The following is a 144,179-nucleotide window of genomic DNA, read 5'->3' as shown; positions in this document are numbered from 1 at the left end:
TAAGAGTTATAATATATTTACTTCCAATGATTTATTTACACATAAGATGAAGGATAACTAAAATAACATACATTCCATTGAATTTCAATTTACAACAATCCATAAATTAAATGGCTTCATATGAACTAATAAAGTACATAGGTTACAATGCCAAGGTTACAAAGTTTAATAATACAATGACCACATGGTCACAATTGTACAAAAATCTTGAACATGAGTTGGAACAAGAGTCACGAACCAAGAACCACTAGTGAAGCCAATCCTCGCAAGAAGGTAAGAAAAAATATATTCGATGGGAAGTGCCACTACCACCCGACCATGTGATCCCATAATGGAACCACCCCACCATGCTAGGAGATAGCAAAGACCCTCAAGCAAGCATTAAGACAAGGACAATAGTACACATGACTCCGCAGAACTTAGGCGACTCAACTCACAAAATACTAGTGACTGTAAAGAGAGAGTGTCATCACATGGCTTAAGATGGTTACCCTAGGTAGGTCTCCATAGGTCTCGGCCCCCATCCTAGGTTATCTTGGTAACCTTTCCCGAACCCTCAGCTCCATCCAAGTATCATGTGAACCTTACCAACCTTTCATGAGGACAAGGTGGTAAGTGTGCCATTCCAGGCCTTCTCACAACACCTTGAGTCTATACAAGCACTCAACCATGTGCGAGGTAAATATCTTTATTAACATTATAACTACCCACCCCCTAATCAATTATTAGGTTATCAATTATTAATTGACTTCCGAGGGGTTATCTTGCCATCATCTTTGGGTGCAGCCCCCGCCCAAAAGACACTCTCTCTCCAAGGACACTAACAGGAAAGGTCTCTCTATGAGAACTCTATGGTGAACTGATAGCCATATCTAATGTTGACATAAAATAGGTGGAGGATTTACAACCACTACTCAGAATTGACCATTTGGAAACATAACACACAATGGCTCATATCCATAGTGTTTAAACAATGACACCTGACTAAGGGGGTATACAACATACAATAAAATGATAACTCACCAAAATTGCAAGGAAATCTAAACTTGACTATAATTACTATTAACACATAATCCAAAATAGACAATCTTTTCTTAAAGCAGTCAAAAGCATAAATACTTGTAATAAAGATTTTCTAGAAATAAAGAAATTACATCTATATTAATATAAGGAAAATGATGAAATCACATGTCTACTAAGGTTAATTAAAACCACATTTAAAATAAACCCCCCAATCATTTGCTCATGATTAAATTACAATTAAACTCAAATTGACTATAATCATAATCTAAATTTAATTCCAATAAAAACCTATGTATAAAATAATATAATATAATTTTAATATATATATTCATCGAATATAATATTATATAATTACATCATATTAAATTATATAAAAATCAAAATCTAATTTTAGAAAGAAAAAAAAAAACATTTATTTCTAAAATTTCACCCAAGTTTTTATTTCCCAAAAAACATAACAAAATAAAACAAATAACAAAAATAATATATATATATATATATATATTATTATTTATTATTATATTATTATTATTTTTAAACTATAAAAAAAATTATAAAAAGAACTGAATATAAAATTTGGAGTAACCTGGGAAGGTAGGTAGTGATTGAAATTTTAACATGATGCTGCCCCCTTTGCTGCTACCTGATGGTAGCACTGCTACCAAACGATAACAGGTGCTATCGCAGGGTAGTAGGCGCTACCATATGGTAGCACTGCTATCGTGGGGTAGCAGCTGCTACCTTATGGTAGCACTGGTACTGTGGGGTAGCAGGCTCTGCCTCCCCTGTGATCATTTTTTTTTGTTTATATATATATATATATATAAACAAAAAAAAATGATCACAGGGGAGGCAGAGCCTGCTACCCCACGGTACAAAGATTATTTTCTCTGTGCACACTCTGAGATAACAGAGTCAAATAAAATACACAACTATAATTTTTTCCAAAATTAAATTTTTAATAATGCCAGGATTGAAAACCCAAAGATTAAAATTTTAACAGACCATTTAATCTTTTTTTTTTTTGAGAAATCTTCAAGAGAGAAATATAAGAATATCTAACTTTTACAGAAATTAAGAGAAATCAATTTGCACAGGAAATACATTTTTATTTTTTTCTTTTAACAAAGATTCCAAAAAAGAATTAAAATGCACAAAGATTAAATTCAATGCATCTTCCATAATTTATTCTTTTCTTTACCCAATTTTTTTTTTTGAATCTCTTCGACTAGGAAACACAATATGCATAACACAGAGAAAACATTCATGCATAGAGAAAAGTGGATCTGACACAATTTTGCCAGCATAACCCTCTATGATTTTCACACAACAAGAACTAAAATATAAAGGAAAGAACATCAAATACATGAGAATTTCCTCAATAGAGGTAGGAGATTCAAACAAATAAACTAAATAAATTTTAGAAAGACAAGGAAACACCAGACAAAGATCCCAACCTGAGAAGCTTTTCTGGAAGATTCACTAGGATGAGCTCAGTCCTGCAACCGGGTTCCAAGCTAATCTCTCCTCACAGCAATCCTCTGGTAAAAAATTTTTTTCTCCAAATCTTGCCTCCAAAATAATTTTTATCTCCCCAAAATTCTCAGCCTCTTCCTGTGCACTCCCAAGAATTAAAAATAAAAATATATGTAACCTAAACTTTTAGGTTGAAAATATCTTATTTTCAAAAACATAATATTAAACTTATTAATAAAGGAAAATTCTTTTCTTTCCTAATTTTGAAAAAAACATAAATGGAATGTGCAAGCAAAAATCAAATTTGTTTTTCTTTGTTTTTCTTTGTTTTTTCTCATGCCAACTAATTAACTTTTTCCAAACAGAATATAAGGCAATAATATAATTCTATTTTATTTTTGTATTTCTATTTTTAAAACTAGAGATCTATAAATACAATTGATTTAATTCATATCCTACTAAATTTAAATACAATCATATTTTTATAATAATGCAATTGCAAACCAAATTTAATTACTTCTTTTAATTAATTAAATTTAAAATTACAAACAAATATTAATATATAATCTAAATATACTAACTATGCAATGACATTATGAAATTAAATAAATAAACCAATTCACAAGTGCACGCAAACAAAGCAACCCCAAACAAAGACTCTAAAAAAGGTCAACCAAGCAAAACTCGAAGACCAAACCACATAAAGGACAACTGGCTGGCGACACTCACAAGAGTGTAACAGGGTTCAAATTAGGGTCAACCACTATTTCCTCCACTCCCATTGGACCAATAAGGCACACTCAGACCTATGAAGCTAGGTGGAGATGATACCTCGTACCTACCTAATACTTGTACCTGCAATATCTTGCATCATCGAACCACACATACATATATATAAATATATAATACATAGCATACACACCGATGAAGGAGAATCATGACGTTCCCTGTCTCACCAGAGTGAGTGAAGGAAAATCGTCCCCTTGCATCCAATACATTTACAAACACGCAACATATAGATGACACATCGCATAGATAAACTAAAGTGTCAATACCATGTAATAATCCATAAATGCTACAATCACAAGTACTGAAATACTATAAATAAAGTATGCATCCCATATCTAGATAAAGCATGAAATAATGTCAATAAGTCTGAATAACACATAAAAGCAATGTATCCACTGAAAGTACACCATAGAAAAATATGAGTCTAACTAGCTCACTCGAGGAGGGGTACTACAATTTTATTATGATTGAAACTTTATATCATTTTTGCATAATCAACAAAAGCTTATCTTAGTTTCTTTATAATTTATTTTACTTTCTCAAAATAGTTCCTCCTCAATCAAGTTGAAGTTAATGCTAGTTCCAAATTGTATAATATGCATTACTATTTTTTGTTTTTTTGTTTTTATAATTTATAAGAATTTAGGTTAATCATTTGATATTTGTTTACATCTATTTTATTATGTGAATGTGAGGGGGGAGTGTGTTATGTGTTATTATAAACAATTGTTGTTTCACAGGCAAGTTACACATATTAGCTAGATTTAAAATGAGCAAATCACTAAATACTCTAATCTAGCTAAGCAATTTTGTAATGACAATGAAATAAAGAACAATCTATTCTAAACCCCCTTAATTAATATCATTGATGACTTTCATTTCTTCTTCTGTACAATCATGTTGTGTGGCCCTAGTATCACATTTCAAATCAACCCTAGTATCGCGTTGGGAATCTTGCATAAGTTTGACACGATTGTTTTGAAGAATATTGATTCTAAATTTGTGAGGATTGGATGCTCAATTTATAGATTTAGGAAGAGGAGGATGAATGTCGAGATTTGAAAGATTTTTGATTGATAAGACAGTCGATATTACATGCACAACAAAGTTTCCATTCGAGGAAGATTGAAGATGAAAGAGGAAACTATGAAACGAAAATTTTTGAGGATTAATATATCTCAATTTTGAATTTATAATTAAGATTATTAAGATATTATAAATTTTAAAAATCAAAGATATTTATGATTGAAAAGTTGCCATTTTCTAAAGTGTGGAGGAATAATGAATTGGAAAATTAAATAAAGGATATTCATTTACATTTCAAAGTCATAATTAGCCAATTGAATAAAATATTCAATTATCATAAAATTGAAATTGAGCAATTTAATTAAATTATAAAAGACTATTTAATTAAAGCATGGAGATTACAATTAATTAAATAATAAATATTATCCAATTAATGTCAAAGGGGAATAAATAATTGATGAATAATTAAGGAAGAATATTTAGTAATGAATGTCAAAATGTGGATTAGGTTAATTGAGAAGAATGGTAATTAAGTCAATTAAATAATTAAAGAACTATTTAATCAACAAGAGGAATAATTAGTATGATCAGAAATGTGACATTTTTAGGTGTCTACAAGTACCAATAGTGGGAGTATGGCAAGTACTATAGTATTATAATTAAAAACTAAATCCTAATTACTATAATTTTAAATTGTTGTTAGTTTGAAATTATATTATTTTAATTATACTTATGTAATATTAAATATAATTCTAACTTAATAAAATAAAAATTTAATAATTATTAAATTTCATAATATAAATATTAGAGTGAATTTTTCTCTACTAAATAAGGAAAAAATTAATTTATGATAAAAATTTATTATTATTTTATATATATATATTAAAATGATTAAAAAGAAAATTATGATTTTCAAAATAGTATTAAAAAATAGACTGATTTAAAAAATTAATCTTTATTTGTTCATTTATCTACCTCTCTCCCTCTTCCCCTCTCTCTATATCTCTAACTCTCTAGCTCTATATCACCATATATATACTCTCCCTCTTCCTTTATATATCTCTCTATCTCTTCCTCTTTTGTCTCTTCCTCTCCATCTCCTCTCTTTCTATCTTTATCTCCCCCTCTTCGTTGCTCCATCTCTTTTCCCCTCCACCTCTTTTAATCTCCTCTCTTGCATGCTAACCATATTGAAAACATAACATGAGTATGTTTCTAATAAAATTTGATTATCTTCTCAATTCAAAGGTTTCATTTTAGTAATGATTGAGTCCTTGTGAGTGGATGCGTAGTAGATTTTAAGCTATCACCCTACAATTAAGTCCTTTGTTATACAAACAACATCATGGAAATAAATTGACCTCATGAACTACATAAATATATCCAAAAAATAGACCAAACTTTCCCCAGTTGACCTTCCACACCTCTTCAGCATACCCATTGCACACCAAAGTACAATTGCTAATTTATGTTATTTTATTAAAATAAAAGTTGTAGTTAATATTTTTTTTTTTAAAACTATGCCTGGTAAACATTTTAACGTGATCGGTGACACTAGCACGACATGCCCTCTAGCTCCACATGAACACTTTTGACCTGGAGCTATGAACTAGTGAGGCCACAAACAAGGGACCTCATCCCCACACTTCACTTGTTCAAATCTGTGACCACAACGACCCAACGAAGTCACAAGGCCTTGCGAGCACAGTGGCCCAGCAGGGATTGTAACCTTGGTGGCCACTTCACCAATGAAGTGTTTTAACCATGACACTACATGTCCAAAGACTAGTTGTAGTTAATATTACATAAATATAATTATTCTAATATAATTTTAAATCAACAATGATTCAAAACTATAATGATTAAAAATTAGAACAAATATTTTTAGTACAATACTACAACGACAAGTACTCACCACTACGTGGCACTTGTTATTTCTTGTTAATCCTTTATTTCTTATCTTTATTATTATTAGTTATATTATCTAAGTTGTTTAGCTTCAATATTTTCTAGAACATAGAATTTGTATTGCAAGTCTTATCTCTTGGTTTATTTTTTCACCTTTTTATATGATATCATTATCATATGTCACATTGATCACCTTATGTGTATGTTCCTTTAAATTGTGTGATCTTTGATCATTTTATTCAACAACATTGTATACATTTTATGATCACTTTTCTACTTAGACTGACTTATCATGCTCTTAAATATATCATATCATGTATATAGCTTATATGATCTTTAATTAGTCATAGTGATTGCATATCCTTTTTTTATAGGCATGTTTCCTATCATGTATAGATCTTATGATTACATATAATCGATCTTTCTGATGAGACTTATTCATGTAAATAGTAATATGATCTTTCTTTTTAGACTTGAGGATGTTCTCCTCAAATTTTTGTATCCCAAAAACAACATTCAATGCATTCTTTTATGACTTATAAACTTAAATTAACCTTGTCTTCCATATATAATCATCCTTATTTGATCTTTTCTCAATGCTTTCTATAGTCTCATCCATATATCTTTGTCCTTATCCCTTTTTTCATATTCTTTTATAGTTCATATCTAGCATATATGGATATCATTATCATTTGTTTATAGTAGGATGAATCTGCTAACATGCTTTGATGACTATCTATAACTTATCATGTTGTATTTTTCTATAATAGTATACATCATCATGCTTAGAAAATTCTCCTTTTCTTTGAATTCTTAGGTCCTTAATATAGAACATAGTATACAGGATCATATGTATCACTAATGTTCCTTAATAGTTATGTTGTACAATGATAGATACATAGAAATTCCCACTCCCATAATAATATTTATCAAAAAAATGTTCGTAGAACCCTTCCACATTTTAATATAATTGAAAGTCTCTATGATTTTTTCATAATGTAGAAAATATTATCTTAATCTATTTATAATATTGCTTTTACTTTCAAAAAATAGCTCCTCCTCAATCAAGTTGAATTTTTTGATAAAGATAAATGGGTTTTACATGGACCCAAAGCCAAAAGTTTTACAACAACCAACCATCAGCCAAACAAACATGAACGAACATCCAAATAGGGGAGCACCCCTGAGCAATCATGAAAACAAAAAGGACATAGACAAACAAGACAAAACAAAAGAAAGACTCTCAATTAAGAGAGAGCACCAGATCCTTGTTCTTCTGGATGGAAATCTTGTTGATTTACTCTAGTTCCTCCATAATGAATCTAGAGGTACCCTAGTTGCTGCTCCTACTTTTGGTTCTGGAACTAGGACCAGTGGTTTTTCTATCTCCAGAAACCATATCTGCCCCTCCAATATCTTTCATCGGTTCACTATGGTAGGATCTGTAATCATCAACCATTGCATTGATCTTTTCAGGTCCCTCTATACTGTTCTCATGGCTTCTTTTCTTATGTCAACTAGGTTCTTGAGATTTTTCTTAATCTCTGCCATAGACAACTCCACCTTTTCAATTCTTTGTTCATGATTGCATTTCATCATCTTGACATCCTGGGAGAGCTTTTGGGTCCTAATCACGAGTTTCTTAGATTTGCTAGGGTTAGGGGAAGTAGTGAAGATATCAATAATCTCTTTAACCCCAACTTTAAGGGTATCATTTTTGTGCTCCACCCACTTCCTGCAACTCTCCTAGCATCTGGTAGCTTCCATAACTAGATTCATCAGGTTACCAGACCTCTATATCCCATTGTTTTCTTCTTTGTCCATAGTCCCCAATTTTTCTTTCAGGACGTTGATAGGGATGTCCAATTTAATTCCTTGATCCAAAAATTTTCAGACCATGGTACTTAGCTACTAGCATCTTCTTTTTAGAAAGGGTCTCGACATTGGATATTAGTTCACTAGTGGTTTTGTATTTGCTAGTGTCCCATCTGGGAGGATTCTTGTTGCTAAACGTCCCAAAGGTGACCATCATCTCCCCTTCATCTGTAGGTTTATGTTCATGGTCATCAAGAGGAACCCCACTTTCCTCCAAATCCATTTTCGAGTCAGAGGCATCCTAAATATCAATGTATTGGCCAGTCTTAGTTAGAGGGGGCACAACTTCAAGGGATTTAGCATACTCCATGATGAGCACAATAAGTCCCTCATGGAGAATAGGGTTGTTAAATGTTTTTCTAGGCTATTTTCAAGAGAGGAGGCCAAATAGAAAGGAACAAAAATTATTTTACAATACCTAAAGTTATTTCAAATGGTAAAATGATAGGAAAAGATGCTAGCATATCTGCCATAAAGGGTAATATACCTTATGATGAACTTGGCCAAGTCATCCCAAGGATCCATAAGATCTTTCCTGTTGTAGCCACCATCAACCATCTTGGTAACTCTAGAGAGCTCCTTGTCTTTGTCAAAGAAACTCATCGAGTCCTCCTCTCCTATTTTCTTATCCCTATAAAATCTTTTGCTAGTCATCGCCAGACTAGTGACCATTGCCACCAAGGTTTAATCAATCTGATACTCGACACCATAAGCCCTGAGACTCCTTTTTTTCCACCCATTGACAAAGGCCTCCATGAGAGAGGAGAAGGGCCATGAAGTCGATCCAAGAAGGGGATGATTCCCCCATCAATGACTTCATGCCACACATCCTTGTTTTTCTTCCATTTCTCACAAATAGAAGGCTCTTGCCTATTCTTGTCCCCACCCATTATGCTCCTGGTTGCTGAATAGCAGAAAATGAGCCACACTAGAGAAGGCACCGAATAGTTGCAAGAAATGGGCCACACCAGAAAAGTATCCAAACAATAGTAAAAAATGGGCCACAGAATAAGAGAAAATCCAATCACTGGAGAAGTTTCTAGATCTTCAGTTAGGGAAAACCAAAAAGAGTCATTTCCCCATCAACTCAATCTAATCATGATGAAAGATCATTGATTAATGTAATAATCATCATGGGCTAGCTCGCACAGATTTTTGGGGAAAGCATCCCTACTACTCCACCATTTAGTCACCATATATCCCACTACCACATTCGCCAGTAGATCTGTCGCCTTGTTGCCTTCCCAATATACGTGCGATATTTTGAAATCTCCTAGCTCATTTATTATATCTTGGCAATCCTTGATCAAGTTAGCTATCATTGAGCTAGGATCCATGAATCCACTCAAACAATTAATAGTGTTTAGTGAGTCAAACTCCAACTAGACTTTAGTAAAGCCTTCTCTTTTAGCCATGTGTAACCCAATGTGGGCAGCACTAGCTTCCCAATGTGTAACACAATCAAGTTGAGGTTAATGCATGTTCAAAATTGAATAACATAAACTACTATAAATTTTATGTTATTAGTTGGCAAAGGACGCAACTTTAACAAATTTTTAATTTATATATATGAAAATAATAATGTTAATGTGTTACGTGGTAGAGAGAGACTTCTTTTTCCATATAAAATAGTATTTGATTTAAAACACAAAATCTGCAAATCAGCATAGTTTTTAAAGTGATCTTTACTAATTTGATCCTCTTAATGATATGCAAAACTATATATACCAGTTTAAGGCAAGGTGATATGTACTTACAAATCATTTGCAAAAACAATCAGTATGCATCACTTGATTAGTTCCTTCACCTTCTTTGTCCTCTTCATATGTGTTTCAGGTATCCATTTTATGAATCAATTTGTAGTTTCAAGTTCATATTAACATTATTAGAAAATAGTTATATCTACTAAAGCATATTAACATTATAATGCATTTGTAGGGTTGTTAGCAATGGAAGATTCACTATCCCATTTGACAAATTACAGTGTAAATTCAAGCTATAAAAACCCTAGGCTATTGGGTGTGGGTAAGCTATAAAAAGTAATTACACCATGCAGATTTCAAAAAACTCTTCTAAAAGAATTTGGGAGTCATTAAACAATATTTTGAGATTTGAAATTAAAAGTACCAAGAGAAGTGAAGCAGAGATTACATGTATTGAATATGGATAAAGGTGTAAAAATGGTAGATGATAAATCTAATCTTCACTCCTTACTAAATTAGTTAGCTAATATTAATGAAAAGGTAAAAGAGGATGATGTAAACACAATACTTTTGAATAGTCTACCTTGTTGGAAAATGCACACTCCAATGAGAAATTGTAGGTGATTGAAGGTATTTTCATTGACGGCAACCTTGCAATCTTATGATACCGGTAGGCACCGGCACTCAAAAGGAAGAATATTGACACCTTCGTTGATAGCAATTTTGTATAAATGCATTTTGTAATTAATTGTAAAATCTTTTGTAAGCCGACATGGCAGATTGTAATATGACTCATATATGTATAAGATCATTGTAGAACATTTTGTAAGATGTATGAGGTGAAATATGAATAGAAGGTAGCAGACCTAATGTGAGAATTATTAGGTTAAGGGTTTATGTATGTAGAAGAGCTTAAACCGGTACTGAATCTGGCATAGTAGATGCTAATCTGAAGCAGTACAAGACATTGGATTTGTATAATCCATTTTTGTAAGTCAGTGTGACTTCTTTTGTATCTGAGAAGTGAGCTCTAGGCACTTGGCCTTCCTGCATGTGCAGGCCCCTATTGTAGCTGTAATATTCCCTTATTTGCCAGTCAGCAAATATTGTGGGTCACAAATCCCACCGAGGTTTTTCCCACACCAGGTTTCCTTGTTAAAATATTGTGTTATGGTGTTGTTTTCATGTTGTGGTTCTTGTTCTTATCTGCTGCATTATTTCTGCTTTATTGGTACATAGTTTTAATATGTTTTTCATCTTATAAGTTAAGAAAATTAATATACTGGTCAGATACTGATTCATGCTCCCCCCCACTCTAAGTATCTTTGGGAATCCTAACAATTGGTATTAGAGCTTGGTCCTCTATTTTCAAAGGCCTGACAACTCGAGGAAGATCTTGACACCAGTAGAGATGGAAAACTAGACAAAGCAATTGGAAACTGCTCTTTCAGACTATTATGCAGAAAAGGTGAAGAATATCAAACTTGAAGATGATCTGAAGACTGCTCAGGATATCATTCAAGCACTTCAAGAAAATTTTATTATTGCAAGGAACAAGAGGAGAGAACTTTGTGAAAAGGTGCAGATTGATGAAGATGAAAATGAAACTCTTAATGATTTGGTAAACAAGCTAAGACAAGAAATCAATACAACAAAGAATGAGATGCAAGATATGACTATGAGATTTTGTAAAGAAATTGAAGACAGAAAGAAGAATGAAGAAGACTTGACTAGAAGACTGAATGATGCTGGAAATGAAAACACAAGACTTAGTCATGAAAATGATATGTTGAAGACATATCTGATGCATACACAAAATGACAAAACTGAACTCATGAGACATAAAGGAATCTTGGAGAATGAACTGACTGCTACAAATCAACACAAGGAGAAGTTCAAGAAAACTTAAGAAGAACTTGTTGACATGCTAAAGAATCAGAAACCTAATGGTGATACAAATGGCCTTGGCTTTGAAATTGGTGAAAGCTCTGGTACTACAAATAATCATGATCATACCAAACTGGTAAGACAACCTACTACTTACAAATTCAATGGGAAATGCTTTAAGTGTAATAGGTATGGTTGTAGAGAAAATCAGTGTAGATCTAGAAACTATCAAAACACTAATACACCCATCGGTCAATGTTCTGAATGCAACAAAGTTGGTCATAATTCAGAAAATTGCAGAATGTATGTAAGATATTATGTTTGTGGAAGATTTGGACACCTATCTAATCAATGCAAAATACATATCGGCATAGGATATGGGAAAGCTATTCAGAAAAACAATGTGATTTGTTATGTTTATAATAAGATTGGACATATTGCAAAATTTTGTAGAAGTAAGGCATCACCAACAAAAAACAATGTGATTTGTTATGTTTATAATAAGAGGTAAAGAAAGAATTCTCAAATCAATGGATCAGAAAGTTGGATCAAAATGTTGATGGGAATACTCCTCCACTAGTAGAATAGAGTAACAGTCCACTGGTAGGAGACTCTTCATCTAACTAAAGAAAAATCCTTTGGGGGTTTAGCAACAAAATTAAAAGCATGCTATTATTCCCTCGGTTGATGGTGAGAAGTTGAAATTACTTCTATACCAATAGATGAGTTAAGTTGTGACTTAACTAGTGAGCATTAAATGTGGTATTTGGAGAAAATAACATTATAAAGCAAGTATTTTGTCTCCTTTTTCATTCACTGAGCATTCAAACCTTTGAGAGCGTGAAAATTCATGAGCGAAGGCATTCTTAGCGAAGAAGTGAAGCAGTTCATCAAAGCATTCATCCTAATAGCGGATTGAGGTATTTATAATCATGGAATCCTCATCCACTCTTGAGTTTATTGCAAACCCTACTATGATTGAAGAATTAAGCACCCTAGACCCGTATTCAAACTGGTTCCCAAAATTGCAAAGAAAGATGATAGCATAGGTACATTTTCTCAAATTCCTAAGGAAGTAGTATATGTTGAAGACCCTAGGTTATACATACATTGTTATATAGAGGAATTAGGTGATGATGAGATAAAAAATATGTATAGGACTATGATTTGTGATGAATATGGAAATATCAAGCCGGAACATAAGATAGTGGAAACCTTAAGTTTTACTAAAATCCTTAGTGTCCTGAACTTTCCCAAGGATATTATAAGGATTGTGCTAAGCAGATTTCATGGTGAATTCTTTTGGTTGGATTCAATTCATAAAATCATAAAGGAAGCCATTAAAGTAGTAATAGGGTTACCTCCCACCAGTAGCAGACCTGACAGAACCAAAAGAGTCTCAAATGACATAGTGATGGATTTAACATGTGTAACATTTGACAAAAGGTCTCTAAGGGTAAATGATGTAAAGGACATAAATGTTAGATTTATTAGTATGATCTTAGGCTACAAAGCTACACATGCAAATAGGTTGAACTCAATTTCTAGCCTATGTATTAAAAGTGCATATGACATGGTTAACAACAATGCTAGAATATATGTGTGTGAATGGCTCAAAGATGAATTGATAGACAATTTGTGGAAGATTAAGGGAGATAAGAAAGGAACCTTTAGATTTAGAAATTTACTTGTATGTTTAATGTTGTACATTACAAAACAAGTACTCGGTATTGGTGCAAGAGATTTTGGCTTTGACATACTAGTAGGAAAGCAACGATTGTATCTATTAAAAAACATGGGAGAAAACAGGGAGAAAAACTTATATGAATATTTTTAGGCATTGAAAGCTCGAATGAAAACAAGAATGAGACTGTCACAGGCAATTGTAGATAAGTATCAGAAGGAAATATGTTTTGTAATCAAGAAAGATGAAATCTAGATGGAGGAAGTTGTCCCTAGAACTATCTGGGTAACTGAAATGGGCTATGAAATAGATGATATTATCATAGAAACTTATGCAAAAGCCCTCCTTGAAGCACCAAAGGAACCCATTGAGAAAGTCTTTAGAAATGCTAAAACAATTGAAAGTGGAATTAAGTCAAAGAAAAGGGTTAAGAAATTTGAAGCAATAGTAAGGAAAGGAACTCGATAGGTAGAGGCAATTAAGGAAGATGTTTTGAAACAAACTGGTATAAGTGAAAGTGAGTTGGAAGGACTTCAACCAAAAACTCATCTTTCACCAATTGGAACTTCCTCTAAGAGTGATATGCCAACAGTATTGAAAAGGGTAGAAAGGAAAAGAAATCCCTCACCAGTACCCTCACATGCACCCAAGAGAAATAGACAAAAACAATAGGCAGTTAGGCCTCTGGTAAAGAAAATGACTCCAAAGAAGAAGAAGGTAAAACAAAACATTGCTCCACTAGATAAGCTTCTTAGTGAAATTACAGAGGATGGTAAGTTGAAGAGAACTAGCAAACTGCACAATACACATTCTGCTGATGACAAAGAAAGCATTGAATATAGTGTAATTTTACACTTGGATATTTATAAGAAATTTTTGTTGTAAATTGTTGATGAGATACCCAATGAGCTATATAGAAGACTAGAAGCCAAAAGGGTAGCCATCATTGAGCTGGATAAGAAAATTAAGATTTATAAACTACTTGTAGTTCATCCAGTTGACTCACTGGAAGAGATTGATCAATTAATTAGTGAAGCAAACTAGACTATATTTTCAACCACTCACCGACATGTAGCACTAATGGCTGGTAGAGTAAAAGAAGTTTTCGAAGAAACAATAGATGCATGGGATATATTTTTTGTTACAAAAGAGGAACAGGAAGAAATAAAAAGACCCAAGACTATTAGAGTATATCAAAAGGACAGGGATAAGGGGAAAGGTAAGGTAGGTGGTCCTCCATGCCTTAAAATAACTGATAATGTACCCCCACCTCCTTCAGATACTCCACCGGTAGAAACTACTGACAATCAACCACCCACAGAGAGTATGGAGACTCCACTAGAGGATACTAATCCCAAATATGAATATTTTTATACTGTAAATATAGACACTCAAGAGGTAAATTTTGTGGTTGATAGAGAAACCACTGAGGACAAGAAGAAAGATGTGACTACTGAGTCACCAACTATAGATGTTGATGTTGAGGTAAATGAAACTATAAATATAAACACAGAAAAACCTACACAGATAGAGCAACTGATAGAGGACACCACTGGTAAACCATTAGAGAAACTAGTAGATAAAACTACTAAACAGTCAGGAGAATTGACAATGGATAGTACAGAGGCTACACCTAAGAAATTGATAGTTTAGAGCTCAAAAAAACCTTCTAAGACACAGATGGAGAAAAAGGAACAAAACCAGGTTGAGGTACAAGTTCAGACAGAGACAGTGCCAACGACACAAAGTGAAAAACCTAAACCTTTACTTATAGAAAAGAAAACACATAATGACCTACCAAAGCTTGAATAAAGCAAGGTGGTTACTACAACTAGTAGCATGGATATTGTGAGAACAGTTGGACACACATCTGGTACTTCTATGACAAAATTCTGACCTACAAATGTAACAGAGGTCTTATTAGATTCAATAAAGAAGATCACAGAATATAATGCACAAGCCTATAAGGCTATTTACAACACAATCCCCATTCTTAAATTGATTGCACCAAAGTGCATTCTAGATAACAGAGATTCTTTAGGTCAACTAGAAACATTGTCTAAGTTCATCACCGACAACATTTTAACAATTGATCAAATAAATGAGGATACATTTAAGGAGAGAATGATGAAGGAAAAAGAGAAATTCTTTGAGGAAAATGTGAAGAAGAATACGAAGAAAATGGATACCTTATTATCAGAACTTGGAGAAATAATTTTTTGACTTCAAGAAACTGTATAGAGACACTTGTAAAACAAATATTCTAATAGAAGATCTAGACAAGGAAATCAACAAAGAACAAGATGAGATAAATAATATTGCTGACAATCTGATAGGATATCGGATTCATTTTTAGAGATAGAAAAGAAAATTGCAGATCTAGAAGAGAAAATTGAGAAGTTAGAGAAGGACAAATAGAGAATAAAGGATAAGGCAAAAAACCTAAAATGCAAACTTGGTCCTAAACTAGATTACCTCATTTCCTTGAGAAAATAAATTTCTGAGGCTCTGGTTCTTGGACTTAAGACATCGAAAGAGAAAATGAACATACTCACCAGTATAGTTCAGAGAACACAAGACGCTTTACAAGACAACAAAAGATTCAATGGCAGTGTAAATTTTATTTTGACATATATTTTTCAGATTGTAACCCACTGGCTACTTGAATCTAGGCAAGACTCCACTAACAATGAATGCCAACCTTTGTCATTGATGTCAAAGGGGAAGTAGTGTGACGAGAAAAATAAATGGTGAGAAGAAAGGACATCATCAGCTCAGGGGGAGCATACATTTCTAACAACATAGTTTTGGTAAAACAATTTTTGTCAGATTCTTTTTGGACATCATTTTGGACAATTTTTTATTTTTCTCATGAGTGTTGCCATCAATGCCAAAGGGGTAGATTGTTGGAAAATGCATACTCCAATGAGAAATTGTAGGTGATTAAAGGTATTATCATTGATGGCAACCTTACAATCTCATGATACTGGCAGGCACCAGCACCGGCAGACTCTACACGAGCATACAAATCACCAGCACTCAAAAGGAAGAATACCGGCACCCTGGCTGACATCAATTTTGTATAGATGAATTTTGTAATTAATTGTAAAATCTTTTGTAAGCTAACATGGTGGATTGTAATATGACTCATATATGTATGAGATCATTGTAGAACATTTTGTAAGATTTATGAGGAGAAATATGAATAGAAGGTAGCAGACCTAATGTGCAAATTATTAGGTTAAGGGTTTATGACGTAGCAGAGCTCAAACCAATACTAAATCTAGCATAGAAAATGCTAATCTAAAGCAGTACAAGACATTGGATTTGTATAATCCATTTTTGTAAGTTAGTGTGACTTCTTTTGTATCTAAGTAGTGAGCTCTAGGCACTTGGCCTTCCTACATGTGCAGGCCCCTATTGTAGCAGTGATATTCCCTTATTGGCTAGTAAGCGAATATTATGGGTCACAAGTCCCACTGAGGTTTTTTCCACACTAGGTTTCCTCATTAAAATATTGTGTTATGGTGTGCTTTTCATTTTGTGGTTCTTGTTCTTATTTGCTGCATTATTTCTGCTTTACCGGTACATAGTTTTAATATGTTTTTAATCTTATAAGTTAAGAAAATTAATATATTGGTCAGATACCGATTCAACCACCCCTCTCAGTATCTTTGGGAATCCTAACATACCTAAGAATATGTCTAGTTTTTTTAACAACTATGCAATGTAAATATTAGTCTTGGAGTATTCTCTAATTTGCTTGACTACAATGAACACTCTAAATTTGAAATAAGTCTTCTATGTAGACAACAAAGCAAGCTCACATTCAAGAAATGGAAGCCCAAATTCAAGTTATTCCCATCAAAATGAAAAATAAAATGCTTCTATTATAATGTAGTAGGACTTTCACTTGAAGAAGAGGGATCAAGGTCTACTAGATGACAAACTAGATCAACATTCTTTCTTGGTAGAAGAAATACATTCAGAAGTTTATGCCAATGGTGATGACCTACCTTCTCATAACTATGAATAATTTGTGTTTTAAATTTTTCACATACTCAGTGTCATCTCATCAATTACCAATGACAAAGACAATTATCAACTTCGGTGATGTTTTATTTTCTATTGTGGTGTATGTTTCTACATTCTATATTATTAATAACTCAATATTTCACATCATGGATTGAATATGATATAAATATTGTATATCTATTATCAATGGAATTGTTCATTCTAGTTAGAGATCAAGTGAAAATAATAAAAAGTAGTAACCCTTGATATTATTATATTTTTTATTTTCTCACATAACCTTTTGGTGTAAGATCTCGTAGTAAACAAAAAAACTAGTGTAATGTAGTTCATGGATGTTGAAAACATTAGTGGTAATCTAGAAAACCACATGAGGTGAAAAATGATTGTGTTCCTATTTGTGTCTAGGTTTGCAGTAAATCTATGTGGAAAAAATGAAAGGTTGATGACAACTACATTTTGTTTGAATTGATATCATTAACCATAAGAATTGGGTTTATGATAGTGGAAAGTGTGATTTTTCACTATCTTCACACTAAGGGGGTGTTAGGTCCCAGAGACAACTGAGAGTGGGGGGGGGGGGTGAAACTGTTGTCCAATAAATTCAAACAAAATTAACTTAACCAAAACTTAATGCTTAATGCTAGTAAACCAAACTTTATGGTGGTAGATAGTTTTATCAATTAATTGCAATACCGGTAAAGATTAATGCATGAAATAGAAAGACAATAACATCCACAACACATAACACAAATATTTGTATGTGGAAACCCTATAAGGGGAAAAACCATGGTAGGAAGCCTTACCCACAATCAAATGATACTACTGCAAATAGAATGTGTGTACAATATGGATTCTGCACATGCAGAAAGGCCAACTGCCTAGAGCTCACAGCTCAATCACAAAATGGGAGTCACACTAACTACAATTGGATGGTTAAATCCAATGATAATGTACTACATAAAACAACATCTTCATATGCTAGATTTAGTACCGGTTTACTTCTGATTACCTTCACAAAAACCTTCCTTCAACCTTAAAATGATGTCTGTGTGTATAGCTCTACTTATTCTCAAATATACCCTATTACAATCCTTTTGCAATCACATATCAACATCACAAATGAGATCTTACATTTATACCATAACCTAAGACAAATTGAATAGGTTAGCTCACTAAAAAGATATTACAATAAACTCAATTACAAATAAATCAATTAGTTATGCATCAAGTCGGCTCAATGCATTTACAATAATAATATATCATTTTCATAATGTGCCATGGTGATTTGGAATAGATATGCTTGCCAATGCATATCCTGGACGTATTTACTAGTAACAACAAATATGCAAACCCGAATAGATCAATAGCTAAATCACCAAAACCAAGTCATCAAATAATGTCTTCAACATAACCAGGTAGTCTCCAAGTCATTCCAAGTGCCGATGAACAATATAACCTGTCGGTGAACCAAATACTAGTGACTGTGCATAAGTCTTTGACTTGCCAGTAAACAAAACAAAGATCTCCAAGTGTTGATAAGTGTTGACAAGTGTTGACATCAATGACAAAACCATATCAAAATATCCAAAATACCAACAATCTCTCCCCTTGGCATTGATGACAACACAAGATGGAAAAACCATCAAAGTGCCAAAAACCAAAAACCCAACAATCTCGTAAAGAGATCATTAACTAGAAATCAAAATACATCAAATGCCAAAGCAATACAAAACCAAATACAAAATACCAACTCATTACAAAATATCAACTACTACCCCTAAGAAGTAGCTCTCCTCATCAAAGCCAGAATAAAAGATTTTTCTGTTAATTATGCTGGGTGATGACAAACATCAACTATCTAAGTCTCTACCGGTGGGGGTAGGACTCCGAGCTACTCTCTAAGATATTCAAAAGTTTCCTTAGGCAAAGGCTTTGTAAAAATATCTACAATCTACTCTTTAGTATTCACATAAATCAATTTCACTTCTTTTGCTTCAACATTCTCTTTTAGAAAACATATCTACAATCTACTCTTTAGTATTCACATAAATCAATTGAGTAGGAGATGTCATGAGGTATACACCATATCTATAGACACGGATTTGAGAGATTGTATATTGTAGCAGTTGCTAGAGGATGGATGGTATTTAGAGGTTTGTCAGGTGATACGATCTTAGGAAACTCTAGAAGGGAAATATGTGGATTATTCCCTTGAGTCTGATGGACTATTACACCATAGAGGGTGCATCTATGTACCTTCTTTCTAGGGATTGTGAGAGTTTATTATCACAGAAGCTCATAGAGATCCTTATGCAGCACATCCTGGAGTTAATAAGATGCATGCTGACTTGAGACAGTTATATCATTGGCTAGGAATGCGGCAACTTATTGTTGAGTTATTAGCCCGATGCTTCAAGTGTTAGAGAGTCAAGGTGTAGCATCGCCATCCAGGTGGGTTGCTCCAGTCTCATGCTATACCAGAATGGAAGTGGGATACTATATCCATGGATTTCATCATTGGTATCCCTATGTCATCTCGTCACCATGATGCCATCTTGGTGACAATTGACAAGTTGACCAAAGTGGCCCACTTTTCACCAATTCAGACTACCTTCACAACACTAGCAGTAGCACAAGTGTTCTTGCGAGATATTGTCAAACTTCATGGTGTGCCATACAAGATCATATTTGATGGGGATAGCCTCTTTACTTCTTCCTTTTGGAAGGCATTATAGGCAGCTATGGGCACTAAGCTCAACTTCAGTACAGCCTATCATCCATAAACGGATGGATAGACAGAGAGGGTTAACCAGGTGTTAGAGAATATGCTTCACATGTACATCATGGATCATCAGACCATATGGGAAGAGTACCTTCCCTTAGTGGAGTTTTCCTATAACAATGGGCATCACACTTCATTGGGGATGCCACCCTATCAGGCATTATATGACAGGCCTTGTAGGACACCATTGAGTTGGGACAACATAGAGGATAGAGTTGCTATTGGTTTGGAGATAGTTTAGGATATGGAGCAGTAGGTGGATCTAATTAGGCAATGTCTTAGAGAGGCACAGGATAGACAAAAGAAGTATGCAGATGCAAAGAGGATAGATCATAGCTATTTGGTTGGAGACAGAGTCTTCTTGAGAGTGCGACTGCATAGGAGTCCAATCCATTATGGAAAGGGTTCTAAGCTCACGCCCCGCTTTGTAGGACCATTTGAGATCCTTGATAGGATAGGACCAGTTGCCTATCATTTAGCATTGCCACCTAGCCTATCATGCATCCATGATGTGTTTCATGTATCAGTTTTGAGGAAGTATATCTATGATGAGTCTCATATTTTAGATTGGGATACCTTGCAGGTGGAGTCAGACGGATAGCTAGCTTTGGATCCCATTTGTATTTTGGCTCACTGGATGCTAGGCCTTCGCGGTCGAGAGCTGGACTAGGTTAGGGTCTAGTGGGATTGCTATGATGAGGTTACAACTTCATGGGAGGATGTAGCATGTATGAGATCACAGTACCCCCATCTTTTTAATGAACTCCAGGAGGAAGTTCATGACTAGAGGGGGAGGGTGTGAGACCCTACCCCTACTCATCCTAGCATTTCAGTGATTTTCATGTTGAGACTATTATGGATGCTTTATTTTTATGCATTATGGATTTAGAACTTATATGGTTCCATAATTTGGATAACATTGATGTATATTGATGCTTCATTTCTATGCATTATGGATATAATACTTTATATGCTTCTAAAATAGGATAACTTTGAGGTGATGTATGGCATTATTGGATTTGCAGGACTTTAATTATGATGATAGAAATAGGATGCATATCTTAAGAATGAATCAAATTATGAGGATTATGATAATTGCTTATGTGGATTAATTGGGATATATGAGATATTGATTTGTTAATGTCAATTGTATGCAGAGTGTTTGATGTGTATTCTTATTCATGTGTTTAATATTATATGAGGTTATTTGGAATTACAAATGTGTAATTAAGATGAGTAGGAAATTATCCATGTGACCATGGAAATATTATGGAGAACCAAGCATAGACCTAGGTACGTTCATAAAACCAGGGGTTGTCTATTTGGAGAGACAACACCCCATATGTATCGTATTTTATTTGTTATAGTAAATGATGCATGTGTGTTAAATTTTATTTATTGATTTATTTAAATCCAACAAGAGCCAATTTCCATGCGTTATTTTGTAATGTATTTTATTGTGTCACTTGACACGTGCTAAATAGTGTTTTGATTTTGACTTGTCTCTTGGAGGGAGACTATTTCAATCAAAGCCTTTTTCAAATATTTGGATGTGGCCCCAAATTTTCCTTGGGCAGAGAGTCCTTGGAGTGGTCCACTCAAGTTTGACATGAAGGTAAACTTCAGGTGGGTTTCTAAGGGGTCAAATGGACTCCTAAGGGTAGTTTAAGGGTGTTTCCTAAGGTCCATAGGGTATACCTATGGGTTGGGGGTTTTTCTAGGCATGTGACTACTCCCATGTGACTATTTAGTCACCTCAAAAACTAGTTTTCCCAAGGTGAGCAAAAATTCAACTTAGAAGGTGCCTCCTAGGATAGACAACCTTCGTTTCTTTTGTCAGTCTCTCTTCCCCACCTTCTCTTACCTTTTCCCTTTCCAATTTTAGCAAGATGTAAGAGGTTGGGAAGACCAACCAATGGGAAGTCTCACTCTATCCAAGGGGTTGGGAAGAGTGAGAGAAGCCTTCTTAGGCAAGGATTATGGACTTAGTGAGTAGTCACCCACTCTCCATCTTTGGAGATCTTGCAATTTTTGAAAAAGATTGTTATGGGATAGAATTTTGGCTAAGTGTAGAAGAAAGTATTATGGATTTGGGCTGCTCATCCTCAACTAGTTCTAGCAAACCATTGGGCAGATTGAAGGTTGTTTCATCTTCACCCCTTTATGTTGCATATTTATGTTTGAAAGATTGTTTGTCTGTAAAAGTTGTTTTTTCTTGTATTTTCCTTTGTGAAATTATATGTGATTTATCCTGTTTTTCTTGTATGCATTTTATTGTGATTTGGGAGTAACCAAGGCCTCCTACTCTTGGGAGAGTAGGATGGTCTATGGGGTGGAAGGAGTTTGACAGCCTTAGAGTGAGAGGCTCTCATTATGAGAGTGATCTCAAGGGTTTGTTTATGTGTCCCTTGCTGCATAGCCTTGTTTATGCATTTGGGGGTCATAAGGAAAGAAAGTATGACATGAATGCCTTGGCGGGAATAAGGATGTGGGGGTTAATGAAACTTAAGTGATATTTTTTTTTGCCATGAGGTGGCTTGTGCTCTACCATTCTTGCAGTCTCCTCAAGGTATTTGGTCCACTTCCACCCTTGTAAAAACATCACATTTTGTGATGTAGTTTAGCCTTGGTTGGGAAAGTGTTTGTTGTGTGCTTCCCTTGCTTGTCTATCTTTGCTTGTGTGTAACCTGTCTAGGACTTGGTTCTCCAAGCTTGAGGGTGGCTTCTAGAAAGCCTAGGCTGGGAGGTGAGCTCTCCATGGTCATAGCCTTATGATTTATATGCAGGTTACTTGGAAAGAAAAGAAAAGAGTCAAGCTAGGAGTTGCTAGTTTTTACTTGATTTGTAGAAAAAGATTAGGAAAGGAGATATTGTATTTTAGTTGCAGCCATGTAAAAGAGAAGCTATATGTTGTATTTACTTTAAAAAACCAAATGTATTCATTTTATTTTAAGTCTTCATTTAATGGAAATGAGAGACTCGTTGGGCATTACACCCATTTGTAATGTTGACTACATTGTATTCTAAATATGCTTTAAAGAAATGCATTATTCTATTAAGTTATTTTTGCAAAAATGAAATGTATATTTTTTTTGTTAAGTTCCTATAGTTACTAAAATAAAGTTTGTTGTATTCATGTTATATTTGAAATTAAAAGTTCATTTTATTCCTTCATGCAAAATGAAATTTTGGGAATGGGAAAAGAAAGCATCTAGACCTATTGAGTTAAATTACAAATACAAATTATGGTTAAATAGGTTTAATATGTCTATCTGTAAGTTGATTTTAAATGTTTTCTAGGCTAATGCAGTTGTTGTTAAAATTTATTATATTCTCTCATTTTCTTTATTGCAGAAAATAAATCTAATTAGTGATCTATTTCTAAAGTTAGCATCTAGATTTTAAAAGAAAACAGAAATACATTATTTAAATCTGTTAGTTAGAAAGCTTGTTGTTATGTGGTTTAAACAAAAAAAAAGATATATAACATAAAGTATTCATCATTATCCTAAGGTTAATGTGCAAACATAGTTAGTCATATGATATGCATTTAAAAGAAAACAAGGTCAAAATTTAAAGCTTACATATTAAAATAAATATTACCTAAGAAAAGGAGCTTTGCATCTATTATCATGCTATCAATAATTTATTAAATTCTGCATGGGTTAAAAAGTTAAAAAAAAAATAGATAGATTAAGTGTGCATATATATATATATATGAGACTACACATTGTATTTAAGAATATCCTCAGCTTGTGAGACTTATTTTTTTTATTAAAATATAACTACAGAAAAATACATACATAAAAATATATATATCTTATATATATATATATACAAATACATATATATATATATATATATATATATATATAATATGTATTTATGCATATTAAATAAAAAAAAAATATTAAAAATCATTTCTTTTCAAGCCAAGCCCTACCAACAAGGGTACCTAGAGCCGAGGCTCTCATGGGCCCCCGGGCGGTACTGGCCCTTTGTGGGCTGTGACCCACAGAGGCGCCACAGGCACCGCTATGGGCCGCATCCCACAGAGGCGCCGTGGGCGTCGCTATGGGCCATGGTCCACAGAGGCACCACAACGCCTCTGCGGGCCACGTCCCACAAGGATGCCACAGCTTCACTGTGTGCCGCGACCCATAGTGGCACTGATGGCATCGTTGCGGGTGGTTGTGCCCCCTCTCACCGCCCCCACTGTGTTTGGTCTCCACCTCCCTCCTTGGCCACTGCCTTCCTCCCTGGTCCTGCACAAAAATAATACACATACACAAACATACATGCCCTAACCCAAATTTCAAGTTAGGGCAAACACAGTATGGTTTGTTTTAAACAGATATGTGTGGGTTATGTATCATGTAAATTTTAGGGTTTCATTTGAATATAAAAAGGATTAAGAGAAAAAAAAGAAAAAAAAGTGGGGAACCCTATTGAAATTTTGAATAGGGTATCCCATGTTTATTTTTGGATAGTAAAAGTTTATATTTAAATTCTTTAAGTTAATGATTTCATATAGATGTTAATAGATAAATATTCTAATTGTATATATATATATATATATATGAGAATATATAATAGTGAACTTAGTTAAGGCATTTTCTTAATTAGGTATATAGTTATATATTACATAAATGTTATGTAAAAGCTTATAGGTATGTAAAAGTATACATATATATATATATATATATTTTAATGAGTTCAAATTGAAAACTAATGGGTTTTATTTTATTAACGTGTATTAATAAGTGCTTGCAAGTATTTTGACCTTAGGGAATTATTTATTTGGTCAACATTAAGATTTTATAAAGAAAATGCTATTTAAGGTCATTTTAACCTCTAGGCGAATTTTAAATGTATTATATTTATCACTCATTTAATATTAAGTTTTAATAGTCTAATACTAGATTTGATACAATTAATGCTTTGAGTAATTAAAAGATTATTTGAGATTATATATATATATATATATATATATATATTTTAATGAGTTCAAATTGAAAACTAATGGGTTTTATTTTATTAACGTGTATTAATAAGTGCTTGCAAGTATTTTGACCTTAGGGAATTATTTATTTGGTCAACATTAAGATTTTATAAAGAAAATGCTATTTAAGGTCATTTTAACCTCTAGGCGAATTTTAAATGTATTATATTTATCACTCATTTAATATTAAGTTTTAATAGTCTAATACTAGATTTGATACAATTAATGCTTTGAGTAATTAAAAGATTATTTGAGATTAATAATATCAGTTGTCAATTTAATTTTGAGGTTTTATTTAAATGAGTTTATTTATTTATTAATTGAATAGATAATAATAACTTTTGTGGAGACTTAATATTCCGAATCTAATTTAGAATATTTTCGCCTAATTGATTTAGTTGTTAGATTAATTTAAAACATAGTTAGGACTAAACTTGTTATTGTGGATCTTTTTAGAAATTTAGTTTCATTAGGATGTTATTTTAAAAAAAAAATTATTCCGTTTGTGCCCAAAAGTTTGGGCATGAGAAGAACCTAAAGAATGCAGTTTATTTTTAGCATAAAATACAGAATACCGTACGACAATTCTCACCGAGTCATACCATAATTCATACATCACCATACACCAGTTTGTCATTTGGGCTTGTGGGAAAACTTGTACGAGATTTTGCAGTAATTGTACGGACCAAAAATCTGAAAAACAAAAAAAAGTTAATTTGCAGGGCCGAAAGATGTAGTCTTCTGCCCCATGGTGGGCACCAGAAATGTGTGTGTGAAAGGTGGAATAAGTATCTATAATTTGTAAGATACGACACTTCAATTAATTCATTACATGTATGGTTAGACAGATATAAGCATGAATAATAAAACCATAACAAATCAACCATTGCCTTCTAAAATATGCAAGTCTAGACTTGCTCTCAGATTTGTATAAGCAATACCAGTTACTAGGCTACACCAAGATGAAGGATTTAATCTAAATGAGCATAAGAATAAGCTAAATGGATGAATAGTAAGCTAAATGAATTCAAGTAATCATAATTGAACTAAATATGCAAAAAGCTAAACTAAGATGTAATAATCTCAAAAACACAATATTTTCAACGACTCTAGAGCAAAAATTGCATAATAACAATAAATCTCTAGGGTGTTTTGAATGAGAGATGAAGACTAAATTTATAGAGAATCAAATGAGAGACCAACGGTCAAGATCAATTAGCTACAAGCGGTTAAGATTATTCAAGAAAAAACACAATTTAGGATAATTGAAATAATTGAGAAATCAAATTCAGTTAACCTTGAGATAGATTCCAATTATAGCTTGATTGAAATGCATTTAGATTATAAGTTCAAGTTTGCATTGGAGGTAAAATTCTATCAATTCCATGCACTTGAGATAAAAATAGGTGATTCCATGCAATTTCTTTAATTTATTCAAGAAAAGAGTCTTTTCAATGCAACTGAACTTCTTTTCTCAAAAGCTTTGAGTTCCAATTTTAGAGAAAATTAACGAATCAATTTAATTGCTTTTCCGATTTCAAGTTATCTCAGTTTAGAAGAAGAAATAATATCTCAAGTTTTATTTCTCTCTCAATTCAATTCTTTTATTTTATTTTCAATTTAACTCTTTCTTTATAATTAATTCCTCTTTTGTAATAAATTAATTCCTTTTTCATGATTAAATGAAAAATTTATTAATTAATTAAATATGCTAAGATATTTAATAAATTAAATAGCATAATTGATCATAATGATTTACTAGAATAATTTAATTAATTAAATAAATATTTAATTAATATAGAATAATTCATTTTCCATGTGACATTTCATGATTTAAGAATTAATTAATTGGGTTCTCAAGATTGATTTAATTGCCTTTGGTTAGGACCTTGGTGATGTTGTCAAGATTAGGGGCCCATGGTTTAGATGACCAATTTTAGGTTATTACAATTATGGATGATTGTAAATATGATGGAACATCCTAGAAGTAGGGAATCCTTTCATCAAAAGTGGACCAACTAATATTTGAAGAGAATTGTGCAATTAAGGGTTCAAATTTGAGTTGTAACATAAAAGTAGATAAGAAAGATTGTAGCCAAGATCACAAATCTCATAAGTGAAAGAGCAAGTAAGATTATAGAATTTCCTTCTACAAGTCACATAGTGTAAAATAATATAGGGGATATTTGATTTAAATCCTCAAAGAAATCTTTAACATTACCCATGTATTTTTTTGTTATGCTATACTACCTATGAACTTATGAGAAAAACATTTATAAAGAAGATTCTAAAACACTATTACAAACTTGTCATAATAGATCAAATTTGAGATTTTGATATTTATCATAATTAATTATTAACTTATTTAACATTAATATGTAATATATATGATTCTATATTTGATTTTTTGATATCAATTTAGAAATTTAATTAATTTAAAAAATTTGTTTATATTATTAATTAAATATTTTTTTTACAACTATTATATTTTTTTTAAATATCAAATAGAAGACATTGAAATGACACAATTATCATACAAATTTCGTATAAAGAAGATTTAAAAACACTCTATGCCCTATTTTTCTTTGCATATTGTTTTTAAAGGTTTTTTTCTTGCTTGTCTTAATCTTGTATGAAATAAATTCTAAAAAAAGTCCATGTATTGATTTCTTCCTAGATTTATTTAGTTATTTATTTTATATTTTTCAAATTCTAAAAAGTTTTCTTTCTCAGTTTTTTTTTTCTTTTCTTTTTTTCTTAGATTTGAAAAATATTCCATGTATTATTTTCTTTGTAGATTGTTTTCAATTTATTTTTTCTTTCCTTATCATCGTGTATGAAGCAGATTATGTGCCTTTGAAAACTATTTTCTTTCTAGATTGTTTTCAAGTTTTTTTTTTTAAATTCTAAAAATAGTCCATGCACTGTTTTCTTTGTACATTGTTTTTAAGGTTTTTTTTTAATTTCCTTTTCATTTTGTATGAATCAAATTATGTGACTTTGAAAATGCAATTTTCTTTACAATAATGACTAGCAATTGCACTTTAGTGTGCAATGGGTATGCCGAAAAGGTATGAAAGCTCAATTAAGAAATTTTTTTGCCTATTTAGAAAGGTAGTATATTTCAAGAGGAGAGGTGGAGATGGAGATGGGGATGGATATAGAGAAGGAGGATAGGGATATGGAGAGGAGAAGGAAAAATAAAGTAGTGGAGACAATTATAGATAGAGATGGAAGACATAAATATCTAGAGAGAGGGAGAGAGGGATATAATGAGAGAGGGAGAGATAGAAAGATAAAGATAGATATAGAAATTGATAGATAGAGAGAGGTAGATAAAGAGATTGATATAAGGTATAGAGAGATGGAGATATAGAGGCAAATAAATATAGGTATATAGGTATATGAATTAAGAGAGGGAAAGAGATGGATGGATACAGAGAGAGGAGGGAGAGATAAAAGAGATAGATGGGGGATATGGAGGGACATATGGGGAGAGATAGAGAGGAATGGATAGAGATAGGTAGAGGAGGGAGAGAGAAAATAGGGAAGATTGGGAAAGAGAACAAAGCGGAAAAGAGGGAGAGAGATAGGTAGAGAGAGGGGCAAATAGACGTAGAGAAAGATATGAACATAAATAGATAGATAGAGGAGTGAGAGGGAGATAGGGAGAGAATAGAGAAGGAAAGATGGAATGAATACTTGAGAGAGACCAATAAATAGAGAGGGAGAGAGTGAGTAATATAGATAGAGAGAGATATATTAAGGGATAGAGATATATATGGAGATAGGTACAAGAGAGGAACAATCAAAGAAAACAAGTAGGTGACTAGAATGATGTATGCAAATTTATTATTTAAGTCCAAATGTGTCATTACTAATGGTTCATTCAATACTCTAGGATGAGAGAATTCTTGGTAAACAAGAGATTTGAATTAAACACAAATTAGATGTCTTTAAATATTAACACATATTATTAAATTAGACAAAGATTTGTTAGTTGACTCTAGCAGGGAAGGTAAGGGGGAGAGTTGGCCAAGTTTAATTTGGACTTTAAAAAGAAGGCGAACAATTTTGGTACCATAAGGTTACATCCAAAATCATGAGTTTCTCTCAGGATAGGCAAGTAGTGAAGAGCAAATGGCTTATGGCTATACGAAAGTAGGTGGATGAATAGGTGTCAAATGTGAGATATAGACAAATGTATAGTCAATTATTTTTTGCAAATATTCATTTATTATCAAAAAATATTTATTTATGTACTATTTTAAAATATTATATTTATTTTTAAATATTAATATTTTAGTCCAAAATTGAGGACAAAAAAAGTTTTTGTGAAGACTTATAGTCATTATATTCCAATTCTTGTTATAATTGTACAATGCCTCTTCATGTTAATTAATTTATAATTAGATTTTTAAAATTCTATAATATTAAAAATTATATACTTTTTATTTTATAGAACCAACAAATTATATATAACTAAATTACAATTATTTTTATTTTTTATAATTTCAAATTGATATAATATTTGAAATATTGCATCAAATATCTAACTATTATTTACTATGGTTCATAAATCATTTTAATGCCCTTTTTTAAGAATACTTTCAATTCTTAAAATATATTCTTGCTTTATTAAATATTTATCAAGAGGGAGCTTCGACTTGCTAATATGAGAACAAGGAGTTCTGTTTTTCTTTCGATACAAGAGCTGTGTATTTTTTGTGTATTGCTCCATCTTATTTCCTTTATATTTTGTTATGTTTGTTACTGTACCTACAATACAATTGTTTACCTACTAGGGGAAGAGCACCAGTAGTTGAGCACCCTAACTTCATGCTTCTCAAAATCCTATGTGGAAATTTCAAATCACTCCCAAATTTTTACAGTGGCTTACTTGGCAAGTCCCTTGCTTATAACTAAGCTTTCAACACCACATCATCAAGTATGGTGCCACATCAGCATGCTTTTTGCCAATGTGTCCAAAACAGCCCAAAAAAATTTGACACCAATAGGCGTGCAAAAGAGGCCCCAATAATTGTGCAGCTGATATGGCATCACATGATTGGTTACTTTTTACAATATTAGTACATTTCCTAAAAACTATTAGTACATTTCCTAACAACTACTGGTACATTTCCTAACAAAAATTGATATTTTATGTTTCAAACAATAGATTTTATTTGTTCATTTTGTGGAACAAAAGATATCAACAACCCTCACAACAATTGGTACATGCTCAACTACTGGTGCTCTTCCCCTACATTGTGGATGAAATCACCTACAACTAAAATGTACAACAAAATACGGTAATTTTTTTTTACAAAAATACAGTCAATCATGATGGTGCAACAGTCAACAGTGATGGTAACATTCACACCATTTACTTGCTCGTTGTAATCAAATAAAAATTCTAAATATTTTTAAAATTCAAATATTTATTAAAATAGTAATTTGAAAAGTGCTTGTGTTAATTTCTTTTCATATCCACTGGGATGGAATATTTGAACAATAAACAGTCTCTCTCCCATATTTCTGAAAACAATAATATCTCCATCTTGGATTGAATGATATGAAACAAATTTTTCCCAACCAGTTTTGAAAGATGGAGAAGTGCCACAAAAACATAGTATGCTCTCCCAAAAGTACCCACTTGGGCCCTCCACAATAACATATCTGCATCTATCTGACTGAATTTTCTTTGCATGTAGGGAAGGTACCTCCTATTTACCGGAATGTTTTTCAAAAAAAATATTATGTAAAGAAAAATAAGAAGAAAAAAAAAACCCAGTGTTAATAGCCATAGATTTACCAAAAAAGTTAAGCGCTTGTCATCCATGACTTTGAGAAAGGACTAGAGAGTGGAATTTGAAGCTCTGGAAGAATGAATTTGAAAACATATTTTCCCAAGCCTTACATATCTTCAATCTGTTGCAATCAGTCGCCATGATGAAAGACAAAAGATTCTACTAACCACCATAATCACCTTCCAATATACAGCGGTATAGGCAAACAAATTCCATTTTGTACTTGATCTACATTGTGTGAAGAGTTAAGAGTGTAATTGTCTTGAAAGAAATTGACAAGGAGAAATTACAGGCGGTGCCATGGATGGCAAGATCTGTGGAGCAGAAGAGATCGGCACGGCTGCAGAAGGTGAGAAAGTAATGAAGGTGGAAGTGGAGGAGAAAATTGCTAGAGATACGGAGGGCATCCTCAGGGAAATCATTTTATGTTTGGAGAAATCAGAATCAGGAATGGTGGAAGCAATTGCAGGAGATGCGCCATCGCCAGCTAGGAATCAAAATCGGGCAGTCTTCGCGGATGGTGGAAGATGCCTAAATTACACCGAATTGGTGATGCTCTGCTCAGAATTCCTAAATGCCGGGAAAGGAAAAATGACAACGAACGAGGGAGGGAAAACAGACGAGAAATCTAACGGTCAACTACTTTCCAATCGTCTTGCACGCTTGTTGCACGTTGTGAGTCGTCGACCTGCAAAGTTAACCCATATTTTTCATATAGGGTACCCCTTCGGCGTAATAATTTACATTTGTATAGAATTTAATTCTTATTATTGAATTTAATTTTGTTTATTGGCTTAGTATGAGTAGATTTTGTTTAATATGCTTCAACATAATTTTAGTGTTATCCTTTTTTTTTTTTTGAATAAAAGGGTAAAATTTTTATTGAAACACAGAATCCAGAATTACAAAGAGACCCGGAGCCCCAAAGCTCTAGAAGAGGACCATCAGACTAGCCCCCGATTAACCAACTTCAAAACCATCCATGTCCTCCTTAAATATCTTCTGCACATCTTGACAGTAATCCCCGAAAAGATTCTCCCAACCATCAACTTTCCAGTCCCCATCTTGTTCTGAGGCCCACTTGGCCAAACAGTCAGTTGCTCTATTCCATTCCCAAGATAAGTGGACGAAAGACACTTGTTCCATTAAAGAGCTAATTTGGAGAATCTGCTGAACCGCCCCTGCCAATTGCCATTGAATCTCACTCACCCTTTGCTCAGTCACTAAGTTAATCATTATCTGTGAATCCGACTCACAAATCACCTTCCTTTGTCCCAACTCCCAAGCATGCTCAAGGGCATAGAGAAGCATCAATCCCTCCATATAGTTGTTAGACTGTCTCCCTTTATGCACCAAAAAGAGGAAAACCACCTCCCCCCTGCTATTCTTGCCAACACTACCAACTCCAGCTAGGCCTGGGTTACCCCTAGATGATCCATGAGTGTTAATCTTTATAAAATCATCCTGAGGGGGTATCCACCTCCCCCCGCTCCGCACCTTCTTCATGGCCCATCTACCTCTCCTGGTGCACGCTGAGGCTAGAGACAACTCCTGCAAACCCAACCTACTTAGAATGTCAGCCTCCTCTCTACCCAAAGGAAAATTCACCTCACATTTCGCTTCCACAGTCTCCTGGATCATTGCAATGATCCTATTCCAAACTTGTTGAACAAACAATCTAACCTCACGAAAAATCCTCCTATTCCTCTCGAGCCAAATCTGCCACAGAATGAAAACAAGCCAAATAAACCAGACAGTTTGGAGGAAGGAGGACAGGATAGGAGGTCTACCCAAACTACTCTAGAACTCCACTAGAGAATCTGCGTGGATACAAAGATGCTTCCAGACCCCCCACCAATAATGCCAAATAAGCATAGAGAAAGGGCATCTAAAGAACAGATGTGAGAAATCTTCCTCCCCATTACCACACAGAACACAGATAGAGGGCCCCTAAAAATCCACGCTTGCGGATATTGTCTCAAGTAAGACATCTTTTCAAAGCCAAAGTCCAAACAAAGCAATTACACTTCGGCCAAGACACATTACTCCATACTTGCTTCCACCAATTCACCTCTCTTCCCTCAAATCTCTAGTATAACAATTCTTGGTATCCGCTAGCCACCGTGAACACTCCCTTAGGGTTTGGAGACCAAGCCAACCCATCCCTACCCTTAAGGGAGCTGCATCGTCTATTCACCAAAATGCCCTATAGCTCTGCACATTCTTCCTCTGTCCCAACAACCGACCACTCATCAGGAGTCTTCCACCTCTCCAAATCTAGCCACCCACACCTATAGACAGTCTTGAAGTCACTCACCCTTGACCATCCAACCTCCAAAAACCTTTGGCAAAAGTTCCCAAGGTTGGGGAACTGATCAAGAATGGGAGGATATCCGTCCCAAGAGTCTTTCCAGAAGAGAACTGCTTCCTCCCTCCTACAAATCTAGAAGAGTCCTGGCTTAATGAGAGAAGCCCCTCTCTTGAGAGTATTCCAGATTAGAGAGCCCTTGCCCTCTAGAGGATATCTAGGGATTTCCTCCATCGGGACCCTCTGCATATACTTGTTGGCCAGGATTCTAGCCCAATTCAGATCTTGCTCTACAAACCACCTCCAATACAATTTAATCACCAATGCCTCCCCAAATAGAACAGACTATCTAACCCAAGCCCCCCAGACTGCTTCAGGCTATAAACCAAGTCCTAATTGACCATGCTCCATTTGGAAGAGGAGAGATTACCTGCCCATAAGAATTTCCTAGCCAAAGAATCCAACCCCTTCAAGAACCACTTAGGAGCCACTTGAAGCATACACCGATAGATCGGAAGTGCCTGAACCACCGACTGAATCAGCTGAGTCCTCCCAGCAAAAGATAGCCATCTATGAGTCTAGTGTTCAACCTTCAAGTGGAATTTATCCAAGATACCCTACCACGAGTCCCTAGGAGGTTTACCAGTGGATATAGGAATACCCAAATAGTTCAATGGAAGGGAACCAACATGGAATCTCAGAATAAGAGCAATCCTCCTTTGAATAATTTCAGGAGTGTTGAGGAAGATGATAGAAGACTTGTCCTTGTTGATTAGTTGGCCTGATGCCACAAGATAAACATCCAAGACCTTACGTAGATTATTAGCTTCTCTGATTCAAGCAAGCCCCATAAGAGTCGTGTCATCCACAAACTGCAAATGGGACTACGGTTGCAATTCATTACCCCATTTCCAACCCTAAATAATACCCTGTCCCACATTATGTTTAATTAGCCTCCCTAGACCCTCCGCCATGAGAATGAATAAATAAGGGGAGAGTGGGTCTCCTTGACGAAGACCCCTAGAAGCAGAAAAAAGCTCAGTATGATCTCCATTGATAAGCATCGAGAAAGAAGTAGTTGTAACATAACTCATAACCCACTGGATCCACTCGTCTGCAAACCCAAACGCCTTTAGGATCTTCTGGAGGAAGGACCATCTGACTCTGTCATATGCCTTAGCCATATCCATCTTGATAAACATATCTTTTTCCTTGGAGGTAGCCATAGAGTGAATGGTCTCCGTCGCAATGGCCACCCCATCCAAGATTTGACACCCTTCCACAAATCCACTCTGTTCCTTAGAGATAACCTTCCCCAAGCACTTCTTCAATCTATCTGCTATCAACTTAGAGATGATTTTATAAATCACATTGCAGTGAGAGATGGGGCAAAGCTAGCCTAACCGGACAGCCCCCTCACACTTGGGGATAAGAACAATAAAGGTCGCATTCAGCGCCCTAAGCATCTGCTTGTTCCTCTGAGATTCCTGAACCACCTCCAGCAAATCCAGCTTGATGATATCCTAGAATTCTTGAAAGAATTCAACTAGGAACCCATCCAGTCCTGGAGATTTTCCTTTCCTCATCTGAAAGACAATCCTCTCAAGTTTTTCCAACAAAATAGGACCCAAAAGCTACTCATTCGTCTCCCCTAAGACAAGAGAAGGAATGCAAGTGAGAACTTGGTTCTCCTCCCTTGTTTCCCCCTAGGGATCCTCCCTAAAGAGGGACCGGAAAAATTGAGACACCTCCCTAGATATCTCTGGCAAGGATAAGAACTGCTCTCCTCTATCATTAACCAGAGTAGGGATGGAGTTTCCATTCCTTCTAGCTTTTACTGAGTTGAAGAAGAAAGCTCTATGCTTTTAGTAAATTTCTTCCCTTAGTTCCCACTCCTCTACCTCCTTGACCACCTTAGCTTCAGCCTTAAGTAATTCCTCTGACAAACCTTGCTCTCTGATTATGCTGGTGATCCCATTCAGCACCATGTGAGCAGCTTTTTTGGCATGAAAGATGTTCCCGAAACCCTAATAGTTCCACCGTTTGAGCTGAAACTTAACAAATTGTAGTTGTTTGGCAAAAGAGTACATGGCAGTGCCAAAAGTCGGCCTCCCTTTCCTCAACCACTCAGCTACAAGAGCCTGCAAAGAGGGATCTCGAAGCCACATAAGTTGGAATTTAAATGAAGGTGAGCGAGCAACCCTAGCTAGAGAAGATACCAGCTTGATGGGCCAATGATTTGATCCTCTCCAGTCAAGAATCTTCGAACTTGTGGACCATCCCCCTCCAATCCAAAACCTAGAAATTAGGAACTGATCCAACCTCTCTGCAATCCAATCCTCTCCCACCCTCCTGTTATTCTAGGTGAAACAACCATTACCAGGCTTAATGTCAACAAGCTGGAGCATGGAAATATTATCCTGAAAGTGGAAGGAAGAAGGTTCCAACCTCATCACCCCCCCTTCTTCTCACTCTGCTCAAGGATGGCATTGAAGTCTCCTGCTATAATCCAAGGGTGATAAGGGGCCAGCTTTCACATACCAGAAATATGAGACCATAAGTGTTGCTTACCCAGAAGATCAGTGGGGGCATAGATGTTAGAAAACAAAATGAATTCCCCAGTCTCAACACTAGAGATCACCGTGGATGAAAACAATCAGGAGGCAACCCATTAGATAGGGCAGATCCTTAAGGGGTTCCAAATACAGGCCACCCCTCTAAAGGATCCTACTGTCCCAACACATTGACATTCTCCTCGATTCCACTGATAACTCAATGATGAACCACTAATACCAAACCGATACTCAGAGGGGGGGATGAATCAGTACAAACACAAATACAGTCCAAAACCAGTTTGATAGCAAATACCCCAAATGACTGTAAAACAGGGATACTGGTAAAACAAAGTGCAACGGGTAACATCCAGTACAGCTCAATCAGTCATGAACTGGTCACTCAATAAGCTACCCTCTTAGCTCAATACTATAGTATCATTATACTCTCATGAATGAATAGGTAAACTTAATCATTAGATCTTCACAACTGTGAGTTCAATATTTTTTATAGACAGGCATAAAACATAGAACCTTCATATGCTTAATAGATAAAACAAACCATCACAAGATAAAAGCATCACACATAACACACATATTTTTCACATGGAAACCCAACTGGGGAAAACCATGGTGGGGATGAATACCCGCAAGCTACTTGTTGAACTCTTTAGAAGTCCACTCTGTTAGGAGCCTTGTCCGGTTAAAGACATTACAATAGGTTCTGCTAGGAACCGATCTTGTTAGGGATCACCCGGTTAAGGGATACCCAGTTAAGGGTTAAACCTGATAGGGTCACCTTGTTAGAGGATTTCAAGAACTCAATTGCTGAAGGGATCTCCTAAGCTCTATAGCTTCTCGAAAATCATTAACCTTGAGTTATCTGGTTAAGGGATTTGAATCAAGCCTATTAGGACCACCTGATTTAACAGATTTTGAATCAAGCCAATTAAGGCTACCCTGTTACAGGATTTTATAACTGTTGAAGTGGTTATAGATCAACAGGAATTGCAATGATTTGTTAACAACACTAAATGCTAATGCAGATCTGTTTAGGCTCCTCTTTTCCTTCTGCACATTCACTTTGCAGGTATCTCTTCTCTCCTTTGGTTAGGCAAGAATTACGTATCACTTCCCTTGGATACACACTCACAACTTTTGCCAACAACCTCAGAAAGAAACATAACATAGACCTTATAGGAAACATATAGGTCAGTAGCAAAAACCATAAACCCTAAACCTGTTAGGTTAAGAAATTCAAATGGTTCGATCTCGACCGTTGAATCATACTGTATTAAATGCAAAAAACTTGAATCGATCTCAAGACATTCTCCATCATCCATTATCCACCGATTTCATGGTGATAGATAACCCATCACGTGTTATCACTGTTTGACAAACTTCGCACATTCCCAAGGTGGATAGGAATAGTCTTCTTCATGCAAGATCCTTCACGCGCATAGAGCTTACGTGGCAACATGATCTATCCTCCATCATACCTGCTAACTCATCACATGAAGATTACCGATTGAGTCACTTGAGGTGCTCCAATCGGAAACTCTGAAGTGGAAGCTACCTACCAATTGGTAGCCATACAATGCTTCCACGTGTCGGTTCACCTTGAACAAATATGCCACTTCACTTTGGCATATAAACTGGTTCATACATATGCCGGTTCCTCTCTCTCTTCACCTATCACATGTGTTGGTTCACACCATGTCTCATATTGATATCAATGACAACATACAATATCATTATGTCTTCATGCCGATTCACATAATGCCAACAATCTCTCCCTTTGGTATTGATGGCAATATACAAAAGATATCTTCTCTGCTTCACATCTTCTCTCCATTTGTTGCAGATATCTTTTTTCTTCTCTCATGCTCCCCCTTTAACAACAATGTCATAGTGGAGGTACAATCATCTTTGTTCCATTATGCTGCTCCCCCTGAGGAGTAGCATCCTTCAACACATCAATCAACCAAAATTTGTCTTTCCAGTACCTGACTGATGTGGAACAATCACTTTTAGTTCACCTCCTGAAGGGGCAATACCCCTAATTCACCTCTCAAATGCACAAATGTTGTCTTTGGGAGAGGCTTGGTGAATATGTCTACTAACTGCTCCTTACTAGACACATGCTCCAGTGCAATCTCTTTATTCTAAACCTTTTCCCTCAAGAAATGATACTTAAGCTCAAAATGCTTGGTTCTAGAATGTAAAACCGGATTCTTTGATATATTGATAGCACTTATGTTATCACAGAATATACTTATTGGTTCAGATACAGGGATCTTGAAGCCTTCCAGTACATGCTTCATCCAAATTGTCTGAGTGCAGTTCATGAAAGCTGTAACATACTCCGCTTCTGCTATAGACTGAGAGATACAACTCTTCTTTTAACTCATCCATGAGACCAGTCTACCACTAAGAAAGAATGCACCATCGGTTGTGCTTTTCCGGTCATCCACATTACCTGCCCAATCAGCATCTTTGAACACTTTCAGATTAAAATTATTGTTGTATGGGTACCACAATCCGTAGGCAACTATTCCCTTCAGATACCTAAGAATCCGCTTGATTGCAATCAAGTGAGATTCTCTTGGACTCTTCTAGAACCTTGTAGTAATACCAACTACATGTGCAATATCCAATCTGCTATGCACTACATAATGCAACTTACCGATCATTGATAGGTATTCCTTCTCATCAACCAGTGTAGAATCATCCTCTTTTGTCAATTTGCAATCGATCACGATCGGTGTACCAACCAGTTTGCTATCTTCCATGCCAAAAGTCTTCAACACATCTTTGACATATTTGAACTGAGTGATGAAGATTCCATCTTCCATTTGTTGGATCTGCAGTCCAATGAAGAACTTAATCTCCCCTATGACTGACATCTTAAACTCTTTCTTAATCTCATCAACAAACTCATGACTCATCTTGTCATCTCCTCCAAAGATGATGTCATCAACAGAAACTTCAAAGATCAAGATTTGGTCTCCTTCAAAATTCAAGTAGATATTGCTATCTTCACTTGTTCTCTCAAATCCAATCTTCACAAGATGGGAATGTAGGTGCTCATACCATGCCCTTGGTGCTTTCTTTAGACCATATAATGCTTTATGTAGCCTACATACCATGTCACTGTCTTCAGATAGAGCAAACCCATCTGGTTGCTCAATATACACCTCCTCTTGAAGTACACCATTTAGGAATGCAAATTTAACATCCATTTGATATACCTTGAACCTCTTAAAAGCTGCATATGCAAGAAGCATACAAACTCCTTCCAATCTGGCTATAGGAGCAAAGGTTTCCCCATAGTCTTCTCCTTCTTCTTGAGCATATCCTTTGCATACCAACCTAGCTTTATTCCTAATCACTGTGCCATCCTCATTCAACTTATTTCTGAACACCCATTTGGTGCCAATGACATTTTTATGCTCTGGTTTGGGTACCAAGGACCATGTAGCATTTTTCTCTATCTAGTCAAGTTCTTCTTCCATTGCCTTGATCCAGTCTTCATCTTTATGAGACTCTTTGAATGACTTAGGCTCAAATTCAGAGATCATACATGAGTTTTCTCTGATCTTTCTTCTTGTAAGGATTCCTGCATCCTTATCACCTATGATCTGCTTAGGATCATGATTCAGCTTGACATACCGAGGAATGGTCTTAATTGGTTCTTCTTGCTTTTCTTCTTCATCCTGATCTTCATCAGTATCAGCATTCACCAGTTCAGGGACACTGTTGTTGGTACTTGATTGGCTAACAACCGGTTCCCAGAAGGTTGCAACCAGTTCATTTACAACTTGCTCACTGTCGGTTTCATCAATCTTCTCAGAGGATTCATCAACTCTTATATTGATGTTTTCCATAATTCTCTAAGTCCTATTGTTGTAGCACTTGAAAGCTTTACTCTTGGTGGAATATCCTAGAAATAATCCCTCATCACATTTAGCTTCAAATTTGCCTTGATGTTCACTCCTCTTGATGTAACATTTGCCACCAAATACCTTAAAGTAATTAACCATAGGTGTCTTACCAGTCCAATACTCATAAGGAGTTTTGTCCTTACCCTTTTTGATGAGTACCCGGTTCATAGTGTAGAATGCAGTGCTCACTGCTTCTGTCCAAAAGGTGTGAGCTACCTTTCCTTGAATCAACATGGTTCTAGCTACTTCAACCATAGTCCGGTTAATCCTCTCTGCTAGGCCATTCTGCTATGGAGTCTGGGGAGCAGACAACTGTCTCTTGATGTCAAATTCTTCACAATACTTGTTGAATTCGCCAGAAGTGAATTCTTCTCCTTGATCAGTTTTGAGATACTTGATCCTTTTACCGCTTTCCTTCTCCACTAATGCTCTAAAAGCTTTGAATTTCCTAAAAGCTTCAAACTTGTCTTTCAAGAATATGACCCACATCATTCTTGAGTAGTCATCAGTGAGGATCATGAAGTACCTATCACCCTGCACACTTCTAGTTTTCATAGGACCACACAAGTCAGTATGCACAAGATCAAGCAAGTTGTCAGCAGTGAAAGATTTACCTTTAAAAGTTGAGGAAGACATTTTCCCCAATTGACATTCTCTACACAAGGTATTATCCAGTTTGCTCAGCACTGACAACCCTCTAACTGCCTTGATCTTACTAGCCTTCACAATGTTATCAAAGTTCACATGGCAGAGTCTCCTATGCCATATCTAGCTATCATCAAGCTTAGCCATAAGACATGTACTTATATTTACATTCAAATGAAATAGGTTACCTTTAGTCTTCATGCCAGTGGCCACCAATTTACCATCTTTTCCTTTGATTCTGCAAACTCCATTCTTGAATTGTAGAGTGAGGCCACTGTCATTTAGCTGGGCAACACTTAGAAGGTTGTGTCTGAGACCATCAACCCAATACACATTGTCAACACTACTCTTTCCATTCAAAGAGATGGACCCTCTGCCTTTGACCATTCATGGTGCATCATTGCCAAAGTGAACCACACCACCATCATACTCTGCTAAGGATAGAAACTTGCTTCGGTCACTAGTCATGTGGTGAGAACAACCACTGTCAATGATCTACTCATTTGAATTTTCAAACCGGGAGACAAGAGCCTTCTTGTCTTCCACATCTTCCTTTACATCAACATACACAATGTCTTCATTCTCTTCATCTTCTGATTCCTCATCTATGACACCTTCATCAACTGCCACAAAATAGTTTCTCCAGTTCCCTCCTTTGAATTTCTTGAACCTTTCCAGTTTATCCTTGTTGTCACTATTAGGACAGTTCATAGCAATATGTCCTATCTAGTTATAGGAAAAACATTTCAAAGGCAGCTTACCTTTATATTTACTAGTTCCTTTTGAAAATTTCCTAGCAAGAAGAGCTTCAAATTCCATCAGACACTCTTCATCGTTCATTTCTCTGCTCTGACTAGGTTCCCTACTAGTGCTAGCCTCTTTTCCTTTTCTGGATGGTACAACAGAGGCTTTAAAAGTTGATTCTATATTTTGAACACTACCATCAAAACTATTCAGCTCATAGGCTATCAACTTGGCTATGATGGAGTCCAAGAACACGTTAGACTTGTCTATTGATCTTTGCTTCTGAATGTTAGTGACCCTTATTGCATTGACCGGCAACAGGGATCTCAGGACTTTACTCACCACAATGGAATCTTCTATTTTGCCACCTGCACTCTTGATTTCTCCAACAACTGTTTTGATTCTTATTCCATACTCCTGAATGGTCTCTCCTTCAACCATCTACATGTCTTCAAACTTTCCTATCAAGCTTTCTTCCTTAGCCTATTTTACTTGCTCATCACCCCCATAGATATTTTCAAGAGCATCCCATACCTCTTTAGGATTTGTCTTGTCTTGAACATCAATAAACTCAATGTCAAATAGAATACTAATGAGGGCTTCCATGACTTGCCAATTTTCTTGTATCTCTCTCTTTTGGTTATCGGTGAGAGTACTGGTAGGAACAATATATAAATTTTTAACATAACTCTAGTGTTGAACACCCATGCTTTTGATTAATATCTTCATCCTGCCTTTCCATATACCAAAATTTTCCCTGTTAAACTTTGGACCTTCCCTCTTCATCATTTGACTAGGATCTTTTCCTCAAGCGGTTAAGCTTACAACACAGAGGACTTGGAGTGCTTTGATACCAATTGATAACTCAATGATGAACCACTAGTACCAAACCAGTACTGAGAGGGGGGGGTTGAATTAGTACAAACACAAATATAGTCCAAAACCAGTTTGATAGCAAATACCCCAAATGACTATCAAACAGGGATACCGGTAAAACAGAGTGCGACCGGTAACATCCAGTACAGCTTAATCAGTTATGAACCGGTCACTCAATAAGCTACCCTCTTAGCTCAATACTACAATATCATTATACTCTCATGCATCAATAGGTAAACTTAATCATTAGATCTTCACAACTATGAGTTCAATATGTTTTATAGACAGGCATAAAACATAGAACCTTCATATGCTTAACAGATAAAACAAAGCATCACAAGATAAAAGCATCACACATAACACACATATTTTTCATGTGGAAACCCAACTGGGAAAAACCACAGTGGGGATGAATATCCACAAGCTACTTTTTGAACTCTTTAGAAGTCCACTTCGTTAGGAGCCTTGTCCAGTTAAAGACATTACAATAGGTTCTACTAGGAACTGATCCTGTTACGGATCACTCGATTAAGGGATACCCGGTTAAGGGTTAAACCCGATAGGGTCACCTTGTTAGAGGATTTCAAGAACTCAATAGCTGAAGGGATCTCCTAAGCTCTATAGCTTCTTGAAACTCATTAGCCTCAAGTTACCCAGTTAAGGGATTTGAATCAAGCCTGTTAAGACCACCCGATTTAAGGGATTTTGAATCAAGCCAGTTAAGGCTACCCTATTAGGGGATTTTACAACTCTTGAAGTGGTTAGAGATCAATAGGAATTACAATGACCTATTAACAGCTCACAATGCTAATGCAGATCCATTTAGGCTCCTCTTTTCCTTCTGCACATTCACTTTGTAGGTATCTCTTCTCTCCTTTGGTCTAGCAAGAATTACGTATCACTTCCCTTGGATACACACTCACAACTTTTGCCAACAACCTCAGAAAGAAACACAACAATGATCTTATAGGAAACATACAAGTCGGTAGCAATAACCCTAAACCCTAAACCTGTTAGGTTAAGCAATTCAAACGGTTCGATCCTGATCATTGAATCATTTCACATTAAATGCAACAATCTTGAATCAATCTCAAGACATGCTCCATTGTCCATTATCCACCGATTTCATGGCAATGGATAACCCATCATGCATTATCACCGTTTGACAGACTTTGTACATTCTTGAGGTGGATAGGAATAGTCTTCTTCATGCAAGATCCTTCATGCGCACAGAGCTTACATGGCAACACGATCTATCCTCCATCATACTACTAACTCATCACATGAAGATTACAGATCGAGTCACTTGAGGTGCTCCAACCGGAAACCCTAAAGTGGAAGCTACCTACCAATCGGTAGCCATATAATGCTTCCATGTGTTGGTTCCCATAACTACATGCCGGTTCACCTTGAACAAATATGCCACTTCACTTTGGCATATAAATCGGTTCATACATATGCCGGTTCCTCTCTCTCTCTTCACCTATCACATGTGCCGGTTCACACCATGTCTCATATTGACATCAATGACAACATACAATATCATTATGTCTTCATGCCGGTTCACATAATGCCAACATCCACATTCTCAGCACAAGGCCCATCATACTGTCTACTATAAGTTTAGTTTCTTGAAGAAAAATGACATCAGGTGATTGATTTGTAATCGAGTCCTAAACAACTTTTTGTCTAGGGCTGCTATTCAAGCCCCTCTCATGCCAAGAGATCATCATCATTTCAAAGCATTGGAAAAGTGATTATCCAAAGTCTTTACCAACCCTAACTCAACCAAATTCTCCCCCATCAATTTAATTTTGTCCAAATCCTTCTTTCTTCCTGCCTTTGAGCTCCTCTCTGTTGAGTTTTTCTTAATATCTTTCTGATGTAAACCCAGATGGGCAATAGACTTATTGCTCTTAACCCCAACCAGATCCAACTTTGACTCTATCGAAGAGCCTTAGCCTTCCACCACAATCACCTCAGACCTGAGAGTGAGTCCCACATGAACCCCTACATGCTGATCCATCTCCATCTGCTGGCTTCCAACCCCTTGCAGAGTTTGGATAGGGACATCAACAGTTCTCACCAAGGCCCCTCCTGACACTCCTTGATCCAAAGGGGTTAGCCTTGGATTAACCTCCTGATGGCCCAAGTTATTCAGAGCATCAAATCTGTTGAAGGTGTCCTCCTCCTGCCTCTCCTACAATGACCTCTTTTGTCCATTGTTCCTATTCTTTGTCCTAGCAGGGACAAAACCATCAGCAACCCCAGCCTTGATAGACATAGGAGCTTTCTCTTTTTTAGCCCTATCTTGGCTCGGTTCTGATGGCTAAGGTTGGCGCATCATCGGTTTATATCTAGGGTACTTATGCTATAAGTGACCATACTCATGACACAACCAACATCAGAAAGTCAAAGTCTCGTAATCTAACTGCTGAACCCAAGAGTAAGATCCTGCACACATATCTATAGCATCTGGCAAGGGTTTACTAAGATCAATTTCGACATAGATACATGCAAAAGTCATTACCTTTCTTACCAAGGTTTGCATAGAGGATCCCACTGGCTTCCCAAGTAGAGTGGCAAGCATATGAAGCATATCTTCCTGACAACATTCCATAGGGAAGCGTGGCAAGTGAACCCACACAAGCACCCTATTCGGGAGCTCCTCCAAAGGGTTAAACCCCGCATGCCAAGGTTTGATAAACAACCCCACCTGGTTGTAAAAATAAGGACCACCTTTGAAGACCCTATTTCGATCCTCCATGTAGTTGAAGGTCACCATGAAGTAGTTGTTTGCCAGTAGCATAATCTCCATTTCCCCCTATAGGGCCCAAGTCCTTTGTGCCCAGTTTTCCAATAACTGTAAAGAAACCCTCATTCCCAAAAATTTGCAATATAGTGAATGTTTTGAGAAATATTTGACATCCTCTGCTATCATCTCAGGAGGAATTATCAGCTTTGGCCTCTCACTACATCTCTCCAAGCAACCATTAATCTTCAAAATGTGCAAACTCCCTACACTACCAGATCCCCTGTATGAGGAAAATAGGTTATTATTGAATGTCTTCATACCCTGTAGTGGGGGTTTTGATCCCACCACTGCCTGAAAATCTAAGGCTGGTGTGTCCTTCAAACCATCCCCACCAATACTCACCATGCGCCACCAAAGGGCAAAGTCCAAAACCCCAAAGGGGCTCAAAAGAGAAAAAAGAACCCCTAAAAAACCCCATCCCTCCCCAACACTCTTGGGATGGAGGTCCCCCCATGGCCCCCAACCCCACAGCTGCTTACTGTTTGAAAAGAATGACAGGCAAGCTGCTCGGCCTGCACCCACATGTAGACCATCGGCCTTCACCCCTCCAGCCTTCACTGCTTCCCTCACCACCCAAACTCCCCCGCACTGCAGCCCCTTCGCCGCTCTCCCTGGAACCCCTGCGACAACCCCTGATCATGAGCTAGGGCTTCGAAACCCTAGCTCGGCCCTTTGCACAGACCACCCGTGTGACATCCCCACAAAAAGAGTTTTCATATTATCTAGTGCTATTTTAAATTTACATTTGTATAGAATTTAAGTTTTAATATTGGCTTAGTTGAATAGATTTTATTTAATATGTTTCAACATAGGTTTTTTTTTTTAAAAGGGGTAAAAATATATTGAATAAAAAAGAACAATACAGAACCAAGACCAAAGGGGACCCAAAAGAGTCCCAACTAGCACATCATATCATCATCAACAATTTTGTCTAAAGAAATCACACAATCCTATGATAGCTCACCTCTCCTCCCAATGTTTCAATCATCCATTCTCTCAGAAGCTCACTTTGCACAACCATGAGTTGCCTTATTCCATTCTCTAGGAATGTAACAAAAGACTACAGACTCCAAAGAGTCCCTAAAACTCAATTTTTTTTGCCCACCACTATCAGATGCCAATCCACACTATCTAGATTCTTCTTATTTAGCATCTCCACAACAATCTAGGAATCAAATTTATAAATAATCTTTCTCCAACCAAGAGCGCAACCTTTCTCAAGAGAAAAAAGAATTGCCAAAGCCTCCATAAATTTATTAGTATGATATCCCTTATAAATAGAGAATTGGAAGATCACATTCCCAAAACTATCCCTACCAATACCTCCAATACGTACATGTCCCAGGTTTCCTTTCTAAGATTTATCAATATTAATCTTGAAAACTCCCAAGGGAGGAGTAGACCACTTACCATTGCGCTGAAACTTCCATTTGACTTGTCAACTCCTCACTTGAAAACTACTTCCAACCACTGAATCCTTATTACTCCCTCCCAAAAGATTCAAATTCCTTATAATAGACAAATATTCTAGCTTTGCATTAATAGAAAGATCACATTTTGCCCACAAAGTTTCCTCCAACATATTAATTACTCTCTGCCATACTTGTTGCACAAACATCCTCTTATACTGGAAAATCCTATAATTTCATTCTAGCCATAACTTCTAGATGATAAAGGAAGGCCCAAGATCCCAAGCAACCAGAAGGAAGGAGGTTTTAGCTCAGGACCTACCAAGGCTATTTTGGAACTCCAATAGAGAACTGACATGAACAAAAGAATTCTTTTGAAGCTCCTCACTAAAAATGCTAAATATCCTTAGAAAAGGTGCAATAGAAGAACATATGAGGAGCACTCTCTTCATTACTGTTACAAGAAACACACTGAATGCCCCTCAAGTCCTCTTTTACAAAGGTTCTCCCAAGTTAAACATCTATTCTTCATGACCAACCACAAGAAGAAATTACATGTGGGCCAAGAGAACTGACTCCAAACCTTTTCTCACCAAGGGACAACTTCCTTCCCAAAAGTCAATTTTTCAAGTTCCTTGTAGCCCCAGACCATTAAAAATTTACCCCTTGGATAAGGATCCCAAGCAAGGACATCTTGATCCTTCAGCGAGATACAAAGTCCTGCATTCAAAATCTTGGTAAGTTCCTCATGATCCCCAACTGACCCACCAAGGGGCCATTCCTGAGGATATTTCCACCTACCCACTACCCCACATCTTAAGATTTGAGTTGCTTTAAAGTATTCCACTTTACTCTAGCAAACTTCACAAAAACTATCCCATATAGACTGCAAATGCAAAAATAGTGTTAGAATTCAGGGGAATCCATCTCAAGAGTCATACTAAAATAAAGAATCGACTCCTTTATTACAGATCCAAAACAATCATTGCTTAACAACTTGTGCCCCTCTTTTTAGCGTATTCCATATCATGGATCCATTTCCTGACAAACTATACCATGGCACATCCCTACTATCCACTCCCCCCAAATACTTTCAATTGAGAAGCTTATTCTAGAATTGATCCTATTGCATACACCATCTCCAAAAGAGCCTACCAGCCAAGACCTGGCCATTCATTTTTGTTTTGCATAATCAAAAGGTCAAATATTGAATAGGTCTCTAGGAAGAATCCCATTTAACCAAACTCCACTTTGAACAATGATAGAAGATTACCGGTCCACAAAAAACTATGTACAAAGAGCATCAAATTCCTTAATGAAGCTAGTTGGTGCACTTTGCGTAAAAAATATATCAATGGGAAGAGCTTGAATAATATTTTTCAATGGAGTCACATGCCCAAAAGTTGAGATCAATCTATGAGACCAATGACAAACCTTCTTACAAAACTTATCCAAGATATACTACCAAAATATTTTAGGCAAAGTGTGAGCAGAAAGAGGTATCCCAAGATAAACAATAGGAATTGTACCAACTTGAAACCTTAAAATCCTCACAATACTTAACTAGATATAGACAAGTTTTAAAAAACAAGACAAGAGACTTATTTTCATTAATTTCTTGTCCCGAGGCTACCAAACAAATATGTAAGGCCTTCCTATGATTTGTTGCCTCTTAAATTCTAGCAACACCCATAAAAGTTGTATCATCCACAAATTGTGGATGAGTGAAGGGAGGAAGACCATAGCCCCAATTCCAACACTAAATCAATCCTCACCTAACTTGAGATTTAATAAATATTCCTTTTCCTTCAATCATTAAAATGAATACGTATGGTGAAAGTGACTCACCCTACCTTAAACTTCGAGAAGCTCCGAAGAGGTTTGTAGGTTCACCATTGATAAGAATAGAAAAGAAAGGATGGTGATGCAACTCATAACCCACTTAATCAATTGACTATTAATTTAAAAAGTTGCAAGCACTTTACGAAGAAAATCCCAATTGGCCCTATCACGGGCCTTAGCCATATCCATCTTACTAAACATTGCCTTCTCCTAGGATTTATCCATGGAATGTATAACTTATATTGCTATAATAAATCCATCTAGAATTTGCCTCTCAACAACTAAACCAACCTGCTCTTTGGAAATCAGGTTAGCAAGCCATGGCTTAAGCCTTTCAGCAATCAACTTTGTGACAATTGTATATATCACATTACAAAGAGAAATGAGATGAAAGGAATACATAGAATTGGCCCCTTCCTTTTTAGGAATGAGAGAAATAAATGTAGCATTCAAAGCCCTTAACATCAATGTGTTTTTATAAGATTTGTGTACCACCTTGAACAGATCATGTTTGACCACCTCTCAAAATTATTGATTAAATTCAATAGGAAAGCCATCTAGGCCAGCTGATTTTCCTTACTTCATTCCAAATACCACTCATTAAACTTCTTTCAGAGTGATGGGCCTACAAAGGTTCATGTTCATCTCAACACTAATAATAGAATGAATGCAACTTAGCACTAACTCATCTTCCCCAATAGTAGGTGGAGAATTTTCACTAAATAGGGCTTGAAAGAATCTAATGGCCTCTTGAGAAAAGTCTTTATAGGAAGATAGAAGGGAAACCTTAGAGGAAATGGGAGAAGTGATAGAATATGAGAGAAGTGATAGAATTACCACACCACCTATCATTCATAGAAATGTAAAAAATCTACAAATTCCTATCACCTTCTTGGAGCCAATCAATACAAGACTTTTGTTTCCAACAGATTTACTCCTATAGCTCCCACTCCTCCAACTCTTTTACAATAACTAACTCTTCTTTATGTAAATTCTCTTAAAGGCCTTGATCTCAAATTTTCTGGTTTATACCATCCACTCGAGATTGAGCTTGAATCTTATCCATGAAAATATTTTCAAAACAAGACTCGTTCGATCTTTTAATCCTACACTTGACATATTGAAGTTGCTTGACAAAAGAGTACAACATAGAACTATAGGCATTCCTTCCCTCCTACCACCACTAAACCATAAGGTCCTAGAATGAGGAATCACAAAGCCACATAAGCTAAAACTTGAAAGAAGAATTTTTAGAAGCTTGAGAGACCCAAGTAGTAAATTTAATTGGCCAGTGATCTGACCCTTTCTAGTCTCAAATCTTAGAATTAGTAATTTTGTTATAACTTATCCAATAGAAAGAGACCAAGAATATGTCCAACCTCTCAACTATTGCCTCCTCACCACATCTTCTATTATTCCAAGTGAAGATCTCATCAACCGGCTTAACATCCAAAACCCTTACAAGCTCAATATAATCCCTTAGGAGACCTGTAGAAGAATCAAGCCGAGTATTACCACCCCTTTTTCCTCCGGATTGGAGATTGCATTGAAATCCCCTACCAAAATCCAAGGGAAACGGGGGGCAAGAGATCTGACATATCTAATACAAGACCAAAGAACACATTTTCCAACCAAATCAATTGGGCATAAACATTAGTGAAGAGTAAATTTTCACTAGATTCATAACTCACAATAAGCATGGACATAGATTACCTACAAAAAATCTAGTGAAGATGCCTTAACATCTGTTAGGACCTAGAGGCAACTAAGAGGGGGGGGTGGTGAATCAGTTGTCTATTAATTTCAACCCAAATATAACTTAACCAAACTTAATGCATAATACTAGTAAACTAAACTTTATGTCGATAGATAGTTTAATAGTTAATTGCAATACCGGTAAAGTTTAATGCATGAAACAAAAAGACAAATAATATCCACAACACATAACATAGAGATTTGTACGTGGAAACCCTGTAAGGGGAAAAACCATGGTGGGAAACATTACCCACAATCAGATGATACTACTGCAAATAGTATGTGTGTACAATATGGGGTCTGTACATGCAGAAAGGGCAACTACCTAGATCTCATTGCTCAAACACAAAATGGGAGTCACACTGACTACCATTAGATGGTTAAATCCAATGATAATGTATTGCCTAAAATAACATCTTCATATGCTAGATTTAGTACCGGTGAAGCTCTGATTCCCTTCTCCAAACCTTCCTTGAAACTTAAAATGATGTTTACATGTATAGCTCTACTTATATTTGCATATACCTTATTATAATCTTCTACCACTTCTTGTTCTTCCTCATTGAATCTGACAAATGAGATCTTACATATATACCAAAACCTAAGACCAAACGTGTAGGTCGGCTTACAAAGAATATTACAATTAAATAAATTACAAATGAATCAATATGTGATGCATCATGTCGGCTCAATACATTTACAATAATAACAAATCATCTCCATAACGTGTTGTGCTGATCTGGAATAGATAACACTTGTCGATCCATAACCTAGACCTATTTGCCAATAACAACAAATATGCAAACCCGATTAGACCAATGACCAAATCACTAAAAAAAAGTGTCCAAACAATGTCTTCAATATAACCAAATAATCTCCAGATGATAACAGATCATCCTTAGTGTCAGTGAACTAGATACTAGTGACTGTGCTTAAGTCACTAAACATGTCGATGAACATAACCAAAGATCTCCAAGTGCTTATAGGTGTTGACAAGTGTTTACATCAATGACAAAACCAGTGCAACACAGCCAAAATACAAACAATCTCCCCCTTTGGATTTGATGGCAACACAAGATGGAAAAATCATCTAAGTGCCAAAGCAAAAATGCCAAAAACCAAAAACCAATAATCTCCCAAAGAGATCATTAACTAGAAATAAAAATATAGATACAAAGAGTAATAATCTCTCCCCCAATGAATAATCCCTCCCAAAGGATAATGTGTTTTTCCATAAATATCTCTCCCCCTTTGACATCAAATGCCAAAGCTATACAAAAACTAGATAAAATAGTTCATACAACTTATTACAAAATACCAACTTATCCAATTTAACCAACTACTCCCCCTGAGAAGTAGGTCTCCTCATCAAAGCCGAAAAAAAGATTTCTCTATAAATTCTATCAATTTGATGCCAAGTATCAACTGTCTAAGTCTCTACCGGTGAGGGTATGACTCCAAGCTGCTCCTTGAGATATTCAAAAGTTTCCTTAGGCAAAGGCTTATTAAAAATCTCTGCATTCTTCTCATTAGTATTCACATAAACCAATTTCACTTCTTTTGCTTCAACATTCTCTTTCAGAAAATTGAATTTGATAGAAACATGTTTAGTTTTAGAGTGAAATACCGGATTCTTAGATATATCAATTGCTGCCATATTATCATTGTAAATGGTTATAGGTTTTTTGCATTTACCTTTATTTCCTACAACATTTTCTTAATCCATAATGCCTATGTACAATTAGTTGTTGCTGCAACATATTCTGATTCTGCTATTGATAAAGATGTATAGCTCTATTTCTTGCTCAACTTTGAAATTAGACTGCTACCAAGGAAAAATTCTCCATTGCTAGTGGTGTTTATGTCATCTACATCTCCTGCCCAATTTGCATCTATGTATGAACATAAATCAAAATTTTCATCTTTAGGATACCATAAACCAAGATTTGTTGTGCCTTGTAGATACTGGAAAATCCTTTTCATTGTTGATTCATGATTTTCTTTAGGATTACTGTGAAATATTTAAACAATACATACTACATTCATAATATCAGGTCTTGTTTTTGTGAAATACAGTAAACCTCCAATCATAGGCTTGTACCTTGTCAGATTAACAGGTGTTGATTCATCCTTCAAAGATAGTTTATCAGTTGTAGTCATAGGTGTACTTACTAGTTTAGATTTTTCCATGCCAAATTTCTTAAGTAATTCCTTCAAGTACTTTGATTGATTTATGAATATACCTTTATCAGTCTATGAAATTTGTAATCCTAAAAAGAATTTTATCTCCCCAATCACAGACACTTCAAATTCTTCCTGCATATTATTAGAAAAGTCTTTACACAATCCATCTTCTCCTCCAAAAATGATATCAACAAAAACTTCAATAACCAAGATGCCATCATTAGTCACTTTGTTATATAAGTTAATGTCAGCATTACCTTTAGTTTATCCAAGCTTCAAAAGATATTTGTCCAGTCTAGCATACCAAGCTCTAGGAGCTTTCTTTAACCTGCAAACCATATCTTTGTCATCTATCAAAGAAAATCCATCAAGTTGTTCAATGTAAACTTCCTCTTCAAGATCACCATTTAGAAATGCGCATTTAACATCCATTTGATATGCTTTATAATTCTTGTGTGCTGCAAAAGCTAAGAATAGTCCAACTGCCTCAATTCTAGCTACCAGTGCAAAGGTTTCATTGTAATCAATTCCTTCCTTTTGAGAATATCCCTTACACACTAATCTTGCTTTGTTTCTGATTACCTTACCATCTTCATTAAGTTTATTTCTGAATACCCATTTAGTTCCAATTACATTTTTTTTTTTAGGTCGGGGAACCAATCTCCATGTGTTATTATTTTCAATTTGTTCCAATTCATCTTCCATAGCTTTAATACAATGTTTATCTTCACATGCCTGAATAACTGATGCTGGTTCAATTTGAGAAATTAGATATACCTCTTCATTTTCTAGTCTTCCTCTTGTCATAACTCCTTGATACTTGTTCCCAATTATTTGACTTTTAGAATGGTTGAATCTTATATACCTGGGTCTATTTACTAGCTCTTGTTCTTCAGTCATTGTGGAATTCTCAGATGATGTCGGTGTGACTGGATCAACATTCTATATTGGTTTACTCATTGTAGGTTCATTTGTGATTATCTCTATTGTCGGTTCAAAGTCCATTGACCTTGTATTACCTCTAAACTATTCATCAATCTTCACATTTTCACTTTCAACAATTTTCTACAATCTCTTATTAAAACATCTATATGGCTTGCTCTTAGATGAATAACCAAGAAATATTCCTTGATTACTTCTAGGATCAAATTTTCCAATATAATCATCTCTCCTAATATAACATTTGCTTCCAAATATTTTAAAATATTTAAGAGTAGGAGTATTACTAAACCATAGTTCATGAGGGGTCTTACTGGTTTCACCTTTGATGTGAACTCTGTTGAATGTATAAACCATTGTATTCACTTCTTCTCTCTAATATACATGATGTAGATTTTCTTCTGATATCATACTTCTAGCTACATCCAAAATACTTATGTTCTTCCTTTCCACAACTCCATTCTGCTAGGGTGTCCAAGGTGCTAATAAATGTCTTCTGATTCCATTCACTTCACAAAATGTATTAAATTCCTTAGATGTGAATTCACCTCCTTGATCTGATCTCAAACATTTCATTTAATTACTAGTTTCATTTTCTACCATCACTTTGAATAATTTGAACTTCTCAAAAGCTTCTAATTTCTCCCTAAGAAAAGTAACCCAACACATTCTAGAATAATCATCAATGATTAGCATAAAATATCTATCTCCTTGTAAACTTCTAGTTCTTGCTCGACCACATAAATTAGAATGAATTAAGTCAAGAACATTATTAGATTTCTCTAGAATACTCTTAAAAGTTGTTCTAACTTGCTTTCCAAATTGAGATTCATTACATACTAGATTGTGAGGTTTAACAATCTTAGGTAAATCCCTTGTTGCCTTAGTTGTACTGATTTTCACAATGCAATCAAAATTTAATGACAAAGTCTCTTATTCCATAACCAACTTTCATCAATATGTGTAATCAAGCATGCTTTCTCATTGTTATTCAAATGAAATATATTACCTCTAGTCTGATTACTGGTTGCAATTTCCAAACCAGTTTTGTTCATGATTTTGCATTTAGCATTCTTGAACTGTAATTGAAATCCTTGTTCAACTAATTGACAAACACTCAAAATATTATGCTTCAAACCTTTAATATAGTAAACAATATCAGCATTGTGCTTACCATCAAAAGATATAGTTCCTTTTCCTTTAATCAAACAAGATTTATCATCCCCAAATCTTACTAGACCTCCATTGTATTCCTGAAAATTTAAGAATTTACTTTTATCATTAGTCATATGATGTGAACATCCAGAATCAATGATCCATTCATCCTTTTCTTCAATTTTAGCTACCAGGGCCTACTCTATTGGTTGAATAGTAGGTGTTGGTTGATCGTTTGTTATTGCAACAAAATCTCATCCATTGTCTACAAGTTCCTCATGAGAATCATTAGTTACTCCTTCATCAACATAATAACATGATTTGTCTCTATTCTTCTTAAATCTATATCTCTAATATTCAGGGTTAGTTTTATATGTTCTTTTATCTTCCTCTTTCAATCTTGCATGCTTATCAGGACACCTAGATGCCACATGACCAATTTTATTATAGTTAAAACATTTAAATGGTGCTTTACCTTCATACTTACTTCCAATAGGACTTTTAGGCATTTTCCTTGCAAATAGTGTTGCAAGCTCTTCAAGTTATTCATTCTCTCTTCTGATTTCTTCAAGTTCTCTAGCATAGAGTGCTTTCCAATCAAATTTTTTGGATGATGATGTTGTTGCAGATGATGATGATGGCTTAAAAGCTAAATCTATCTTAATTGTAGCAACAGGACCAAATTCCTCAAGTTCAAAAGTTGAAAGTTTTCCAACCAAAGTATCTCTAGATATTGATGCATTAGGCATTGTTCTCAATTAATTAATAATAATTACTTTCATTTTATATGCTGGTGGAAATTCTCTTAAAACTTTAGAAAAAGTTTCATCTTCACTTAAGGATCCTCCACAATATTGTATACCCAAAACAATTTCATTTACTCTTTTCATAAAACTAGAAATCCTTTCATCTTCTTCCATTTTTTAGATTTTCAAACATGACTTGGAAGCATTCTAGTTTTGCAATTTTGACTATGGTATCAGCTTAATTCAATGTCTCCAATTTGTCCAAAATATCTTTAGTAGTAGATCGGTCTTATAATCCCATCACTAGTACATTTGGGTCAAAATTTCGACGGCAAATCATCGAAATTCCAACACAATTTTGTCGCACTACCAACAAAAAAAGCCATCAAAAACTTTGTGTCAGAAGTTCTGACTATCCTTTTGGTCATTGCAATTCTGACATCACCTCCAACCTTTTCAACAGCCACTATGGATGCTCATACCCCAAAAGAATACCATCGCGATCTCCGCCTATCGTCAGAATTCCAACTCCAAAGGGTAAAATTCTGATAGAGTTGTGTCATCAAATGCACATCATCCTCATTGGAACTCTCCTATGATAGCCTCTAGGAGAGTTTTCACGAGGATGTTGTGCATCCGATGACACTCCTCTATCAGAATTTTACACTTTGGAGTTGGAATTCCGACGATAGGCTGATTTTTTAGAAAAAAAAAATTTAGTAAAAGATTGACATTGGTATCTCTCTTCTATCTCTCTTCTATATCCCTCTCTACTATCTCTCTTCTCTCTACCCTCTCTAGGTCTCTTTCTCCATCCCTCTCTTCTTGTCTCCCTCTCTACTTCTCTTTCTCTACCCTATCCAAGTCATTATCTCTTCCTCTCACCCTATCTCTCTCTCTCACCTCTATAGGTTTCACCTTCCATTCCTCCATCATTACCCATGTTGTCAAGCTGCAAGATATTTCCCAAAGTACTTGGTTGCTAGGGTTGATTTTCTTAAGTGTTGGAGTCGAAGTTAGATGAGACCTACATGATTAAGCTATATTAAGTGATCAAGTCACCAAGATCTCAATTGTAAACATGACTAGGTTCTAGGGTTTTAGGGTAGCATAGGTCAAGATTGAGGTATGGTGGTCAAGAATTACCTTCCAATGACAAAAGACATCCAAATGATGAAGAATGAAGGTGATGAACCCGTAGAAGTTTGGAGGAGATAATTTGACTAAGTTAAAATTTTGTTTAAGTCATGGTCATGATACTAGCTTGCTCATCAAGAGCAATTTGTGTGAATGAACCCTAGAAATGTGCCCATGCTAGAGAAGAAAGAATTCCAATAAAACCTAAGGCAATGCTAGTAAGGGGTCAAAATTAAAGAATTAGGGTACAAAAAACAAAATTTGGCTAAGTCGAGATGTTTCTCAAGGATGACCTAAATCATGGAGTGTAAATCAATCATGAAACATGAGAATGGATAGGTCTTGACCCAAGAAACGTAAGTCCCCCTTGTGATTCCAATAGATATCACATCACAATAATTGACTCTATCTACAATATAAAGTCAAGACCTGACTATTGGAATCTTGGAGTCATCCCATTTGATCACATAGTTTAGCACTTGGGAGGATTTTGTTCAAGAGAGGATAGAATACTTAGTATTTTATTTTGTGTTGCATAGTGCATAAAAAACACATCAATATAAACCATTGAAAGGTTTGGTTAAAGCCTTCGAATCACAATCTCTACGAGAAGCTATCAAGAGTGCCCAGAATTTGGAAACTTTAGTATCCAAGAACATAATTCATAAGGCACCACTTTTAGAGCAACCAAAGAAGCCTATCAATGCAATATTTTATTTACCTTGGATATGTTTTATCCTAAGTGTGAAATTTCACTATTAAAAAGCTTAATTAGGTAATATTTTTACTTAGGTAGAATAAGATAATGAGTTGCACATTCTCCTTCTTTGATTGAGATTCTACTTTTTCCTTGTCACAAATTTGGAAACTTGGATAAGCAATTTCTTTTTTTGGTTTTCTACCTCTTCATGATCCTCATGGATTTGGAATCTTGGAAGCTATATATTGTAGGTTTTTCCTTGATTAACATATCAAATGAAACTATTGTGAGCTTTCATATCTTAACATACCAAGGGCTTAAATTTGGGGATGACAGGGGGATGACGAAGGGGGCAGGGTGGGATGCAAGTATATATACAACTTAAAAAAATCATTATAAAAGGATGTGTATAGAATAAGTATAACAACTGTAAATAAAAATTTGCCACACTATGTAAATTTTATAGTAAACATTAAAAATATGTCAATGATTGCATTGAGATTTGAACATTAACAATGGTGGTAGAGTTTTGTAACTTTGGGAACAAACTAAGAATAAGTATAAGAATTGCAGATGAAACTTTGGCATACTAAGTGTTTAAACTAGTCAACATAAAAAAAATGGAAACGATTGCATTAACAATAAGAATGGTGGGTAGAGGTTTGGGGTCAATGGGTAGTGCCCCTTGTGGAGGGTTTGGGGCAGAGCCCCCATCAAGGTTAGGGGGCATTGCCAAACCTTCAATATAGATGACATTTTCACAATAATTTCACCATTTTTGTTTAGAATTGGAGTTTCTAATTGGGGGCCATGGGAGACTCATAGGAATCCTCAAGATGGTCAAGAGACTCCTTGGAGTCCCTAGGACATCCTTAAGTGGTGCATCAAGGGGATGTTTTCCCTAAGTATTGCATCCTGAAAAAATTGGGATTTTGGAGGGGGGGAAGGGGTCCCCATGTTTCAATGGTTTCAAAAGATTCTAAGTTTTTTTTTATCTTGTCATAACAAAATATACTCCTCTTGCATCCTTGGATTATTTGAAAATTGAAAACAATTTGACAAGAAAAAACTAACTTCTAAAGTTTAGACTTAGTTTTCTTTTTTTATCCAAGTCACTACAACATTTCAATGATCAAAGTAGCTTTTTTTCAGTGGTTTTGAAGCAACCAAAAGGCTTGAGAAATTCAATATTATCTTTCATTCCATGAAAATTGGAGATCAAGAAGCATGCTCACAAACAAGGATTTGTTTGTAACTTAAGGCAATCGACTAGTTTTTGGGGCATTTTCAAGTCTAAAGAACCTACCATTGTGTCAAAAAGGCCCATAAGACCCCATTTTCATCTAAAACTTGTCTCCTTTGGTCATAGAAGCATTTAAGGAAAAAAAAATCACACAACCAATGATATGCCTATACCATACATATTTGAGTTAAAATAAAAATAAAAAATTGACAAGGTTTGGAGACCATTGAACAATTTGGGAGATTGCTAATACATACACTCAATTTATAAAGTCTCAATTTGATGTACTTAATCTTCAAGAGGCCTATACAAAAGCATTTTATAATTGCGAACTAAGATAAATTTCCATTTTTGGTAGTTTTCATCATGGATTATGGTATTAAATTCTGACATTCTATTGTCAAGATAAATTTAGAGAACCATTTGTATTCGAAACAAGGGATAGTGAAAAATAACATTATGTAGGATCTCCTACCCTATCTCATTGAATTCATTCCTACACCAAGTGACTATGAACAAAAGCATAGGTATTTAACAACAGTGACATGGTCCATGGACTAGTGATCCTCCTCTTGATACTCCATCTACAAATGAGAACATCTCTTATACATGTTGCTACTTCAGAATTAAAAGTTGCTTCTTCTAGAACTTTCCATGATTCTTTGCAATAGGATTATATGTCTTCTAGATTCACCCCACTAGGACACATTCCTATCAAGCATCTTTACTTTTTTGAAAAGTAGACCACATTTCAGATCTAGATGACACCATAATGACTTTGATTTCCTCTTGAAAGATGTTCCTCCATCATGTATTGCTTCATTGAAGTTCAAATTTGCTTCTTCAAGGGCTCTCAATGATTCTCTATATAGGATTATTTGTGTCTATGAGATCCACTTCATTGGGAGGCCTACTTAAACATTTCACATCTATCTGTGGACTCTCACCTTTCAAATATTGATGAAACAATTGAGAATATTTGTCTTCTCATTGATGACAATGCCCATCGAGTTACATCATCTCCCATTGTAAATTCACTTGTTCTATCCCCACCATATCATGCAACATGACACATTCTATTTCACATTAATTAAGGTCTCACACTTCAATGATTGTAGTCCCTAAATCTTCTATGGAACAATCACAACTTAACATCAACATCAAGACACATGAGTCACTTCAAAAACCATACATCTAAATTCCTTTCTACATTCCACTTGAATGGGAATTCAACAATTTGACAACTCAATATTTCCATATTGTGAAAGGAAGGTGCATCATTTGTTGCAAATGAACCTACTACAACATTCACCATTCAACATTTTGTATTGCTTTTCTCTCTTCTTTGTGGAGGCACCAACTTTAGGGGATGGGGTGGGTCTATATTATCCTTCACATATGTCACTTGGGATGGAGTTTTGTCCTATGGATTTTCTAGTCTCTACTTCGAGAGGGTACACTCTCTTTATAGTTTGGGGTTATTTCATATTTAACATGGATACCTAACCTTGTGACCCATTTCTTCTTACCTCAATTGCACTTAAGGGGGTGTGCCAATGTACCATTTTATTCACCAAGTGGATATGTTTTATTGTAAGTATGATATTGCATTTGTTTTTTTAGTTTACTTAAGTAATTTCTTTTAACTTGAGATAATGACTTGCACATTCTCCTTCTTTCATAGGATTACGATTTTTTCCTTATCCTCAAAAATTTGGAAACTTGGATAAACAATTCCTTGTCTTTTGGTTTTCTATCTCATCCTCATCTTCATCCTCATCGATTAAAAATCTTGGATATCAAGTGGAGATATTGTGAACTTTTTCATTTTCTCTCTTATGAAATCAACTATGTTATGCTATTTTGATTTTATTATCATTTATATTTAACAATTTTAAAAATGTTATCACTTACATTAATTTCTAGGTTAATATTTATTTTGTAGATTCTAATAGAATTGAATACCATACCCAAACAATATCTAGTATGAACTAGTTACTTATAGGCTAGGTTCCAAGCGTACTTGGTAACACAATTTTTGAGCTTGTGTTTGTTTATGATTTAATGATTGATGCATCTAGCTTTGCTACACATCTACTTTGAATACAATGAGAGGGTGATTTTGTCTAAGCCAAGAGACCCTGCTATCTAATATCACCCAAGAGAGATACTAATATTTTACCTTGGAAATATAAGCCTTTTGTAAGTATAATTCAATGAATTGTGATAATAACTTAAAACGAAGTGAATTAAAATTTGATTGAGTTCCCCATTGTATTTTAACAAATCACCTAGGAAGATGTTCGTTCCTAACAATTTCCAATTCTCTTTCCAAAAGGATGAAAAAGAAGAGAAAGGAACTAATTAATGTGCTATCATAAATGCAAAGACAAAACCATTTTTATGAGATCATGATCCCACTAATACTATTTTGCCTTGTTAATTTTGCATGCACAAAAATGATAGAACTATATATAATATGCCATCAATGCCCATATACCGACAATGCTCAAGATGAGCCACTTAGAGGTAGAATTTAACCACTTTCCATATAGGTAGATTATCTCTAAGCTCATTTTCCCTATAGGTAACTGATTAGGTTCATTTTAGAGTCTTATTTCAAAATATGTACCTCTATGTTAGCTTTTTGCTTTATTATTTGCCTGTTTATGCTTAATCTTGTCAATTTTGAATAATTTTACTTAGTTCTTACATCTTCAATGAAATTATATCTAATCATATCCAACCACATCAAAATGGAACAATTAATCATATTGCTGGTCTCTCCTAGACGAATTAAATTGAACCATATTGACTATTCCCCAATAAAATGTTTTGAAATAGTGAATGTATAAGTTTGTAGTTTACTTTCCAAGTCTAGGACCCCATTTTGTCAACATTTCACTATTAAAGAATAAATATTTTTTCTTGAAGAGAACATCTTATAGATTATGCTTCAATGTATAACACATTTTCATAATCAATCATTTGACTTCTCTTGCATAAAAGAATTCACATATTCTAAATCATGATCTGATAATGTGAACAACTCATATGCAACTATATGGAATGTAAAGCATTTATTTTAACATACACTTATTCATCCACATTGTAGGGATAACAATACAAGTCTCACATATTGGTCTAAGAGGATGCCATGGTCTCACAAAGTAACCAAGAACCATATGAAATGATGGTCTTGAATCCACACACAAATAGGGAGGATCCATATGATTATGTATGACTTCCCCCTTGTTTTTTTAATGGGATTAGCCTCCAAGACATAGCCATCAATAATCACTAAGAATGTACAAGTGGATTGTAGCTACCCATACAACAAACACTTACCCCTATCCTCAAATTTTCCCAATGTTTGATTCCTTATATACACTCATCCAAGGTTATCTACATCGATCTTGGTGAGGAATCACATCACAATAAAGAAGGCAACATTTAAAAATAGCAAGAGTTTCACTAAACTACCAAAGATGATAAATATTGAAAGAAAGAAAAAATAGTACCAATAATAAGTCAAATAAATGTGTTCAATTCCAATAGCAAATCAAACATAGCCACAATAACTACACAATAGAGAAAACTCACAATAGTGATTAAACTAATTCAAACAAGATAAAATAATTTTTTTGGCCCATGCAACAAAGATGAGAGATCATCAATAATTGAAGGAAACTTCACAATCCTTAAAAGTGCACATTACATAACTATACGAGTAGAAATTGTGGCTAAATAGAGTGAAGATTCATCATGACTCCAATAATAGTCCCTCATGTGTGCATTTGTGGCACGAATACAAAAACTCCCACATGGCATGGCCATGTACGTAATGGAGAAGACATGCCTAGGCTACATGCCCAAAAAACATGACTATAATAATAGTCCCTCATGCATGCATTTGTGGCCTGCACACTACAAATCCTAACATATCATGGCAATACACCTCATAGAGAAGACATGCCTAGGGCCACATTGCAGATAGCAACATGCCTCACAAAGAAGACATGCATAGGGCACATGCCACATAGCAATGTGTCTTATGGAAAAATGTGCATGCATGTCACACACCAAAGCTATATGTATAAATCATGAGGCACATTCATATGTTACCAAACACAACCTATTGTATCTAACATGAGTTCCTCTCTACATGTGTGCAAATCTTCCAACACCAATTGCCACTAAGAAGGAATAATATAAAATGCATCATCAAATATTTGTGTGTGTGTGTGGAATTGTGTCTTTGAACCCAAATCGCTACCATCAACAACATGTAACCATCACCTACACTATATCAAAACATAAGTATGGTGTGACATCATATCTATTTGCATAATGTCAAAACACATGCAAACATGAAAATCATCATAGAATGACAAAAATCAATCTCCACATGTTGGAACAAAGATATAAATAAGATAATAGGGTAAGAGGAAACCCGTACCAAGAACCACATACCAACTATTGGCAATGCCATCAAGATAAATGTAGGATAGAATACCACTATGAGCCATCCAATGGTCCATTCTATGAGGAGAGCTAGGGGATACTATCTTTGAAAGGTGTGGTCAATAGAGCTAATCCCTACTAATACCACAATATGTCACCATAGCTTCTTGAGTTTTCCATTCTTCTACTTAATACCACATTTATTGAGTTCCTCAACAACAAGGTTGGTTCTCAATAGGATGCACAAACATGTAAACACACAAGCATGGTTTCATCATACTTGTACAACAATACAAATTCATTTTTCTAGTTAATTATTTAGTGTAAAAATAACTCCATTGCATAACATAGGGCAATAATCACCATTAGTTTTCAAATAAACTGCCCAAACATCAATTGGAGTTACCCTTTTTAAGGTACACACATAATTTATTTATAACTTCAAAATTAAAATAATCACAATACATCCAAATAAGTTCAATAGTGCATGGAAATAGACAACATGATCCATAATTAAACCCATAAATTACCCTAATTGGATATGCTAATAAAATGGTGTCTCAAATAATAGAGATTATGTTGGACCTATAATAGAGATCTAGACTTTGTTTCATCATAAACAAGCATGGTTTTATCATACTTGTATCCAAATACACCATCCATAGATAGGTACTGAGTACCACAATCTCATGGGTACCCTTTTAGCTGAATTTACCTTATATTTAGGTGAATCTACCCTTGTATCATTCCTTGATCTAGTATGTCATTCCACCAATCAATAATTTTTCCATATTCTTGGGAGAATACACTATCCCTTAGGTGAATATGCAATATCCTTAAATGAATCCTCCTTGTCATCATCCTAAGTCCTCTTTTTGTTAAGTCTTATCCCTTCATCTTTAGGAAAATCCACCTATCCTTAGGTGAATCTACTTTCTCTTAGGTGAATCTATTTCACATAAATCATTTATCAGATCCATCTTTCTTATGCAAATGGTGAGTTTTTCCTATCCTTAGATGACTACACTCCCATTTAGGTGAATCTATCTAGTTTTAGTCTCCTTCCATTATTTTGTCCAAATTTGTATCCTCTAGTTTACATGAATCTACTTGTTCTTAGGAAAATCAACCCTACCATTCTGAGGAAAATTCACCTTGTCATCATCCTTAATCATCTACCTTTCAAGTGTATAGTCCATCCATCCTTGGGAGAATCTAACATGAATCCACCTTTTACACCTTCTCATTAATCTATTATTTGTTCTAAGAAAGACACAAAAGTGGATAGAAAACAATAGAGGAGATAGTACTCAAACAAGTACTAAGGAATTGCATTAGTGACATGTCACAAATGTGAGTTATACATGTTCCAAATTGATTGATTCTCATGAAGGAACTAAGTTATCTACAATAAATAGCCACCCAAGAAACCCATTTGCTTTAGGCAAACTATCTTCTTAGTAGTAGCTTAATTCTTGAGACACTTGATTTAGATATGATCTTGTAAATGGTGTTAAAAAGAGTAATTAGTCACCAACCAACCACACTCTTCATTTGTATATTTAAGAATTAGTTTGGTCAAACCTTGATTGTAACAAGCATAACCAAATCCTCCATGATAAAGTTAACAACAAATATATTATTGCATAACCAAATCTTTGTGGTGGGTGTGTTCAACAAATATATTATTGTGTGAATTTCTTTTGTCCAAAATGTAGGAACTTGATCTACATATCCATGAAGGCATGATTAGGTCTCTATACAACACTATTTTGTTGATGCATATATGTAGTGGTTAGTTATTTTCTTTTAGTTGCGGATAAACCATTTTGATTGAATTTCTCATTTACTTGAGCATTTTGCATTTAGAGAACAACTGGATGACCATTCAATAAGGGGTTTAAACTCTTTGAACTTCACAAATGCTTGAGCTTTTCTTGTCAAGCAATGTACCCACATCTTAAAGACATCAAACTATGAAAGATGATAGTCCCAAATCTGCAAATGATTGTCACAACATAGTGAATAAGGGAAATCCATAGATACATTAATAAGTAGCCCTAGATCAATACAAAGAGAGCACATGCATGCTAAGGGAGCATTGAACAAGCCTTTTTCAGGATAATATAATGGTAGTAAAAGAAATCAATAAAGAGCATAAGTTCATCAAGAACAATTCTTAGCCACAAAGATCTAAGGTAATCATAGAGGAGCTAATAATAAGTGAGTTCAAGAAGACACACTCAAGCCTTCATCACATTCCATAAAAAGAAAATCATTATTCCATATAATTGGAAGGAAATGATATATTGCAAAGATTACTATGAAGGTCTAAAATAGTAAAAGAGATGAGACTAATCTTTTATTTCTACTTACAACAGTGAATTGGTTGAGATATACTCATAGACAAAGTGAATGACATGTATGAGAACAACCTCAATAAATGTAAAAAGGACAATAAATAGTAGTGATAGATGACAATGCATTGAATGTGCCAAGAAAAAGACAATGGAAGCCATGGAGAAATCACTATCAAAACAAAGCCATTAAAAAAAACTATGTTGGTGTAGCTTGAGAAGCACAATAGAACAATGAAAAAAGAACACTAATTGGTCCTTGAAAAGCATGTAGTCACAATGATTGAAAACCATAATGACAACATAGAGGGCATGAATGTTTGGAGTATTTCCATTCTTAAGAATCTCATGATAGTCCATTATTAGGATAGGTGAAGTGCACTATGAAAGTTTCTTAAAAAGCTAATATAGCCATAAGTGATAGTGCCAATGCTTTGAGTTCAAATCCTCATGAAATACAGTCATGTTTATCTCAATGCAACATTTGCCAGCATCCTCCCTACGTGTGCCAAAATAGGAGATTTGGAACAAGGTATGGACATCCATCAAAGCATAATCGAAGGGCATTTTTTCTCAAAAATTAGTTGCAAATGCTCCAATAACAAAAATCGCAAAATGGGGTAGCATACATATGACATGTGAACTTTATGATCGAATACCTCAAAGAGATGTTATTTCATGGAATTCTAAGATCACAGGATATGCACAAAATGGAATAATTTGCAAAAAAACACCAGTTGCCCTTCATTGCAAAAAAAAATTAGTTGCCCTTCATTGAAAAACAAAGAGTTCCTTTGATTGCAAAAAAACCTTACCTTGCTTGTGTAGAGATCGCTCCGACGGGGGGGGCAGGAAGGCAAGATGGTCACCGCTTGCTTTGGTTTGCTTTCAAAATGAAAATGCATTGTGTTTTTTTTTTTTAATAAAATGCCTAAGGTCGTCGGAATTCCGACAAACATGGGCATTTAAAAAAAAAAATCAAATTTCCACACAATGCTCCTTGTCTGTCGGAAACCTCCGTCGAAATTTGACCCCAAATGTATTAGTGCATGATTTGCTGATCTGACAATGCACTCAAAAGTGCTTCTCTTGCTTTGCAATCATTCTCCTTATCTTTAGCCAAGGTTGGTGGATTAGGTTGACTTTGAGTAGTGTGTGTGTGAAAAAGTGGTCTGTAGCTGCAATCACAACACTTCAATTAAGTCATTATATGCATGGTTAGTAATCAATAATCAATAAGTAAAAAAAAGTAACAATGTGACTAAATGCCTTTTGAAAGATGCGAGTATAAGATTGCTCTCAGATTTTTATAAGCAATACCAGTGACTAGACTACACCAAGACGAAGGATTTAATCTATATGATATTAACTATATCGATGCAAGATGGATGAATAATTCAAGCAATAATCAATTCAAGAAATAATGGATGCAAGTAATCTAAAAAGCACAATGAGCTTCAATGACTCTAGAGTGAAATTAGCATGATAATAATCTCCAAGCGTGTTCTCAAAAATCTTTGGGGTAAATTGGAATGAGAGTTGAAGACTGAATTCATAGGGAAATACAAGAGAGATGCTGGAAAAAGCTTAATTTAGGATTAATTAAAAATAATTGAGAAATCAGGTTCAGTTAACCTTGAGATAGATTCCAATTATAGCTTAACTCAAATGTATTTAGATAGGATGTTTAAGTTGCATTGGAAAATAATAATAAATTAATTCCATGCATATATGATAAAAATAGATAATTTCATGCATATATTTGATTTATTCAAGAAAAAGGTATTTTCAATACAACTGAACTTCTTTTTTTGAAAGGCTTTGAGTTCCCATTTTAGAGAATAATTCAATAATTCAATTAATTGCTTTTCCGATTTCGAGTTCTAAATTTAGAAAAAGAAATAATATCTCAAGTTTGATTTCTCTCTCAATTCAATTCTTTTTGTTTTATTTTCAATTTAACTCTTGCTTTGTAGTTAATTCATCTTTTGTAATAAATTAATTCCTTTTGCATGATTAAATGGCAAATTTATTAAATAATTAAATATACAAGGATATTTAATAAATTAAAATAGGATAATTGATCAAAATTATATTCTTGGAATGATTCAATTAATTAAATAAATATTTAATTAATATTGAGTAATTGATTTGCCATGTGATATTTGATGATTAAAGAATTAATAATGTGCTCTAGATTGATTTAATTTCCTTTGGTTAGGACCTTGGTGATGTTGTTGAAATTAGGGGCCCATGGTTTAGATGACCATTTTTAGGGTATTACATTTGCCTCTCTTTGAATTAATGTGTGAGTAGCACTTTGGTTCAAAGAAGGTGTGATGTCTAGGAGATGCTAGTTCTGAACTTGATTAATCATGAACTAGATGAAGAGCAAGGTGTTTAGCTTGATTTGAAGTGACAAAGTTGAATGAAGTCTGATTAAGGTGATAACGATTTTGAACTTGATTGAACTTAGGAACGATAAAAAAACAAAAGATACCAAACTTGAACTTGATTGATCAAGAAGCGGGTCTTACTGCGCTAGAACTTGATTGAACTTAGATGCAGTGAGTGATGATAAAAATCAATCTTAAACTTGATTGATCAAGATATGATGAGTGAAGAATAAACTATCCAGCTTCATCAAGAAACAAATACTGAATACCTGCTTAGATTGAGTGTGATCAAAGATACTCTTTAAACTTTTGATTGAGTTTAAATGAATAATCAGCTTGATGTAAAGCGATGAAACTGATTAATGTTAAGAGATTGATTCAGATGATAGACAAATATCAACTTGATTTGAAGTGATGAAACTGATATGCCCCTAGCAATTGATTTGATTCAGATGATTGAGAGATCTCAACTTGATGTGAAGTGATAAAGCTGAGATGCCCCTTTAACAATAAGATTTGATTGATTTTCTTTAGTTGAAAAGATTTTTGCTCAACTTTTGATAAAGATTTGAAAATTTTCTTAACTTTGAAGATGTGAGGTCATAAGGTCATGAGTATGCCCCCTCGGGAACAAAATCAAAAGATAGCGAGGGTACTTGATTATTTGAGCAAAAATTGATTCTAAGGAAATTTTAAAGAATCAACATTGATTGATAAGAAATTAAGGGCAAAGTTGATTGTAGAGTTGATGTCTAGAATTTAAATTGATATTCAGCACTGAAGTTGAGCGCAATTTGAAGAAAGAATGAGCATTTGGTGAAAAGAGCGCTAAGTGATCCAAATTGTGAAATTGACTAGCAAAATGATCTCGAATTTTGATTTCAATCACGAAAATGGAATCAGAATGGTCAAATTAGCTAAGGGTACAATTTTCATGTCCATCAGAGCAAGTTGAAAAATTAGGTTTTTGGCTATATATGGGACAAAAGTGTCATTTTCAAATCATTTTAACTCTCCAAGTTTGAAAATTTAGAAAGCCTTCTGCAAAGAAAATGGGGGTCCCTACTCATCAACATTGATTCAAGTGCTAGAGAAGACATAATCGACCCTAAAACTATGAGCCAGTAGTAAGTGATCTATCTTAAGCCTTTTTATGTTTTCAATTTTGAATTTTTTTGTTCATTTTCCAAGTTTTTTGCATGTTTGGGGTCGGGTTTCACGTTTTATCATGCGAGATAGGATCCTGTCTCGTACAAGTAACTAGCATATTTTCTTTTGTCATTTAGGGTCACTAGAATTGTCATTTGGGCCCTACCCTTGTATCATACAATAGGTTTGTAAAAAGACCATTTTGTCATGTGGGGTCCAATATTTTATCGTTTTGGGTTGTTTTATCATACGATACCTATTCCTGACTCATACGAGATGTTGCTTCTCTATGTTTTTTCATTCGAGAGACAATGAGAATTTTTTAAGGTCTAAACATGAAAAATTGATTTTGCATTTAACTTAGTTGGATTTGTGTGATGTTTTGCTTCTCTTGTAGGCTCATTTGGAATGTTTTCTGATGCTTCGTTGTTGGGTTTTTGCAGGTTCAATTACCTCCTGTGCTCTTCAAATGTGTTTATCCTCCTACTATGGAATTAGTTTGACATTTATCTAAGGTTGGGCAAGCTCAATTTGATTTATGTGGTTTGACTCATCTTCTTGGTTTGCTAGATATCCGTGTTAATCACGAAATGCTCACAGCATTGGTAGAGCATTTTCACTCAGAGCATAACACATTTCAACTACTGATTGGGGAGTTGACTATCACTCCCGAGTATGTATATAGGATCCTCTATATCCCTTTTGCTAGGGATAAGGTGGATTATTATTCAAGGCACCTTCTCGGACTACACGTAGTGAGGCATGTCTTCAGGGATCCTAACATTTTTACCCATTCCATTAGTTGGGACATATTGATGAGAAGATACAGTGAGGAGTTTCCTCTAACATTTGTTCTAGTAGGATTTATAGGCTATTTTTTGATGCCAGATAGCAAGCAGCAGGGTTTTCAGTGTGGTTGGGGTAGGGTGTTGATGAGATTGATGGAGACCCCTCAGAGAATTGGATGTGGTTCTTGCTTGCTAGTTCACATGTATCGAGAGATGCATGAGATCGTGTACAGAGATGGTCAGAGCATGGTCACAAGTGTATATATTTTATAGGTTTTGGCTTGGGAGCATCTTCCCATTTGTTGGTTGATAGTAGATGATAGTAGAGAGCTCAGGAAGCCGATTATATACAGATATGCTTGTTATATTATGCAGCCCCATCTAGGCAAGACAAATTTTTGGAGACGGTAGCTTGATGACTTGATAGCCATAGTATGGAGACCGTATAGAGGTTTGGAGTCATGGGATGACTGGCGGCTAGTCTATAGGGACCTTTTTGTTACACACCCACTTATTGGGAGATCACAGACTATTGTAGAGCAATTTGTCATTTCTCAAGTGATGATGCAATATGGTCGGCCTCAAGGGATCTCGCAGGAGTATACAACGTATGTGCATTACGCAGATGAGGAGAGGTAGGGATGGTCTCCAAGGTTATCTTTTGTCTTGGCCATGTAGGAGCTGACTAGTCTACATCACCTCAGATGGGATTACATGGATGACATAGTAGATGCAGAGGTATTGCCCCAGTATAGAGATTGGTTTTAGCAGCATCCTTTTCCTAGGTTTATAGATCAGGGTGATCAAGCGCCATGCATTGAGGATATCAAGGATGATGCTCCCGCACATTTACAAGGATAGGGTCTGAGATAGCCTAGAGATAGGGATAGGGACAAAGAATTGAGGCTCTGAGGTGGACAAGTGGTGAACCTAGTGCTAGTAGCAACAGGGTTCCAGCTAAGGGCAGACAATAGAGGGGTGAGTGTGGATCCCTTGGGAGAGTAGGAGTGAGATTGGGGGGATTGAGGAGGAGCGATCAGCTCTGATATAGGTCCGATAGTGGCGAGAGGAGCAGGGTGGTACTGGAGGTGGAGATGGAGGTGGAGAGTCAGTGAGAGAGTAGGGGACAAACACAGGATGGTTGATGAGGGTACATCTTGCAGAGCTACACTCATAGTTGATAGTGGTTCAAACTTAGTTGGTAGAGTGAGACCATTAGCTTGCGGAGCTGAGTGTTGAGCGAGATTGGCAGGTATTTGAGCTGAGAGTAGAGTGCGATTGTCAAGTTGCAGTTATGAGAGCAGAGTGAGACACCCTCCAGCAAGACATTTTGCATGAGAACAACATGGCAGCCTACTATGTTGCAGCATATAGGTGGCAGTTCCAGTAGCACAGCAAGTGACTCCTTATTCTCAGTATATGGCACATTCTAAGGGAGTTTAGGCACCTCAACAGGATCCCAGTCATCAGGCTCCTCCTCCTCCACTAGGTGATGAGGGAGAGGCTCAGAGCTAAATATTCTTCTTGTAGCTCGGATATATTTTTTTATAGACACACCCATTTTTTTGTAGCCTATACGATTCTTTCTCTGATGGGAATTTGTATATGTCATTCAACATCATTTTTTACTCTTATAGTTGACATCATATATATATACGAGATCCGATTTGACTTCATCGTACTTGTGTTGATTCGTTTATGAGACGTCTTTTACATGCTTTATTCTACATGTATGCATTTCTCTTTTTCAATATGAATGTATGAAATGCAAATGATTATGGATGTCTATTTTTGTTTCTTTTTGTATGCAAAATGAATGTGCAACTAAGTAATGAATAATGCAATTTTTTCATTTTTCTATGCAATAAGGTGAATGCAGATGAGTAATAATGAAATGTATGAAGCTATATTAAATGTTATGTATGTAGCTAAAACATCTCAAAACACAAGTACTCAATCGAATAAATGATGATAAATAGACCACTTAGAGTAAGAAATGATGATGCTTTCAGCTCTCATACAAAAGATAAAGAGATTATTACCATACCGAAATCACTCTAAACTCACAAAAATGTAGAATGAAATTCAAAACTATGTGCAAAATACAACCTAGTCACTGGATATAAAATACTTAAGATTCATCACTAAGCATAATGAACACAACAGGCAAGTTAGAGTTCCTTTCTTTTTCAATGTGCAATATTCATTATCTTGTCTGCAATGACCCTTTTTTCATTCATATCCTTGGACATATTTCGTAGGGACCTGAATTGCATCATAAAGAAATTCCCTCAAAAAAAACAAAGTAATGATATGGACCTCCTTGTAGCATACAAATAAGCAGAGTCGAGGTATATGAGGCGATTTTACCTTGATGTGAATTCTCTTATCATAGACACCCAGCTAATTTATATGTTTCCAAATCATCGGGATCATTCCTACAAGCAGAAAACAAAGAAAATATTATGCCCCCAATCATTTCTCCTCTTAGTCATAATAGACTTCCTCAAGTTACTCAGAGGGATAATAATCGAAAACCAATATAAAAGATAACACACAAAGAAAATTTTCATTCATAGCTCAAACTATTTAGTGATTGTTTTCCATTATGTTGTTTTTCTTGAGATAGGTGACTGACTTGGAGTGGAGGACCATGATTCACTGACGGAAAGATGACTTGGTTGACATTACTTAGGATATGTAATATGCTCAATCGATTAACCTAAGACTAGGACGCTGATCAGTTTCAAGTCATAAGGGTTCCAACAAACTAGGATGTCACAAAAGTGACTGAAAAATATGTACAAGTGAAAGAAAAGATGCATGAAAGTGGGAATGCCAATGTTGCATTGATAGTTGGTGTTAGGTCCTAGGGACAATTGAGAGGGGGGGTGAATCAGTTGTCTGATAATTACAAACCAAAAACAACTTAAACAATTTACTGCTAAATACCGGTGAGGCAATTTGTTATACTAGTGGACAGATTTAATAGATAAATGCAATACTGGTAAAGATTAATGCATGAAAATAAAAGACAAAGTCATCCACAACACATAACACCAATATTTGTATGTGGAAACCTTGTAAGGGCAAAAACCATAGTGGGAAACCTTACCCATAATCAGATGATACTACTACAGATAGTAAGTGTACATAAATAGGGTCTGCACATGCAAAAAGGCCAAGCACCTAGAGCTCACTGCTCAAACACAAATGGGAGTCACACTGACTACAATTGGATGATTAAATCCAATAAGAATGTACTGCTCAAAATAGCATCTTCATATGCTGGATTCAGTACCGATGTAATGCTGATATGCTTTCACAAAAACCTAGCTTCACCTTCAAATGATATCTATGTGTATAGCTCTACTTAATCTCGCATATACCTTCACAAAAACCTTCTTTGCATTCCACATTCGATCTTACATTTAAGATCTTACATTTATACCATAACCTAAGACCATTTTTAGTAGGTCAGCTTCTACAAGATATTACAATAAAATCATTTTACAAACAATACAATATCCTCTGCAATAACCAATTGAACATGTCAGCTTAATGCATTTACAACAATAATTAATCATCTCCATAGCTTGCCATGCTGATCTAGAAAAGATATACCTTCCGGTGTAACCCTGGATAACCTTGGACCTATTTGTTAGTAAAAGAAAATATGCAAATATGAGTATACCAATAACCAATTCTCCAGGAAAAGATGTCCACATGATGTCTTCAATATTACCAAGTGTCTTCCATGCCATTCCAAGTGCCAGTGATCATTATATCCTACTAATGTACCATATACCAGTAACTGTGCAATAGTTACTTGCTTGCTGGTGAATGTTGTTGGATCTCCAAAGTGCTAGAGTTTTAGTAGGTGTTGACATCAATGACAAAACCATACCAAAATATCAACAATCTCCGCCTTTGGCATTGATGGAAACACAAGATGGAAAAACAATCAAAGTGCCAAAACAGAAATGCCTAGTATAAAAACCAATAATCTCCTCAAAGTAGCAATCTCTCCTCTTGAGATTAATATGAGTTACCTTATGCTTTTCTGTACCAATCCATGTGTTTTTCCATAGATATCTCTCCCCCTTTGACATCAAATGCCAAAGTTACAACAAAAAAATGCCTATTGTTAGATTCACATACAAAATACCAACCAATTTCAATATAACAACTACTCGCCCTAAGAAGTAGCTTCCTCATCAAAGCCGGAGTAAAAATATATCTCTGTCAATTCTGTCAGTTGATGATAGACATCAACTCTCTAAGTATCTACCAGTGGGGGTATGACCCCAAGCTATTCTCTAAGATATTCAAATGTCTCCTTAGGCAAAGGTTTAGTGAAAATATCTGCAAGTTGTTCTTTAGTATTTACATAAACTAGTTTTATTTCTTTTGCTTCAACTTTTTCCCTTACAAAATTCAGTTTGATAGAAACATGTTTTGTTTTAGAATGTAGTATCAGATTCTTAGATATATCAATTGTTGCTATTTTATCACAATAGATAGTTATAGTTTCCTTGCATTTTACCTTTAAATCTTTCAACATTTGTTTAAGCCAAAGTACCTATGTAGAGTTAGTTGTTGTTGCAACATATTTTGATTCTGCTATTGATAAAGATGTACAACTTTGTTTCTTACTCAACCAAGAAACTAATCTGTTTCCAAGAAAGAATGCTCCATCGGTGGTGCTTTTTCTGTCATCCACATCTTCTACCCAATTAGCATCTATGTATGCACATAGGTCAAAGTTTTCATCACTAGGATACCATAATCCAAGATTTGTAGTGCCTTGTAAGTACCGAAAAATCTTTGTTACTGCTAATTCATGATTTTCTCTAGGATTACTCTGAAATCTTGAAACAATACATACTGCATTCATAATATCAGGTCTTATTTGTGTTAAATATAGTAAGCCTCCTATCATAGATTTGTACCTTGTTGGATTAATAGGAATAGATTAATCTCTTAAAGATAGTTTGTAATTTGTAGTCATAGGTGTGCTTACCAGTTTAGAGTTCTCCATCCCAAATTTCTTAAGTAACTCTCTTAAGTATTTTGATTGACTCAAGAATATACCTTTTTCAGTCTATGAGATATGCAATCCTAAAAAGAATCTTATTTCACCAATCATAGACATTTCAAATTCTTGCTGCATTTTGATAGAAAAGTCTTTACACAATCCATGTTCTCCTCCAAATACTATATCATCAACAAAAACTTCTATAGCCAAGATGTCATCATTAGTTACTTTATAGTATAAGTTACTGTCAACATTACCTTTAGAAAAACCAATTTTCAAAACATACATATCCAATCTTGCATACCAAGCTCCTGGAGCTTGCTTCAATCCATACAAAGCTTTCTTTAACCTGCAAACCATATCTTTTTCATCTATTAAAGAAAATCCATCACATTGCTCAATGTAAACTTCCTCCTCAAGACCTCCATTTAGAAATTCACATTTAATATCCATTTGATATACTTGTAGGTTAAGATTTCGGAAATCATCAAAGCATATCAAAAACTAATCTACCTCAATCACAAAAACTAAAATGCAATGATCTATCCTAAAACACACTCAATAGAGACATGAAATCAAAACATTCAAAATTAAAGACATATGCAAACCAAACGATTTGAATGCTCCTTCATGCGGCTCCATTGTCCTTCTTTCTTCTCCAAATAGCCTTTGTTTTTGGATCTCACCTTCAAGTGCATACACCTAATGTGAAAGCAAGATTGACATTGCCACAAGAGTACTTGAAGTGTGATTGACTCGAAAAAGTGATTATCTGATTATCTGATTCTGTGATTATTAATTAGCCTTGATTGAAGGAATTCATCCAATTTATAGAGAAATTGGAGAAAAAGACCAAATTAGCATGATTCAATTCGAATGGAAAATGCAAATCAAACATGTCAATTATGACAAATTATGACAAATTATGCACCTTCTATGCAAAATTTGATTGATTGATAATTCATGACAATTTATGACAAATTTCTATGTCAAAATTGATTGATTGTCAATTATGACAAATTATGACAAATTGAAATGTCATTCCCATGGAATTAGGAGATGAAATAGGAGGGAATTGAAATTAGAAATTAGGAAATTAAAAAAAATAAATTGAAATTGATGAAAAATAGGAGTTAAGAAATTGGTTAAATTAATTAATAATTTGTCATTTATTAATTAATTCACAAAAAAGAGGAATAATTAGCCAATTAAATGAACATTTAATTGCAAGGAGAAGACTTAGGATAAATAAATAATTTATTAATCCTAGAGGAAGAAATGACACACAAGGTTAAATGATTAAATCATGAAACCCTAGAAGATGAATTAGCAATGAGAGAATGACAATTAGGCCTTGATTGAAGATAATTAGTGTCGATCATGATTTTGAATTGATAAATGACCAATGCGATAAATGATTTGATTGATTGACAAACTAACTGAGATTGATAAAGAGACCAAATTGATAGGTGCCAATTGATGAGGAACAATGACTAATTGATCCAAGTTGACATGATTGAGAAGGACGACGATGATCGATGACAAATTGATCACAAGATTGAAAATGATCAATAGATGACAAGATTAAAAATGACCACGATCGATGACAAATCGATCGCAAGATGACAAGATTGAAAATGATGACAATCGATGACAAATCGATTGCAAAATGACAAGATTGATAAGAGGACAATGATTTGATGACAAATCGATCACACGATGATAAGATTGATTAGAGGACAAAACTCTAATTAGGATTGACGATGTCCAAAATGATGATATATGATCATGCACATTGATGTGACAGGATAAGATTGATCAAAATCATGACTAAAGATTGTTGTCGACAAGACCAAATTTGAGAATGAGATGATTGAAGAATGCAAAAGAATGATTCGATGCTTGCAAATGATAAAGATCGAGTGTGAATCATAGGAGAAATGTTAATGCGATGCAAAAACCTAAAATAAGGCAATGCACAAATGTTAAAGTATGACTCTGCAAGTGTTGACCATTTTTAGGTGTCTACATTTTGCCCCTCTTTGAGACAATGCAATTTTAAGCATTGTTTCAAAGAACAATAATGAAAATGCCCCAGACAACTGACAATGACATACGCATGCCCCCTCGAGGAATTGGCCGAAAACATGCAGAAAAGAGGCCAATTGATCGATAAAAATGATAGGATCGAACAGACTGACAATTAGAGATTAGATGCATGAAGGACAAGCAATGGATGGTGCAAAAGACCGTGACCAATATAAGATCGAGAGGGTGCATGTCCATCTATGCATTGAAAAAGATCTATAAATGAGACCAAGAGGGTGAAAAGAGCCCATTTGCCCTAGCCAAAGAGGAGAATTTGTTGCTCTGGACAAGGACATTTGCAGAGAGATGGTGGATCACCTCAAAGAACATGTACGCACCTATAGACGATCGGATGACGTGGGAGTAGCGGTATGTATCTCAAAAACCCATATTGTCAATTAGATGAATTTTGCTTGATTGAGGGACATTGCGGGGATGAAAAGGACAAAGGGAGCACCCAGTGACAGAGGCACGTGCTTCTTAGGATAGACAAATGACATTATGTAGTTTGATATTATGTAGTCAGCATACAGGCCATACTTAGGATAGACAGACCAATTTTGTACTCCGATATTATTGTGATATATAATATGATATGCATCGATATGATGGGATGCAATGTGTTATGACTTATAGTTGTTTTTCATGTATGGATGACTTATGCACTATTTATGAACATGTATGGATATATTTTTATGTATTTTTGATGCATTTATGATATAAAATGGATAAAATGTTTGATATGATACTCGATGTAATGCTAATGTACTAACCAAATGGATGCAAGATGCAGCATATGGGTGTGGAGATCAAAGCACTAGATAGAACTAACTATCCAAACTAACGGAAGAAATGTTAGTAAGAAGAAATGAGACAGAGGACAGTTAGAGATGAAGAAAAACTTGCTTTTAGTAATGCACTTTGTAGGTGTTTATGTAGCAAAATGGATGCGTAGCATCATGGCATTGAAGGCCAGAGCTGAAATGCAACCCTTTTTGCAAAAGATAGACACATCGCAGACAAACAACAATCACAATCAAAAAAAGAAATGGACCATGAGCCATCTTGGTCACTCTAAATCACTTAGTGACATCATCGAGCAACATAGGAACATGATCGAAGATAAATCAATAAATGATAAGATGCACAAACTCAACCAAGTCAAACAAACATCTTGATCTTCATTGTCAAAAGTTGAAAGTGTTGATAGGATGATCATGCTGTCTAGTTTCAGGACATGTGGTACCCCATCTAAGATAGGACACAGTCTGGTTTTGAGTATACCACACCCTGTATAAGACCCATGATAATAGGAACAAGGGCAAATGATTTTGAAGTTGATTGTTATGACAATTTTGATCAGTTTGAATGTTTGGTTTGATCAAAAAAGTTCATCTGTTAACGCATGATTTCATTAAAGCGCAGTGTTGAATTGATTGTCATTGGATGTATGCTCAACAATCTGTCTATGCAAAAAGGGATCATTTATTTTTGTTTTATTGTTTTTGCTTTTTGAGTTTTACAAATTTTTTGTGTTCATTTTTTTTTCAGGACTTTATTTGATTTTTAGGGATTTTTTCAGGACATTATTTGATTTATTGCAGGACATTTTTCAATTTTTTTTGGATTATTTCAGGACACTTTTCAATTTTTTAATGATTTTTTTAGGACATTATTTGATTTTTTTGAATTTTATTTCAGGACATTATTTGATTTATTTCACGACATTTTTCAATTTTTTAATGATTTTTTCAGGACATTATTTGATTTTTTTGAATTTTATTTCAGGACATTATTTGATTTTTATGATTTTCAGTGATTGATCATGAGAAGGGGAATGCACCAAATGCATACCTAAAGGACATATACATAGGTTGAGACCGAAACATATGTACAAGAAACTGGAGTATGCAAGACAATGATGTTGACCAATCACGAGCCTAGAACAAAACATTGGGTCAAGACAAAGATAGGCATGATGAACTGGCCAAGAGAAAGCATAGCTAGAAGTCATGACAGATGACGGAGCAATGATCTCATTACTCATGGCACCTAATTGCTAGGTTTTCACCATGGTAGTTGCCCAAAGTGCCTGTTTGCTAGGTTTTCACTAGAGGGCGAATCATTTTTCTTTACTCTTTTGCTCTTTTTTTCTTTGTTTTTCATTTTTTTTTTTGTATTTTTGTATTTTTTTCATCTTTTTGTATTTTCTTTATTTTTTCTTTTTTTTTTTGTATTTTCTTTTTTTTTTCATTTTTTTTTTGTATTTTCTTGATTTTTTCATTTTTTTGTATTTTTTCAAGATCATACTTGAAGAAGTGCCACTAGAAAACTATGCCTAGTACTTGCGAAGGTGCATGCTATTTATAGGATTGGACAAAGGTTCACCTTCTAGAGTAGCAAGCTGATATGCCCCCGAGCCATAGGCTGTAGTCACTATGAAAGGCCCAACCCAATTGGGTTCAAACTTGCCCTTGATGTTGTCAGTAGACTATGCATTCTTGGGGTTTGCCTTTAAAACCAGGTCTCCCACTTCGAAGTGTCACCCTTTGACTTTCTATTATAAGAGCGACGGAGATGGTTTTGATATGCTTGCAAATGTGTTAGGGCTGTTTGATGTTTCTCATCTAACATCTCAAGCTGATGCAACCGGGAGACTTTGTGTGTCTCATCATTAATCAAATGTTGCAAGGAAACATGCAAGGAAGGAATCTCCACTTCCAAGGGTAAAATAGCTTCTGCACCATACACCAAGGAATAAGGTGTTGCGCTAGTAGGTGTGCGGATAGAAGTTCGATAGGCCCATAGTGCTAGATTCAACTGTACATGCCAATCTCGACCAGCGTCATTGACAACTTTTTTTAGGATCTTGATAATGGTTTTATTGGATGCTTCAACTTGACCATTACCCTATGGATAGTATGGACTGGAAAAATGGTGTTGAATATGAAACTTTTCATAGAGTTCTTTGACATCTTTATTCTTAAAAGGTCGACCATTATCTATGACTATGGCAAGGGGTACCCCATATCTGCATATGATATAGTTCAGCAAGAATTTTGAAATTTGGACACCAGTGATATAGGTCATGGGGATAGCCTCGATCCATTTTGTAAAATATTCTATAGCTATAATAATGAACTTGTGTCCATTTGCAGATGTTGGGTGAATCTTGCAAATAAGATCCAATCCCCACTGAGAAAAGGGTCATGGAGATATGACGGAATGTAGATCTTGGGCTGGTGCATGAATATAATTTCCATGGATTTGGTACTTGTAGCACTTCTTAACAAAATCTTGAACATCTTTTTCCAGAGTGGGCCAATAATACCCAGCACGAATCAACTTTTTGGCTAAGCTTAGACCATTGAAATGGCCCCCGTATATACCATCGTGAACCTTGTGTAAAGCCATTTGTGCTTCATTAGAATCCAAACACCTGAGGAGGGTATGGTCAAAGGAACGATGGTAAAGGGTGTCGACAATGATGACATATTTGGCCATCTATCGGATAAAGGCTCGGCATTGATTAGTGGAAAGGTTAGGTGGTAAGGTTTGGGATTTCAAATATTGATATATATCATTGTACCATGGGGAGTTAGGACCAATAAGAACGCACATCACATCTGCTGTCAGAATGTCAAAAGAAGGGACAAGCAATTGTTCAACCAAAAATTCACATTTGTCCATATTATGAGGCATATTCAACATGGAAGTGATTGTAGCCATTGCATCTGCTGACTTGTTTTGCAATCTTGGCACTTGACTAAAATGGATAGCTGTGAATTTCGTCTTGAAGAAATCTACCATGTGCTTATAGGGAATAAGTTTTTCATATTTTGTTTCATAGTCATCATTGACTTGTCGGATGACTAATTGAGAATCTCCATAGACTTGTAAATGCGTGATGTTCCAGTGGACCGCTACTCAGAGTCCTATAACCAGTGCTTCATACTCTGCAATGTTATTGGTACAATGGAAAGTTATTCTGTAAGACTTGGGAATAGCATCACCTTGAGGGGTGACAAACAAGATGCCTACTTTGGACTCAAACTTGGTATGGGACCCATCAAAATATAACTTCCATTCATTAGAAGATGTAAGAGCAAAGACAGATTCATCCGAAAAATCTGTCAACATCGGATGATCATCATAAATAGGAGCCTCTGCAAGTTGATCAGCTATGACTTGTCCTTTTATTGCCTTTCGCTCCATATACTCGATATCAAATTCACTGAGGATCATCACCCACTTGGCTAGGTGACCCATCAAAGCTGCTCTGCTAAGAAAATATTTTAAGGGATCAATTTTTACAACCAGCAATGTTTGGTGATTTAGCATATAGTGTCGGAGTTTTTGTGTTGCAAAGACCACTGCTAAGCATGCTTGTTCAATAGTTGAATAGTTCAGCTCATAGCCTACTAATCTCTGGCTAATATAATAAATAGCTCGCTCTTTGTTGTTCTCATCCTGTTGAGCCAAGAGAACTCCTAGTGTCATTTCAGTTGCAAAGTAATACAATATAAATGGCTTTCCTTCTATAGGAGGCATTAGGATAGGTGGTGACAACAAATAGTCCTTGAGAGCTTGAAAAGCTGATTGACATTGCTTAGCCCATTTAAAAGTGACTCCTTTATGTAATAGGTGCTGGAATGGATGACATTTGTCTCCCAACTGAGTTATAAAGTGGTGGATTGCCTGGAGTTTACCTTGCAGACTTCTTAATTGACGGAGGTTGGAAGGAGGAGGCATATCTATTATTGCTTTAAGCTTGGTCGGGTCGACTTCGATGCCTCAGTGAGAAATGATGTATCCTAATAATTTGCCAGCTGTGACACCAAAGACACACTTTTTTGGATTAAGTCAGAGCTTGTAGGTTGCCATTCGGTCAAAGCTAGGGCCCAGGATGGCTAGATGACTATCTCTAGTGACATATTTGCATAGTAAGTCATCAACATAGTCCTCCATCAAAGTATGCATGAAGTCATGAAAAATTGTCGTCATTGCTCTTTGATATGTTGCACCTACATTTTTAGGACCAAAGGGCATCACATTCCAACAATAGGTGCCCCAAGCATAGGTGAATGTTGTCTTATGTTGATCTTTAGGAGCAATACGAATTTGGTTAGAGCTGGAGAAACCATCCATCAACGAGAGCATCTCATATCCAGCAATCATGTCAACTATGATGTCTATGTTTGGTAGTGGAAAATCATCTTTAGGGAATGCTTGATTAAGATCCCTAAAATCTATACAGATTCTAATGCCCCTAGTTACCTTTCTAACTAGTACTAAATTTGAAATCTAGTCTGCATAATCAATGGGTCTGATAAAGCCCACATCCAGTAATTTTTTTAGTTCCACTTTGACCAAAAGAGCCACCTAGGGATTCATCTTTCTATGTTTTTGTTTGATGGGCTTGGTATCTACTTTCAATGGCAAGTGATGAAGGACTAATTCTGGATCAAGGCTAGGCATATCTGCATAGGACCATGCAAAGCTGATCTTCTTCTCAAGAAAGAAATTGACAAAATCTATCTTTTCCTGTTTTGATAGAGAAGCAGCAAAATGAATGACCTTAGGGTTGTCAGGTGTACCCAAATTGATTTCCTCGGTCATTTCCATAAGCAATGTTGATTTGTCCTGACTTGATAGGGGTATGTCCACTCTTCCACCTTTGGGTGCCTCAGAGAGGTTTTCACCCACAAGTATGTCTTTTATTTTTACTTTTGTATGATCAGAGAGTGCCTTACGGTTTTCACTAAAGACCTATTCTTTTGATTTTTTTCTTTTTCTTTTCCTTTTTTATTTTCATGACTGGAAGAGGGAGTTGACTCCCCAAAATATGCTATGGAATCCAGATCAATAGCAAATCCTACCTTATGATCGCCTTGTGGTATGCCTTCCTGTAGTCCAAGGAATTCTGCAATTGCTTCATCATTTTGAAAACAATCCAATGTGAGTGGTTCTTGTTGGTCATGTTGGATAAGCTAGGGATAGATGAGGGGCATGTCATCATCGATTTTAAGGAGGAAGAGGACTGAGATGGTAAAGATGTAAACATTCGTAGTATCACTGTCTGAGCTGTTGGAATTTGATTTGGAGCTTGGGTCCCAAAATGACTCTATCTAAGCATGAGGACATGTTTTAGGAAGAGAAGTTATTTCATGTTTGTCTTCCATAGGCAAATTGTCAGGGTTGAGGAAAATATTGTCAAGGGCATAGGAGCTAGAAGAAAAAGAACTCCACTCCCATTCATTGGAATTGGTTTCAGGTCAGGTATCCTCAGGTGTTATTTCATCATCAGAGTTACGCCCTTTTCCACATGTGGTCACTTTGGTAGATGAGGATCCAATTCGCAATGGTACAAAACCTAACCCTAAAGTTGGAGGTCGCATCTTGGGTATAATAGGTTCTAGCCTTCCCTTCTTGTCCAGGCCTAAGCCACTACAACCATCATATCCTTTCTTTCGCAGCATAGTAAATCCTTTGCCATACCGTTCCATTAGCAATTTGATAGGTGGGGTCTCGGTTGGATCCTTATAAAGCCAGTCTATGACATCATCATCTAAAGTTTCTTTGTCAAGTTCACCCCACCTTGTAAATGTAGTGGGAGGCTGATATTGAATAATCACCTTAGGTTCTTTTTGCAACAAACTTGGTTTTCCATATGATTTTGGAGATATTGGTAAATTCCCGATGAGGAATGTTTGATCCATTGAATATTCTCTGCATCCTTGGTCCTGTATCTTCAATTTTCCTTTGACAGCATCTAACAATTCATTAGGATCCACATAGCTATTTGATTTGGCTTCTCTATTGATTGGAACTTGCTATTGCAGAGAATCCTTTAGGGAAGCACAAAATTGAAATGGATTAGGATCTCCTGAAATTGTTATCTCAGTTCCATTGAAGGGATATTTTAAACATTGATGATAGGTGGATGGAACTTCTTTCATCGCATGGATCCATGGACGACCAAGAATCATATTGTAAGGGAGATCAAGGTCTAAGACTTGCAAGAAAGTGTTTTCTATCACTGGACCGACTTTGATAGGCAATGTAATTATCCCTTTAGATGGACGCTTAGCATCATCATATGCTTTGATGGTTATTCTTCTGGAAGCATCAATGTCATTTTCTATATAACCAAGGCCAATGACCACTCTCAAGGTACAAATATTAAGACCTGCTCCGCTATCTATCAAGTCTCGTTGGATTTTACAATTATGGACAAAGACTTCAAGGTGTAAAGGATCATTATGAGGAAGTTTATCAGGTGAGATATCATCATTAGAAAATGCAACATTTTGGGAAATAGCTAAATGTCTGATTTGGGCTTGAAACTGGTCAACATCAATGTCTATCAGGATAGTGGACTCAATTAAAGCTTTATCTAGGACTGCACGATGCATGGGAGACATTTTCAACAACTCAAGGATGGATATTTGTGCAGGTGTCTTTCCTAGATGATCCAAGAGATTATACTGACTTGCATGAGTTGGCTTGGGAGGAGTTGCGGGAGCTCCTTTCAAGACTATTTTGGATTGTTGAGTGGCGACCGCACAAGATGGATCTTGTTCTTTTATTTGTATTGTGGAAACATACTCATTTGATGCTCAAAAACAATTAATGACATTGTTATAACCACTGTTTGCATAATTTGCTATTTGGGTAGAGTTTGAAGAGGATGCTTTACCCTTGTCATGATCAAGAAAAGGAGTTTTGAAAATTGTATGATCAGTATTAGTGGTCATGTTGGGTGGATCTACCTCAATTACTCCTTGTTCTAACAAATCTTGAATCATATGTTTCAATTGAAAACATGACGTAGTTTTATGTCCTTTTGATCGATGGTACTCACAATATACATTATCATTCCACCAATGCAGCTTTACCGCTAGTTCTGCCTTGATATTTGGTAGCTTGATAAATTTTGCTTGTATTAATTATTTCATTACTAATTCAATAGGCTCTCCCAATGGCGTAAACTGTCAAGGAGGTCCATCTCTTGATCGGAAAGGTTTGCGTTGTTGGCTTTGTTGCTGACTTTATTGTTGATTATATTGTTGAGCATGCTGTTGGTATTGCGGCTGTTGAGTAACATTACTCATTGGTGTTTGATTTTGTTCCATCATTGACATATTAGGAACACTCAATTTCTTGATTGTGAATGGGGGTTGATTTGCATTCACCGCTCTTGCATCAACAACACCATCATTAGTGACATTCTTGTTTTTATACCAAAATCTATTTCGGTCCCCTGAATTATTTGTGTTGTCACTATCTTTATTGAGCTTAATAATTCCCTTAGCTACAAGAGTAGTTTCAATGTTCATCCCTTTCTTAATGATCTTCTCAATAGTACTGGGACTTTTCAATTTGAGCTCATACATCATTTCTGGGACCAGATTTTGGATAAACAGATTTACTTGTTGTTCTTCAGGTATATCTAGGGAAGAACGACTATACAAGCTTCACCATCATTGCAAGAAAGTCACTAATGGTTCACCTTGCTTTTGCTTGGTGTTGCATAAATCTGACATAGTCACGTCACTATCGATGTTGAATGCAAAGTGAGATATAAACTTTTGAGCCAGTTCTGACCAAGTCTTTATATTTCCTGGCAGATGCGAATACCAATCCATGGCTTGTCCCATGAGACTTCGTGCAAATAAGCGCATTAAATATGTTTCTTCATAACTCACTTCAGTACATGCCATGAAAAATGCTCGAATGTGATCTTTTGGATTGCCATTCCCTTTATATTTCTCAAAATTTGGTGCCTCAAAATGCTTAGGGAATGGAGGCATGTATAAACTCTTGTCGAATGGATTAGGACATAAATCTTGATCTGTATATAGCTTCTTTGTTCCTTTGGTTTCTAATGCATCAACTTGTCATTGCAATTTCTCCAGTTGTTGTGCAATTGTATCAAATTTTGGAGGTTCATCATTAATAATCTTGGTCGGTACTCTTTGTTGATACATCATGTTTTTGATCGGTTGTTGATACTCTGAAATTGCTGTCTTAGGTGTCTCTAGCATATACTATTCTTGGTACACCTCTTGTTGTTGTGGTTGTGCCATGCCTTGATATTGACCATGTTACTGTGCTTCTTGTAGTCTAGGTTGATATTGCAATTGAGGATGTTGTTGATATTGCACAGGCACCAATTGCAGTTATGAAGTATGATAACTTGTTTGTCTTGGCACATATTGAGGCACATGTTGTTGTTGATGCTAACGAATCAAAATTTGCTGACCTTGTGCCAATTGTTGTCATCGCGGTGTAAATCCCATCATTTGCAAAAAACTTTGTTTAGGTGGTTTTTGTTGTTTCTTCTTAAGATGGGGTATGGCACTTGCATTAACTTGCTATGTTGTTTGTCCAATATATTGTGATGGTTGCAAGTTTGCATTAATTTGTAATGAAGCAGAAGGCACTGCAATTTGCTGTCGACTGTGATATTGTTGTTGTTGTGCATTGTTTGTTTGCATATTCAATTGTCCCATTTGTGTATTACTCAATTGTTGCAACATTTGTTGTTGGTGCATACCACTATCCATAGCTCTTTGTGTCACCATTATCGAAGGATATGTCACAATAGTGTTTGGCAAATATATTGAGCTTAATGGGACATAAGAACTTTGTTGCATTGTGGAATTATTTTGAACATTGGTGATATCAGGCATTCCAGTCGTGAAGCTTTCTTGCATCTTGGATTTTGATCCAACTTTATGCATGTGAGGAACCACTTCTTGTTGAGGAACCATTGTCAATATTTGTGTGGTCTTCATTTGATCTTGTGTTATAGGTGTTGTGTTGAATAATGGATTATTTATTGTCTCAAATGGTGACTTTTGAGGAATAGTCACTGTCAACGCCTTTGAAGTACGTTTACTCATCAAGGTAGGTTGAAGTTCTTGTTGCATATTTTCTTCATTCGGATGCAAAGAGGAACTTAACAGCTCACTGCCTTGTTGCATTTGCACATTAATTTGCTCATTTGAGGAAGCCACATTACTCATCATGTTAATATATTTTTGCGAGAACATCTTAAAGACCTTGTTCAAGAATTTATCCATCTTTTTTGTTAAATTTGGATCTTGAAGGAACATATCAACATCATCAGAAGCATCAGAATCTGATGAAGAATCTGGTTGGACATTTGGATTTGTTTCTTGTTGAATGCCTTGGTCTGAACCAAATCCTTGTGAAAGAGTTTGTTCTTCATATAATGTTGGAGTTTGAATGTCATGTTGCATGTTTGGTTGATTCCAATTGAAAGGTGCATTTCCTTTTGGTGTTGGTGGAACACTCCCATGTCCTAGTTTCATGGGTACAAACACTGGTTCATATAATGAAGGTGGTCCAAGTTGAACCATTCCATATGGTGGTAATGATGTGTTTGATGAATCTTCAACTTGCACTGTTTGACTAGTTTGAAACTACGAATTTGCTATGTTGTCCATGGGTTGATATGTTGGTTCGCCCATCTTCTTAGATTTTGACCTTGTCTCAACAAGCATGTCACTTATGCAAATGCACTATTTTTTGAATTTTTGAAGGATAATATAGGATATGCCACTAAATGCAAACTAAATAGATGAAAATGCAATCTATGTTTTTGGTGTTTTTTCAAGATTTTGACAAACTTTTGAAATACAAATCTAAAAGAGACCTTTAGGAAATTGAAATGATGTCTAGACCTCAAAGGACAAAAGGACCAAGTGACAAAAGGACAAGATGACAATGTCTCCCCTATATGCTTGGATACTAAGCTAGGTTTGACGAAATGATATTGATGACAAAAGGACAAAAGGTTTGATAAGGTCTAGACTTCCTAACAATGACTTAAGGTTTATCAAAGATTTGGACTACTCAAGTATGACAAGACCTAGCTTTGACACTATATGCAAAGGGACAATTGCTATGCAAATGATCCTAATATGATATGATAATGACTTAAGCTTAATGACAGGACCTAGGGTATGCAAATGCAAATGTATGACAATGATATTACTCTAATGCAAGAGGACATATGCAAATGGATGACCCTTATTGGTATACAAAGGAGTATGACTTAGATGAAACTTAACCTTGACAATGATCTTGCAAAAAGAAAACCTAGGATGAACCTAAATCTAAGTGACATGAATGTTGAGACAAGATTTTGAAGAATGTTTGACAACCATGTTTGAAGGTGTTTTGAACTTTGTTGGATGAAATGCTCTTGTATTTAATCTTGTTTTGAATCAATTTGCCTTGTTTTGAAATGAGATGCAATTCAACTTTTGACAAGGAAAGAAGACAAGATATTTTAACTTAGACTCAAGACAATCATGCTCATTGATACATTTCTTATGGTAGGCAAGGATAGTAGGTACTTGAGAGGTAGACTCATTATGGGATTCAAGGAGAATACATGGATGCTTGACCCCACGGGCTCCCCTCCACAACACTCACTTCTTAGGGCAGCCAAGAATCATTCCCCATGGAAATCTCCCCATGGGGAACTTAGTATCTCTTCCAAGTATCCAAACTTGTCCTTCTCAAGCAACTAGAAGGGTTTTTGGCCTCTAAAAACAAGGTGTTTAGTAAGGATTTCTGTTAAGTGTTACTCCTTGATGTCATGCAAGCGTGATTGAGACATTAAGCCCACCAAGATACCAAACAAATGTAGTCATGCAAGCACGATTTAGACCTTGAGGCCCTACTTAGATGTTGATATGAGAAAGAGTTCAAGGGTCATCACTTCCCAAGTAACTACAATTCCCACGTAACGCTTCCTTCAAAGCTTTCGCTCATCAGGTATTTGTTTATAGTGAGTTAGAGTGCCAAGGTATTCTAGCCATACTCACTTTGGGTCATTCCCTTCTCATGATTATCACTTGCTTGCAAAAGCAAATGGTCGGGAAGGCAGGCCCTCTAAAGGTGACACACAATCACAAACATGAGCATGGTATTGAAGATCTGGATTTCTGATCACCCTAAGAAGGATGAGAGCATACTCTCCTACTCTAATGTCAATACTCAACAATCAAAACAAACATGGATTCATTCCAACCTATTTAGAGATCATACTAGGTGCCTATAACATTAATGGCAAACACAAAGTTTAGTTGTTTCTCCAAGGCAACCTACAAAACCCAAGTTAGAAGTTTGAGGTGTTTATTCTTTGACTATCAATTCTGCATAAAACATGTTAGGAGTTTCATTTATTGTCTTTTCCATGTGTATGCCAAGATGCTGCATAGATAATTAGTACCAAAACCAAAAAACAGAAAGCAAAATGCAAAAAACAAAACAAATTTTTAAGCAAAACACTGCCTTTTTACCTTTGTTCTGGACTTTACATAGGCACAGAACTCATGACATAGGCATAGAACTCATGACACAGGTGTAGAATGTCTTTAACACAAGCACAGAATGCCTAACATAGGTGCATAATTTCTGACACAGACACAGAAGTCCCTAGAATGCCCTGCATTACCCTATTTCTTGGGTTTTTGACCTGCAAAACATCTCAAAAGCACTCAAAAGCATAATTAGGGGGTTAGTTCACATCTGGTTCACCAATTAATGTACGTTAGGATTTTGGAAATCATCAAAGAATATCAAAAACTAATCTAGCTCAATTACAAAAACTAAAATGCAATGATCTATTCTAAAACACACTCAATAGAGACATGAAATCAAAACATTCAAAATTAAAGACATATGCAAACCAAATGATTTGAATGCTCCTTCATGTGGCTCCATTTTCCTTCTTTCTTCTCCAAATAGCCTTTGTTTGTGGATCTCACCTTCAAGTGCATACACCTAATGTGAAAGCAAGATTGACATTGGCACAAGAGTACTTGAAGCGTGATTGACTCGAAAAAGTGATTATCTGATTATTTGATTCTGTGATTATTAATTAGCCTTGATAGAAGGAATTCATCCAATTTATAGAGAAATTGGAGAAAAAGACCAAATTAGCATGATTCAATTCGAATGGAAATTGCAAATCAAACATGTCAATTATGACAAATTATGACAAATTATGCACCTTCTATGCAAAATTTGATTGATTGATAATTCATGACAATTTATGACAAATTTCTATGTCAAAATTGATTGATTGTCAATTATGACAAATTATGACAAATTGAAATGTCATTCCGATGGAATTAGGAGATGAAATAGGAGGGAATTGAAATTAGAAATTAGGAAATTAAAAAAAATAAATTGAAATTGATGAAAAATAGGAGTTAAGAAATTAGTTAAATTAATTAATAATTTGTCATTTATTAATTAATTCACAAAAAGAGGAATAATTAGCCAATTAAATGAACATTTAATTGCAAGGAGAAGACTTAGGATAAATAAATAATTTATTAATCCTAGAGGAAGAAATGACACACAAGGTTAAATGATTAAATCATGAAACCCTAGAAGATGAATTAGCAATGAGAGAATGACAATTAGGTCTTGATTGAAGATAATTAATGTCGATCATGATTTTGAATTGATAAATGACCAATGTGATAAATGATTTTATTGATTGACAAACTAACCGAGATTGATAAAGAGACCAAATTCATAGGCGCCAATTGACGAGGAACAATGACTAATTGATCCAAATTGACATGATTGAGAAGGACGATGATGATCGATGACAAATCAATCACAAGATTGAAAATGATCAATAAATGACAAGATTAAAAATGACCACGATCGATGAAAAATTGATCGCAAGATGACAAGATTGAAAATGATGACAATCGATGACAAATCAATCGCAAAATGATAAGATTGATAAGAGGACAATGATTTGACGACAAATCAATTGCATGATGATAAGATTGATTAGAGGAGAAAACCCTAATTAGGATTGACGATGTCCAAAATGATGACAAATGATCATGCACATTGATGCGATAGGATAAGATTGATCAAAATCATGATTGAAGATTGTTGTTGACAAGACCAAATTTGAGAATGAGATGATTGAAGAATGGAGAAGAATGACTCGATGCTTGCAAATGATAAAGATCAAGTGTGAATCATAGGAGAAATTTTAATGCGACGCAAAACCTAAAATGAGGCAATGCACAAATGTTAAAGTATGACTCTGCAAGCATTGACCATTTTTAGGTGTCTACAATACTTTGTAGTTCTTATGTGCTAAAAAGGCCAAAAACAATCTAACTACCTTAATTCTAGCTACCGTTGCAAAGTTTTCATTATAGTCAACTCCTTCCTTTTGGGAGTATCCCTTACATACTAGTCTTGCTTTATTTCTAATAACCTTACCATCTTCATTAAGTTTGTTTCTAAATACCCATTTTGTTCCAATTACATTTTTATCTTTAGGATGGGGAACTAATGTCCAAGTGCTATTTTTCTCAATTTCCTTTAATTCTTCTTCCATAGCTTTAGTCCAATATTTATCTTCACATGCCTCATTAATTAATGATGGTTCAATTTGAAAAATAAGACATCCCTCTTCATTTGCCAATCTTCCTCTTGTCATAACTCCTTTTTTACTTGTTTCCAATTATCTAATCTTTAGAATGATTCAATCTTGCATAGCGGGGTGTCTTTATTTGTTGTTGTTCTTCAGTCATGGTGGAATTTTTAGATGATATTGGTGTAACTGGATCTTCACTCTGTACCGATGGATTCAGTGTAGGTTCATTTATTAGAATTTCTATTACCAGTTCTGAGTCTATATACCTTGAAGTTCCTCTGAATTGTTCATCAATCTTTACATTTGTACTCTCAACAATTTTCTGCAATCTCTTGTTAAAACATCTATATGCTTTACTCTTAGATGAATAACCAAGAAATATTCCTTCATCACTTCTAGGATCAAATTTTCCAATATACTCATCTCTTCTAATGTAACATTTTCTTCCAAATATTCTGAAATATTTAAGAGTAGGAGTAACACCAAACCATAGTTCATGAGGGGTCTTACCCATTTCACCTTTGATGTGAACTTTGTTGAATGTATAGACCACTGTACTTACTACTTCTCTCCAATACACATGTGGTAGATTTGCTTCAGATAACATACTTCTAGGTGCATCCAAGATAGTTTTGTTTTTCCTTTCAACAACTCCATTCTACTTAGGTGTCTGAGGTATTGATAGCTATCTTTTAATTCCATTCACTTCATAGAATGCATTAAATTCCCTGGTTGTGAATTCTCCTCCTTGATTTGATCTTAAACATATGATTTTTTTACCGGTTTCATTTTCAACCATTGCTTTGAACAGTTTAAACTTTCCAAGTGCTTCTGATTTTTCTCTAAGAAAAGTAACCCAACACATTCTAGAATAGTTATCAATGATTAGCATGAAATATCTATCACCTTGTAAGATTTTAGTTCTAGCTGGACCACATAAATCAATATGAATTAAATCAAGAACATTATTAGATTTCTCAAGAATACTTTTGAAACTAGCTCTAACCTATTTTCCAAATTGACATTCCTTACATACTGTATTGTGAGGTTTGACAATTTTAGGTAAATCTCTAACTGCCTTAGTTGTACTAATTTTTACAATGCAATCAAAGTTTACATGATAGAGTCTCTTATGCCATAGCCAACTTTCATCTATATGTGCAATTAAGCATGTCTTTTCACTGTTATTCAAATGAAGGATATTACCTCTAGTTTGATTACTTGTTGCAATTTCTAAACCAGTTCTATTCATGATTGTGCATTTTCCATTCTTATATTGTAACTGAAATCCTTTCACAACTAATTGACCAACACTCAAAAGATTATGCTTTAAACCTTCAACATAGTAGACATTGTCGAGGTTATGCTTACCATCTAGAGATATTGAACCCTTACCTTTAATCTGACAAGCTTTGTCATCTCCAAATCTTACTAAGCCTCTATTATATTCTTGAAAGTTCAAGAATTTACTTTTGTCTCCTGTCATATGATTTGAGCATCTAGAATCAATGATCCATTCATCCTTTACTTCAATTTTAGTTGATAGGGCCTGTTCTACTGGTTGCACTGCAGGTGCCAGTTGATCTTCAGTTATAGCAACAAAAACCCATCCATTGTCTATCAAATCTTCATCAAAATCATCAGTCACTCCTTCATCAGCAACATAACAAGATTTGTCCTTATTCTTCTTAAATCTATATCTCTGATATTCAGGATTAGGCCTGTATGTCCTTCTAGCTTCTTCTCTTAGTCTAGCATATCTATCAGGGCATGTTGAAGCCATATGACCAATCTTATTGCAGTTAAAACATTTAAAGGGTGCTTTACCTTCATACTTACTTCCAACGGGACCTTTAGGCATTTTTCTTACAAATAGTGCTTCAAGTTCTTCAAGTTCTTTCCTACTTTCCTCAAGTTCTCTTGCATAAAAGGCTTTCCAATAAGATTTGTCAAATGATGATGCAGATGATGTTGATTCTTTGAAAGCTAAATCTGTCTTTATAGTAGCAACAGGACCAAATTCCTCAATTTCAAAAGCTAAATGTTTTCCAATCAATGTATCCTTAGTTACTAATGTATTAGGCACTGTTCTTAATTCATTTATAATGTCGGTGGCAATCCTCTTACAAATTTTGAAACAATTTCATCTTCACTTAAGGTTCCTCCACAACATTGAATACCGAAAACAATTTCATTTACTCTTTCCATAAAAGCAGAAATTCTTTCATCTTCTTCCATTTTAAGATTTTCATACCTGACATGGAAGCTTTCAAGTTTTGCAATTTTGACTGTGGAATCTCCTTCATTTAGTGTTTCCAAATGATCCCAAATAGCTTTAGTAGTTGATCTATCTGACAATCCCATGATTTGCTGATCTATTAATGCACTCAAAAGTGCTTTTCTTTCTTTACAATCATTTTCCTCATCTTTAGTTAAGTTAGGTGGATTAGGCTGAGTAGTAGTGGCAGTAGTATAGCCATTCTTTGTAACTTCCTAGATGTCTTTTCCAAAGCAATTCGGATGAGTCTCCATTCTGATCTTCCATATCCCATGTTAAGTACATATGCCAATACTAAAGCTCTAAGTAAATAGATAATAGCATGAGAGGGGGGGGTTGAATCATACAAACTTAATCTTCAATATATCCAACAGATTCATCCTTGGTAACATATACTATACAAAATTATAAAACATTTAAACTCATGAACATATATCATCACAACACATATAACACCAAATTTAACATGGAAACCCAAATAGGGAAAAACCACTGTGGGATTTTGGACCCACTAAGAAATGTACTCTTCTAGAGTATGCTCGGTTAAAAGCAAATCCTGTTAAAGATTAAAAACACATTGCTAGATGTGACATGGTTAAGGGTTTTCCCTCGGATCTGTTAGGATCTTACACTTTGTTAGAAGTGACCTTGTCAAAGGATTTCAAACACTCATTTAGAATGTCACCTTATTAGAGATTTACAAATAAGACTGTTAAGTCCACTCAATTAAGAGATTTCTGTCACTTACAAAATAAATAACAGTAATAAAATATATCTACAACTTTGCATCTGAAATGCTAAAGAAGATTCTTATTTGCTCAAAATAATCTTGTCATAAGACTTATCTTGTCCCTTGTAGGGCTTGCTAGGCTTCCCAATCTATTCATCAATCAGATTTCCAAGCTTTTGTGCTTGGTAAATATTACTGTAGCATCATTGTGCTTGCAATTTGCCTTCATACATTGTTTATCAATGATTCCTTATTTATAAACAATTCTCACCACTTAATCTCCTCTGATCACATTTCCCATGAGAAATATTAGCCATCAAATCTTCACACTTGACTAGGTTCAATGTATTCTTTGATTTGAAAATGTTTTACCTTGCCTTTGGACTTGTATTCCTTTCTTGGAACTTGCACAAGGTTATTGTAGTTCAATCTGAGCTATAGATCTTCCTACCGATCTTCTATTGCCATAGATCCTTAACAAACTTCATGCACAACATACCAATCATTTAATCAACTCTAATTCATCATTGTCCTTCATTAAATAATGCTCGTATTCATCCAATATGATCTGTTATAACTTGGTTGTTACTCGGTTAACATTGAACTTCACTCGGTAGACATTCTGCCTTCATTTACTAACATCGATAACCTTAGGGTTTACTGACTAGGTTCCTTAGGGTTTACCAACTAGGTTCCTTTGCTCGGTGACTTAGTGCAGTATTAAACAACATATATAGGATATCAAAACAATCAAAACAACATGATCTCATCATTGTCTAACTTGGTAATAGTTGCCCATTGAATAACTTATTTCTCCCCTTTATTATCATATTCTTTCGGTGTCTCTTACCGACTTCTTAATACTCATCAAAACATACTTCTTAAGATATGGCAACATCATACTGAATTAGAAAATCAATTTCTTGACATCAATGACAAAATAACATTATTAGAACAGTTATCATCCTTCTTCAGTTATATCAATAATCTCCAACAAGCTTCTCAATATCCTTATTGAAAAGCCAACAATCTTTCATTCTATTGAAATCCCAACAATCTCCCCCTTTGGAATTGATGGCAAAATCAACTTGATAAAACCAACTTGATTTGATTCAATTGATTCAGATTGTTGTATCAACTTCTTCACTCTGAAATCTTCTTTGAAGTCTTCTCCCCCATTTAGTGGACTTCTATTATCTTTTCCATCTAGTCAATGTAGTCTTCTCCCTTTACTTCATTTAGTCATCATTTAGTCTTCTCCCCCTTTGACAACAATGCCAAAAAGGAAACTAATTCAGGGTTCCTTCTCCTATGAAGTTAATGCCTCACTGTAACATTTAGAATTTGGTTAGAGCAATTGGTCTCTATTCAAAATTTCCTACACACCTTTAGAAAATCACCTAAAGTGCATAAATCAGCATCAATCCACAAATAATATTCCATAGATTCACTTAATTGATGTCACTGAACTCTATCCATGAATAGAAGATAGGGGTAGGACCCCTAACTTGCTTCTAAGATACTCAAAAGTGTCGTTAGGTAGTGGCTTGGTGAAGATGTCTGCAATTTGCTGCTTTGAACTGATATAATCCAGTATAACATTCTTTTCTTGAACTTCTTCTCTGAGATAATGATATTTTATAGAGATATGTTTTGTCTTAGAGTGCATTACCAGATTCTTTGAAATGTTAATGGCACTAATGTTGTCACAAAATATAGTTACTAGCTCGGAAACCTTTTCATTTATACCTTCCAATAGTTGTTTGATCCATGCTATGTTGGTACAATTCAATGCTGTAGTGACATATTTAGCTGCAGTGACATATTTAGCTTCAGCTATTGATTGTGAAATGCATCCTTGTTTCTTGCTAAGCCAACTTACAAGTCTGCTTCCTAAGAAGAAAGCTCCACCACTTGTGCTTTTCTGGTCATCAATGTTTCCTTCCCAATCAGCATCAATATAAACTTTCAAATCAAAATCATTCCTCTTTTCATATACTAGGCCATAATCTTTAGTGCCTCTTAGATATCTAAATATTCTCTTGATTGTTGTCATTTGGGTTTCTTTAGGATCTGCAAAAAATCTTGCAACTATACCTACTGCATGTGCTATATCCGGTTTGCTGTGAACAACATCTTGCAACTTTCCAATCATAGATCAGTAAAGTGTCTCATCAGTAGATGCAGATTCATCATTCTTTGATAGTTTATAGTTGGTAGTCATAAGAGTACTTACCGATTTAGAATCCTCCATTCCAAATTTCTTCAGGATTTCCTTTATATACTTAGATTGAGTAATGAAAATCTCATTCTTCATTCATAGTATTTGTAAACCTATGAAATACTTTATTTCACCAATTAATGACATCTCAAATTATTTGCACATTTCATTTCCAAAGTTCTTGCAGTGAGAATCATTTCCACAAAAAATAATATCATCAACAAATATGGCTGAAAGCAATATACCATTGTTTTCATCATTCTTCATATACATGTTGTTGTTCTCACTTGTTCTTATAAAACCAATCTTGATTAAGTAAGAGTGCAATCTTTCATACCATGCTCTAGGTGCTTGCTTTAGACCATATAAAGCTTTGTTCAGCTTACATACCTGATCTTTATTCTTGTCTTCAACAAATCCTTTAGGTTGTTCAATGTAAACTTCTTCTTCTAATATACCATTCAAAAATGCAGATTTGACATCCATTTGATATACCTTGAAATTCTTGAAAGCAGCATATGCCAACAATGTTCTTACTCCCTCAAGTCTAGCCACAAGTGCAAAAGTCTCACCATAATCTATTCCTTCTTCTTGAGCATAACCTTTGCATACTAGTCTTGCTTTGTTCCGAATGACCTCACCTTTTTCATTTATCTTCTTTCTAAAAATCCATTTGGTACCAATTACATTTTTGTCCTTTGGTCTTAGAACCAATGTCCATGTTTCATTCTTCTTAATTTGATCAATCTCTTTTGTCATAGCATTTAGCCAATCTTCATTGTTAAATGCCTCTTTTACTATTCTCAGTTCAAATTCAGATATCAGACATGTGTTCTGTCTTAGTTTGTTCCTTGTCATTGTTGGATCATCCTTATCTCCTATAATTTGACTTGATGCATGATTTCTTCTGACATATTTGTCTAATATAGGCTCGGTAGACTCTGTATGATCTTCTTCATCACTCGGTAACTGAATAAAATCTTCAGGTTCTTCAACAATTTTCTTGGTAGGACTTCTTGATTGAACATATACAAATTCTTCATAATTCTCTGGTTCTTTGGCATTTCCTTCATCATTTCTTTCTACAAATTCATCAATTTTCACATTTGCACTTTCCCTTTTTGTTAGATGATTTGATCAGACATTTGAATGCTTTACTTCTAGAAGAGTAACCAAGGAATGTTCCTTCCTCACTTTTTTGATCAAACTTCCCATTTCTATCATCTTTATGAACATAGCATCTACTTCCAAAGATTTTAAAGTAACATACATTAGGTTTCTTGTCATACCAAATTTCATATGGTGTCTTCATAGTTCCTTTCTTCAGTTGTACATGGTTCAGGGTGTATACTGCAGTGCTTATTCCTTCTCTCCAGAATGTTTATGGTACCCTCTTTTCAATCATTAGGGTTCTAGTACAATCTACAATAGATCTATTTCTTCTCTAGGCTATCCCATTTTTTTGTGGAGTTCTTGGTGTAGATACTTGCCTTTTTATTCCATGGTCATTGTAGTATAAGTTAAATTCATCAGATGTGAACTCTCCTCCTCTATCTGATTTGAGACAATTCAACTATCTTCTTGTTTCATTTTCAACTCTTGCCTTGTACCATTTAAACATTTGAAAAGCTTTTGATTTTTCTTTTAAAAACATTACTGACATCATCCTTGAGTAATCATCCACAAATAATATGAAATATTTATCACCATAATAACTCTGAACTTTCATGGGACCACAAAGATCAGTGTGTACAAGATGTAAAATTCCTTTAGAGGTGTAGGAATTACTTGTAAAGCTTGATCTTGTCATCTTTCCTATCTGACATCCTCAGCACATAGCATTCTCAGGTTTTTCCAAGCTCAGTAGACTTCTTACATGATGCTTCTTACTTATTTTGATTAGATTATCAAAATTTACATGACAAAATCTTTTATGCCATAACTAGGTTTCTTCTATTTTAGCATAAAGACATTTTTTATGAGTTGAGTCAAGATGAAATGTATTACCTCTTGTTTGAGTCCCAATAGTAGCTAACTTTCCATGTTTGTCATGAACTTTGACAATTCCTTTCTGAAATTCTATTTGGTATCCTGTATTGTTTAGATGTGCTACACTTAACAAATTGTATTTCAATCCTTCAACTCAGTATACATCATTACATTTAGCATTGTGAAGAAGTGTGATAGATCTTTTACCTTTCACCAAACATGGGGCATCATTACCAAATCTTACATAACATCCATCATAATCTTCAAGTTTTACAAACTTGTGTTTATCACCTATCATGTGATGAGAGCATCCACTATCTATAATGCACGAATCATTGGTGTTTATGTGAGATACTAGGGATTTTTCTTCATATCTTTCTTCATCTGATCCATCTTTAATAGCCACATAAACAACTTTCTCTATTTCAGTTTCATCAGATTTATCATCATAGGATTCCTCATCAGCAACTAGGCATGGTTTTCTATCTCTCCTTCTGAAGTCTTGGTGTCCTCTATAGTGATTATCTTTCTATCTATCTTCTTGGTAATCTCTCTTTTCACTAGATTCTCTATTAGGATAGTTAGAAGCTAGATGTCCTATTTTATCACAATTGAAACATTTCAAAGGTAACTTCCCTTTATACTTACCTTTATCTCTTAGTAACCTCCTAGCCAATAGTGCTTCAAACTCTTCTTGCTTTATGTTTTTCTCATATAATTTATGTACTTCTTCCATGTTTTTATGAAATCTTTCACTTGCTCCACTATTATTTCTTTCATAGAGTACTTATTTGTTCTATCATTATAATCATTAGATTCACCAAGATGAAAAGAACTAAATGCAGATTCACCTTTGTTTACAAAAGACCCACTGTTATCAAAATTACTTAACTCAAATGCATGTAGCTTACCGATAGTAGCATCCAAGGAAATGGGCATGTTTGGTACAAACCTTAATTCATTGATTGCAGAGCCTCGAATAACATAAGAAGGTAATAGGGTTATCAATAACTTACTTGTTACATCCTTTTCTTCAATAGTCCCACCTGCTCCTTTGATTTGATTGACAATCTCTTTCAACCTTGTACTGTATTGTGTTATGTTTTCTCCTTCATTCATTCTCATGGATTCAAGTTGTCTTCTTAGACTATCTACCTTTTCTCTTTGGACATGTTCATCACCACCATACACAGATATAAGATTAGTCCACATTGCCTTTGCATCATTATAGCCTTCTAGGTCATTAAACTCTGAGTCAGTCAATGTCGATGTTATTTCAATCATAGCTTGAGTATGCTCTTTCTTTGTCTTTATCTCTTCCATTGTCATTGGGTAGGTGCTCGGTGCAATTTAATCATTTTCTAGATAATATGTAGCATATTATCCAATTCCTAATAAGTGTAGCTTCATCCTTTTCTACCATGTAGAGAAACTTGACTTGTTCAGCTTTGGTGCATCCCTTTTATACATCTTAGGATCTTTGCCTCAAGTTCCTTTAAACTTTTCTTTTAGAGTACAAAGCTATGATACCAATTATTAAGTACAGATGCCAATAGTAAAACTCTAAGTCAATAGATAATAGGATGAGAGGGGGGGGGGTGTATCATACAAACTTAATCTTCAATATATCCAACAGATTCAACCTCGGTACCATATACTATAGAAAACTGTAAAAACATTTAAACTCATGAACATATATCATCACAACACATATAACACTAGATTTAACGTGAAAACCCAAATAGGGAAAAACCACTGTGGGATTTTGGACCCACTAAGAAATGTACTCTTCTAGAGTATGCTCGGTTAAAAGCAAATCCTGTTAAAGATTAAAAACACATTGCTAGATGTGACCCGGTTAAGGGATTTCCCTCAGATCTGTTAGGATCTTACACTTTTTTAGAAGTGACCTTGTCAAAGGATTTCAAACACTCATTTAGAATGTTACCTTATTAGAGGATTTACAAATAAGACTGTTAAGTCCACTTGGTTAAGAGATTTTTGTCACTTACAAAATAAACAACAGTAATAAAATATATCTGCAACTTTGCATCTAAAATACTAAAACAGATTCTTATTTGCTCAAAACAATCTTGTCATAAGACTTATCTTGTCCCTTGTAGGGCTTGCTGGGCTTCCCAATCTATTGTTCAATCAGATCTCCAAGCTTCTGTGCTCAGTAAATATTACTGTAGCATCACTGTGCTTACAATTTTCCCACATACATCATTTATCAATAATTCCTTATTTATAAACAATTCTCACTGCTTAATCTCCTTTGATCACATTTCCCATGATCAATCTTAGCCATCAAATCTTCACACTTGACTAGGTTCAATGTATCTTTCAATCTAAAAATGTTTTATCTTGCCTTGGGACTTGTATTCCTTTTTTGGAACTTGCACAAGGTTATTGTGATTCAATCTGAGTTGTAGATCTTCCTGCCAATCTTCTATTGCTATAGATCCTTAACAAACTTCATGCATAGCATAGAAATCATTTAATCAACTCTAGTTCATCATTGTCCTTCATTAAATAATGCTTGTATTCATCCAATATGATTTTTTATAACTTCGTTGTTACTCGGTTAACACTAAACTTCACTCGGTAGACATTCTGTCTTCATTTACCGACATCGATAACCTTAGGGTTTACTGACTAGGTTCCTTAGGGTTTACTGACTAGGTTCCTTTGCTCAGTGACTTAGTGTAGTATTAAACAACATATATAGGATATCAAAACAATCAAAACAACATGATCTCATTATTGTCTAACTCGGTAATAGTTTCCCATTGAATAACTTATTTCTCCCCTTTATTATCATATTCTTTCAGTGTCTCTTACCGACTTCTTAATACTCATCAAAATATACTTTTTAAGACATGGCAACATCATACTGAATCAGAAAATCAATTTCTGGACATCAATGACAAAATAATATTATTAAGACAGTTATCATCTTTCTTTAGCTATAGCAATAATCTCCAACAACCTTCTCAATATCCTTATTGAAATGCCAACAATCCCATAGTTGGTTCCATCAAGTTTAGGACTGTCCTTCCTGAAATAGTTAGTAGACATTGGATCTCCTCAAGTTGTTAAACTTTTGCAAAAGAGGACTCAAGGACAACTCAAAGTGGGGGGTGGTGAATCAGTTGTCTGATAATAAAAAACCAAAAACAACTTAAACAATTTAATGCTAAATACTGGTGAGGCAGTCTGTTATACTGGTGGATAGATTTAATAGATAAATGCAATACTGGTAAAGATTAATGCATGAAAATAAAAGACAAAGTCATCCACAACACATAACACCAATATTTGTACGTGGAAACCCTATAAGGGGAAAAACCATGGTGGGAAACCTTACCCACAATCAAATGATACTACTGTAGATAGTAAGTGTACATAAATGGGGTCTGCACATCCAGAAAGGCCAAGAGCCTAGAGCTCACTACTCAAACACAAATGGAAGTCACATTGACTACAATTGGATGGTTAAATCTAATAAGAATGTACTACTCAAAATAGCATCTTCATATGCTGGATTCAGTACCAGTGTAATGTTGATATGCTTTCACAAAAACTTAGCTTCAACTTCAAATGATATCTGCGTGTATAGCTCTGCTTAATCTCACATATACCTTGACAAAATCTTCTTCACATTCCACTTTTGATCTTACATTTAATATCTTACATTTATACCATAACCTAAGACCATTTTTAGTAGGTCAACTTCTACAAGATATTACAATAAAATCATTTTACAAACAATAGAATATCGGATGCAATAATCGATTGAACATGTCAGCTTATTACATTTACAACAATAATTAATCATCTCCATAGCTTGCCATGCTGATCTGGAAAAGATAAACCTACCGGTGTAACCATGGATAATCCTGGACCTATTTGCCAGCAAAAGCAAATATGCAAATATGAATATACCAATAACCAATTTTCCAGGACAAGATGTCCACATGATGTCTTTGATATTTCCTAGTGTCCTCCATGCCATTCCAAGAGCCAGTGATCATTATATCCTGTTGGTGTACCATATGCCAGTAACTATGCAATAGTTACTTGCTTGCTAATGAATGTTGTTGGATCTCCAAAGTGCTAGAGTTTTAGTAGGTGTTGACATCAATGACAAAACCATACCAAAATACCAATAGATGGAGCACTTGAGTACAAGAGGCGCCTATTTGTCAGGTTTTCACCTACTTGGCAGAGATTCATTTTTTTTTTCCAAGGTGCCTATTTATCAAGTTTTCACCAAGGCATTTTCTCTCTTTATATATTTTTTTTCTTTTCTTTTTCTATTTTTTTTCTCTTTTTCTTTCATGACTTTTTTCAATTTTTAGGATTTCTTTAGGACTTTTTCAGCTGTACAAGTTTTCTAGAGCAGAGAATACTAAGCAAAGAATTTCTTCAAGTGGTTGGTGTTAATCAATTCATGGAGCTGTTCTTTTTCCATGTTTGAGAGTTGATAGGCACCAGAGCCGAATACTGTAGTAACAATGTAGGGACCTAGCGAGTTGGGTTCAAACTTCCCTTTGTTGTCTTGAAACTGTTGATTTTTAGGATTTTCTCTCAAGACTAAGTCACCAACCTAAAATTCTCTTTGTCTAAGTTTCTTGTTATATCCTCTAGACATTCTCTTCTGATATACTATGAGATGATCAAATGCCACTTACCAATGCTCATCCAACAATTCGAGTTCTTGCAATCTAATTATTCTATGATCTTCATCAGTAATGAGACCTTTCAAGGAAACTCTTAGAGATGGTATTTCTACTTCAATAGGTAATATTGCTTCAAACCCATACACCAAAGAAAAAGGTGTAGCCCCAGTAGGTGTTCTAATACTTGTTCTGTAAGCCCATAGTGCAGGATTGAGCTACAGATGCCAATCCTTCCCAGATTTTTTCACTGTTCTATGCAAGATAGTCAGTAAGTTTTTGTTAGATGCCTTGGCTTGTCCATTACCTTGAGGGTAATATACTAATGACCAATGTTGTTTTATTTTGAATTTCTCACAAAGCTCATCCAAATCTTTATTCTTAAACTATTCTCCATTATCAGTCATGATGGACGAAGGTATCCCATACCTACAAATGATATAATTTAGGATGAACAAGGTGACTTGTTTATCGGTTGCTTTGATGAGTGGAACTACCTCTACCCACTTGGTGAAATACTCAGTGGCAATTATGATGAATTTATGTCTGTTAAACAAAGCTAGATATATCTGACCAATGAGATCAAAGGCCCATTTCTAAAAAGGCCAGTGTGTAATGAATGGTATGAGGTTCCTTGCCAGGGAATGTATGAGATTTCCATGAAGCTAACATTTGTCACAAGTCTTAGCAGATTTGATAGCGTCTTTTTCCATGTCTGGCTAGTAGTAGCCAGCCTATAATAGTTTCTAAGCTAAAGTAAGACCATTCAAATGAGATCCACAAATACCTTCATGGACTTCTGACAATGCACATTTAGATTCTTCAATTTCTAGACATCTAAACAATGTACCATCCAAACCTCGTCTAAATAAATCATTAGCTATGATAACATACAGTGAAGCGTTTCGAGTTAGGTTTCTTTTCTCATTATGAGTAAGGTTTTTTGGGATAATTTGGTCGCATAGATAGGAATATATGTGGTTGTATCAGGATGAGTCATGTCCAATAATAGAATAAACTATTTGGGTCTTAGGAGAATCATAGGTGAGGTAATATAACTCTTCCACTAGGAAATCAAAGTGAAAATTGGACTCTTGTAACTCAGGTGTAGATGCCAAGGTGGCCATAGCATCTGCTGCTCTATTTATGGATCTAGGAATCTGCTAGAATGACATAAAAGCAAAGTACTTCTTGAGATCATCCACCATCCTCTTGTAAGGTATCAGTTTCTCATCTTGAGTCTGATATGTATCATTGATTTGATTAACCACCAGTTGAGAATCTCCATAGATATACAATTCTACAACCTTCCATTCAATAGCTAGCTTGATCCCATTCACCAAAGCTTCATATTCTGTAATGTTGTTTTTGTAAGGGAATATAATCTTATAAGACTTCGGGATTGAATATTTCTCAGGAGTAATGAATAATATGCTAGCACCTAAACCATTTTGAGTAAAGGAACCATCAAAGAACATTTTCCAAGGTTGTTGCATAAGATGCATTATTGATTCATCTAGAAACTCTATATGTAGTGGTTGAGAGTCTTCAAGTGAAGCTTCAGCAAGTTGATCAACAATTACCTATCCTTTTATGGCTTTGTGTTCGACATATTCAGTGTTAATCTTGGTAAGGATCATGACCCATTTTACTAATCTTCTGGTGAGTGTTACCTTATTGAGAAGATACTTGAGTGGATCAATTTTGGCCACCAACTTGACTAAATGTGCTAGCATGTAGTGTCTCAATTTTTGTGATGCAAAGACTAACACCAAGCATTCTTTTTCTATTATGGTGTAGTTCATTTCATAAGACACCAATGTCCTACTAATGTAATAAATAGCTCATTCCTTTTTATTGTCATCCTGTTGTGCTAGAAGTGCTCCTAGTGATGAATCAATTGTTGATATATATAAAATTAGTGGTTTACCCTGAATCAGTGGCATCAATATCGGTGGATTTGACAGGTACTCTTTTATCTGTTGAAGATGTTGTTCACACTGCTGATCCTAGTTGTATATTATTCCTTTCCTTGATACTTTTGTGAAAGGTTGAGCTTTGTCTGCTAGCTGAGAAATGAAGCATATGATGGATTGGAGACATCCCTGTAGACTTCTCACTTGACTGATGTTCTTCAAAGGCGACATTTCCATTATGGCTTGGACCTTCTTAGGATCAACCTCAATTCCCTTCTTTGAAATGATATAGCCAAGTAGTTTACCAGATGTCACTCCAAATGCACACTTATTTGGATTTAACCTAAGTTTGAAATTTTCCATTTTATCTAGTATAGGACCTAGCTCTTGAATATGCGTTGATCTCTTCATAGTCTTCACTAGGGTGTCATCAACATAGTCTTCCATATTCTTATGCATCATGTCATGAAAGATAGTTGTAACTACTCTTTGATGGTCACCCCTGTATTCTTTAGCCCAAATGGCATGAAATTATAGCAAAAGGTTCCCCATGCATAGGTGAAAGTTGTCTTTTCTTGATCTCTAGGAGCTATTTTAATTTGATTATATCCGGAGAATCCATCCATTAGTGAGTATATCTTGTACCCAACAGTCATATCGACAATCATATCAATATTTGGTAATGGAAAGTCATCTTTCGGACACACTTTGTTAAGATCTTTGAAGTCAATGCAAACTCGGATAGATTTGTATACCTTTGACATAGGTACTATGTTTGAAATCCATTCGGTATAATCTATAGCTCTAATGAATCCAACTTTTAATAGTTTTTCTAGCTCAGCTTTGACCAGCAGTGCCACATGTGGGTGCATCTTATAGAGTTTTTGCTTGACTAGTTTAACTCTTGGTGTGATAGAAAGATGATGCATGATGAGATCAGGATCCAAGCCTAGCATATCAAAGTACGTCCATGCAAATTTTATTTTCTTTTCTCTGAATAGATGAGTGAAATCCTTCAATTCTTCTGTTGATAGTGATTGAGCTACATGAATGATGTGGGGTGTCTCTTGACTCCCAATGTTCACTGGCTAAGTTGGCTCAATCAATATGGAGGACCTTTCCTAGAAATGACTTGGCAGTACATCAAGTATCTCACCTTCAGGCGCCTCAGAGAGGTTTTCACCTTTAGGTATGTCCTTTATTTTCTCTTTTTTAGATTCTGACACCACCACAATGTGGTTTTTTCCATCATATCTTTTTCTTTTTTTTTTCTTTTTTTTGTGACTAAGATACTTGATATCCGCTTCAGTCATATTTTCACTCTATTCATTGGTGGAAGAGTCTATAGGTTTGACTGCATTGAGATAATAGGCTAATGTATAATCATTGGAAAAAGTAAGTATATTCATCGGCTGGTTTTGTAATGTGCAGTCAATCAATTCAGGCTGTACTAAGGATAAATTTTGGATAGGTTCAAGAGCATTCATAGTATTGTTATCACAGCTGGGGATCAAAAAGTTGAGTTCGAGAATGATACCTTGCGTAAGTGTCTCGAGACTAGGAAGAGTCAAATCATGATTATTAAAGTTCATGTTAATATATAATTGATCTAATCCAATAGACATACTTATAACGTCATTCACTATGCCAGACTAGACTTCATATCGTGGTTTGGCAGCGATAAGATCAGTAGACAAATTTTCATTGTTTGTATCAGATGATTCAGAATTTGAGGTTGAGTAGATATCATCTTGAATAAGACTATCATCACAATCGTCAGAGTCATTGGATGAAGTTTCTGAGTCTTCTTTAGGTGATTTAGTAAGCATATGTATGGTATCAACACCGACATCTTAAATGCTGCAAGTTCGTTCATGTTGTGGTTCATTTGTTATTTGTATCTGACACACCTGTTGACATGATCTTGTTGTTTCTATGATTTGCTGTCATCAGCTTCTTTTGGACTGATAACTAGTTCTTGGTTTGTAGCTTCCAAGTCTTCCTGTGTAGTGCTATACTTGATTTGTTTTGTTTTAGCATAGGGGTACATAGATGAGAAGCTTTTTGGTATTCTTCCTTGCTTCAGTCCTTGTTCATAATTTGCTTGTCTCTTTTGTCTAATTTCTTGTATTTCCTTCTCTATTTTTATGTGCATCATATCTTGAGTATCATCTATGACACTACTAGACTCTTCTAGAGTTTTTGTAGTGGATGTGTCTGAGAGGTGGTCAGGACCCCATTCATACTTGTTTGAATCAATCTCTGAATCATCTACTTGCTACTTGCCAGTATATATGACTGGAACTTTTAGTAATGCAAACAATTCTCTGATCCTTACTACTTCATCTCTTATATCTTCTAGGACCTCAACTTCCTATATTATTGTAGCTGATACCATCAAAGCTTGAGCACTGGCTGTTTCTTCTTTCTTGACTATTGATTCCTCTTTCTCTTTTCTACACTCTGCTTTTGTTTGTTGAGTGTCTACTTCTTGTAATGTTGAAGGCGATATTCTTTTCTGCCACTTAGACTTAGAAACATGTTTTTGGTTTGATGTCTTTTTTGGATCGTATACCAGTCCAACCTTATCATTTGTGGATTTGGTTTGTAGCTGAATTGGTTTAGTAATACCTTCCTTTTGTTTGCCTAGAGGACTAGTACCTGAGTATCCCATGTGTTGAATCATTTTGTATCTAGGACCATATTGGTTTGAGGAAATCTCACAATGTCATACCTCCTCCTTTTGACTATCCTCCTTAAAGAGCCAGTTAAGAATAGCATCCTCTTCTATTTCATCTGCCAAGGAGGTAGAAGAGTGTACAAAGAGACCATCATATATGGTATTCAAAGCTGAAGTTTGTGTTCTCATAGCCTCAGATGGCTTGCCCAACTGTTTTGGTGATGGAGGGAGAGAAACTAATGAAAGTATCAGTTCTATCTTGTAGCCATCCATGGTGGTATTTGTAATATTCAATCTCTTTTCTAAGTCTTTTATCAGTGTTTCTAGATCTTCATTTGGAGAGGCTACCCTATTATGGGGCACAAAAGTATCTGCGTCTTTTGTCAATGCATTATAGATGACATTTGTATCAATAGGAATATTGACTTCAACTCCATTATAAGGAAACTTTAAGCATTGATGGTATGTTGATGGTACTACCTTCATTTCATGAATCCACGACCTGCCTAGTAAAATATTGTATGACAATGGAATATCAAGTACCTGGAAAAGGACATCTCTCTCTATCAGTCCCACTCTAATTGGTAATGATACCAGACCTTTAGAAGTCCTCTCTTCCTCATCATAGACTTTTATTGTTATTTTCTTGCCGAGATCAATGACATTTTTAGAGAATCCTAGTTCTGTAAGCAAACTATAAGTACATATATTCAACCCCGTGCCTCCATCTATCAAAACACATTTGGCTCTATGTTTGTGGGTCATGGCTTCAATATGCAATGGCTGGTTATGTGGATGATTTAGTGAGTTGTCATCTTCTTTAGAGAAGGTCAGGTAGTGAGGTGAAGTCAGATGACCCACCATAGACTAAAACTGATCAATGTCTAAATCTTTTGGAACATTGGTAGTGAGCAATGCTTTGTCTAGAATTTCTTTGTGAGTAGATAGGAGTTTTAGCAATTCAAAGATTGAGATTTGAGAATTTGTCCTTTTTAATTGTTCAACTACACTGTATCTAGAGGATGATGATGAAGTTAACCTTTTAAATTTGTCCAAGGTTCATTCTTTTTGTTTGTTTGATTGGGCTAGTGGGTTTGATGTTGCTTGAGCTGAGTTGGAAGAGCTAGCTCCTTGGAGGGTGACTTTCTTTTGAGAATGGGTGAGAGCTCTTACATATCATGATTCATTTGGTTTATCTTGAACTATAATCACATTGCAATAGTCTAAGTGGGAAGGCTCAATCATGTTGATAACATTGTCCTTACTAGCATAAGTATAATTTACCTTGGCACCTCCTTTGGTCTTTGAATAATCACCTTGTTCATAAATAGGCAAAGGGTCCTTAAATTGTTTATGATCAGCATTGGTAGGATGATTCCCAACAACAAATTTACTAGCATCTATGAGATCTTGAATCTCATGTTTTAGCTTCATGCAATTGTTTATGTTATGACCTTTATTCCGATGGAAGTCACAGTATTCGTTTTTCCTCCACCATCTTGGTTTGACTACTGGATCATATGGTCTAGAGTTATCTGGTAGCATTATCAAGTTATTTACCAATAGAGTTTTGAAAGTGGATTCATATGATTCTTCGAGAGGAGTAAAATCATGCTTAGGTTTTGAAAGCCAAGGCTTTTCTTTGAACCATTCTTTTTGTATTCTTTGGTGGATTTTTTGTTGCAACCTCAGCAACTTTAAGTCCTTGTGTACCACTAGCCAAGTTGAATATTGTGGGTTTTGAGTTGGTTTTAATAGTATCTACTACTCCATCATTAACAATGTTCTTGTTGTTGTCTTTGCCAAATTTCCAATACTTTTTCTTCTCTTTATAGCTAGATCCTATTTGTGTTTCTTTCCAATGCGTTATATCCCCCTTCTTTTATGAGCACATCTTCCATTCGAATGGAATTATCTACCATTTTGTTAAATGATGGGTGTAATTGCATTTGTATACTATATTTCAGTTTAGGGACAATGTTATTGACAAATATATCCATTTTCTCAGAGTGTGGGATAGGTCATGGATACCTAGAGAACATCTTCCTCTAGCATTGGAGGAAAGTAAGAAGAGGTTCTCTTGTTTTCTTTTTAGTATCGCAAAGATTGATCATAGTCATAGGATGTCAAATGTTGTATGAATATTGTTGTAAAAATGGCTGGATTTGTTCTTCAAACATTTTTATTCCTTTGGGTAGACTTGAGAACCATTCCATTTCTTGACCCCCTAAACTCCTCAGGAAAAGGTGCATGAGGTACGTTTGATCGTGCATGAACTCCATATAGGTGGCACAAAACTCTCTAACATGATCTTGAGGATTTGAGGTACCATCATATTTGTCAAATTTTGGGATCTTCACTCGTGAAGGAAATGGAGGCATGTATAGATTCTTGTCAAATGGAAAGGGACATATTGTTTCCAGGGAACATTGTTTTGGGGACTTGTCCTTATTTTTCAATTCTGTGACCTCCATCCATAAGGCTAGTAATTGTTTGTGTACCATGAGTATAGGTGAGTCTTCCTTTTTAGTAATGAGTGTCTGAACATCATATCCAATAGGAAGTTTGGCACCTTGTTTTGCTAGTTCTAAGAAATAGTCTTCCTTCTCTCGGGTCATGATAGCTTTCATCATTTATCTAAAGTCTTTGTCCTTTTGACAGTCAAGGATTTCTTTTTCTAGAGGTTCAATGTCTTTCTTAGTCTCACTTGATGATGAGGAATCATTATCATTTTTGGGAACATTACGGTCATTTTTGTCATTATATTATGTCTCATGTATAGTGGGAGATTTAGGCTCATCAAAAATTGGTCCACCTGATGACGACGGCATGTCAGTGAGTGGATCCTTCATGTAGAATGGATTATCTTGATATTTGAAGGGTTATTATTTTCCTTTAGCCTCTTTCTTACGAGCAAACCTGGTTTGAGTAGTCATTTTTATGGATTAGTGTGACCTAAAGTTGTTTGTGATGCAGAAGTCAAGATCAATTTCAGAGCTAGTTGTTCTATTTAGAGTATTGTTTGGAAGAAACAACTAAGATTCAGTCTAGTTTCATGAAAGATCTATTCTGTATAAGATGTATATCTAAGTTGATTCTAAGAGTAGTGTAAGATTCGGTCTGGTTTTAGGAATGACCTATCCCATGTAAAACGTTATCTTAGTGACTTAAGTTTCATAGGTAGTTGATTGAACTAGCTGAAAGGTGATTGACCAAATCGTGCAACGCAAATGGTAGAGGTACACTATCTTGATCTGTTTATGCTTAGGAAAATTGATAACCAGTATTATGTTCACTGTAGACTATTTTTAGGCAAGTTTGACTATTCTGTTCTAACAAAACTAGAGACTCATACAATAGGATTTTCTGAATGGGATGACAACTTAGCAGTTACAGGATGACAATAGTTATGTTTTATATGAGTTGTTTCCTTGTACCGTATGACAGATGGGTATGTGCAGGATGACAAAATACTCAGAGCAGTCCTATTTTGTATGACACATGATTTAACTTGGTATGATAGATGAAAAGACTCGTACGACATAGGATCATATCTAGGATGACAAACCAGATGACTCGTACGACACAAGATTAGGTGCAAGATGATAAATTATAAAACTCGTATGACTATTCACAAGATAGAGCCTAGAAATTTTGAGTTTTTTCAATTGCTGAGTATGATAACCATGTATGACCAATTCTGAGATGGACTAATTTTTGACCAAGATAGACTAGTTCTGGACATAACTTGAACTTAGGATGGACTAATCTTGACACGGACAGAGCTTTGAATTAGGATAGACTAGTTTCTGACATGGACAAAGTTTCAACTTAGGATGGACTAGTTTCTGACATAGATAGAGTTTTGACTTAGGATGGACTAGTTTCTGACACAGACAGAGTTTTGACGTAGGATGGACTAGTTTCTGACACGGACAGAGTTTTGACTTAGGATGAACTAGTTTCTGACATGGACAGAGTTTTGACTCATTGAGTTGTTTCTTATCTTCTCCAATTTTTGGTATTTCAGTTTTTTTTGTTTCACAGATGAAAACACATAAAACAAGTAGTATGTTATAGTGACTCCAATCACAACATGAAAACCCTAAGGAATTTGGTGAGGAAAGAAAACCTTTGTTTGTAGACTCAGGTACACACCCAATAGCTAATCAGAATATAGCCGCTAAGTCTCATGCAATGGATTCTCAATGTCGTATTATCTGACTCCAAATGCTAATGGGGGCATGAAATGAAAAGTATCTTGGGAGAGTTACTATCTCTCTTGCACAAAGATTATACCCCTTTCAAAGATGAATTAGGTAGCTTCTAATTTTCAATTGGAACTAGTAAGGGATCTATTCGGCGCGTCAGGGTATAAACTCAATTAAGAGGTCTCCTAGCCTTGAAAACCAAGGTTTAATATACCTGAAGGTACGAAGGAGAGCTATCCCAAAGCACTATTGTTGACTTGATTTTCATCAAATCATGTTTATTTTATAGTGGGTTGGAGTACTTGGTGTTTAGCCTTTTCCACTTAGGTCATTCCCCTCTCATCGACTGTAATGGCTTTAAGAGTTTTTAAACCCCTCGGGAAGGCAGGCCTACTAAAGATGTACAAATCTCAAACAAGAAAAAGCTTGAAGGGTTTGGATTTCTGATTGTCTAGAAAAAGACAAGAGCATATTCTCCTACCTCTCAGAATCTTCTAAAAGCACACAATACATATTTGTTCTTTAACTAGATAGCAAGTTAGGTTCCTAAAAAATGAATTTAAAGAATACACGATGTTTAGTCGATTCTCCTTAGGCAACCTGCAAAGACAATGAATCAGTAGTCATATTGTCTTTGTGTGACAAGCATATTCTTTGACAAGCATTCTACAAAATTTGATTAGGCTGTGAAAAATTCAAAGATAAACAAATAAATAGTTAGGGTCAGTCATTGAAATAATCAATTTGAATCAAAAAACCAAAATCATGAATTTTGCCTTTTTAATCAGAAAACACAGAGACATACAATAATATAAAAAACTCGTACGATACAAGATCCTAGATTGTACGAGACAAGATTCTAGTTCGTACAACACCTCAAATTTGTCATTTCAACCTGTGGGAAATGTCGTATGAGATGTATAGATGAAAATAAAAAAATATGAAATCTGTAAAATAACAAAAATTAAAGCAGTCAGTCTTGGAGGCCGAAAAATGTAGTTTCCTGCCCCACAGTGGGCACCAGATATGTGTGTGTGAAAAAGTGGTTTGTAGCTACAAGCACAACACTTCGATTAAGTCATTATATGCATGGTTAGTAATCAATAATCAATAAGTAAAAAACCATAACAAAGCAACTAATTGCCTTCTAAAAGATGCGAGTATAAGATTGCTCTTAGATTTTTATAAGCAATACCAATGACTAGACTACACCAAGACAAAGGATTTAATCTATATGATATTAACTATATGGATGCAAGATGGATGAATAATTCAAGTAATAATCAATTCAAGCAATAATGGATGCAAGTAATCTAAAAAGCACAATGATCTTCAATGACTTCAGAGCAAAATTAGTATGATAATAATCTCCAACATGTTCTCAAAAATCTCTAGGGTAAATTGGAATGAGATTTGAAGACTAAATTTATAGGGAATTACAAGAGAGATGATGAAAAAGCTTAATTTAGGATTAATTGAAAATAATTGAGAAATTAGGTTCAGTTAACCTTGAGATAGATTCCAATTATAGCTTAATTGAAATGCATTTAGATAGGAAGTTCAAGCTACATTGGAAAATAACAATGACTTAATTCCATGCATATATGATAAAAATAGATAATTCCATGCATATATTTGATTTATTCAAGAAAAAGGTCTTTTCAATACAACTGAACTTCTTTTTCTGAAAAGCTTTGAGTTCCAATTTTAGAGAATAATTCAATAATTCAATTAATTGCTTTTCTCATTTCAAGTTCTAAAATTAGAAAAATAAATAATATCTCAAGTTTGATTTCTCTCTCAATTCAATTCTTTTTGTTTTATTTTCAATTCAACTCTTTCTTTGTAATTAATTCATCTTTTGTAATAAATTAATTCCTTTTGCATGATTAAATGACAAATTTATTAATTAATTAAATATCCAAGGATATTTAATAAATTAAAATAGGATAATTGATCAGAATGATATTCTTGGAATGATTCAATTAATTAAATAAATATTTAATTAATATTGAGTAATTGATGTGCCATGTGATATTTGATGATTAAATAATTAATAATGTGCTCAAGATTGATTTAATTGACTTTGGTTAAGACCTTAGTGATGTTGTCGAAATTAGGGGTCGATGGTTTAGATGACCATTTTTAGGGTATTACAAGTAGGACCAACATAGCCATTCTTTGTAACATCCCATATGTCTTTTCTAATGCAATTCAGATGTGTCTCCATTATGATCTTCCATATGCCATAGTTAGTTCCATCAAGCTTCAGACTGTCCTTTCTTAAATAGTTAGTTGCCATAGAATCTCCTCAAGTTGTTACACTTCTGGAAAAAGAGGACTAGGCTCTAATACCAATTGTTAGGACCCAGAGGCAATTGAGGGGGGGGTGAATAAATTGTCTATTAATTTCAACCCAAATATAACTTAACCAAACTTAATGCATAATATCAGTAAACCAAACTTTATGTCGGTTGACAGTTTAACAATTAATTGCAATACTTGTAAAATTTAATGCATGAAACAGAAAGATAAATAATATCCACAACACATAACACATAGATTTGTATGTGGAAACCCTATAAGGGGAAAAACTATGGTGGGAAACCTTACCCACAATCAGATGATACTACTACAGATAGTATGTGTGTACAAATGGGGTCTGCACATGCAAAAAGGCCAACTGCCTAGAGCTCGCTGCTCAAATACAAAATGGGAGTCACACTGACTACAATTGGATGGTTAAATCCAATGATAATGTACTGCTCAGATTAGCATCTTCATGTTAGGGATTCAATACCAGTCAAGCTTTGATTGCCTTCTCCAAACCTTCCTTGAATCTTCAAATGATGTATGCATGTATAGCTCTGCTTATATTCACATATACCTTATTACAATCCTCTACCACTTCTTCTTCCTCATTCAATCTCACAAATAAGATCTTACATATATAGCAAAACCTAAGACCAAATGTGTAGGTCGGCTTACAAAGAATATTACAATTAAATCAATTACAAATGAATCAATATGTGATGAATGATGTCAGTTCAATGCATTTACAATAATAACAAATCATCTCCATAACGTGTCGTGCTAATCTAGAATAGATAATGTTTGTCGGTCCATAACCTAGACCTATTTGCTGGTAACAACAAATATGCAAACCTGATTAGACCAATGACCAAATCACCAAAACAAAGTGTCTAAACAATGTCTTCAACATAACCAAGTAATCTCTAGATGATAACAGATCATCCTTAGTGTCGGTGAATAATATAACCTTCCGGTGAACCACATACCAGTGACTGTGCATAAGTCACTAAACATGTCGGTGAACATAACCAAATATCTCCAAGTGCTGGTAGGTGTTGAAAAGTGTTGACATCAATGAAAAAACAAGTGCAACACATCCAAAATACCATCAACATCTATGGATCATGGAGGAAAGCCATGCCACCTGAATTATCCATCCCTCTGATGTACTAACATTGAATTCAAGCCCAAATTCTAGGGCCTTCTTACACCTAAGGATAGGTCCAAAAGTTTCAATTTGATCCCTTCCCAAATGGTAACAAGGATCCTACAAGAAGAACTCCACACCTTATGGTTGTAACTACTCACACTCCTCTAGACTGGCACCTACTCAAGATGAGTAAATAGCTTCAACATTCCCAAAATGCCTCACCATTACTCTTCCACTTAGGGGCCTTGATTACATCTAGGACCTATTCCAAACATTTATCTTGGACTTAGGCATCAATGCCCTATACATCCTTTAGAAACCTAACCCCTAGGCTAGTAGCCCTCCTAGACCAGTATTTTGCCTTTAACTAAAAAATACTGAACACAACCTAGAAAAATATTTACCACTCCAGATACCCTTTATGGAGTTACACTCATCCCTAAAATGGATTTGTAATATCTGTAACCTAAAGGTTTGAATCCCTTAGAAACCTAGAGGTCTAATTAAGGCGATTAGGCCTAATTTACAAAGCAACACCCCTTTCTAGATTCCTAATTGAAAAAGAAACTTCATGAGTATGTTTAGGATGGTAAATAACCTCTAATTAAAAGGTTATAGTCCTTGAATCCATTGCTATAAGATTTTAGGGTGACTATCCTAATTTTGTCTAAGGTAGTCACATAGAGATGCCTACCTAGTTTTGCATCATACTCTCCACAACCGAGCCTTCCCTACAAAACCCCATAGAAACCTTAATGTACACTAAACAATATTCCATTCCACCAAAGGAAATAACTTCTAGAGGAAGGAAGTGCAAGATATGGCCATCTTTAGGTAAAACCCTAGTCCAACCCTTATTTTTTGGGTAACAGTCAACAAATTGAAGGGTTCTCCCTACTCACAAAAGATCAAATCCTTAGACCACTGCCAAAGAAAATTTTATTCAACCCTCCATCTTCTCTATGAGTTATTTTGACAAATTCAATCTGCACAAGGACGTACAACCTCTGCAAACTCAAAATTTTTGGGAAAAACACAGTTTTTAGTATTTTATTGCATTCAAATTTCAATCCACAGTAAGTCTAACCTTGGGAAACATGTCCACAAGGTACATAGCCTTTTCCAATGGTTACAAACTAAATTTTTAATAGGTTGGAGCCATTGAGAGGCTTACAAAAACCAAAAGTGGAAAGGTTACACTTTTGCTTGCAAAAGTTGTATTTTCAAAAGTTGCACTTTTTGACAAAATTGCCAATTCACACCAATTTGGGATCTACGCAACTTAGCTCAACCAAACATCACCTACACACCCTAAAATGCTATCAAACATTAGAACAAACATCAATCTACCCCTTATACACCAAATTGTCCAAATTGGCTTATCAAGTTGCCTAATTTGTGATAATGGTTTACATTGTGGGGTCTTTATTGAATACATGAAAAGTTCACAAAAAAAAGACATTCATAATTATCCTAAGATCCTAATCTTCATTATTAGATCCATGATTTTTTTATAAAGAGGTGCTCCTACACCATACTCCCTGGGAGAAGAGATCTCAAGCCCACTTGAGATTAGAGTTTGAAGGTCTGCACCATGGTTAAAAATTTGTTTGTTCATCATCCAAACTACTTTAGAGCCTGGTTTGCCCTGCCAAGCCACCAAATACTCTATGTATTCCATGTTCCTTGTCCTCTTTGTGACTCTAATTTCTAGAACCTTTCTCAACTTTGGCGGATCATGCTTTGGAATATCATCATCTGCTACAACCTGCATTGGTTCCTCTTTTTCATTACCATTGCCTTTGTAAGGTTTAAGATCACACACATTGAAAATGGGTAACAATTCAAGATCAGGTGGAAATTGGATTTCATAAGCATTCAGCCCACATTTCTTCAAAATATGACATGGTCCAATCTTCCTCTACATGAGCTTGGTGTATTTGCCTTTTGGGAGTCTCTCCTTCTTCATGTGCCTATGGTTTAACTTCTCTTTACTATGTATGAAACTTAGAGCTTGATTATCAGTAAACACTATGAACTCCTTTGGCAGTAAATAGTACCTCCACTTCTTCAATGACTGGAGTAAACCATACATCTCCAAATCATAGGATGAGTATCTCCTCTTGGCATCATTTAGTTTTTCACTAAAAAAGGCAATTGGCCTTCCTTCCTGACTGAGTACTGCCCCAATAGCCATGTGGTTGACATCACATTCCACCTGAAATATCTTGTTGAAGTCTGGTAGGGAAAGGACTGGTTGTTCTACAACTTTCTTCTTCAAAGTCTCAAATGAGTCATCTGCCTCATTGGTCCAACTGAACCTGCACTTTTGTCCTCCCTTTATGGTTTCTAGCATTGGTGCCCAAACATAACTAAATCTCCTTATAAAATTCCTATAAAAAGTTGCTAAGCCATGGAAACTCCAAACATCATTCATAGTTTTAGGTGTTGGCCAAGATAGTATAGCACTTACCTTCTCTTGATCCATTTTCAACTCACCTTGGGATATTACAAAGCCCAAGTAGATGATCTCCTCCTGCATGAACAAACACTTATCCAAATTTATTATTACTTTCTCTTCATGTAGCTTTTTGAGGACCATATATATATGTTTGAGGTTATCTTCCCTTGTGTGGATAAAGATCAAGATATCATCAAGGTATACTATTACCAATTTTCTATTAACTCTACCAAGACCTCATTCATCAACCTCATAAAGGTACTAGGGGTGTTGGAAAACTCAAATGTCATTACTTTCCACTCATGTAACCCCTCATTGTTTTTAAAAGTTGTTTTACATTCATCCCTTGGCCTTATTCTAATATGATGGTATCCAGTTTTTAGATCCATTTTGTCAAAATATTTTGCACTCCCCAAGAAATCAAATAAATCCTCTATCCTAGGGATTGGGAACCTATACCTTATAGTTATCTTGTTGATGGCCCTTGAGTCTATGCATATCATCCAAGTGTCCTCCTTCTTGGGTGCAATGACTATCGATACTGCACATGGGCTTAGACTTTTGCCAATTAGTCCTAATTATAGTAACTCGTCAATTTGTCTTACCATCTCTACATTCTGGTCTGGAGTAAGCTTGTATGCTGCTTTATTTGGTAGGGTAGATCTAGGGATCAGATCTAGGTAATAACTTATGTCTCTCAATAGTGGTAGGGATCTTGGCATTCCATCTAAGATGATGGCTTTGTACTTGTCAAGTAACAGTCTAACTGTAGAGTCTATGTGCCTCTGTCCTTCTTCTTTCCTTTCTAGAAACTGCTCCTTCTTTGTCACCTTGGACTTGGGAATGAGGGCATAGCAAACTGCATCCTTCTCAACAATCTCCTTAGTGAACTGCTTTCCTTATACCAATAATACTTTAGCATCTTTCCCCTTTGGTTCCATCTCATTCTCCATCAGGGGTAAAAGTTATATCACCTTACCATCCTTAGTGATTGAATAGGTGTTTCTAACCCTATCATGATAAGCCTTCAAATCAAACTACCAGGGCCTCCCAAATAGGAGATGGCATGCCTCCATCTTGGCTATATCAAATAGCAATCTATCATTGTATGATCCAATCTAAAACTCTACCCAAGCCTTCTCTTCTACCACTTCTTGCTGACCTTGGGTGAGCCATGAGACCTTGTAGGGGTAAGGATGTTGCAACCTTATCAACTTGAGCTTCTCTATCATTTCAATTGACATAAAATTTTTAGTAGACTCGGAGTCTATCATGACCTTGCATACTTTTCCTCCTACCTTGTAGGTAGTTTTGAAAAGAGACTTTCTTTGTGAGGGCTCCTTGTTAGGTACCTTCATGGTGGTCACTACTCTCCTCATCATTTGAGCCTCTCCTCTTTCAGGATAGCCATAGCTATCAGGAGAATTAAAACTTTGATAGGTGTTTGCACTTTCCACACTTTGGCAATTAGATTCCTCCATCAAATTGCTCCTCCTTTCTCCCATGGAGCTTGTAGCCTTCTTCGGACATCTATTGGCCACATGCACTTCTTGGTTGTAGTTGTAATATCTAGAAGGTCCTCTACCTTGGGATCTTCCTCTAGAGAATGGTCTTATGCCCCTAAACTTTCCTCTCTGATTGTAGCCTCCTCCTTGGTTGTAACTACTCTCTCCTTTGGTACCTTCTTGACTAGACCCACCTTGGTATCCAAAACCACTTCCTTTGCCCCTGAAAGGGCTTCTTCCCCCTATTTGTTGTCACCCTTTTCCTCTACTATTTTGTTCCTTACTTATCTTTATCTTCTCCTCCACCTTAAGTGTCAACTGAATACATTTTTGGACTGTCTCTGGGGTGTGGAGATTTAGATCTTCTTGGATGGCAAATCTTAGTCCATTGAGATATCTCGCCACCTTCTCATCTTCACTCTCCTTTACCTTGGTCTTCACACACAACTTCATGAACTTCTCTGTATAGGAACTCATGTCCATCTCCTTCTGCTTCAAGTTTTGTCTTCTCTTATGCAATTGGACATTATACTCCACTAGAACATAGGCTTCCTTCACTAAAGCCATCATCTTCTTCCAAATAGCCACTTTTCTCTTTCCCTCTTTCACCGTCTCATATTGGATGAAATTACACCAAGTTAGTGTAGCCCATTTCATTTTGGATTGGGCCATATTCACCCTTTGGTGCTCTGGTATGTCTTCACTCTCAAAGAAATTGTCTAATGAGTCTATTCACTCCATCACTGTATCGAGTTCTATCTTGCCTGCAAACATTTGCAAATTCAACTTCAAATCCATTATTGTTATTTCCATGGACTTGAGGACACTCATCAGGGGTCTCTAGTCTGCAGGAACCTCTAGTTCTTCCTATGTAGGGATCTCTTCTTCATCCCCTTCTTCATCTCCTCCAAAGTCTCTCTCTCCCCTCTACACTTTGTCCTTCAACTTGTCCATTTCATCTCTCAAGGCCAGATTCTTAGCCCTGACTGCTCTTCTCTCTCCCATCTTCTTCTTCACCAAGACAACCAACTTAGTATTGGTCATCCTTGATGGGAGATCTTGGGATCCTTCTTCCTCTGACATCTTGTCTTCTTCTCTGGTCCAAAGTACACTCTGAAGATCTGATACCATTTGATGTAGAGGCCTTATTACACCTAAGGATATGTCCAAAAGGTTCAATTTGATCCCTTCCCAAATGGTAACAAGGATCCTACGAGAAGGACTCCACACCTTAAGGTTCGAATTACTCACACCCCTCTAAATTTGCACTTACTCAAGATGAGTAAATAGCTTCAACATTCCCAAAATGCCTTACCATGACTCTTTGTCTTAGGGGCCTTGGATTTGGTCAATTTAATTACATTTGGGACCTATTTAAAACATTGATTTTGGACTTAGACATCAATGCCCTATACCTCCTTTGGAAACCTACCCCCTAGTCTAGTAGCCCTCCTAGACTGGTATTTGGCCTTTAACTCCAAAATACTCAACACAACTTGGAAAAATATTTACCATTAGAAATACCCTTTATGGAGTTACACTCATCCCCAAAATGGATTGGTAATATCTGTAACCTAAAGATCCAAATCCCTTAGAAGCCTAGCAGCCTAATTAGGGCAATCAGGCCTAATTTACAAAGAAACACCCCTTTCTAGATTCCCAACTGCAAAACCAACTTCATGAGCTTGTGGGGGATGGTAAATAACCTCTAATTCTAAGGTAACATACCTAGAATCCACTGCTATAAGATTTTAGGGTGAGTGTCCTAATTTTGTCTAAGGTAGTCACATAGAGATGCCTACATAGTTTTGTATCATACTCTCCACAATTGAGCCTTCCTTTGAAAAAACCATGTAAAATTTAATGTACACTAGACAATATTGCATTCCACCAAAGGAAAGAACTTCTAGAGAAAGGAAGTGCAATATATGGCCATCTTTAGGTAAAACCTAGCCAAACCCTTGTTTTCTGAGTTGTAGTAAGCAAATTGAAGGGTTCTCCCTGCTCACAAAAGATCAAATCCTCAGACTGTACAAGGATGTACAACCTCTGCAGACTAAAAATTTCTCAGAAAACTTCAGTTTTTTTGTGTTTTATTGCATTCAAATTTCAATCCATAGTAGCTCTAACCTTGGGAATCATGTCCACAAGGTATATAGCCTTCTCCAATGGTTACCAATTGAATTTTGAATAGTTTCGAGCCGTTGAGAGGCTTACAACAACCAAAAGTGGAAAAGTTGCACTTTTGCTCGCAAAAGTTGCACTTTTTGGGAAAGTTGTCAATTCACAACAATTTGGGATCCACACAACTTGGATCAACCAAAAATCACCTACACACCCTAAAATCCTATCAAACATCAAAACAAACATCAATCTACCCCTTATACACCAAATTGTCCAAATTGGCTTATCAAGTTGCCTAATTTGTGACAATGGTTTACATGATGGGTTCTTTATTGAATACATGAAAAGTTCACAAATAAAAGACATTCACAATGATTCTAAGATATTAATCGTCATCATTAGATCCATGATTTTTTTGTTGAAGATGTGCTCCTAAACCACATACCATCAACCAATAAATTAGTTTCTTGTATGAACACCACATTAGAAGAATCAGATCTGATCAAATCTTGAATAGCCTTTTGTCTACATTTAACCCCTTAACATTCCATTAGAGGACAATCATTATTTAGAAGGAGAGAAATGGGAGTCTAAGGTCTTCACAATACTGTACTCCACCAAATTCTATCCTATAAGCTTAACCTTTTCCTAATCATTCTTCCTCGCCTTTGTAGTGAGGGGGGACTTATCAGTAGGACCTTTTTCCTAGTCTTTTGTTGGATCCCCAATAGTTGAGGTTTATCTTCCTTTAATGACCTCTATAGAGTCTTTATTCATATTAATTTCTAGGCAAATAATACTTGAAGAAATTGGAGCAACTTTACTACCATTAACATCCATCTCACCTGAATTCGACAAAAGGGTGTCTGAATCCATTTAGACATCTTGACTTGCATCCTGGGTGCCTCCATCAGGAGTAATAACCTTCTCATTATTAATTTGATTCATAACCTAAATATTTGAATGAGTAGGCATACCTACAAGTGCATTATCAAAATTTTCCAAGTCTATTAAAGCATCAAATCTATAAAAAACCTCATCACTATGTCTGTCCTTAAGGATTCTCTTCTCACCTCTTCCCCTAATTCTTTCTTTCACTGAAATAAAAACTTCTTTATCTTTTGTAACCTACATTTTACCTTTATCCTACTTAGGTAATGGTCATGAGGATCCATTGTTTGTAATCCCTACATGGTTGGTTTTTGGACACATTCACAACAAATGCCCATATTCATGCCAACTTTGACAATGGAAAGGAAGGGTTTCATAATCTAATGGTTGGATCCAAGAGTAGAATCCTAGATGGATTTTCATAGAATCATGCAAAGGCTTACTTAAAACAAAGTTCAACACATATGTGGCCATAAGTGATTACCATTTTGTCCATGGTTTGTCTCAAATGGCCAATACGCTTGCCAAGTTGTGTCGTGACTAAATTGAAAATATCATTTTTCGAAATTTCTAGGGGAAGTAAGATATCCCCACACTAGAAGCTTTGATGGAAGCTCCTCGGAAAGATTAAATCTAGTATGCAATGGCTTAATAAAAAGACCCACTTGATTATAAAGATAGGGGCCCCCTTCAAATGCCCTATTTTTGTCTAACATGCATGAAAAGATCATCATAAAATAGCTATTAGCTGCTAATAACACCTCCATTTCTCCTTTTAGGTTCCAAGTATGTTGAGCCCACAATTCCCAAAAGGGTAGAGACATTCGAAGCCCCATGAACTTACATATTAAGGCATGATTGGATGAGTAGTTGATGTCCTCCTCAATGACTTTTGGTTAGACAATAAGAATAGGTCTTTCATTGCTCTTATCAAGGTATCCATTTACTTTTGAACGTCTTAAAACCCCTCCTTGAGAAGAAGATTCACTCATTGCAAATTGAGACATACCAAAAAGTGGTTATGTTAAGGCTATTAAAGAATTCTTTTATGTGTGGCAATGATAACATTAATATAATATATATGTCCATGATGTGATCAAAATTGTTAGTTGCTATGATTAATGATTTTATATATGCTAACAAATTTTGTAGCCTTTCCTTTGGACTTGACTTGATTTTTCTTGTTAACATTCAATGTTCTAGTTCTTGCAGCCATTACAAAATATGTATTGATTTGGTCAAATGGCAGCTAAAACAAATTGGAATATGCAGAAGAAGCACTTACACATGGAACTCTTTCGTTGTGAATTTAACTACCTAAACATGTATAAATAAATTGTTTGTTCGATCCCATGCAATGTATATTTATGTGATAGGATAGTTGTTAGAAGTTGCATTGCTAATAGGACTCTTAGTTAGTTTGTGCTCCTATTTTAATTTTAATCAATCTCTCATTAGATATTGTGATCGAGATGTACTAGTCATAGGGAATTTATATAAATAAGGAAACCATTTCACCTAAGAAGGTTAGTGATTTTGTTATGCTCATGTTGTTAGTTGTGTTTCCTTTTATGAAGATCATCATCAATGAAGAATGATTGATTTCTAAGTTGAAGTTAATTTTGTTAATTTGTGATTGAGTATGTACCCAAGGGGACTCACTTGATGTGCAACACTGCTATAATTTTTGATTAAGACAAAACTAGGTTTTGAAGGGACCTGAAACCCTTTACAACCTGATTTTAAATGGGTCTAGAACCCTCAACTAGAATGTTGTCTTAACAAAAATAAATTGAAAGCACCAGACAAACATGGGTAAAAATGTCTCCCATAGCCAAAAACATGGGTTTTAAAAATAGGCTCCCACAACCTAAAACAAAAGCTGCAAAAAGAATAGCCAAAAGCTAGCCTAAAACCAACCCCCAACCAAGAACCATCAAGATTAACACTTAGAGCTACTCTTGTGGGAGAGAGTCATGTCAAAAGAAGGCTTGGAGGACTTAGCTTTCTTACCCTTAATAGAAATCCAACCCTCGTCCAGTTGCACTACCATACCATGCCCTGCTAGCAAAAGACTACCATTATATTGGGATTGATTGCCCACAAAAAGATTCTCTACAATTATAAAGTCATTTGTTTTCCTCCGAATAGGCATAGCATTATCAAAAAAGCCACCAGATTTGATGGTCAAGATACTATTACTAGAAATTTTATCCTGATGCCCAATCTCTCTCTCTTTAGGGGTTTCAACATGACAATCTTTCACAACTTCAACAACCCCACCAATTGTGACCTTTAGAGAGGATGCCCCAAGACCCTATGAGTCCATTTCATCCACCTGAGAAAAAATTCTATGTTTGTTAGATTTCTTCTCAACCATATAATGTTGTTGAAAATAACCTTTCCACCATGTAGCATGCATATCATTTTTCTCAAATTGACATTGTGCTATTGCATGACCTGTTTTAAAATATCTTCTATGCCTGAAGGGAATTCCTTCATAGTCCAAAGATTGAAACCAACAACCCTTAGAAGACTTGACTAAAATATCGGCAACTAACCCCTTTGAAACACCCATTTAAATCATAATTCGAGCAAGGGTGGAGTAAAAAATACCAAATGATTCATCATCCACCATCAAAAAATCTCCAAGGGCTTCACCTAGTTCTTCTAAAAGAGGTTCAATCCATAAATAAAGGGGGAGATTAGGAATCTGAACCCAAATTGGGATCTTAATAAACATTTTAGAAGAAGGGTTGAAATTAAAGTGCCAAGGCTTAATCATCAACAAAAATATGTCCTCCCCACTAAAATAATGATCATGAGAGATTTTATTTATATCCTGACCATAATCAAACTTTGCAATAAAGAACCCCTTAGCCATGGGGAAAATATGAACTTTACCAGTAATAAGAGACTCATAATGTTCAGAGATCTAGACAAGTAGCTAAGGGAGGTTGGGCCAAAAAAACCCTAAACTGACATGTCATGCCATGTTTGAACAAAACATAAACATTCTGATCAATTTCGTCTTCCATCTCTTCTATCATATTAATGGAAATTACATTTGCAATGGGAATGAACCCACCACCAAACGACCGACTCCCATGTCATGACCTCGGAGCCTCACCAATCTATCTTAGCCCAACAACCATACTAATGATGACATTTGGCAACTTTCTAGGAAGATGTGCACCTTGTGGATTTTCAATGATAAGGGCACAGGGGCTAGATGAAACATTATTTGCAGCTTCACCCACATGGGAGGAGACACGCAAGCTTCCCACACTGGTGGCATTGCCACCAAGATCTACAATAGGAGTGATAGAGGCTGAGGGTTTAGCTCGAGAAGCACCATCATCAGTTTTTGAAATTGATGTATGGGAAGGAAGAGCCATTCCAGGCATGAGGGGAAGGCTAGGTCCACCTTTTGTTTCTTCAAAAATAGTTGTTAATATAAATAGATTAAAGTTTGCTTCATTTCTTGAAATAAGTTTTCTTAGTCAAGTACACAATTCATTTGTTATTGTTTAATTTCCTTAGGATATTTGTTATTGTAGCTCCTTATAATATTTATTTCCATCTGTTCATGATGAGGAAGATTGGAGGTAGACAATTTACTATATACTAGCTCATATTTGCAATACCTTTTGCCTTTTTGTGTTTGCTTGCATGTAATGTTTTCTCCTATGGTGTTCTACTTGGTGTGTATTTTATTTATTTATTTTTATGTGGATGACACTTCAACACTTTGTTGGTATAATGATGTAAAGGGGTCAACCTTGTTATGACATTCTTCAATATGTATAGATTCCTTCTTCTATTTCATGACCATAATGGAAAGCTATGTTATTTCCTCTATTATTAGGCCTTTTTGTTATAAAAGGGCACATCCCATCAATATGGACTCAGATTTTGTGGGATGAACTTGTAATCCAAGTGCAATTTTCATGATACAACCTTTCTTTATTATATCATACCAAAAAATTATTTTGAAAAAGTTGTAAGTTACATATAAATACAACTCCCTTTCCCATGTTCTAGAAATATAATCTAGCATATTCAAAGGGTGAACAAGCATATAAACATTCAAAAAACAAATAAACAAGTAAATTCCAAGTTCATGATTCAAGAATTAAAGAGTTTAAATCTACTAAAATAGTTATAATCAATTATGTCAAGTTATGTGTACGCAGTAACATGTTGTAGGACTTCATTATTATGATATCAAGCCTTTATGTGAGATTATATGAGAGGATTTCATATGTAGGGTAATATATTGGTATTTTAGTATTTTCCATTTGTTAAACCTCTTTCACTGTCAGGGCACACATCTTATCTCATTATTGTAGTCACAAATTTGTGAAAACTACATGAGGTTTGAGTTAGGTATCCCCTATATAAAACAATCATGTTTTTTCATGTTTTATGTGTGTATAGGGATACAATTCAAATAAATGATTTTATAGAAAATAAAAGTAGAAATCAACAAACAATCTAATATTTTAAACTCATGAAAGCCTAAGGACTAAGGAACCTACCAACTATCACAATATTTCATAGAAAAGGAGTAAAATCATAGTGCCTATCTCTCCTTTGCAAATAGTAGCTAAGATTATTTGTGTTAGAATCTTATGATAGGAATTCTTACCTTATTTTACATTTATTCTAGCATAACGCCCACTTTTCTGCACATATTAAAGACGCAAAAATATATAGAAAGATGATGGGCCATCTAGAATAGAAACTGCTATCTAGGATATAAGAATACAACCCCATGCATGAAAGAAAAACTTATAACTCTATTCATAGTAGATATTACAAACAACCTATCTTATCTAAAATAATGAGTACTCACATTAATAGTTTATCTTCTATTAAAGGAATGTGAATTCACTTAAAGAATATTGAGGTCAAGTTTCTTTGATCTTTAATGCACATAAATATAGACCATCATATTATTCATCTAAATCTTATAACAAGATTCCTATTGATAAAATAGTTGTTGATGAATATATTATAGATTATTAATATTATGATTCTCATACACATAAAATATAGAGGCTTGTGTGCATAATATTTAATCAAGAGTTTCATCTTCTTAATCTCCTACCCTTATGATGATATTTTGTGATGAAGATATTTGAATTAAATTATCATTAAGGTCTATTTCATGTTGTGGGATAAATCATGATCATATTATTTATTTTATCTCTATAGGTACCATGTATCAAATACAATAGAGGTAGTGGTAACTCTTATCTCTTAAGTAATTAAAGGTAAATTTTTATACATTAGGACACATATAACTAATGGATTATTTATTCAAATTTAATGGTTTTTTATGTTACATTTGCAAGTTACACATTTTAGGAACTAAATATCTATGCCATATAATTCCTTGTTCTTATATATATTTTATTTTACTATCCACATGTTGGTTCGATAACTTGAGATTATATATGTCAATATAGATGTAGCAAGATTATGAAATAAAGAAAGAATTGTTAAGTAAAAAAATTAATTCATGAATAAATGAGGTCAATTCATAACAATAAATGTTTCATAAATATTGAAACATCAATTGATCCTTATAATATTATTTGCACTTGGTATGACCTTTTTTTAAATTATTTGAAAAATTTCTTCATGGTATAGTTCTTAGAAGGTTTTCTATAATTTAAAATTATTTTTTGGTGAGATAATATATTGGTTGAAATAAAAAAATGTTAATAAACTTGCTTTGAGAATTGATCAGGTCATGTGCCTAGTAAGGGTACAAGATACATGGGTAAAGAAGAAATTATAGGTGTAGCTCTTCCACAATTGATATTTTGTACTTGAGAATAACTCTTTGTAGATAAACATAATATTATTTCAAAGTCAACTTCTACTTTGTAAAAAAATCATGAGATTCATATAATCCTATTATAGAGTAACTTATTCACTATGCATTAGGTTCTTATAGCCCAACTCTTAAGGATCTACCATACAAGTGTGAGATATATATTCATACTAAATTCATCATGGATATTAGAATAACAAAAGGAATTATAAAATTAAATATGTGAAGCAATCAAGCTATTAAATATCATCATTTCTTCTACCAAATAAAAAAAATGATATTTTTCTAAATAACAAGTCTTTCATGTTTAAGGACATCCATCATTGATTCCAAAGAAAAATTTGATGGTTCATTAGATGTGAAACCAACATATCCAACAACTGCCAAAGATTAAAATTTGGGTTTGTAGGAAAATTCTCTTAGGTCTACTTAATGGAATTAATTATTCAAAAAGAATAAATTTCAATCAAGAAGCAACTAATGTGATTGAAAACGAAAATAATGTCATTGAAAAGGATGATGTTACCTTTCTCAATATTTATGATCTCTATTATTTTCCATGATAAATTGAAGAATGGGATAGTTTATACATATGATTTTTCACTTATATTTGTTCCTACATGTCAAAATTATATTTCTCATATCATGCTTGTTGTGTCTTTTTATCCTTTTTTTGTACATAGAGGATCTTATTATTTATTACATTATATATCTCTTTTATTTTTACTATTTATGGTTATATTATTTATGTTTTTTAGCTTTAATATTTTCTACTACATAAAATTTGTATTGCGTGTTTTATCTCTTGGTTTAACTTTTCACCTTTTTATATGATACTATTATCATACGTCACATTGATCACCTTATGTGTATGTTTCTATAGGTTATGTGATCTTATTATGGTTTCAATTGACCATTTTCCTCAACAACATTATTTAAATTTTATGATCACCTTTCTACTTAAATTAACTTATCATTCTCTTAAATATATCACATCATGTATATATCTTACATGATCTTTAACTGGTTATAGTGATTAGATATCTTTGTTTTATAGGAAAGTTTCTCATTATGTATAGATCTTAAGATTACAAATTACGATCCTTATGATGAAACTTATTTGTGTACATGGTAATATGATCTTTCCTTTTAAATTTTAGGATGTTCTCCTATAATTTGTGTACCCCATAAACAAAATTCAATACATACATTAATGGTTTATAAAATTAAATTATCCTATCTTCCCTATTTAATCATCCTTGTTTATTTTTTCTAAATGTTTTTTGTAATCTTATCCATATACCTCTATTTTTATATTTTTTTCATATTGTTCTATATTTTATATCTAGAATATATGACTATCCTTATTGTTTGTCTATTGTAGGGTGAGTCCTTTAACATGATTTATGACTATCTCTAGCTTATCATATTGTAGTTTTCTATAATAGAATACGTTACCATGCTTACAAAATTTTCCTTTCCTTTGACTCCTTGGGTCCTTAATATAGAATGTATTTAAAGGGGTCATATGTATCACTAATGAACATTTCTTAATAGTTATCTTGTACAATGATAGATACATAGTAAGTCCCACTTAAAAAATATTTATAGAACCCTTCCACATTTTATGATGATTGAGACTTTCTATCATTTTTTCGTAATGAAAAAAATCTTATCTTAGTTTCTTTATAATTGATTTTACTTTCTCAAAATAGTTCCTCCTCAATCAAGTTGAAGTTGGTGCTAGTTCCAAATTGTATAACATACATTACTATTTTTTTGTTTCTTTTGTATTTTAATTTATAAGAATTTAGGTTAATCATTTGATATTTGTTTGCATCTATTTTATTGTGTGAAAGTGAGGGGAGAATGTGTTATGTGTTATTATAAACAATCATTGTTTCATAGGCATGTTACACAAATTAGCTAGATTTAAAATGAGCAAATCACCAAATACTCTAATCTAGCTAAGCAATTTTGTAAAGACAATGAAATAAAGAACAAACAAATGAACAAAAGGAATTGGTCATGTTGTGTGGCCTTAGTATCATGTTGGGAATTGGTCCTAGTATTATGTTGGGAATCTGGCATAAGTGTGACATGATTATTTTGTAGAATATTGATTCTAAATTCATGAGGATTGGATGGTCAATTTATATATTCAGGAAGAGGAGTATGAACAGTCGAGATTCAAAATACTTTTGACTGATAAGACGGGCGATATTACATGCACAACAAAGTTGATATTCAAGGAAGAGTGAAGAAGAAAGAGGAAACTATGAAAAGCAATATTTTGAGGATTAATATCTCAATTTTGAATTTATAATTAAGATTATTTAGATATTAAAAATTTTAAAAGTGAAAGATATTTATGACTGGAAAGTTGCCATTTTCTAATGTCTGGAGGAATTAATGAATTGGAAAATTAAATAAAGGATATCCATTTACATTTCAAAGTCATAATTATCCAATTGAATAAAATATTCAATTATCAGAAAGTTGAAATTGAACAATTTAATTAAATAATAAAAGATTACTTAATTAAAACATGGAGATTACAATTAATTAAATAATAAAGATTATCCAATTAATGTTAAAGGGGAATAATTAATTGATCAATAATTAAGGAAGAATAATTAGTAATGAATGTGAAAATGTGGATTAGGTTAATTGGGAAGAATGATAATTAAGTCAATTAAATAATTAAAGAACTATTTAATCAACAAGAGGAATAATTAGTATGTTGAGAAATGTGACATTTTTAGGTGTCTACAAGTGCCAATAGTGGGAGTATGGCAAGTACTATAGTATTATAATAAAAAAAAAATTTAATTACTATAATTTTAAATTGTTGTTATTTTGAAATTATATTATTTTAATTATACTTATGTAATATTAACTGTAATTATAACTTAATAAAATAACAATTTAATAATATAAATATTAGAGTAAAGTTTTTGTGTTTTTTCAATAAGTAAATAGTTGTAGAGGGGCAACACCCTTGTATTAAAAAAGAAAGAGAATATAAGGCCATATTCAATAAGTGGGGTAGGGGATAAGAATTAGGAAGAAAACCCCCAACCATAGCCCTAATCCATGAAAAAGAGAAATCGACATAGGACTGGATGAGGTCAACAAAATGCCGACATCTTAAAGACCTCTTGAAGATGCAGAGGTCATAAGACAAAAAGAAACAATCTCAAAAGGCAGAGAGATCAAAGTTCTTAGACTAAACCGGAGTCACAGAGAGTCATCGAAAGCATCTTCCACAAGCACATTGGTTGTATCTAAGACAATGGGACATTTAGGGCCACAATTCAAATGAGCTGTCGATTCGGCCTTCTCTTTATGGAGTTGATAGTCATTTGGGTAGCACTCTTCACCTAGCCCAAATCTCTAGTCCTTTCCATTCACTAGATCACCGTTCTCAAGGATCTGAAGGTCATCAGTCACTACTAAATGTTCACCATAGAGAAAAATTTCCCTTGAATTCTATGTGAAATAACTTTGTATACCAACCACTTTCAAAAGGAGCTCAATGTTCTTGGAGATGACGGGCCAAGTTGCTTGGACGGATGCAAAATCCAAAGAATTAACAATCACGAGCTTGTTTACCTCCACTCTGTTGCTAAGTGACATGTAGTAGTTTTGGGGAAGCAGAATTCTGAGATTGGCATCAATATTGTCTAATACAACATCTATTTCTCCCAACAGGCAGTGCTTAAACATCATCTGGGTTAGCATTATTGCTTGCTGATTACTAGTCCCCATGTAGATTAATATTGCAAGAAAAAAGGCTGGAATATCAGCATTGGCTCTGTACCTAGAATATTAGAGTAAATTTTTATCTACTAAATAATAAAAAAATTAATTTATGATAAAAAATTATTAAATTTTTTTTTTCATTTATTCAAGAAGAGGAGTATGAACGGTCGAGATTTGAAATATTTTTGACTGATACGACAGTCGATATTACATGCACAACAAAGTTGACATTCGGGGAAGAGTGAAGAAGAAAGAGGAAACTATGAAAAGCAATATTTTGAGGATTAATATCTCAATTTTGAATTTATAATTAAGATTATTTAGATATTAAAATTTTAAAAGTGAAAGATATTTATGACTGGAAAGTTGCCATTTTCTAAAGTCTGGAGGAATTAATGAATTGGAAAATTAAATAAAGGATATCCATTTACATTTCAAAGTCATAATTATCTAATTGAATAAAATATTCAATTATCAGAAAGTTGAAATTGAACAATTTAATTAAATAATAAAAGATTATTTAATTAAAACATGGAGATTACAATTAATTAAATAATAAAGATTATCCAATTAATGTTAAAGGGGAGTAATTAATTGATGAATAATTAAGGAAGAATAATTAGTAATGAATGTGAAAATGTGGATTAGGTTAATTGGGAAGAATGATAATTAAGTCAATTAAATAATTAAAGAACTATTTAATCAACAAGAGGAATAATTAGTATGATGAGAAATGTGACATTTTTAGGTGTCTACAAGTGCCAATAGTAGGAGTATGGTAAGTACTATAGTATTATAATTAAAAAAAATCTTAATTACTATAATTTTAAATTGTTGTTATTTTGAAATTATATTATTTTAATTATACTTATGTAATATTAACTATAATTATAACTTAATAAAATAACAATTTAATAATTATAAAATTTTATAATATAAATATTAGAGTAAAGTTTTTTTTTTTTTTCAATAAGTAAATAGCTCCAGAGGGGTAGCACCCCTATATTAAAAAAGAAAGAGAATACAAGGCCTGATTCAATAAGTGCAGTAGGGGGAAAGAATCAGGAAGAAAACCCCCTACCATAGCCCTAATCCATGAAAAAGAGAAATCAACATAGGACATGATGAGGTCAACAAAATGCCGACATCTTAAAGACCTCTTGAAGATGCAAAGGTCATAAGACAAAAAGAAACAATCTCAAAAGGAAGAGAGACTGAACTTCTTCGACTCAACTAGAGTCATAGACAGTCATCAGAAGCATCTTGCACGAGCGCATTGGTTGTATCTAAGACAATGGGACATTCAGGGCCACAATTCAAATGAGCTATCAATTCTGCCTTCTCTTTAGGGAGTCAATAGTCATTTGGATACCACTCTTCACGGAGTGCAAATCCCCATTCATTTCCATTCACTAGATCACCATTCTCAAGGATCCCAAGGTCATCAATCACCGCTAAATCTTCACCACAGAGAAAAATTTCCCTCAAATTCGATGTGAAACCACTTTGTATACCAACCGCTTTCAAAAGGAGCTCAATGTTCCTGGAGATGACTGGCCAAGTTGCTTGGATGGATGCAAATTCTATAGAATTAACAATCACAAGCTTTTTTACCTCCACTCCGTTGCTAAGTGACATGTAGTAGTTTTGGGGAAGTGGAATTCTGAGATTGGCATCAATATTGTCCAATACAACATCTATTTCTCCCAACAGGCGATGCTTAATCATCATCTGGGTTAGTAGTATTGCTTGTTGCTTACTAGTCCCCATGTAGATTAATATTGCAAGAAAAAAGCCTGGAATATCAGCATTGGCTCTGTACCTAGAATATTAGAGTAAATTTCTATCTAATAAATAATAAAAAAATTAATTGATGATAAAAAAAATTATTAATTTTTTTTTAATATATTAAAATGATTAAATAGAAAATTATGATTTTCAAAATAGTATTAAAAAATAGAATGATTTAAAAATTAATCTTTATTTGTTCATTTATCTATCTCTCTCTCTCTTCCCCTCTCTCTATATCTCTATCTCTCTAGCTCTATATCACCATATGTATATACTCTCCCTCTTCCTTTATATATCTCTCTATCTTTTACTCTTTTGTCTCTTCCCCTCCATCTCCTCTCTTTCTATCTTTATCTCCCCCTCTCCCTTGCTCCATCTCTTTTCCCCTCCTCCTCTTTTAATCTCCTCTCTCACATGCTCACCATATTGCAAACATAACATGAGCCTGTTTCTAATAAAATTTGATTATCTTCTCAATTCAAAGGTTTCATTTCAGTCATGATTGAGTCCTTGTAAATGGATGTGTAGTATATTTTAAGCTATCACCCTTCAATTCAGTCCTTTGTTGTACAAACAAATGGCCACAAATTGACCTCATGAACTACATAAATATATCCAAAAAATAGACCAAATTTTCCCCAATTGATCTTGCATGTGTTTTCAACATACCCATTGCACACCAAAGTGCAATTACTAATTTATGTTGTTTTATTAAAATAAGAGTTGTAGTTAATATTACATAAATTTAATTATTCTAATATAATTTTAAATCGACAATGATTTAAAACTATAATGGTTAAAACTTAAAATAAATATTTTTAGTACAATACTACAATGGCAAGTACTTGCCACTACGTGGCACTTGTTATTTATTGTTAGGCATTTATTTATTATCTTTATTATTGTTAGTTATATTATCTATGTTGTTTAGCTTCAATATTTTCTAGTACATAGAATTTGTATTGCAAGTTTTATCTCTTGATTTATTTTTTATGACCATTCTGTATAAGGATGTCCTACATCTCATGACAAGAGAGGGATTCAAGATTCACACCTCCCTTGGCCGAGATCTTATGTTCAGCTAGTTGATCCCTAATGGGTTTCTGAAGAAAAATGTTCTTGAGGTTTGAAAATAAAGGAGAATCCATAACAATAGATGCTCTCCCAAAACCATTGGAATCCTCAACAATGTCCTGATTCTAGATACCATTAATAGATTTAATGTTACAAATCCTGGGAAAATTATCATTTGCATTAACCAAAACATAAATTTTAACAAGAAACTTATCATCCTCATAGACTAAATAAGAAAGGAGAAAAGTGCCAAACGAATCCTCGACTAATTTTAAAACATCAGATTCCACAAACACAAAAGGCAATATGGGCACTTTAAACCACATTGGGATCCTTTTAGGGTTAGGTGAAGAGGGCACAAATAAGGGTTTCCATATTTCAACAAAAATCAGGTTCTTCCCAATCTAGAAAAAAGAATTTTCTAAAGCCCTAGCTCTCGCATCAACATAATCAAATACAATAATGAAAGATCTAGTAGATATTACTTGAAAGTAAAGGACCCCAAGATATTTATTATGAAATTTACGATGCAGTTTCGAAAGATTAATAGTATAACCCCATACCTGGATAATAATTGCAAGTGAATGTAAATCATGAGCTTTCTTAGCCAAAGGGTTCTCAACTATGTCAATTAATGGGACTAGAAACCATACCTTTTTCCCCTTTATCCTAGGGTTTAAAGGATTGTCATTCTTTAAAGGCATAACATCCTTGTTTGAATGAAGAGAACCCAAACTGGGTTGGCCCATATGTGAAGAAACCACACCCACAAATGATGTATTAGCCATTTCTGACACAATTGACCTCTTAGGGTTAGAGTTTTGTACCACATCCTTCCAAGATCTGTCTGTATTCTTGTCATTCCTCCCATTCCCTAGCTCTCGTCTAATCCACATTATCAAATGATTATCATTATTATTAAGCTAACTTGTATACTGCATATTTCTCCTCTAGTCACAAAAAAAGCCTTGAAAGTACTTGGAAACCAGCATCAATCTATGTTGTAGATGATACGGTCAAAGATTGTATTGATCCGAAATCACCATATCTACCCATTTCCCATGATGAAAGACCCATTGCAGAGTATGATCAACCTTCAACCCAAAAGGATCCACAGGTGGAGGTGGATCTGCAAAAGCCACATCCCCCCAATGCTCAAATAGATTACCTTGAGACATGCCAAAAATGTTACATAAGCCTTCAGACATTTTGAAATTATATTATTTTACTTATACTTATGTAATATTATGTATAATTCTAACTTAATAAAATAACAATTTAATAATTATTAAATTTCATAATATAAATATTAGAGTGAAGTTTTATCTACTAAATAAGGAAAAAATTAATTTATGATTAAAATTTATTAAATTTTTTTTATATATATTAAAATGATTAAATATGATTTTCAAAATAGTATTAAAAAATAGAATGATTTAAAAATTAATCTTTATTTGTTCATTTATCTATCTCTCTCCCTCTTCCCCTCTCTCTATATCTCTAACTATCTAGCTCTATCTCACCATATATATATATATATATATACTCTCTCTCTTCCTTTATATATCTTTCTATCTCTTCCTCTTTTGTCTCTTCCTCTCCATCTCCCCTCTTTCTATCTTTATCTCCCCCTCTCCCTTGCTCCATCTTTTTTTCCCTCCTCTTTTAATCTCCTCTCTCGCATGTTCACCATATTGCAAACATAACATGAGCACGTTTCTAATAAAATTTGATTATCTTTTCAACTCAAAGCTTTCATTTTAGTTATGATTGAGTCCTTGTAAGTCAATACTTACTAGATTTTAAGATATCATCCCTTCAATTAAGTCATTTGTTGCACTAACTTTTAGTCAGTTCAAATAACCAAAAGACAATAGAGAGTGGGGGATGAATCAGTTGTCACCAAATTACTAGAACCTTAAGCAATTAAAAATTTGATATCAGAACCCAAAAGATCAATACCAGAATGCATAAACCAGTTACCGAAATAGCGGATATACCAATTAAGCATAAACATCAATTAAAGAATAAATACTATCCACATGACACCAAGATTTGTACGTGGAAAACCCAGTAAAGGGGAAAACCATGGTGGGAAGCCTACCCACAGTCAAATAATACTTCTACACTAAGTATGTGATTACAAATGAGGGGCTTGCACTTCTAGGAAGGCAAACTAGCTAGAGCACATTACTCATTACAAAAGGAGTCTCATTGACTCCATAAAAATCAAGACTACAATCCGAAAGAGAGGATGAACTAAAATGATAGCATCTCCTATGCCTAAGTACAATTTTGGTTAAGGTCAATACCAGAGGAATAAATCCTCTTACATAAACCAAATCAATCACCAATGATTGACCAAATCCTCTACATGAATGATTATTACATTATTCACTCAATAATACATTTAGCCTAAAATTCTGATGAAGGTTTCCGACGGAGAAGGTATATTGTGATAAAACTTGCTTTTTTTAGAAAAAATGCCTGATTTCATTGGAATTCTGATGATAATGCAATGATATTTAGGGTTTTTTAGAAAAAGTGCCCACGTTTGTCGAAATTCCGATGATAGCATGCATTACTTAAAAAAAAAAGAAAAGACCAAGTCATTTCATAAATCCCGCTTCTTTACAAAATCTCGCCTCTCATTCATCCCGCCTCTGTAGTGAACCTATGGGTTTAATCATGGCGGGGAAGATCAATATTGGTGTGACAAGCTTGCTGCCTGATGACAAATGCACCAACATTCCAAATCTATTGCAAGCATTGGATAACAACATGGCACCTTCTATAATTAAGAGCCTTATTGAGGAGATCAACGAGAGGGAAGAAGAGCACAATATCACTTGTATAATAGTAGATGCAATGACATGTTTTGGGTTAAAGGCGGTAGCTGATTTCTATAAGATTCCTCTCTTTGCTTTCCACACATCACTCATCACCAACTATGCCATCCGCTACTTCATTCCGAGGCTCATCTGTCTTGGGACCCTTGCTCAGGATGGTAAGATAGAGTCACGCTTCTTCATAATTTTTTTCTTTTCCTTCTTGCATTTTGGTTAGACTGGTTGTTTTTGGTGTTATTGAAGGAGCTCCCAAAGAAGAGAAGAAAGTAAGGTATATTCCCTCCATGCCTCTGGAATCGAATAAGGATGGAATAATAGAGAAGGGGGAGATTGTTAGAGTCCTTGACAGGTTGCTGGAGGGAGAAGATGGTGCAGAGATAAGGAAGCACATCACCAAATTGATGAGAAGCAGTAGAGATGTGGTGAATGAAGGAGGATCCTCATTCAACAACTATAGTAAGTTTCTTCACCAGATGAAGAAATAGCTTCTTGACTGAAATATTAGGCCATCACTTCTTTAGTTTATCAGATTTTTTGTGGTGCAAAGGAGAATCTGGGAGGCTATGTGGTGATTCAGATTCATTTGGTTTATTGATTCTGCAATGGTGAAATTTCTATAAATGATTTCTTTTTCATTTGCTTTTTTCATCCTTTTAAGGGAATGTCTTAATGTGTATATATATATAAATCACATAATTTTGTATGAGATTGGGCTCATCATATTTGTCTTGTTTTAACCTTTTATATTTATATTTAATCATGGTTAGAAGGTGGCTTGGTTAAGACATAAAATTAACATCGAATATCCACCAAGAAACCCAACCTTTTGGCTTCTCATTGTGAACTACCTCTTTCATCTCCTTGATGAAGGTGTTTGCCAGCTACACAATGCTTTTTTATGACAATAAGAATGAAAGTTATAAGAAATTCTTCATACACTACACCTCCATGTAAATATTGTTGGTATTTTGGTATGATTTTGTCATTGATGTCAACACCTGCTAAATACACGTACTTTGGAGATCCAACAATGGTCACTAGCAATCAGTAAACTGTTCAAACAATCACCGGTATATGGTTAACCGGCAGTACATAATGTTAAACCGGTAGGATATAATGTTCACTGATACTTGCAATGACATGGAAGACACTTGGTAATGTCAAAGACATCATGTGGACACTTTTTCTTGAAGTAAAATCATTGGTATATTCTTACTTGCATATTTGCTTTTACCGACAAATAGGTCCAGATTATCTAGGGTTACATCGGCAAGTTTTTCTTTTCCAGATCAGGATGGCATGCTATGGAGATGATTTATTATTATTGTAAATGCATTAAGCTGACATGTTCAATTGGTTATTGCATCGGATATTGTATTATTTGTAAAATGTTTTTATTGTGATATCTTGTAGAGCCGACCTACTAAAATTGGTCTTAGGGTATGGTATAAATGTAAGATCTTATTTGTAAGATCAAGTGTGGAATGTGAAAAAGATTTAAGGAAGGATATATGTGAGATCAAGTATAAATATACATGAAGACATCATTTGAAGGTGAAGTTAGGTTTTTGTAGAAGCATATCAACATTACACAAGTACTAAATCCAGCATATGAAGATGCTATTTTATGTAGTACATTCTCATTGGATTTAACCATCCAACTATAGTCAGTGTGACTCCCATTTGTGTTTGAGCAGTGAGCTCTAGGCTGTTGGCCTTTCTGCATGTTCAGACCCCTCTTTGTACACTTACTATCTATAGTAGTATCATCTGATTGTGGGTAAGGTTTCCCACCATGGTTTTTCCCCTTATAGGGTTTCCACATACAAATATTTGTGTCATGTGTTGTGGATGACTTTATGTTTATGTTTCATGCATTAATTCCTACCAGTATAGCATTTCCTGTTAATACTGTTCATCGACACAATTAATTGTCTTATCAGTATTAAGTAATAAGTTGGTTAACAAGATTTTGGTTTGAATTTATTAGACAACTGATTCACCCCCCCCCCCCCTCTCAGTTGTCCCTAGGACCTACAATTGGTATCAGAGCCTAGTTCTCTTTTTGTGGAAGTTTAACAAACTTGAGGAGATCCAATGTCTACTAATTATTTCAGAAAGGACAGTCGTAAACTTGATGGAACCAACTATGGAATATGGAAAATCAGAATGGAGACACATCTGAATTGCATTGGTAAAGACATCTGGGAAGTTACTTAGAATGGTTATACTACTGCTATAGTTGGTTATCCTACTCCTATTACCTTAGCTAAAGATGAAGAAAATGATTGCAAAGCAAGAGAAGCACTTTTGAGCGCATTGTCAGATCAACAAATCATGGGATTATCAGATAGATCTACTACAAAATCTATTTGGGATCATTTGGATACACTGAATGAAGGGGATTCCACAGTCAAAATTGCAAAACTTGAAAGCTTCCGAGTCAGGTATGAATATCTAAAAATGGAAGAAGATGAAAGAATTTCTGCTTTTATGGAAAGAGTAAATGAAATTGTTTTAGGTATCAAATGTTGTGGAGGAACCTTGAGTGAAGATGAAATTGTTTCAAAAATCTTAAGAGGTTTGCCACCGACATATAAGATGAAGGTTACTGCTATTAATGAGTTGAGAACAATGCCTAATACATCAGTAACTAGGGATACATTGATTGGAAAACTTTTAGCCTTTGAAATTGAGGAATTTGGTCCTGTTGCTACTATAAAAACTGATTTGGCCTTCAAAGCATCAACATCTTCTACTCCATCTTTTGACAAATCAAACTGGAGAGCCTTTTATGCAAGAGAACTTGAAGAAACCAGGAAGGAGAATGAAGAACTTGAAGAACTTGAAGCACTATTTGCAAGAAAAATGCCAAAAGGTCCAATTGGAAGTAAGTATGAAGGTAAAGCACCCTTTAAATTTTTCAACTGCAATAAGATTGGTCATATGGCTTCAAGATGCCCTGATAGACATGATAGACTAAGAGAAGAAGCTAGAAGGACATATAAACCTAATCCTGAATATCAGAGATATAGATTTAAGAAAAACAAAGATAAATCTTGTTACATTGCTAATGAAGGTGTGACTGATGATTCTGATGAGGATCCAGTAGACAATGGATGGCTCTTTGTTGCTATAATAGAAGATCAACTGGTACCTATTGCCCCACCGGTAGAATAAGCCCTAGTAGCTAAAGTTGAATCAAAGGATGAATGGATTATTGATTCAGGATGCTCACATCACATGACTAGAGACAAAGGCAAATTCTTGAACTTTCAAGAATACAATGGAGGCTTAGTAAGATTCAGAGATGAGAAAGCCTACTCAATCAAAGGTAAGGGTTCAATATCTCTTGATGGTAAACATAACACTGACAATGTTTACTATGTTGAGGGATTAAAACATAATCTTTTAAGTGTTGGTCAATTAGTTGAGAAAGGTTTTCAATTACAATTTAAAAATGGAAAATGCAAAATCATGAATAGAACTAGTTTGGAAATTGCAACCGGTAATCAGACTAGAGGAAATATCTTTCATTTGAATAACACTGAAAAGGCATGCTTAATTGCACATATAGATGAAAGTTGGCTATGGCATAAAAGACTATGTCATGTAACTTTTGATTGCATGGTAAAAATTAGTACTTCTAAGGCAGTTAGAGATCTACCTAAAATTGTGAAACCTCATAATATAATTTGCAAGGAATGTCAATTTGGAAAATAGGTTAGAGCTAGTTTCAAAAGTATTCCAGAAAAATCCAATAATGGTCTTGATTTAATTCACACTGATTTATGTGGTCCAGCTAGAACTAAAAGTTTACAAGGTGATAGATATTTCATGCTAATTATTGATGATTATTCTAGAATGTGTTGGGTTACTTTTCTCAGAGAAAAATCAGAGGCACTTGGGAAGTTCAAACTATTCAAAGCAATGGTTGAAAATGAAACCGGTAAGAAAATTAAATGTTTAAGATCAAATCAGGGAGGTGAATTCAAATCTAGAGATTTTAATACATTCTCTGAAGTTAATGGAATCAAAAGATAGTTATCAGCACCTCAGACACCACAACAGAATGGAGTTGTTGAAAGAAAGAATATAACTATTTTGGATGCAGCAAGAAGTATGTTATCAGAAGCAAATCTACCACATGTGTACTAGAGAGAGGCAGTAAGCACTGTTGTCTATACATTCAACAAAGTTCACATCAAAGGTGAAACGAGTAAGACCCCTCATGAACTATGGTTTGGTAATACTCCTACTCTTAAGTATTTCAGAATTTTTGGAAGTAAATGTTATATTAGAAGAGATGAGTATATTGGCAAGTTTGATCCTAGAAGTGATGAAGGAATATTTCTTGGTTATTCATCTAAGAGTAAATCTTATAGATGCTTTAACACAAGATTACAAAAAATTGTTGAACCTATTATTATATATTGTGATAACACTGTAGCAATTGATATATCTAAAAATCCAGTATTACATTCTAAAACAAAACATGTTTCTATCAAACTAAATTTTCTAAGGGAAAAAGTTGAAGAAAAGGAAATAAAACTGGTTTATGTGAATACTAAAGAACAACTTGCAGATATTTTTACAAAACCTTTGCGTAAGGAAACTTTTGAGTATCTCAGAGATTACTTCAGAGTCTTACCTCCACCGGTAGAGACTTAGACAGTTGATGATTATCATCAACTAGTAGAATTAAATGGACAAATCTTTTATTCCGGTATTTGATGAGTAAGCTACTTCTCAGGGGGAGTAGTTGGTATATTGAATTGGTTGGTATTTTGTATGAACTTGACCTTTTGTGACTTTGGCATTTGATGTCAAAGGGGGAGAGATATATGGAAAAACATTAAGGAAAATATAGGAAAATATATTGAAAATCTTTTTGAGGAGAGATTGGTATTGTAAATAAATCTTTGTATAAACACATATTACTCCCAAGGGGAGAATTGGTTTTTGTACTTGGCATTTCTATTTTGGCACTTTGATGGTTTTTCCATCTTGTGTTGCCATCAATGCCAAAGGGGGAGATTGTTGGTATTTTGGTATGGTTTTGTCATTGATGTCAACACCTGCTAAATACACCTACTTTGGAGATCCAGCAATGGTCACTGACAATCAATAAACCGTTCAAACAATCATCGGTATATGGTTAACCGGCAGGACATAATGTTAAACCAACATGATATAATGTTCACCGGTAACTGCAATGACATGGAAGACACTTGGTAATGTCGAAGACATCATGTGGACACTTTTTCTTGAAGTAATATCATTGGTATATTCTTACTTGCATATTTGCTTTTACCGACAAATAGGTCCAGATTATCTAGGGTTACACTGGCAGGTTTTTCTTTTCCAGATTAGCATGGCACGCTATGGAGATGATTTATTATTATTGTAAATGCATTAAGCCAACATGTTCAATTGGTTATTGCATCGGATATTGTATTATTTGTAAAATGTTTTTATTGTAATATCTTGTAGAGCCGACCTACTAAAATTGGTCTTAGGGTATGGTATAAATGTAAGATCTTATTTGTAAGATCAAGTGTGGAATGCGAAAAAGATTTAAGGAAGGATATATGTGAGATCAAGCAGAAATATACATGAAGACATCATTTGAAGGTGAAGTTAGGTTTTTGTAGAAGCATATCAGCATTACACCGGTACTGAATCTAGCATATGAAGATGCTATTTTGTGCAGTACATTCTCATTGGATTTAACCATCCAACTGTAGTCAGTGTGACTCCCATTTGTGTTTGAGTAGTGATCTCTAGGCTGTTGGCCTTTTTGCATGTGCAAACCCCTCCTTGTACACTTACTATCTACAGTAGTATGATCTGATTGTGGGTAAGGTTTCCCACCATGGTTTTTCCCCTTACAGGGTTTCCACGTACAAATATTTGTGTCATGTGTTGTGGATGACTTTATGTTTATGTTTCATGCATTAATTCCTACTAGTACAACATTTCCTATTAATACTGTTCACCGACACAATTAACTATCTTACCGGTATTAAGCAATAAGTTGGTTAACAAGATTTTGGTTTGAATTTATTAGACAACTGATTCACCCTCGCCCCCCTCTCAGTTGTCCCCGGGACCTACAAATGTTTACCTTGGAAACATTAAAGATTAGTGATGTATCGTATGGCCTTTACAACACCATCCATTACAAAAATCACTTGGTTTAAGTTTTTACATCATCATCCATCCTTTGAAACTTAGTAGGAGTAAAAGAAAGGCCATGGACACTTATGACAGCCACATGAATGTGAAAAGATAATTAACCGAAACCTACCTTGGGATCTCCTTGGCCAATCTGAGGGAATACAATATGAATGAAATACAAACTATAGATTCTCCCAATGCTTTTTGTCATTCAAAATGACCTCCAAAATGTATTGTTCATAGGTATAGTTGGCAGTCACTCATACATCGTGTAAGCTATCTAGAAAATTTCAAATGGAGCATGTAATATTTTGAACTTTCTAATTTAAAAATTTATGTGTGCTAATAGCATTTATTTAAATTCAAGAGTCCACTTCACATCTATATTAGCAAGATTCTTCTCTTTCGAGAGATTCAAACTATTCAAGAAGACTTAAAACTTAGCCTCATATTCTAGACCAATAGATAAAAAAAATTGAAATAGCTCACAAAATCTCTTCATTATAAAAAATCTTAGGTTTATACCTAGCCACCCCATCAAAGTTCAGTTTTAAAGCCAATAAAGGGAGGATTCCATTTTATGATTTCTTTTTTATATCTTTTGGAGATTTAAGGGCCACTAACATAGTATGTCAAAGTGGATCTGAAAATGTATCTTTTTTTTGTTAGTTTATCGTCCCACTAAGGGAAGTTTAAGAATCATATTATCTGATTTTTATTGACCAGTAGCATTTTGTAAATATCAATTATTATTATTTTTAGATTGAATAAAACAATTAAATATTACAAAAT

Source organism: Cryptomeria japonica, chromosome 10 (assembly GCF_030272615.1).
Source record: "Cryptomeria japonica chromosome 10, Sugi_1.0, whole genome shotgun sequence".
Taxonomy (NCBI): Eukaryota; Viridiplantae; Streptophyta; class Pinopsida; order Cupressales; family Cupressaceae; genus Cryptomeria; species Cryptomeria japonica.
The sequence above is the reverse complement of the archived record's forward strand: the minus strand, read 5'-3'. Positions refer to the sequence as shown.